At 44.0% G+C, this 119,569-nt stretch overlaps 2 protein-coding genes across 2 annotated transcripts; both read left to right on the top strand.

Annotated features, from left to right (window-relative positions):
* Nucleotides 1–5,037: 5,037 nt before the first annotated feature.
* On the top strand, nt 5,038–90,286 carry GAPcenA (GTPase activating protein and centrosome-associated). The gene is made up of 24 exons (XM_077648343.1): nt 5,038–5,258; nt 6,200–6,245; nt 10,376–10,560; nt 11,683–11,800; nt 19,151–19,334; nt 25,593–25,790; nt 26,911–27,073; nt 27,343–27,461; nt 27,977–28,043; nt 32,846–32,957; nt 33,116–33,282; nt 34,862–35,021; nt 35,244–35,605; nt 46,881–46,955; nt 47,052–47,177; nt 54,123–54,266; nt 54,816–54,857; nt 55,511–55,639; nt 55,801–55,887; nt 57,439–57,549; nt 58,909–59,013; nt 69,075–69,158; nt 70,350–70,607; nt 82,102–90,286. Exons 3-24 carry the CDS (start codon nt 10,405–10,407, stop codon nt 82,291–82,293), a joined length of 3,159 nt encoding a protein of 1,052 aa, XP_077504469.1. The 5' UTR covers nt 5,038–5,258; nt 6,200–6,245; nt 10,376–10,404; the 3' UTR covers nt 82,294–90,286.
* A 4,583-nt stretch (nt 90,287–94,869) lies between these two features.
* Ogg1 (8-oxoguanine DNA glycosylase) lies at nt 94,870–113,328 on the top strand. The gene is made up of 7 exons (XM_077648344.1): nt 94,870–95,077; nt 100,682–101,077; nt 101,342–101,429; nt 103,216–103,407; nt 107,139–107,283; nt 113,093–113,142; nt 113,213–113,328. The coding sequence occupies exons 1-7, from the start codon at nt 94,998–95,000 to the stop codon at nt 113,273–113,275; spliced, it is 1,014 nt and encodes a 337-aa protein (XP_077504470.1). The 5' UTR covers nt 94,870–94,997; the 3' UTR covers nt 113,276–113,328.
* The last annotated feature ends 6,241 nt before the right edge of the window (nt 113,329–119,569 follow it).

The raw sequence follows: 119,569 nt of genomic DNA, 5'->3' as shown, positions 1-119,569 counted from the left end.
TGCAATAGAAGCCGGAGCCGAGTTTTATGGGACGTGCTGTGGGTGCGATATGGCGCTGTTTCTGGCATTGTGGGAGGAATTCTGCTGTCTTCTGCATTCAGATTGCGATTTGCACGTGCCCCTTTTCTGGAGAGAACGAATGCACACGGGGGTGCGCGCTCCTTTTTCCCTCCAGGGATTTCCATGCTTTATTTTTTTAATCATTCATTTTTTAAAATTTTCCTTCTTGATGCAGCAAGCCTCTCTTATTCGTGTCAACATCCTTCTGACATTTAATATAACAATGGGAATGGTGCTTTGTGCTCTTAAAAGACAAACACTAAATTTAACGTAGGCATTTCAGAGAGGGGCGAGTAACTAAATTTATAGATTAGCCAGACACAAACACACACATGCAAAAAAAAAGTATTCCTATTCGCACCAAACGACAAGCAACTAAATTTTTTTCTCTTTCCGTCCATGCATCAGGGCATCGTAGTGTTCGGTATGTTTCGAGTAAAAGTTCAGATCCCGCCCTTTGAAATGGCATTCACTCTAGAGACCTTAATAAAAAGAGGCACACTGAAATAGAAAGACAGCTAGAGATCATTCATTAAGGGAAGGAGTCGATAAACATGCAGGGTGAATAAGGAAGCAGCAGACGGGTACGCGTCATTGCAACGAAGCTTGTTTTTTACCACCTTTGTCTCATAATTCTTCCTTACACATTTTAGACATGTTGAATTTCGATAAGCTATATGCAAGACGTACCACGCGAAAGGAAACAGTAGCTGCTAACGGATTCGAATGGTATTAATTTGCCACTGCTAATATTCAGGCCATTTTGGCTAATGGTTAACTACTTTTTTTTTTTTGACGTGTCAAAGCACTTTTGGCTGTGAGGCACACCGTGCGTCGAGTTTTCCAGATTAGTTTCGATCACCTAAGGAGTTATTTATGTGTTGGCATCTTCGGCACTGTTCCTACCGACTAGGCTTGCCCATAGCATAATCTCACAGGCACAGTTGGTAATATAATCAAGGATTTGAAGTCACTGCAAACAACCATGCGGCGCTAATGTCCAGTGGGTTTTTGAGCTCGCTGCTTTTCGGGTGACATATATAAGTGGCACTCTTTAACTTATTTAGAAGGAAGCGGCAGCTCCGGGATGCACACTTTATTTCGAAGAGCGGTCATAATTTGATAGCCTCCACCATTAAATAAACAATCATCAATCAATCATTAAATCAAATTTGGTTCATCCGACCGCTCCTTACTCCAGTTATACCAGACAGCATTTGTAGGCTTCATTTGGTACACCCTCCCAGTACTATCTAATATGAGCATTTCCCGCTTGCTCACGCCGGAAAGCGTCCAAGTGCAGGTGCTATAAGGGTATGCCTATAGGACTGCCACGGTTTACTTCTACCCAAGGCACAACTGAGGAAGCTCGCGTCTGCTCGATATCGGTCTGCTTATCGCATGCATCACTTCGAGCGCATTTACGACCGCCGACACCGCCGCCACCCAGTGTCGATGCTTCCCGACGATCAGCCGGACAGCAGTTTTACATCGCAGCTGGAAAGCGCCCGTTCCTTGGCTTCAGCAGCGTTAGTGTCTCCTGAAAGAGGGTGAGGAGCAAAGAATGAAAGCGCTCCGAAGAAGACGAGGAGGTCAGAACAGGCGAAAAGAGGTTTGTGGGGCGCTAAGGGTGCTTTCGAGAGCACTCCCCGCTCGTAGATCTGACTACTCGACGCATCTGACTGAATTAATTACGTGCGCTTAGGTTGGGCCAATTGATGAAAGAAGGATATGAAACACTGCTACGAGGCAGCGGGGAAGGATATGAAAGAAGAATCTAGGTCAGAAGGTTAGGTCAGAATAGATTAAAAGAGGATCGTGGGATGCAACGAATGCCAGGATGACGCAACGCGTGCAACTACTGCGTTGGTCACAAGCATTAAAGAAGAGCCATAATCGTAGATTGTTTTTTTTTTCAAGGGCTATTAGATGCTATCAGTTCCATATACCGCGAGGTTTTACTCACCCACGTGTTTCCGTCATGCCACTGTGGGTGATGGTAAACCTTCGCTAAACTTGCATATTCCCGGTGTACTGAAAAAATCGACAGTACCAGTCGCTCGAATAAAGCAGCTTACTCTGTCGTACATCTGGTCCGAATACACGGAATATAGCTTGTGGTAATGCGGGAAACCGTTCGCCACATCTGTGGAGTCTTCTGAAGCGTGGCGCACATTTTATGATTATAAATCTGCGCTGCGAAATCTGGAATGCATGTAATGGCAAGGCTGCTATATACCAGCATCTGACATTGGACGTCGCTCAGCTGCATTTATCCGCACAAGAAAAGGCCATCGTATTGTGCTTTAATGTATCTCGGGACACTGCGGACTGCAGGGAAACGAGAATGCTTACGCAGAAGCTATAAGAGTGCCCCTAACAATGGCCTGGACAGCGGTGTTTTCAAGACCAGACGCCGCCTGCCTTCTTTCAGGTTTTATGAGCACTGTACTCAACCAGACATTCGACATAGACGCCTTCAAAGGCATGATCCGACCATGACCTTTAGCACTCCGCGAGGCATTCATCGCAACCACCGAAGCCTCTTACATAGAGTGAGGGTGGGTGTGGCTTTCTCGTAGTGGTACCTACATTTAATTGGACTCGCGGACTCTTCAAACTGCTTTTCATGTCACGTCACTGCGACTGTGGGCCATGTTATCGCAGTACGCCCTGTATACCACGCCCTATCTCTCCCTGTCTCGCCCTATCACGCCCTGTTTCACCACGCCATATCTTGTAATGGTCACCTGGGCCTCGTCAAGCTGCCTTGAGCAGCTTTTAGCCCAGGTGCTCCAACCAGTGAATATCTGGTGAATAAAAACGATTTGATTTGATTTGATATGCGCGCGAAAGACGCGTTGGCCGCTTACTTAGCGGGTTTCAACAGCGGGCCACTCTTGGAGGACTTTGTATCTGGGCGCTTGACCAGAGACTTGAAAATATCTCTAGGCAACACGTTTCTTGCGTAGTACGGGTCTCGACTCGCGGTTGTGGTTAGGCGTGCTCTGATGTGCTTGTGTAGCTTTTCTGTCCACATCGTCATCAACCCTATCTCTCCCTTTTCCAGAGTAAAGTAGCAGGACATATAATCGTCCTTCAGGCCAGAGACGGATTAGTGGGTCATTCTTGGAGTGAGTGGCAGGGGGAAGTGGGGGGGGGGGCAGTCACACTTGAAGCATGTATTTCGTGGACTTTTCGCCGAAAAATGGGGTTCAGAATGGTGTCCTCCTCCGTAGATTGGCCCCATGCCTCAAGCTTCCTCTCTCTGAAATAAAGCTCTTCTTTCAAAAATAAAAAAGCAGTCAGCTGCACTTGAATATATGAGTGGTCTTTCAGGCCTGTCTAAAGAATGCGGCTATCGTGGCAATGAGACAGACTTTGCTACAGCAGTATAAACAATGGACTATTTCTTTGCTCAAAAAAGCGCAAGACCTACGCTTGCAGCAATGGGATGAAAGTCCGTCACGCTCGTGAGATTATACTTAAGTGCATCAGGCTGTACCACCGGGTGTACCCTCGATGGACAAAACGTTAGATAAAGTCGAACGGATCTCACTTAGTAAAATTCAGACCAACACCTTTATTACTCCATATAGGCTACACGCCATGGACTCGGAGACGTTAGATTCCGGGTCTATGGCAGACTTACATCACATGATATGGGCCTGTCAGGAAAACAGGTGTATATACATTATAGAACAATAGCTGCGAGAAAACTGACGCCAACCAATAACATCAATAACGCCAACCAAACAACAAAATTCGCTCGCGTTCTGCTTTCATACGTAAGGGGAACCAGCGAGGCACTTGCACGCATTCTGAGAAAGCATGAAATCTACATTTCTCACAAGCTCGTTTCGACAATCAGCCGCTTCATACCACGACCGAAAGACCGCGTCCCCAGGGAAAAACAACCGGGTATCGGTTACAAAATTGCATAATCCAAATGCCCGGCCTTATACATCGGCGAAACAAAGAACCTCCACCAACGAATAATGCAACATAAGAATGAAATCCGGCTAATGAATTCAGAAGCCGACCACCTTGCCGAACACTGCGAACGCTCCGACGACGGAATAGCCTTCGAGGAGGTGAACGTCTTGGCCGTGGAGCCAAACCTGTTCAAGAGGCGACATGTCGGGTCATGGCACATCCGGCTCACAAAGGCGGCGATGACCAGGACTTCAGAAACGCTACCCTCCGCGTACGTTAGTGGACTGCACCACGTGCTAACAAAGAAAGAGCGAGGGCAGCCCACCGCTGCTGCTGGCACACATTTTAGTCACCCCTGAAAAAGGGACCGAGTTAGTCCCGAAACGTTGGGCAAAAATAAAATATTAGTTGGCGTCAGTTTTCTCTCAACTATTGTTTCAAGAACCCAATCAGGCGGACTTCAGTCGAAGATGTTTTCGTTCAAGACATAAAAAAGCCAACGTAAGAGGGGCATGGGAGGAAGCTCTGTGCAGCTCCGACGGTACGCACGAGAAGGACCTCGTCACAAGAGCCAGGGCAGCAGTCTTCGCTAACGGAGTTCCCGAATAAGGACCCAGGCCGCCAAGACCTCCTAAAAGTGTCGATAAAGCCATTTACCACCACCACCCTTCGTGGCGAAGAGCGCTTTGCGACAGCATCCTCAGGCACGGTGCAAAGTTGCGCACGCATCTCGGGGGGGGGGGGGGGGGGGGCTACAGAGTGCGTGAACTGATTAAAATTACGGGTTGTAGTTAGCGAGCTTAGCATGAACGCTTCGCTTCAACAAAGATTCGTATTGAGCGCCTTTAGAGCATGCGCTGAACACGCTGCTACAGTTACTACGTTCTTAGAGCCATATTGGCTAGGTTTTTCATGCTTTGATAAAATATTGACGCCAACTTTGAGCTTGTAAACAAATAATTAATGACTGCTTGCGAATTATTTTTGTGTTGTTGTTTTTGTGATGTTAGTAGCATCTGGCAACACTGAGAGCCAGTGGTTGCCAGACCACGATCAGTGCCATCTATCGCACTCGGGGGCTGGTCATGCCAGTCTTCTGCATCCCAACCTAACCCTATTGCTCCAATTTTAATCATTTCGCTTTGGCATCACCCTGCTGCGCTGTTTTCGCAAAAAGCACGAAGCGGCAGCTTCGGCGCACGAACTGTCTTGCAAGCAACAGCAACATAAGCGACGACCGTCGTTTTTGCTTGTGCTGATGGGTAAGGGAATGGAAGCATTGTTCTTGCTGTACGCATCCTAGATTGTTTTGCGGTCGTTAACAACGATCGCTGCTTATTAGCGGTGCTGTATAATACCATATTGCAAGCCCGAGCTCTTCCTCTTAACGGAAATATATGGAACATGTTGCGACAGGGGCCACAGCCGCCCAGAAGTGACGGGGGAGGGGTGTAGCTCGCAGTCAGATCGTCTAACCGTTTCTCGTCGTTTTTAAACTACAGTTTTACATCTTTGCATTGATGACGTTTCGTCTGGTGAGCTGTTTCTAGCTTAAAGGCCTTCTTGAGGTCAGTCGCATGTAGCTGTCGCGGACGTTTTGACAACAGTCGTCCGAAAACAATTGTATTGGCTAGCGTAGTCAGCTGCTGATAAACAGCGCTTCCTCTGTTGTGTAACAACCCTATGAGGGCCCTGTGCGGGGTCTGATTGCGCCGCTTGGTTGTGTTGTAGTTCTTTTAGTCGATCATTCTCAGTTTCACTTGTCTTTTGTCGTTGACATGTTGGCGACGTTTAGGTGCATTCTGTAATGTCTTGTGCAGTTGGTTTCCCAGAAAGGTTTTGGTGCTTTGCTTTCAACGTCTTGAGGTCAGTTATTACAGTGGTTGTAAAACGACAGTTTCAGCAACCCCCGTGTTTTTAGAAAAACGCTGCACCCCCCCCCCCCCCCCCCCCCTTTTTGTGTGTGTGTACGCGCAAGATGTTTTCCCACTTTCAGCATCACCGAGGCCATACGTTTGAGCGAATTGTAGACACCTCTCGCAGATCTGTCTATATTTAATGCACTGTCAACTTTTGCGCGAACGACATTATAGCGGCTGGCATCCTTCATATGCTGCTATTTTTTTGCGCTCTTTACTGACCTCATGCTGGTTCTTTTCAGTGAGTGGACTGTAACTACTTCCTCTTATTTTTTATTTTGTAGGTCTCTTTCCATGCTAATTGCTGTTGGAAGAGCAAGAAAGCAGACTGTGAGTGGACCCATTTAGTTCGTCTAACAATTACCAGCACCATTTGTTGCCTCCGATCTTTTTGTTAATGCTGAGTTTTGAAATCGCTAGGTTAGGAAAATGTCTAAGGTGCACCGCAATGGTGGCCTAGCGGTTTGAGCATCCGCCTTGCATGTGGAGGTGCGGGGTTTGATCCCTAGTTCCGCCAGGTGTCCACCGGTGATACTATAGGCACAAGTGTTTCCCTGGCCTGGTGCTCGGCTTATCTGGGGTGAAATGCTTGGGAAATTGGTCTCTGACCCCACCTTATGCAGACGAAGATACTTTGTGCTATGGCACTCTTTGTCCATAGCTGCCCTTGCGCCATAAAAATTCATTATTATCAGAATGTCTAAGGTGATGAGGCCAGCCATCACTGCTAGGGAATAATTGGCTTTCACTTGATAGCCGCATTGTGTCCACTAGAATGTTTTTACTTGGAAGAAAGGTGAAGCCTGTCAACGTTGCTCTGTCAACACTCTGATATTATATAACTGCCATAAAAATTAGTCTCATACCTGTGCCATACAGTGTTGCGATTGCAGTGCAGAGTTTGTGTTCTTAATGGTTAGTTCTTGTAATATAAGTGAGCACCTGTGAAGCTCATGTTTATATCCTCCCAACTACATCTTTTAATTGCTGTGGGATGCATGATTAAGCTTAATTTTTATGTGCCTTAATCACTCTACAAAGCTTTGCTACTGACAGGTATTTTAACCAAATGCATGGTACAACAGCTGTCGTCCCAGAATTTACATTGCACCAAGCATTGGGAGCACTGACACTGACTCCAAACCCTGCACTGCAGCAGTACTTGGATAAGTATCTGCATGAGGTATATGAACTCATATTGCAAGAGTTGCGCATGAAATTGAAGAATAACTGACAAAACCTTTTGTCATTTACACAAGTTCATGTACACATGTTCATGTATCGAGAGCAGCTATCACTGTTGTCATGGGCAGGTGCCCTTGTCAACCTGCAGGTCATAGATTTTATACTAGCCAAGGAGGCGATCCTAAGTTGTCAAGCTGCTGCAGTGGCTCAGTGGTTATGGCACTTGGCTGCTGACCCAAAAGACGAGGGTTCAATCCTGGCCGTGGCAGTTGCATTCCAATGTAGGCGAAATGCTAGAGGCCTGTGTACTGTGTGATGGCAGTGCACATTAAAGAACCCCAGGTTGGCGAAATTTCCAGAGCCCTACACTATGGTGCCCCTCATAACCTGAGTCACTTTGGGATGTTAAATCATTGTAAACCATAAACCAAGTTTTCATTTGTTGCTTTGGAGAGCAAAACATTTCAATTTGACATCGGTGAATTGGTGAACAGTCTGCAAAGTATCAAAAGTACTTTATTTTTAGCAAAAGTCATCTTGGCTACTCATATGTTGTAAGTTTTTGTGAAGTGTAGCAGCTTCATTGTGCAGTAGCAGTAGAGCCACTGCACAGATTTATATTTGTTTGCTTCAAAGTTAAAGTGTGTATTAGTAGGTTTGATATGAGACCACTGTAATGTCATTTTACTAAGCAGAAGCTTTGGCTAAAATTTCATGTGCAATAAAGGCTGATAAAAGTGAGTTAACCCAAACTGTACCTGCATAGCACTTTCAAATGCACTGTGCTATCCTATTGAACAGTATGCTGACATCAAATTCATTGGCTTTAATTAAATATATGGACATTTAAAGTATCGTAGGATATTGAGTTGTATGCTTCTTGCTTCGTTGTCAGTTTTGTATTCATAGCAGCTTTTGTGACTGTGGAGCTGAAGAAGTTAGCTCGGAACCTGGTAGCTTTTGCAGCTGTTTCTCCTTTCTGTTGTTGTGTAGGACATCTGTTTATGGGGTGTTTGTGTGAAGTGCAGCATTAAAATTTTTCTCACCTGAAAATTCTTGGCTTCTTGTTTGTGATCGTTTTAGCCACTTTCCAACTCCCAGCTGGCTTCTCTAGGATTGTCGAAATAATGCTGGATGTGCCAGCTTCCAAGCTGCTGCGCAACTTTGCTATGACCCTTTGTTCAAATTGGGAATGTCTAGTTTGTGAATTGCGTTTTGCTTCTTAAGAAAACTAAAGCTTCTTATTATTTTGAGGTTGTGGGATTGAGCACAACGCAGACACTTAGATAAATGAATAAGGATTGTTAGGCTGTACTTCTTTTATCATGTTCCAGCTTGCACTACCTGTATTTATGCACTAGTTGCTGTAACTGATGTCTGTGATAGCTGAGACCAGATGTAATGAATAAGCATATGGTTTTTTTTTTTAACCTCTTTTTATATATCCAGCTTCATAATTTAAAAATATGCATTGTGTTTTCGTCACACTGTTGATGGCTCTGCGATGTGTGTTCACTGCTACTTAAAGGGCTATAGACACCAAATTTTTTCCTGCCTGTTTTCTTCTTTCAAACAATGCATTAGACATTTGTATACGTGGAGCACCCTGTGGTATTTGTGTACGACCATTGAATAATTTATGATTGAATTTCTTCTTGACGCTGTTTCGGTTTCATTGACCGAATGACGACTGTGACGCCAAGTTGATGTTTTGGTCATGTGATCCACTAGTAAAACTAATATAATCGCTGACAGGTCATTTTTTGTCATTCCTGGCCTTGGAAGAGGCTGGATTAAATGTTGTAGTGAATTAAAACTACATATCACTGATTATATTAGTTTTTCTAGTGGTTCACATGACCAAAACATCAACTTGACGTCACAGTCCGTCATTTAGTCAATGAAACTGAAACAGAAACAGCATGAAAGAAGAAATTTAATTATAAATTATTTAGCGGTTGTAGGCAAATACCACCTGGCAGACCATGTATTCTAATGTCTAACACATCGTTTGACAGAAGAAAACGTGCGAGAAACTTAGGTGTCGATAGAACTCTGCTGCATTGTGTTACAAATTATGTGTTTGGAATCATTAGAACCTCAAAGCTCTTTCTGATGCTAGTGTTGAATGTGGTTTCTGAATAGCATACATTGCAGTGACTATTACCAATGTTTTTTAAAATGGTTATTGCTGATAATATAATTTTCAGCATGTGCTGGTTGCGTGAAGCAGTGTAACTGGACATGATAACAGTTTGCAGTCTGTAACACTTACCAACATCAATTTGTTGTTTACTAGCTTTCGAATACAATGATTGGGTTTGAAGGTTGAATAATTCAGTTTTTCAGAAGTTCCTTTGAAACATTCAGGCAGCTGCCTTTCTGCAAGTGAGCATGCTCCTCTGTTGACCTTGTCAGCGAAAGGTGCATTCCCATGGTGTGTTTACCCATTTGCTACACCCACGTAACCATTTCATCAGCACTTCCAAAGACAAAATCAGGACCTGTTAGTGCATTTAGCCAAATATGCCATGTGTGCTGAATTTACTGCAGTGCAACAGCAGAAGCATAGCAACATGCTGAATGTGAAATGTTTATAGCAGTAGTGCATGCTTTGAAATCCCAGGCCTTGCAGCAGTTTCATCTCGCTGTTGATGTGGTATGCCCAAATTTGTGCAGCCACAGTCCCCATCAGTATGCACATTAAAAGTGTTTTTTTTTTACTAGTGTTTCACACACTTCCTTCAGAGCATGGAAAAAACGTCTAGAATAAGTCTGTTTCTTTGCAAGTGGTTTCATTTTGAAGTAGTACAAATGTATCGTTAAAATATTTTTCATACCAAACCAAACCTCTAATGCTTTGAAAGTTGGTTCATCTTGGCTTATTAATTTACTCATACACATGTACACGGAGAGCTGATTGTCATGAGGGCACATGCCATGCAGAACAGCAATGCACACACATCTGTGAAAATGTGCAACATGTATACCATGGCTTATGGGTGGGCATCTTCACTGTCGACTAATTTGGAACAGATGTTTTTTCGTGCTTCGTTAGCGGAATATTTTATGGTGTAAGCTGCTGGGCAGTGATTTACAGTAACTGTAAATATCAGTCTAATCCAACGTGTCCTATGCAACATTGACTTTCTCTTAGCTTGCGTTGCTAATTTTCTTTAGTGTTTCTGACAAAAAGGCACAATCGGGAGCTATTTCGGGAGTTGTGCACTACCGCAGATGTTACACAGAAGGGTGCTGTGTCTGTTTATGTGCAGGGATGGAGCCCTACTGAGAGAAGGCAGTCATGGAGGAGGAGGCCAGCTCGGACTCGCTGGCCACAAGCGAGGAGTATGAGCTGGTCTGCCCCGAAGCACCACGGCTAAGCATAGCGGGCAATGGCAGCCAGGACCAGCTGCAGAGTCACCTGGGAGAGCTGCTAGCTGAGGGGCCTGTCCACAGGGTGCGTTGGGAATTCACTGTCCCACTCAGTGCCCTGCACTGAGAAGAATGCTTCTGGAGAGTCTTGCTCCCGAGCTGGGTGCTGGACTGCGCCATTTCGCCGGAATATAATGCAGGCTGGGCTGACCCTGTCACTCTTGTGCATTGTAGTCATTGCAACTGCCTAAACCTACAGCAGCAGCTCAAAAGACTGTGCCCACCGTTTCATAATGGGTATAAGCATTCCCCAGGTCTCGTGCTCTGCTTCTGTGGGACGAAATGCTTGGGCAGTGGGTATTTGATCTCACCTTGTGTAGGCAAAAAATACATTGTGCCATGGTGCTTTTTGGCCAGAGCTGTCCTTGCGGCATTAAAATTCATCATCAACATCAAAAGACTATGCACATACAAGGCTTGTCCTTTTAACCACTCAAGTTGGGGAGAGGTGCTATGAATTAAAAAAAAAAAGAATGTACAGAGTTGTTTCTCGAAGAAAATGCACTGACGTGTGCGCAATGCTCCATGCCGGTTGCTACCAGTGCCGACAGACATACCAACATAAGGCATGTGCATCGAAAGGTGGGAGATGCTATACATCACTTGTTTCTGTTTCTGAGCTGCATAAGCAAATCCTTACCAAACCCAATAGGAAGCAGTGGAATAAAATAGTAATTGTTATTTGGTGAGACGCTTCACTTCGATCAAGTAAACATCTGGCATGCCCTTGTTTTTTGTGGTCGCCATGATCCAAGTGCAACCCTGGAAGTAGTCGTAGATGGTGAACTACAATGCCAGCACTTTGCACTCGGCATGTGCACATCAGGCCTGACTCGCTGAGTGCCATCTGGCATAGCTAGTGCCGACCAGGTACTTGCGTTTGTCCCTTCGTTCCTGTTTTACTGCTTACTCTCGAGAGGACTTTTTTTCAGAGAGCATTGGTTCTTGCTCTTTTTTCATTTCTGCACCATTTTTGAAATTCGGATCGACTAGGCTTATGTAGAAGGTAGTTACCAATGGGTTTGATTTCTCTGTCTTTTTGTGTTCATTTGGTCTCAGAGTTACTCAGCAGCATGTTTAGCTTAGAAAGCATGAAGTTAGATATGCCTTTAGAATTACGGTTAACCAGTGGCTTGTTTTTTGCCAGGAGCTTGGCCGGGGTGCTGATGACCAGGGTGGAGAAGGTGAAATGAAGACTGCATCAGAGAGTTCTCCAGAAGAAACCATGCCAGAACCCAAGCCAAGATCATCCTCTCTGGAATCTGGTACAGTAGCTTTCTGCTCCTTTGTTAAATTTTTTTTCCAGCCATTAACTTATTTTAATCAATTACAATAGAGCTGTGAAATATTTTGTTAAATTAAAAAGTTGGAACAGGCATTAAGAAAAGTGAGGACATCATTTTCTCACACCTTTAATAGCACTCTAACTTTAGTGGAAACTGTCATATTGTAATGCATTCTTTGTCTGCTTTTTGGGGTTTTGTTTTTGGTTTTCCACTTTATACCTAATCATGCCTGCGCTTAAGTATATTGCAGACAGTTTGTAATGTATGGTGCAGAAATCTCAAAATTTCTCGTTTTGTTATACCAAATTTTCTGGTGTATAAGGCATGGCTTTTTTTTTTTTTCAAAAATTTTGCTAGTGCTTTCTATGCAACGATGCACCTTATATGCATTTTTTTAGCGAGCATGGAAATAATTAGGGTTGATGTTCAGCCTTGTTTCACCGTTTGGAATGGGTGGCCACAAGTATTGCACCTTACCTGTGATAAAATGAACCACATGGAAAAGGAAAAAAGTGTCCCTAGCAATCACGTGGTTGTAACACGGTTTTACTTCAATACGGGGACCTCAGTGCGCAATGTTCCTAGGAACAGTGGATCGCACTCAAAGCAGCGATTCTTGGTGTGAAGAGGATGGCTCAGTAGTGTTGCCACCAAAAATCAGCAGACATTTTGATAGCACATCTGCAGGTAAAGCCTTTGAAGGCGTTGAGTAAAAATAAAGCGTAGCTGCTGTGCGTATGTGAGATTTTTTTTGGACTTGAGTGTTGTCTCTTTTTTTTTTTTATCGTTTCGCACCACGCAAAGTTTGGTTCACATGCAAGTGACTGAGTGAATTGCGCGATTGAGCGTCGCGTTACAGAGAAAGATTTTCAACTTGTTGAAGCCTCGTTGCTTTGGCCGCCCGAGCCACCGCAGAAACCTGAAACAGGTTTTCACGTCACGGCATCAGTTTTCGCTTGCATGTGAAACAGGCTTAACGTGTGTCTTCACAGGCACAGGGCATTTCTTAAAGGCTACGCAAGAAAGTACAGTAATCCCTCGTTATAACGAAATCGCTTTACTCGAAATATCGCTTTATTTGAAATTTCTTCCGGTCCCGACCCAAACGCATGCATTTTAAGCCACATTACTCGAAGTGCACGAAAAGCTTGACCCGCTCAGAGTGAAGCGGCGAGCGGAGGCATCGCAGCCGCGGCAGCGACGACCCTTTAATACCGCCGACGAATTAGTCTCAGGCAGGCATTGAACAGGCCAAAAAAGTACCAAACCTATGACCGATGATGTGCCTAGTAACAGGTACCAAGCGAGTGCCGAGTGCCCCCAGCTATTTACAGCGGATGCGAACGGAAGCGCGCCCGAATCGGTCGTAGTCGCATCGCTGGTGCCCCCCATGACAGAATCCAGACGAAAATAAAATTTTCCTGGCGCTTTGCAATGCCAGAAAACCGCAATCTCTTGGATGCCAAAAAGGGGCCAAAAGATCGCGGGCAGACTTGCGCCGTAGCATTCCAAGGGGTGCGCTTGGTGAGCAAAATTTTACTGCTCTAAAGAACATTTCTGGTGCTGAAACGTGACAAAAAGCACAAAAGAAGTGTCCCTCCGATTACGAGCCCATTCACGCTTGTGAGTTGCGAGCGTGGTGAGCTTTCGGCAACAAACTGAGCTGCTCCCTGGCTGCCGTAGTCGTCTCTAAGCCTAACTGTTTTACAGTGGCTAAAGCAGACGAAACTCTCGAAAGCGCGCGAACAATGTCATTCCCGAGAGTTTTCGCTTCAAATGAGAAGGCGACCCGCAGGTCGCGCTTGCAAGCGTGAACAACGGTGGTGTCGAGCTGGTGCCTGGTCACACGCTCTTTGCCGTGTTCGACGTGAGGAGCTACTTTAACAAATTGGGAAGACGACTTTGGGAAAGCCGGTCTAGAAATTTGCTTTCCGCCCATCATAATTGTCCTGCATCGCAATAAAACACTGCCCCTAGCTTCGTTGCACTTTTGACCATTGCAAATCGACTGATAACTTGCCGAAAACACGAAAAATCCGAGCGTTGCCGGCGGCTAGTCAGGCTGTCAACATGGCGGGTCAACACAACCATGGTGTTTCCCTGGCAGTTTTCTCAAGCCGATCATGCTTGATTCGCGCCATCCGACTAGCCAAACGGTCTAAATGCATGGTAGGGTCATTGAATTTGGTTCCTAGACATCTGTCAATGTCGCGGACGCGACGCTGCGCGAACACTGACACTCGAACCGTGGAATTAGCACAGTGTTGTTGACAACGTTGCACCGAAAAACTCTCGCCGAAAAACTCAATTGCAAACTTCACAGCTGTACACCTCTGGAAAAAAAAACTGCCCGTAATCATGCTAAGCCCCAACTGCAAAACCGTTCAGTTTTCATGCTGCGTACCTACAATGAGCGCCTAATCGTTTTTTGAGCACAACCTCAGACTCGAGCCACGGCATTTCCTTGACACCCCCCCTGCATGTAAGCGGCCACTGCCTTCGCGATTCGAAATACCCCTGAGGTTGAATGCATGGGCGGCGACTGCTGCCTCATGCAATGCTTGATCAGATTAGAGCAGGGGTTGCATGCACCCGGTAAGAACCTGAAACAGCCAAAGCTCGGCACCTTTTTTGCACCTGAATAAAGTTTTGCTTCACTGAATACATTGTATTTTGACTTCCTCGCCGTTGCGGCGCAATTGAAGCTCGACTGCTTTAGATTTTCTCGGGCGGTCGCTTATATTGAATTACCGCTTGTAACGAATTTTTTCGCTGTCCCGCTCACTTCGTTATAACAAGGGATTACTATATAGTCCAGTCTCATTGCAGTAACTGGTGCGTCTTATACAAGGGTGCGTCTTATATATCAACTTTTTTGTTCAAACTCGTCATATATGGGGGGTGCATCTTATACAGGGGTGTGTCTTGTACACCGGAAAATACGGTACTGTTACTAGAACATCTATATGTGTATGAACAGCTAGCATTTTCTGCAACATGTTTTATAGCGTTTCGAACACAAAAGTAATGCAAGAAAGTTGTAGAGGTTGCTACTCTATTTCACATGTAACGTAAGTTGGCCAGTGTGGTTGCAATTATTGCTGAAGCCACCAGAGCAGTGGGGCTTGGAGTGCGAGCCCCATTTTTTATTTTTTGTTGCCATGGGGAGGAATTAGCTTCAAACTAGCTGCAAATGACAACCCTCCTTCGTCGGTCAGAGTTAGGGCCCTTCATTTTCGGGTTTTATTTTTTTTTTCCAAAATTCGGGGTGTAAAAGTCGGGCTATACTATGTTAGTTCGAATTTGGGTACAAATTGGGTTATTCAGCAAAATTGTCATAATTCGTGTTTTTTCGAGTCCTTTTTTTTGCAGCAATAAACAATTCATTTTAGTTGGATATGACTCGAGAATGAAGGAGCAAATGCCCCTCAAAGCAGTCCCTCCAGCCAATAGCATCGATTGATTCTCCACCTTGACTGATTCTCCTCTTTTCCCTTTGATCAATCCTCTTGGACCTGCTAGCGTGGAATCACAGGGGGTGGCAGATGAATGGGGAGTCACCACAGCTTAATTGGATTAACCATCGCATCATGAATACTGGTCGACGCCATTGGCTGGAGAGCCTTCTTCGAGGGGCATCTGCACAAAATGCAGAAAATGGGGGCAAATAATTCCCTATTTTTTGCTTAGTATTTCAGAGCCAACATGTTTTGTCGCGTAAACTGTCAATCTCCTATTCAGCACTCTGCGTGCATGCAAGCCATGCTGTGAAAACGGTCATGAAACATCACAGAGGCTATTTTAAATGGGCAAGAGTCTTGCAGCAGGACATCATTAGCGGGGATAGCACGTGATACATATTCGAATAAGTGCCTGTTCAGAACCTGTGTTCTGGCCTCTCGTTTCTAAGAGTTACTTTTCAAACATATCCTCAGATTAAGCCTCACAGACAACAGTCATTGAAACAGGTTTAAGATCAGCAGTTGAATAAACACTCCTCTGGAATAAGCATTGGATGTACTCACTAATGTTCTTGCTGTGCCTTCAGCTTTGTTCAGAAAACCGTACATTCTCTATGCCCTTTAATATATATGTATATCTTAAAAGGAAGCTGAAGCACTTTTAGAAAAAAATGAGATCTCTACGTCATTTTTATAGTTTTTAGTCCACTGAAACAGAATATCTCATTCAAAAAGAGCGGAAATAAACGCAAAAAGCTGTTTTTGAGAAGAAAACGCGCCCCATCGCCTCAGGGCGCCGAGCGAACGCCGCTCTTGCCCGCGATTGGTCGGGACCGTCGTGACGTCATCCACGGGGATCTCCGGCTGGCACCGACGGCGTTGCTGCGTAGCGCGTTGCTTCAGCGGGCTTTTAAGGACTACGTTCTGGAAGTTATGGATAATTCAAGCAGTGCTGAACAGTTCGCACTTTCACCAGGCATGTTCGAGCCATCAGCAGCTTCAGAAAACGGCGGAACCAACGACGCCGCGGAGTGCACCGGCAGCGAATGTCAAGTTGCGTCATGTTCACGTGTTGGAAATCTCGACTTGATGGATGGGTGGATGACAGCTTTTATTTTCACCGGAAATGGAGAAGCCTTACTACTCACCGCCCCCGTCACGCAGGCCTGGAGGGCGGGGGCCGGTGCCTCCGTGACTAAAGGCTAACAAAGAGACTATCTCTTCGCGGCATCAGCCGCGAGGCGGATTGGCTTGTTTCTGCCGAGCGGGTTCTTTGCTGCGCAGCAGGGCTTCCCAGCTTTCTCTGCTATCAATATCTTCGTCGACTCCGGGATAGTCAGCGCATTCCCATATTCTTTGCTTCCGGGTAACCATGGAACCGCCGTACTGTCGGGATCTGGACGAGCGCACTCAAAACTATTCCGAAATCGTTGAGAACAACAGACTAAACAGAAAACTGGCACCACCGCCTGATAAGAAGCTAATAGAGAAGTGAACGCATGGCGGCGCCTGCAAGCCGGAAATTTCGTTAACCCAGTATGGGCCTTTCACGTCCTGCCAGGATAGCACGAAAACCAAATCTCGACTGATGCGTATGTTTTGCGTAGGTGCATGCGTGTGCATATGTTTTGTGTAGGTGCAAGTGGCAGTAAAAAAAAAAACTAAATTGCGTCGAAACGTTTCTGTGTACCGCTGCTGCATAAAAGCCTGGCCACCAAATTCTTGTAACGACTGTAAACATGATCTAAATCAGATCACCGGCACGCTTGCACGAGTCGCGCGAGGTAAAGCATTTGTTTGTTCATTTATTTATGGTTACTTGCCTAATTACGCCCGAAGGCCTTTTAGAACTACAAAAAATTGCAAAACTGCACGATTTGGAGTGGGTGCACTGCTGTACTACAGCGCGAAGATACGAGGCGACCGGGAGGAAGCTCCCATGTGCACTTTCCTTCTGTCGCTTGTTCGGGCTACTGTTCAACCATGAAACTTTTGCACTTACTCCCATGCGTTTTTTTTTTTTTTTTCATGCTGAACACGCTTTTGAAAATAATTATGGCTGCGCTTCGGAGCTCGCAGTGCTGCTCATCAAGACTAGTGTGCTACGAGATATAGTTGCTGCTGTTGCGTATCGAGATAGCCGGCAGAATTGATGTGGCAGATATATGCTTACCGCTGCTTGACCACTTTGCCGTTCTGACTCAAGGACAAATTTTTATGAATCCTGGCCCCATTGTCGATCGTCAGCCATGACCAAGCGCTCATGAATGCAAATGTTTTCTTTGCTCTAGTATACTAGGCCTATATAATCGGTTTTTTGTTCAGTTAAGTGCGGGTGCATGTGCTGCGCGCTGATGAAAGATTAAGAGAATTGCTTGTGCTGCCACGAGGTTCAAGCAATCAGGAAAAAGCGAAAAGGCACACAGTGCGTAACGAGCTCAAAAAGTTCAAGACTGTGTGCCTCAGTAAAGCATTGCTGGAAGTGGCTTTAGCTCAGCATGGATGTGAACCAGCTGGGAAAGGCAGAGTTTACAAACAGGTAAGAAAGTAATATAACGAAAAGAGAAATATTGCTGCACATATTCTGTGCAGGCAGTTTCGGCATGTTGCGTACAACCAGATTGTCTGGTTAACGTGGAAGAGGCCGACGGAGAACAACCGACGCATTCTTCCAAGCTGTGGGCTGAGCGCTGTTCGAAAGAAGTACCATACCAAAACTGGTTTATATACAGGCTTCAAGCATTATAGGGAACGCCCGAACGAGAGAAAGTAAACGGCACTGGCAGAAGATGGCGTTGATCTGTGGTTCGCCAAAGCGCGGGCCGCAGCGCAGCAAGCGCAGCCGGCCGGCTGACTCTCCGTGAATGGCGTCACTTCCGCCAGTTCTCCCGCTCTGCCGTCCCCCAACCCGGCGCTTCCGGAAGCGACGAGAGCGTGCCGGCGCCGGGTTTTTAAGGAGCGATTGCAGCTCTGTTTGCGGATAGAATCGGGAAAAAATTTACACACATGATTTTCAAGGTCTTTTCTTCCCAACCACAGCGTTTCATGGGATTTGAAAACCGTTTCAGCTTCCCTTTAATGAGAAACTCATTCCCTTGCCCTTGTGTGTTCTCTAGAAGAAGGGACATTTTCGGGGAAAAATCGGGATAAACCTGATTTTTAAGAAATGGGTTCGGGGTGCAAGAATAGGCAAAATTAGGTTTTACTCGAAAACGAAGGGCTTTAGACATAGTTACCGTTATTACTGTTGTCTTGCATCAGTCTCACCAACTCTGCCTTCTCCCTCATGTGCAGTTGGTACATTGGTTAACAAAGACACCACCACATGGCTTAAAGAAATTAAGTTTTTTCCCTCTCTCTGTCGCTATTCTTTTCTCTTTGCACATTATTGGCACATTACCTGCACATCACCTGGTAGCGTCTGATGCTGTACAGGCAAGTGCACTTGCTGCTCTGTACAGGTGATGGGTTGCCAATATGGTGCACTGCAAATGGCATTTCTCTTTTCTTGGCCACATATCAAATACATAGTAGATTGTCATGTTGAGTTCTGTACCAGGCAGCTTGCTTGTCCAGAGAAGCTATGTTGTCTTACAGTGAAAATTGTTTTACAAATGCTATACACTATATAATGTGAATGGTTTTGCTTGAAATAATCCCCAAAGATTTGAGAGGAATCGTATGTCGAAGAGCTGATTTTCTTGTTACATTGATACATTTAATCACGTACCCATCTGTGGTGCTGGGCTGCACCTTTAATTATGTGTAGCTAGCAGCAGTGCTTAACATACCCAATTTTTAGTGGTGCCGGAACTGACTGACTAATCAACGATTGGAGCTGAAGCATTAGTTATTGGTGAACTTGCAGGTCCTGAGGTGTCTGGTCATGAGCAGGCTTTTGAAGAAGTGGCCTACTTGGGTTGTGCAGCCATCAATGCTCCGCGAAGTGAGGTGGAAATCCAGAACAACATGGCCATCCTTAATGATCAGTCTCCTGAGCAGCATATACAGGTGGCACTTGTAGTCCCACCTGACTCGGAAGGTGTTGTCACGTGAGCATGTGTTTCATCTATCCTTCAAAACTAAGGTTAAACAGTGATCCTTCATGTGTTCATGTGTGGCCTTACATAATACCTATAATTTAGCAATGCTTACATACATCCTCATGCTGGTCTCTCCAGGTTTACAAGAACCAGTCTGTACTTCCGTCTTGTACTATGTGTGCCAAGCAGTCATGCAAAATTAAGCGCCAGTGCTTCTCATAATTCTTCTAAAGTCTGTCTTCTTTCATATTTTTAACTACCTTCCTTGTACTTGATTGTTACATGCCAGGGCTACATATTGGCAATAATGCATGCTGTAGGAGAGGGTATCGCATCAATTTTGGCCACCTTGACTTTTTTAACATTCACCAGAACTGAGTGAAGGAATGCTTACGCAATTTCGCATCGAAAATGTAGCCAGTATGACTGAGGTCAAACTCGAAACCTTGTGCTCAGTAGCAAGACGTCACGGCAACTGAGCAAAAGGGGTGAGGTTTTGTGCTGTTTTAATTGTAGTATTTGTGGTGTTCATGCTACATGTACAAGAGTAGTATAGACTTATGCGGGGATAGTAATTGAAACACATGAAGGAAAACCAATATTGGTGTCTGAACACATGATGCTTCAATCTTGCGCAAGCCTTCTGCTATGAAACAGCATGCATCTCAACAACTGGGTAGTCCCTGACCCTTGGGGAAAGCAAGCTGTGTATTGCGCGGCTGGAGCACGTGTAATAGGCTTCATGTGGTGATTGTCTGCCACCAAGGATTGTTTTTTTTTTTTAATGGAATTAACGCGCTACACTAGGAATTGAACATGACAAAAAACAGAGATACACGGGGTATGCTTTTGCAAGCTATGCCAATGGCAGCAAAGCTGTCACCATCGCAGTGCATCATAGCAGACATGCCAGCTATGCATGACATTGCCCGCATAGCTCGGCTATAGTTTTCAGTGCCTCACAGACTGCACTGTACACTTTAAAACGACCAATACGCATAAAGGGGCACTTTAGCATGAAGCAGAGTGCACTTAAAATGTTTGTGAGTGGCAGAAATAGTTTTTTAAAAGACAATTATTGGAAAATGAAAAATTTGCTCAACATGCATTGCTTTCCTTAATGTACAGCCAGATGTGAACACCCCGAAAGACGTGGGTTCGATCCCGGCCGCGGTAGTCGAATTTTCAAACTATTGATGGACCTGTAAAAAGTCATCTTTGCGTCGCAGCTTTCACTGATAAGCAGACGACCATCGCCCACTTTTGTCACGGCTGTCCAATCTTCTGCTTTCGGAGGTATTTTATGTGTAGTGTAACCGAACCTTAAGAGTGTTCTCTAGGGCTACTCTCGTCCATAGCGGTGAATGTAGTACGACCTGTATTACCGCGAGTGCCACGTAAGAATGTGGTCAATGGGAAGGGTGGAAGCTGTGTGAGAACCCTCTTATGCTTATGGATTAAGACTGCCAGAATTGAGGCCCACGTTAGCTATTGAGCACAGCTCGCTGAGCTCGTACCGCACATAAACATGTTAAAAAGGAAAGCCTCCTGATCTTTGAACATATTTGAAGTACTCTCATGGAAACATTTGGGGTCTGATAGAACATGCATTCTGCGCATTTATCGGTCTTCGGTACATTCTTCATTAGGTTATGACTGCATTGTGTATGGTTCAGGGACACCATCGTACCTAAAAAAAAAATATTTAGGCCTGCGCCTTTAGTGCAGCGCATAGAGGACATCTCCTGTAGTCAGCCTGTATGTAGAAACAAATGAACCCCAGCTTGAAATTGGAAGAACCGCTCTTGACTTGTGCATATATCATTAAAGTAAGGTCTCTACCAAAACACATCTGCTATCCAGTTGTAATGAAGTGCCCTAAAATAATATTCAATAAACCTCAAGCTGCCAGGCCACTGGCATTGCGATTTGAAGAGAAGAGACGTGCCAGAATTTTGGCGTACTGGGCCTTACCTGACATTGTCCACAGATGAGATCCACTACATCAGTGGTACATTTTCCCTGCAATCTGCAATTTCACTCTAACACAGTTCCGTAGAAAACTGACTACACAACAAAATGTACAAAATTTCCTTGCACCTGAGGAAAAATATGGTGGCTTTATGGACTTACATTTTTATGCTTACATTGGAAGCACTGTGGTACATGGAATTGGGAGGAAGCAGTAAGACTTCCACAATGTGCATCCATCTTTACTGCCGAATGTTACCCCATGGGTGTGGCCGTAGAAAAAATGGTAAACAAAAACCTCACGAACAGTATTATATACACACTATCTAAGCGTACTCGCAGTTTTTCTGTCTAGAAATGCAATCACTCCACTACCTGGTGACATCATACACCAAATAACAACAGCCACAGCTCAACGGCAAAATATAAAACTCTGCTGGGTTCCAAGTCATGTCAGAATAAAAGACAATGAGAGAGCAGACTTGTGCACTGCTCAAGCCCACAGCAAGCAAAGAAAAAAAGTAATATGTCTTTTAAATATTATAAGTAAATAAAATGTCTTTTAAAGATTGCATGAAAAATGGCAGTCTGCTTGAACAACGAAGTATATACCAAACTATACATGGTAACGCCAGTTTTAGGTGTATGGAAGTCTTGTACATGCTAAGAACATTTCAAGAAAGTGATTCTCTGCCTTCTTTATGTAGGGCACAAGAACATTTCAAGAAAGTGATTCTCTGCCTTCTTTATGTAGGGCACACAGACCTTACACATAACTTCATACAGACAGGACAAGCCTGCGTGTGCACTCTGTGGAGAAGTGACCACAAACCACGTTTACTGAAGGCATGGGCCGCACCTCTGAGCTAGCTGCACCAAGCCAACTCACTCACAAAAAAAAAAATGTGCGTGTCCTATGGGCGTTTTTCCGGGCGTTTCAATGGTGTCTGCGGCGCCAGGTCGAAGTTTTGCCGCCGGCAAGCCCAGTTGAGCCAGAGAAGTCAGTATCTGCTGAAATAGAAAATAATGCCGACGCCGAGCTGCCGCCGGAGCGGAGAGCGACAGGTAGTCATCGAAAGCCAGGCAAGCTTTCAAGTGGTCCTTTACGCAGCACAGCTGCCGAGCGTGTGAATACGGTGGAATGTTTGGTTCTGTGACTAGTTTTAGGCGTTCTTGCCTTGAAGTTAGGGTTCTGAGCATGAGTGAGAGATGGGCATTTAATAAACTGTTTGCTGAAAGCAAGAAAAAGTTTGAGAACCTCTGCCTTACACCCTAGGTTACTCCTGGGAGAAAAAGTGGTAGTTGAAACTTCCAGCGCTTTTACATTTTTTAAGGAAGCAATGCTTCTGACCAAGTTTTGAGATGTTAAATTGTTCGTTTCGTTTATCAGGTTTAATGTCCCAATGCGACGCAAGCTATGAAGGGATGCTGTAGTGGAGGGCTGCAGATAATTTCGTCTATCTGGGGCTCTTTAACATGCACTGACATTGCACAGTATACGGGCCACTAGTATTTCGTGTCCATCAAAATGCGACCATGGCCTGTTTCAGACCTGCGTCTTTAGAGTCAGCAGCTGAGCACCATAACCAATGAGCCATCACTTTGGTGATGTCAAATCATTTTAGTTCCTTCCTGCAACGCAAACACGCATACCTTACATTTGGTGCATGGTGGCCTTAGCTGTTTGTGTGCCATTAAACCCAACACAACACAACTGAGACAAAATTCTGGTCCCTCGAAGTTTCTGTTAATGAGAGTCGTCTGTATATGATGGCATCAACTGCATGTTGTAGAGGCTGCACAGGTCTGCAGAAAATAAGCAATCTATTTCATTTTGCAGTTTTATGTCTATGTACTTTCCTGCAGTTCACAGCTGTGCCAGCAGATTTTGCACACAAGTTCATGCATAAAGTAGTGACTTTTAGCTGCAGACAGCTACACTTATACACTGAACTGCAGATTCATGTTGTGCTGCGTTCTTGCAAAGTAATAATGTGGTGAAAAAGAAGCAGGTGGGATGCTTTTTCTGTGCAGAGAAAGTAAAACACTGAGGTTGTAGCTTTACAGCTTCTCATAATGTGCCAGGTCACAATTGTGTTCACAAATGCTCAAGTATGTCCTTTGGTTTCAAGTCTCCGGCCTTGTTACATTTGGCCTGCCCTGTGGGGTTAGGGCGCTCAGCTACTGAGCTCGATCGAGGACATGGGTTTGAGCCCAGCCGCGGCAGCCATGTTTCGATGGAGGTGAAACGCAGGGCGTGTGTGTACTGTGTGATGCCAGTGCACATTAAAATGACCATGAAATGGTATTTACTGATGTTAAGAAAGGCACACTGCAGTGTAAAAAATTTTTTAGCTAGCCTCATTAACATTGAAGATATCAGTGTATAAAAATTATGCTCCCCCTGTCCCCTCTCATCTCGCACACGCTGATGCATCCCGCCACACCTCATCCCACCGACATCAGTGGAGCACCCCTAGTGAGAAATGTCGCCCAGATTGCCCATTCACGTGATCAAATCAGGGTATACAGGCGGCTAAGAACGCATGGTAAGGTGTCGCCCTAATTGGTTGCAGCAGCAATTTTTTAAAATTAATTATAGATTCCATGCAGAGCTTTTAAATTTGACTTGAGTACTCGCAGTACATATTTGTTGCTTTAGAATATGACCATCAAAATTATTTCCGGATCCCTTCAAAGAACACCAGGTGGTTGAAATTAATCTGGTGCCCTCCACTACGGTGTCCCTCATATCCCATGTCACTTTGGGACGTTAAACCCATATACCATATCATTTATTTAGTATTTAAACTACCCAGGGAAGTGGAAGATTACGTGTAACACCTGCAGTATTGCTGCTTATTGTTCATAGTCATTTGGCTATTTGGCTATTGAAGGGCAGTGTAGAACCTCAGTGTAACAAAGTTTTACTTGTTTCTGAAACATTTGTGGAATTTTGTCAAGCCAAGGTTTCTGTGTTTTAGGCACTCTAATTGACTTTATAGACCTGTAAAACACTTTTGGGTAATAGATTATTGTCGTTAAGCGTCAGTGAACAAATTGCCACGAGAATCGCAGTAAAAAATTGAAATTAGAGCACGAGCTGGCACACATATATTATGAACATATCATCAGATGGTGCACAGGGACATGTGCTTGAGAGAAAAGTGGGAAACTGTGGTTTGTCGTGCTTAGTGTTTGTAGTCACCACGAGCTGGTATTATGTGTGCAGAGTAATCATGTTCTATAAGCGCTAAGCTTGCTGTTTCATTTACAGTGTTGTAATACTTTACGAGGCCGAGATGACATCATCATCAACGCCAGAGTGATAAGGAGCGTGGCGTGCACTCATTGCTTTTTATCATAATGGTACAAAACTCATACCAGACATGCTCGTGATAAAAAGCGGGCCCAGAGTGTGTTTTATGTAGGCACATCAGACTGTACAGCAGTATATTGCACTTTACTTTTATGTTCCCAACAACCGCTTTGTTTGCTCTCGTGGTTTGTATGTGGGGGAGCTCAAACAGAAAGTAAAGTGACGCCAGCATTTCCTTTTTTCATCTTGCTCTCATGTGGTTGTTGTAAAAGCTGGTCTGTACATGCAATGTATGAGGACTTTGTTAAATTGAAACCATTGTAGAAAAATACTATGCTGGTTCACAAAAAAAAAAAAGAAATGTGTGGTTTCTTTTGAAATTATGTCATAGAAAAATTTTCACATAGAAAATTTTGTTAAATTACGGTTCAGCTTTATATCTTCACCTTCACACCAAGTAGACTCTCATCTCTTGGTGATGATTGTGGGCCTGCAATGGAAGTGACTAAAAGTTCATCAGTTCAAGCATGCATATGGGTTTGCAGGGCTGTTGCAGGGGATTGTGTCGTGTTTGCTCAACTTGGTAGAATTTGCCATTTTCTCATGCATGGCACAATGCATAACAGTGCTAAATAATATGCCAGTTGAATTTCAATATTGCATGGAGATGCCATGTTATGGTGGTTCCACTAGTCCATCCCACAGAAACTAGAACAGCTTAGTGTTGTGTTTAGTTACAGCGATATGTATAACTGATGTGATAGGCATTAATGGATTATTTGCCTCATGTTGCTCAATATTGTTACGTGGCCCAAGGCGAGAAAGATGTAAGGACGACCAAGGCACAGCACACAGGTAACTGAAAGCACACAGGGCAGAGTGGGAGAGCACGCATGCCACCGAGACACTTCATTCACATCAGTGTCATGTGCATTATCTGTTGCAATTTTTGAGGGTATGTGTTTTCTTTTGTACAGGGTATATGAAAGCAGCACACGCAGTGAAGTTGCCAGTTTTCCGGTCCAGCGAATCCTGTTCTGTGCAAGAGGCATCCAGGGTTCCGCCGAACAGAACTGTTTTGCTTTCACCTGTTCTCATGGAAACAGTGCCGAGGAGGCCATCTTCCAATGCCATGTCTTTCGGTGCACCAAAGGAGGGCCTGCTGCAGTACACAGGCAAATATTCTTGTGTGTTTTAATAGGTATTAAATATAAGCTGCTTTTGCATGCCTTCGCAGTCACCAGGTGCACAACCGTAAACCTGTCGGATAATGTCAGTCTGCACCTGTGTGCTGCTGCGGTAAAATTCTTGATGTTACCTGACTAGAGTTATTTAATGCAGCCTTTTTTTTTTTACCATCATCAAAATTAACTGAAGAGTTCAACTTTTGAGGCACATGAAGTAATCAAAACATTGGTGGTACTACATCTAGTCTTTTATTTTTATTTTTTGATAAAGTGGTGACAAATTATTGAAAATCTGATGCTTCAGAAACAAAAATGTTGAGCAAGTTCGGCGCTAGCTACGCTACAGTCGAAATAAATGGCAAACATGCAGCATAGACTTGGAGGATGGAGTTCTCAGCTTTTTTATTGCTTACACTTGGGGCCAGGTTCCTTAATCCATCGGTTTTGGAATGCATCACGCATTGTATTTGGAATCAGGGTACAAATATAGCTTGAATTATTGTTCTCGCTGCTCCTCAAGATAGCTGCGGCGACCTTCACCCAAGAAATCAACATTTCGATGATCTTGGGGCTGCATAGCTTGTCAATGCATGCACAAGCAAAAGAGTGTGTGGCTGTGAATGTGGAAAGAAAGCGAAGGCACAGAAAGGTCAAGTGGTCTCCTCGAAAGTGAGAGTCGAGCTCTCGAGTCAAGGTCTCTCCATGTCGCATGCACTCAGGTTCGGCCCACTTGCAAGTTTGGTCGCTAAACATGTTGTTCGACCAGAATTTGTTGAAATTTCGAAATTGACAGCTGGGGCATCGTGTTATCCGGAAATGTATGAGCCCGAAGAAAAACACTGCAACTCTGATGGTTGCCTGCGAGTTTGAGCGTAAGAACTGGGAACCTATAAACGAGGTTTTACTGTATTAAGCCACCATCTATCTGTCGTTGGTGCATCTGGTGCAAGTAGAGTGAGGCCAGTTTTTTTTTTTTATTGTAGTTAGTTCATGTGCTGCTTTGAACTCTGCTTTTTTTTTTGAGGGACGGGCATGATCATGGTGATGATGATGATAAAATGCTATGAAGCTGGATAAAAACTTGCTGTACTTGGATTGTCCTCCGCAGGGTGTTGCAGAGCTTTGCTGGCGCATTTCGTCGAATGCCACGACAGCCCCCAGGTGCCCTAGGAGGCTCACCACCGCTCAGTTCTGTTGGGACAGGAGTTCCCAACAATGAGCAAGTGCACACCTTTGAGGCTTCCCTGGATGTGCGTGAAGAAGACACACGTGTGAGTGATTCAACGACGAAGTGTGGGATAGTGTTATGGCCCATTTCTTGGTAGTTTGTAAGGCAAGGGATAAAACTAAAAATGGATTAGGCTTTTTCAAAATGGAAGTGCTTTTACCTGGATGCATACCGTAATGATGTACAAGAATATTGGCCAATGAATGAGGGCTATGAACTAGCACCAAGTCAATCTTGCATGCTCTTCTTTGTGTGATGCACCATGTTTTCTACTACCTGCTGTAACTGACTTGTTTGTTATGTTCCAATTAGGGCAATTTTTCAGCATGTGCTCGAGATAAGGACTGCTTCAAGTTCCGCTGCAATACAGAGAAGATGGTGCAAGTGACAATCCAGCAGACAACTGCCACCCAAGAGCTTGGCATTGAAAGGTGCCCCTTTTCTGTGGCATTTCATATACTTTGCTACTCTTCTCAGCTTACTGTATTGGTTGGTCTTGGCTGTGGCGCTGACCAAGCACTTTAGATGTAGACGAACCAGACCTTCAAGCAGTGCTTTGTCATTAGTGATGAGGGCTTTGTTAAATCTGTGAAATCAGTGCATAGAAACCATAAAACCTCTGCACCAGTGATGGCTTGAAGGGGAGGAAAAGAATGTCTTTCTTTGCTAAACAAACAGGGGAATAATTGTAGAGCACCTCATTATTTGACGCTCTGTGGAAATGAAGCACTGACGAATTGAGGATAAAGTTCTTTAAGTAATGAGTGAAGAATTGGTGTCAGAAGGAATGTACAAATTTTATGTTAAATGGAAGTAATTAAATGCATAGGCTATGCATGGAAATGAATGAAAACGTTAGAATGAAAAAATTAAAAGAAAATCAGGGAAGGCTGTCATATAGGTGACATAAAAGTGTTTTTTTGGAATTTCTTTGCTTTCATGGCAGGTGCTTTGGCATGCTTATTTGCCCTGGCCGACACGTGAAACACAGCGATATGCAACTGATTGGCATGGTGAGTATTGTAGAATTTTTGTTCAGAATATCCTAGTAATTCAAGTCCTTCTCATTCATGTATGTATAGGAGCAGCTCAAATTTCCTCTCAGGTGTCATCAGCATCCTGTAGTATGCAGTCCTGGTTACCATATTTTCCAGTATATAAGTCGCACCTATGCATAAGCCGCACCCCGCAAACTGTAGCTTTTGTGAAAAAAATCGCACATAAGTCGCATCAGTGTATGTAAGACGCACCTGTTTATTCGTACCTGTTCATGGATCCCTGCGTTAGAGTGCGACGAGCACATGCTTGCAGCAGCTGCCGTGCGCAGACGGTCCTCCACCTCTGGCCTGTGTTCCTTCTCTCCGAGGGCTGCCTTTTTTGTGTGAAAGCACTTCTAGCTGCACTCCTCGGGTTTCAGTGGTAGTGGACACCTCAGTTGCGCTTTGAGGTATGTGGCGGTTGTGTCCACCTGCAAAAAGTGAGCTTTTTCACAATATTTCATACTTAGCAATGCTAAACCACCAGCTATTTTGTTTTGTTGGCTTCATCAACTGGAGCACTATTGCAGCATGGCTCCTGTACCGAATCATTTTTTTTTTTTTTTGCTCGCGTCAAACTGTCTCTCTGCTGCTCGGTTCCCATTCTCCAGCACGTATTTATTTATTTATTTATTTATTTATTTATTTATTTATTTATTACAATACCTTCAGGGCCCCAGTGGGGCGTTACAGAAGGGAGTGGATAAAAAAGTAAAAACAATGCAGCAAAATGAAAACAAAAAGTAAATGGAAAATGTAATGTAATACAGCAAGGAATGAAAAAAACGTAAGCTTGAACAAAATACAAATCAGATTACGTAAGAAAACAGCCTAGTCAAACACATAGTTTTCCGCGGCATTTTTGAATAAACAAGTGTCAGAAATGTCGGCAAACAAGGTGGGCAGGCGGTTCCAACCGCTCGCCGTCTTGGGTATAAACGAGTTAAAATATGCATTGCTTCGGCAGTATGGAATGCGTACCTTGTGGCGATGATCCGTGCGAGGTGATATGAACGATGGTTCAAATAGAAGATCCCGGTTTAGGTGATAATTGTGGTAGTAAATCTTCTGAAAAGTTAGTATTCGCGCGAGTTTTCTACGAAGGGAAAGGCTAGGAAGGTTCAAAGTATTTTTCATTGTAGTTACACTAGCAGTGCGGGAAAAATAGACAAAATAAATCGGGCGCTACGATTCTGTACTGACTCTAACTGATTAGTAAGAGTTTCAAGTCCCGGGTCTCACACAGAGCACGCATATTCTAATTTCGATCTAACTAAGGTTTCATAGAGTAGCAGTTTTAAAGAAGATGGAGCCATGGAAAAATTACGACGCAAGTAGCCAAGCATGTGGTTAGCATTGTTAACAATATAATCAACATGTGCCTGCCATGAAAGGTTAGCAGTTATATGAACCCCTAAATATTTATATGTGGTAACTTGCTCAAGGAGAGAACCTGAAATATTGTAGGGAATAAGATTTTCGTTAGCAGACCGGTGTGAAATACGCATGACCTTACACTTGTTAGTATTCAGTCTCATGAGCCAAATATTACACCAACTAGATACCTTATTTAGGTCACTTTGAAGTAAGGATGAGTCTGAAGCGGATTTGATTACTCGATAAATAACGCAATCATCTGCGAAAAGCCTAATTGTGGAGTTAATAGAAATTGGTAGATCGTTAATGTATATTAGAAACAATAGCGGCCCGAGCACGGAACCTTGAGGCACGCCGGAGGTAACAGAGCATGGTGAGGAATCAGCGTTATTTGCAGTGACGAATTGAGTTCTGTTACGCAAAAAACTCTCGATCCATGAAAAAATGTTTGGGTCGATGTTTAGTTTGCCGAGCTTAAAACATAGTAGTTGGTGATTAACAAGATCGAATGCTTTCTGAAAATCCAAAAATACACAGTCAATGAAAAATCCCTTGTCTAATGCATCAAATGAATCATGGGTGAAGGAAATGAGTTGCGTTTCACAAGAAAATGATTGACGAAAGCCATGCTGATGAGGGAAAAAAAACGAATGATTTCCTAGAAATTTAACTAGATTAGAATAAATGACATGTTCAAACAGTTTACACGGGACACTCGTTAATGATATGGGTCTGTAATTAAGAGCACAATGAGCATCACCAGACTTGAATATTGGTACCACCTTACCCACCTTCCAGTCCCCGGGTAGCTTTCCTGAATTCAAAGATTGCGAAAACAGTGCACACAAGTAAATGGAAGAATAAACACTTGTATTCTTTAAAAATTTAGAATTTATGTCGTCGATTCCCGAAGACGAAGAAATTTTGAGATTATTAATTAGACTTTCTATACCAAGACTGTCAAACACAATTGGGTCCATTAATGGATTCTGCACAGGCTGAAGAGAGGGCAGAGAAACAGATGATTGCTGTAAAAAAGTATTCGAGAAGGCGTCGTTTAGCACTTGAGGGCATTCTGATGAAGGAATGGCTGCGCCGCTTCTATCGTTCAGAGCTATTGCTTTATGCTTGGGACCAGAAATGATGTTCCAAAATTTTTTGGCATTATCAATCAACAAAAACGGAAGCGTACTCTGGAAGAAAACCTGCTTGGCGTTTCTTAAGGCTTTTCGATACTCAGATGTTATGGCATGGTACACATCCCAGTGATCAGGGCAACCGGTGGTTTTCGCTCTACGATAAACTCGTTTTTTTTTTACTTAAAAGGCGTTTTAATGCGGCAGTGAACCACGGGGAACGTTGCTTGCCTGATATGACGCGTAAAGGTATGTGTTTTTGGACGAGAAAATGAACTTTTTCTTTAAAAAGGCGCCAGTTCGTTTCCACAGTACGGTTATAAAAGTTTGGCATGCACTCTCCTAAGAAGATTTCGAGTTCAGCGTTAATCGACGGAAAATTTGCCTTTGAATAAACTCTGATATATTTGGGATTGGGTCGCACACGTGTGCTAGTATCTTTAAGGTCAAACTGGATGAAGGAGTGGTCACTGAGGCCTGGTAGAAATGCCAATGAATGAACTAGCTCAGGAAGCGTAGTTGGAACAAGATCAAGAATGTTAGCGCTAGTAGTGGTGATACGGGTTGGCTGGGTAATGAGCTGAGAAAAATTGAAGTCAGTGCACAGATTTATAAAGCCAATCGTGTCAGGTGACGAATCCAGAGTGGAAGGGAACGCGCCAGACCAAATTATTTTTGGCATGTTGAAATCGCCAAGTAAAAAGATTGGCGAAGAAGGAAACCTAACTAAAATGCGATTGAGCACATGAAGTTCACTACAGAAAGACGATGGAGCATTTGGAGGGCGATAGGATGCGCAGAAGATTACGTCTCGATGATTAATGCGTATAGAGGCGCATACAATTTCTAGTGAAGAAACAAGTGACACGTGTGAAGAATGCAGATGATCAGCGACCGCTATCAGAACACCGCCTCCTATTCTGTCTCCACGGTCACATCGATAAGTAATGAAATCCTTTTCGCAGTTTAGTATTTCATCATTAGAAATCTTTGAATTCAGCCAGGTTTCGGTGAGGACCAGAATGTCTGCATCGCACGTGTCCATGATAGTACACAGATCATCACGCTTGTTAACAACACTACGAATATTAGAGAACAAAACACATATGTCATTTGGAAGCTCATGACCACGAGCAGGTAGCTACGCGGTAGAAAGATTGGCAGGCAAGGCACTACCAACAGGGCTGCGTGGGGATGCTTGGTTATTGATATGATATTCACAACGGGATGCAACCTAATCTCATTGTAGCTCCTTCAACTCGTAGGAGGTCTCATGTTGAGCAGGAACAACGTCCATGAGGCCAAATGGAAGTGATGCCGATGGAGCTGACGCTGCAATCGAAACTTGGCTTGGAAATCTAACATGGCTTGACTGCATGCAGCAGCCGCTGCATTCAATTCAAAATTGGCGTGATTACGTGATTTTACCCATAAGATAACATTTTAAAAATAGCTGTTTTTTCCTATTTTACGCATTGATTTTTTTTTCAAACAGTTACTGGGCCCGGCACAAGATTACTTGTGGTTGCTGGTCATTTTTGGCTATAATTAAGTTGCGCCATTGTATAAGATGCAGCCACGAAAAATTCAGAAAAAAGTGCTACTTGTATACTGCAAAATATGGTATTTGCACTTATCAAGCAGCAGAAGTGTGGTAAATCAGGAGTTTGTATGCAATCACTAGGTGTGTCTGGTAAAAAAATGCTTAGGGAAAAAAGTAGACTCACTGCTTTATTAGCCATCATATTGTATGCATGCCAAGAAACTGATGTACATAAAACAAGGAAAGTGCTGCAATGGAGGCTGAGAGATTATGATGCTCTGCTGCTGACCGGAAAGATGCAGGTTCAATCTCGGCTGCGGCGGTCGGATTTCCCTGGTGTCCCTCTTAGCCCGAATCACTTTGGGACTTTAAACCCCATAAAAAGAAAAAGAAACGGGTAGCAAGCTACAAGAAAAAGATATGCCCTACCGTGGGAAAAATGGCCATATTTTGTGGGTTAATAAAATTGGACTGTATTGTTTTCTCATGATTTTTCACTGTTCTCAAGTTGTTGATGCACCTGAGGTCTTCACTGTGCTGTAAATTGAAAAAATTTTGTTAAAGCTGTGATAGTTTAACATCCTTCTTTCCCTGGTGTGTTTTTTCTTTTACTGCTCATCTTGTTTGGGATCAGTTGATACTTTTTCGTGTGTGATCATAGTGGAGTTTCTTCTGTTTCATTTCGTTTCACTTTATTTTGTTTTCTTGGCGGCTCTTTCCAGGTGTCTATGGCAAAGTCCACAGTGGGGACAGAACCAACAGCCTATCAAATCACTGGGCGCTGGAATCCCCAGGAGCCAGCATTTGAACTACTCAACACGGAGACCTCACGAGGTAGTTGCAGAGCCATGTTCATTGCTGTGTTTAGATGAGGGTCGAGAATAGGGGCAGCAGTAGTTCAGTCTGTTCTCATACTCTTCGTGCTAACGTCTCCTGGGTCTATCTTAAGTTGTTCTTTGTGTCTCTCTTTGTTCTGCCACTTATGATGATAGACACACGGGTGTATATGACAGTGGCCGTGGATTTGGTGGTCACTGGTGTGCGTGAGCCTGTGCGCTTTGTCTTTGAGACAAAAGCCAAGATCTTCCCCCAGGCAGAGAAGTTTTGGTACTTTGGACGGAAACCCTTTCATGAAGAGTTCTTCCTACGTCTAAGAGAAGTAAGGCCTGTTTCTTTTCTTGCTTTTCTTTTTGCTGTTGTGAAGAGCTGCTTGCAAATTTTTAATTATTGCTGCTAAAGCAAAGTGAGAATAACTGGGAAATATAACATGATTAAAATTGTGACTGAACTTGCAGCAGATAATCACAAAATTAGTACCACTGGAATGCATAATTTGGAATGTAAGTTTGAATGGCACCTTTTCATTTGAATTTCGAATAATTTGAACTTGGCCTATGCTCTACTTTCTTCTACCTCTGTGAGGATTTATTTTCAGCAAAGGCAATTTATTTGACTGAAGGAGCAGAAGTGGTACTGCTGGTCATTTAATACACCATCAGACCAGCTGGCAAGGGGGTGTTAAGTGCATTGATACTCAGACCTCTTCAGCATCTCCTTTTGCTTGCTCTGTGGTCTCTAAGAGTGCAGAAGAAGCAGTACCCATTATACCACTTGGGGCATTTTATTGTTTTGATTTCGAAGCACTGAACATTGAATTTATCGAGGCAGCGGTTAAGGCACTTTGATGTCAACATAATTGTGTAGGAGCTGCAAGCATTTGCTTTTGCACCATAAAACTCAATGTAACTAACATTAACAGTGGCCACAAAGGGCTTTTTTTTGTTCAATGTGCACTCATAAATGGCTACAATTTTCCTAACATGTTTTATGAAGACATCGCATGGTTTCATAGTGGACTATGCTTCTAGCTTAAAAAAACACAGTAGTGGTTTTAAAAGCCACATTTCTTTTTAAATTCCATATTCCATCTGTTCAGAAGAACATGCATTGAATGCTTATTTTGTATGCTCAGATGCACTTTTCATTTCATGTTAAGTGCACTAGGCTTTTTTTAATATTTTGGGTTTTTCATTGTTATAGTGCTGGTGCTGTCGAAGTACAACACTCTGTTAAAAATGCACGAAAGAGGAATCTGAACTCATCCTTTCACCATGGGAACTCGATCTACATGTTCCGAGCATTCTTAGAAAATTCGAATTATTTTCCTGTGCGGCCGATTTTCCTAATTTAAATCTGATCAAACGTCCCAGCTCCCGCCTTTTTTTTAATCAACGCTGAACTTAGGAGGAGTCAACCAACGCGTGGAGTACCTGTGAGCCAGTCCTGTGGGGGCTTGCTGCTCTGCCATCGGCGGAGTGATACGTAAATCAAAGAGTCCACGCGTATTTATTTTTGTTGGCCTGATTTGCGGCTATGTTCTCTGCGACTGATACTGTTTATTCACAGAAACCTAAAAAACAAAATAAAGCGAAAGCGAAGCCGCCACAAGACTGGCTGAAAGGCACTTCACGCAATTGTTGACTCCTCCTACCTTCAGCGTTGACTTCATAAAATGGTGGGAGCTGGGACGTTTAATCTGATTTAAATTGGGGAAATTGGCTGCGCAGGACAATAATTCGAAGTTTCTAAGGACGCTCGGAACATGTAGATCGAGTTCTCGCGCTAAAAAAACGAGTTCAAAGTTTTCTTCAATGCACTTTAAATATGAAGCAAAATAAGGTGTAAAGCAGCTTGCATCAATCTGTTTTTAGCATACATTTTTGTGTGGCATATAACAGGTGGATCCAGAGGAAGCCCGGCAGGGTCACCGCTGGGAGGTTGTGGGTGTGAGTAGTGGGAGCCAAATTCGACGCAAAGCAGCCCTATCTCTTGCCTTGGACCAGCACAGTCCTTGCCAGGAGCCCTCACCAGAGTCTGCATCGGGAGACATAGATTCAGGTAGATGCCTTCCGCACCACCACTGCTTGTTTTAATTTAACCTTCCTTCAGCTTGCTGAAGTTCCCATGGTTATTGTGTATGTCGGTGATGAAAATCGCACTGTTGGCTTGGTCAGTGTGGTAAGTAATGCATTGTTCCTCAGCTTTTAGTGAGCGAGTACTTTTGCATTGGTTTCTTGACAGTCTGTTGGCTGGAGCAGCAAGTTTGCCTTTGTAATGCAGATCTGGACGAGCCGCTACTGAGTGGTACCGGTGAAGTGAGCAAGGACTGCTCTGCAGATGAGCTGGAGGGCTGGGCCCAGGTTCTGAACCGCTGGCGACAGGCGGGCCTCGAGGCAGGGCCCCCCAAGACGTTGGGACCCCTTGTGAGAGCGGCAGGGGTGCCTGAAGCTCTCCGTGGCGAGGTCTGGCAGCTGCTGGCAGGTGCCGCCCAGGACCCGCAGGCAGCACAGGCTTACCGGTTGCTGCTGGCACGAGACTGCTCGTGTGAGGGCGTGATTCAGCGGGACCTGCACCGAACTTTTCCTGCCCATGAGTTCTTCCGCGATGCTGCTGGTCAAGATGCTCTCTACAAGATCTGCAAGGTACGCCATGCTAGATTGCATTCCAGGCTGGTTTGTGCACCACCCATTGCACCTTCTGCACCAACTTCTCAAGTCATTATTTGGCCTTTGGTGCCTCTATTTTTGTGGCTGTTTCTGCTGAAGGCCTGCTGTAAGTGGCAACACATAGCATCTTGTTCCTCTGTGCTTTGATCATTATTACACTCGACTGATGTATTTTTTGCCATGTTAACTCCTAATTTGCAAAATAAATAGTTGATAGTCACTTGTGTTCTCTGTATATATGTTCATTTAAGGGATATAGAGAAGTTGTAACTTAATAGCTAGTCCACTTGTCAGGTGTGTCATAACGGTACCAAATGTGGTGATATGATGTTTTATTTGTCAGAGGTAAGGGCTAGTTTTAGATAGAGAACTCAAACTTTGGGCTTCCATTTGGTGTTGCAAATGTCAACCTTTCGTCGTGCATTGCAGTCGAACCCGATTATATCGAACTCAGTTAAATTGAATTATCCTTTATGTTGAATAATTCCTGAGCACTGTAAAGCTGCAACGTGAACCTACTGTGTTTACACAATTGTAATTCGACTCGAATGTAAGTTGACCCCCCCCCATATTACGTTTACGAAAAAAATACATAAATAGAATACGATAGCACTATCCTGCTGCTGCCACTTATCACCAGCTGCTATCAGCTGCCACTTATCACCAGCTGCTATCAGCTGCCACTTATCACCAGCTGCTATCAGCTGCCACTTATCACCAGCTGTTATCGGCTGCTGCACGTGGGGTTGCCTGTTGGCACATTCCAAAACGAAAATGTATTACTCACTTGATTACTCGTCCACACTTGCGCCATCGTCCTCACTAGTGTTGCCGTCGTGATCACCACTGCGGTCCCACAGTACGTTGTTCTAACATCATTGTGCAGCGAAATCCCGCACTTCACAAACAGCCACATAGCCATATCACAACATCGCATGGAACAGCTGAAAATTTTGCCTCGCTGCAGCTGCCACATCTGTATCACCCACTGCGAATGTCGAACTTGCGGTCCCACAGTATGTCGTTCTAACATCGTCGTGCAACGAAATCCCGCACTTCACAAACAGCCACATAGCCACATCACAACATTGCATGGGACAGCTGAAAATTTTGTCTCGCTGCAGCTGCCACACCTGTATCACCTGTTGCGAACGTCGAACTTGCGGCCCAGCACACAGTTGTTCGTTTCATCGGCGTAAAAAAGGACAGTCGTCTTGAATGCGGCCGTAAACAATTGCCGGTCGCTTACTGGGCCCGAAGCGCTACATTAAAAACGTGTGAAATGCGGCCGGCAGTAGTTAGACAAAGAGAAACTACATGTGAGCGGTGTTGGCTCTTCGTTGGCTACCGACACTCCCTGGCGCCACTGCCGTTCCGAGTGGCGGTGCCGCCGCGATTGATACAGCGGTCCTTCCATCAGGTATCGACGCTTCCTTGAGCGCTGGGTGCACAATTAAAAGTAAAAAAAAAAAACTTTGAAAACTTGTTAAGAGAACACGAATGCGTTATCGGGCCATCGCCGCTTATCAGCACCACAATCTGCAGCCATGTGCGGGAAGTTGGGGAGGGGGGCGCCGGTTTGCTGCTTATCGACAGCCGCCATCGGCCGCCGCACGCGAGGAGGGTACGCCGGTTCTGCGCGTTGGCATGATGCTCAAGGCCAGGACCAAGAGCGATGCGACGGAACCGTGGAGCAAAAATGCAACCACGCTGTAGCATGCCTGATATCTCATTTGTCTCGCCTTTAATTATGGCGCCATGCTTTGGCTTCGATTGTGAGTCAACCCCCCCCCACTTCGGATTTTAAAGTTCTGAAAAATAGGACGACTTAAAATCATGTAAATACGGTATGTGCAGCTATATCGTACAAAAATTAGCAGTCACATCCGATAGATTGAACTTTGGGCAACACCGGGTGACTCAAGAAGCTGGCTTTCCCTCAGCACATTTCTGAAGGTTAGCTTTCCTGCATTGACCTTCGGACGCTATTGGTGCAGCATAGCACGCACAGGCCAATGGTAATGCAAATTTTCCCTGACGTTGGTGGTGGCTGCTTACCCAGCCAACCGGAATGTACACTTTTAGCCCGTGCGTCTGTTGTGCCCACATTGTCATGCAGTTGGTACGTTTGGTGCGTTATGCTGTCATCGACAGTTTCGCATGGTTTTCGTTGTCTGTGTGTGCGTGCAGTGGCAGCCACGAAACTGCTGAGCATTTCCTTTTCCATGAAACTGGAAATTATCAAGCGAGTTAAGCGAATTGTCAAGAAATTCGAAGTTGCTCGCCACCAACATGGATGGATTGACGAAGCTTCGACCACTTGCGATTGGAAAAAATTGGCGGTGGTTTAGCTCTGGTTAAACCTGGAGTGACGCGATAGCTACAGCTGGCCGAGTGGAACTTGGTCACGTGACCAACCATGTGACGAACCACGTGATCAGCCACGGCACTGCGCCGCCGGCAGCTGCTCCGCACCACGTGACCAACCACATGACAGCGTGGCGGCGCAGCCACAGGGTTGCGGCACCGTCACCGCCACGGCGCCACCACGCTGAAGGCTTGAAATGCTACAGTAATGTAGCTATCACTACAAAAGCAAGTCCCTGCGATGTTTGCAGAATGCGCTTCGGGTTCTGGTGACCTAGAAGTCCAATCGAAGAGCATGGATGACCCTAACTTTTTGCCATGTGGCTGAAGTTTTGGAACGATGACCTGATAGGCCAAGATCGCTACGTCTGTGCCTACCGCTGCAGTGTTAGTTCCAGCAACATTGTACTTCGCTTCTTGCTGCCGAACACAACGTCGATGTTTCAACCCTTTTACCAGGAGATAATCTGTGCGGTGAAGGTTCGTTTTAAAAAACATCTGATTGAACAGCTCCTGCAGAACTCGAATCCTTTCATGAAAAGTATGAACCGGATGAAGGGTTCAGCCTCACGACACGGTCCATTTGTGTGGCGACATTCATAATACTTGTACTACATGGCCTCTAATATAGGATGCAGGCAAATTCAGCAAAACCCTTTCTTGATGCTCGATTTCGGAGGCCGTAGCTGATACGTAGGTGCCACAAGTCTTATTTTCTGCAGTGTGGCTCTGGTGCCGCTGGGATCACACTAGGCCAATCCCACACTTGGTGGGATCACACTAGGCCCACCCACTGCCGCGCCACGCATCTACTCGAGCTTCCGTGGCTGCTGATTTCAATATTTTATGGTTGCATTTTTGTGTTGCTTGTTCAGGAAACAACTCGTATATTCGCTAAATGAGGACTTTAAGATAAAAGAACTTGATTCAACATTTTCTGTGTGAGCGCGTAATTCCCAGAGAATGCGCTGATGACGATAATTGCATCCCATCGCAACTGTTGTTTACGCCTGTATATGAACAGATACTGTTCATTTGCATGGCGAAGAAAATGCTACTGGTCTCTGCTTACCTCAAATATTTTCTTCCCTTAAGCTCAAGTTGTGGGTTTACATATTTACAAGGGTGTGCAAAATTGAAATTTTCGAATATGAATCGAATGCGAAAAATGGCTTCGAATATCGAATCGAATAGTATATCTGTTGAGTGCAAAAAAAAAATGTTTAAAAAACGATGAACAAGCAAATGTTGTTGCCTTTATTTTTTTCAATATATTGTATAGTCGGTGCAATTGAAGTAAACAAAACTAGTCTGTCTCAGCATCGTATAAAAAATTTGATGTGCACAGAAATGTATCCTGCTTGATTAGACAACATAACAGTATCCGATCTGTAATAAGGTCATGTAAAATGAAATCCATAAAATGACAAGACTGGCAACAAAACATAACATGATGGCTAATAAAGCCTTATTAATTCTTAGTTAAAAGGATAGAAGAAACAAATACCTGGGTTATCCGAAAGTCAATTTATAAAATGCCCCGTGGCCCCTGAAAAAAAAAAAAAACTGTTGTAAAATGTGGTAAAACCTTATGAGGCATGAGGCAGCTCCATCGTGCAAACGCCTGTAAGCCCATGGTGAGCGCCCATTTTCGATATGCTGGAAGAACAACGTGAAATCAAGCGAGGGGGAAACGAACGTCGGAATGGTGAGACTGCTTCTAAAAAGGAAAAAGAAATGACCAGCGACGCGCCATTCGGCGCCCGAAAGCAGCATGGAGCTGGGATTGGACTACCGGCGAATACGCGGGCCGACAGCTGCAGTTGCCAATCACTTGCGGCGAAGCTCAGAAACCGAAACTACGCGGCCAGCCTATATTTTTGCCTTTGCGACAGGGGCCCACCGAATGTTGTCACGCCTGCCGTTATGCCCACTTAAGAGGTCCGCTGGTTACAATGCACCATGCACCATGCGAGATTTTTACATGATCGCTTGATCTGTTATGACAACTCGACTTGCCCCTTCGGGAGCCTTACGCGAAATTCCACAATTAGGCTTTCCCGCATGCTATAGTTGACCAAAACGAGATGTCAAAGGTCACATTCAGAGAGTTATGAATGCGACAGGATGAATGCCATAGGTGTGGGCATTAAGTATGTAACATATTAAAGAAGAATAAAAAAGACGCCCTTTCACGTTGCGATTGTTCGAAGCGGGTCGTTGGCCGTCTTGTTCACAGCACGTGATATGTGCGAAAGCCCACTTGCGGAGTTTCACACGAGGTCAAGTCTAGCGGCATCGGAATGTGATCGGTCCACGTGATCAACAACGGAGAAGGAAAGGAACAGGACGTTCGTATTGTTTTCCTGGAACTTTAAACTCAACCGTGGGGTAATTTGCCCAGACATTGTGGTTTTTCCACGGTTGAAATGAAAGTCGGTGCGGTATGGATGCTTTACAGTGCGGAAGCATGGGTGCCGCCATATTTGGTCACGTGACCACTCCTTCACTAATGGCCTTCGGGCCTTCTCGTTCCGAGGGCTGCCAGCTCGCTGGCACCTGTCTGTAAGAATCTTTTTCAGCTCTCGCTTTGGGTAACGAGCTGTCAGACGACACAAAATTTTTTTGTGAGTGCGCATAGTACGTGTTGGTGCTGGAAAATGTTTTGTGCAAACAAGTTACTCATCTCCTTCCAACTGCCCGCATCGGTTCGAATGTGTCAACAAACTGCGGTCAGCCGTCTGTATGTTCGTATTTGTTAAATCAATTCACTGCCCAATGTTCTTTGTGGCCACAGAATTTGTTGTGAAACTGCATAGATTAAAAGCACAGCATTGCGTTCATTTTGTTTCTAGGGCTTGATATTTTTGCTGAACGGAGGAAAAATTGACAGAATTTTCGCCTAAATTGTATAAACGTGCAAAAGCAGAATTGCTTGAATGATTTCGACGACAATGAAGACAGAGAATTCTTTGTCTGCGTCTTCACACCGCAGATGTAAGTTGATGGAGACGACAGTGTGCAATGCACAACGCGAGAGTGTGTTGCAGTTTTAGCACGTGTCGTGATCGGCTGTGGCAATAGCCTAGTACTCTCACGCAGTGGCCAGTGAAGCTGATCTGTCCACGCCACCGCGGGTTTGCATCCAAGTCGCGGATATTTATTTGATTTATTTTTATTTGCTTCCTTCACTTGGCACAAACCAACATCGCAAGATCTTGCTCGGTGCTCGGGGTTTACCCATTGGAATAGGACTTTCACACTAATGTGTGTTCAGAGCTATTAAGAATATTCACCGCTGAGCACTGTGTACGAGATTTACACAACCGAACGTGCACACGCTTGTGATCTCCAGACGATTGCCCAGAGATTACCTTATCATTCCTTAATGTTCCGGCTTCCAAAGGAAAGGAAGACTATTGACAGTGTTCAAAGGCCGCTTTAGGAGCTTAGCAATGCTCGACTGTGCTTTCTTGCTAAGTATTAGACTGAAAACTGCTCCGTAGTTCAGAAACTGCCGATGTTGCCAGCCGGAATAAGCTGAAATATACGAAGTTCTGCAATGATAATTTCACCACTGTCCAGTGCATTGGTGTACTTGTGTAGACCTTTGCATCGAGCAAGGGAGTTGTCGAAATGCCTCCTCTGAAGACTGTCGCAAACCAGTTGCACTGCTGCTTCCCCAGTGCTGGTGCCAAGTGCTCGCGACAGTTCAGTGCTGACGCCCAGGTAGCACTTACTGCAAGGGTCTAAAGGAGCATAGATTATTTGATGTATTTGATCAGTGTTTGTCAAAAGAGAGTGAGAGCAAGGTTACAGGCGTGCATACATTGACTTTCCTTCTTCACACGATGAATTATGAATGTGTTCATACTAATAGCCACAAGCAAGCGACTGGAACAGCAAGCGACTGGAACGACCTTCCCCATGAAATTGCAGCTATCACCTGTCCATCAACCTTCCTAGAAAAAATTAAATCCCACCTGTCATCATGAAAAAATGTTTTGCTTCCTCATGTTAACCCCACCCCTTATGTAAAACACCTTACGGGGGTCTTTAAGGAAATAAAAATGAAATGAAAAAAGAAGATACTTTTTAATACTGTGAAAATAATGCGGTGACTTTACAACAGCACGGTATATTATTGCTATGAAGGTATCATAAGCTCATTTCGGCATTCCCGCAGCTGCTGCCAGCACTGAAATAAACTGGTGTGTGGTGTTTATGATATGTTTATTTGTTTCATAGAACAGCACATTAATGTTCTGTTCTCTCAGAAAGCAGCATGAACTTAGGAGACAGCTCATCGAAAAACGGCGGCTTGTGCCGCGAAGTGCCCCATATGTAATAAGTGCGCCTATTTTTCCGCTGCTAGACCACAGGGACATCAGCTCTACATATTAATTCAACAAAACGCATGACATCCGTACCACAGCTGGGTTTAAGAGACACTTGACATTCGTGTACAAGCTGCGCAGCAGTGGTTCACACTGCGTACAGAAGCTGTTAATGACGGCTCCGAGGGCCAGGAATGGCAGCCGCCCTAGTGGCACCACCTGTCGTGGACAAAGCAGACTGCTCTCTGTAAACGGTCTATACGACTGCTGGCGAGTATTCGGGAATTCTCGAATATCAATTTCTTGAATATGGATATGAATCGAATATCAAACATATTCGATTCGTATTCGAGATTTCAAATATTCACATACCCCCTAGTATGTATGCAATAAATTAACTCTGCAAGAAGCACTGATGGTGTGGTAGCCTGCATGAGAAATGCTTGGCAGTCGGGTTCTTGAAACCGCTTAGAATCGGCACTTCTCACTTATTGTATCTGCTTTCTCTGATGCGACCAGTACTTAATTCTAGATTGCTTTATCTAGAAGTATGTTTGGCGACTGTTTGCCTTAATTAAAGAGGCCAGAATGGTTGAATACAAAAGTAACGCCGACGACTACTACTGGTCGCCTCAAATATTGCTCGACAGTCCGGATCACACTGCTGCTTACTGCTTATTGTATGCGCATCCTGCGATGCAAGCAGTCATTGATTTCAGGCCATTGTGGCCAATGCTACACTTGATGACCATTTACCGTCACTGAAACTTGTCGATTTTTTCTCCACAATTGCCAAAATCGCTTACGCAAATCTTGCGGACTCACTAGGCCTACTCATCATGGATGGGGGCCAGCGTCAACTGAAGTTGGCAAAAGTTCATCACTGGAAAGTGTTCAGATGTGAACACGTCAAATGCAGGCACTTGTTTTGCTTATTTTTAGTATGGATAAGGCAGAGAGAAGCGAAGCTATGCAGGCCATCGCCTCGTCGGGATGAAGTTTTCGCTCGCCTGCCGATCTACTGAGGACCGGTAGGGCAACCATTCGCTAGTCGGTTTCGTCGGCCTCGCTGGCCTGAAAACCTGTTGCACTACGTCAATACATGGTCGTTAGTCGTGCTGGCGTCGACGTCGATATAGTGTGGCAGGCCAGTGCATCAGCGATGAGATTGGCTGGCCAGCGTGCCGACCGCTGATGTCGACGTCGCGCCTGCCTAGTGTGACCGGGCCTTAATGGGTACTATAAGGTTTCCTCCGTCCTGGTGTTCAGCTTTTCTGGGGTGACATGCTTGGAAAAAGGGTCTTTGACCAAACCCAGCAAATAGAAGTTTTGCTATGCGTTCCGCTTAAGAATCTTAGAATTGTTATTGTGGCTTCGTGTTGCGACCCGGTCTTTTAGCAGCTATAGCGTTCACTTCATAAGTTTTAAACTTATAACGCCGTACATTAGTGCCACCGCTGGCACTTCAGTGTTTTGCACGATTGCTCGTTTTGTACGAATATTCACACAAGTACAACTAGCGAATATTAGTACTTATATTAGATTCGTATTTGATTCGGCCCTTTCACTATTTGATTCGATTTTTAGCTACACTATTCGTGTTCGATTCGGAAGTGAAGCTACATTATTCATATTCAGTTTGGTTTTGGAAAAAGTACTATTCGCACACACTCCTACAATATGCTTGCATGTTGTTAAATTTACTGCTACTTTTATGTCGAAATTGCACGTTAAATCGAACTCGGAGGAGCTTTTTCTGAGTTTGATATATTCGGGTTCGACTGTAGTTTTAAGAGCTTATGGTAAGGGCTGAGCATGTCTGAGCTACTTTTTCCACTCTCACGCAATTCTAGCTGAAAACTAAAACTGTTAGTTAAAAGACTATAGACACCTAATTTTATTGTGTGTTTTCTTTTCTCAAACGATGCTGTTTCGGTTTCGGCTGAAACGCCTTTCCAGCCATGTTCTGGATCACGGACGCTTGGGCTAGCATTCCCAACGAGCTTGTCACTCATGCTTTCAAGAAATTTGGAGTATAGAATGTGCTCGACAATATCGATGGGACAATGGCGAGTTTCTATGGGACTCTCGGAAGACAGTACACCCGGTGACGATGATCACTAAAGTGCAAAATGCAATGCAAATAGACGGTTTCAGTGGGCTTTCTTCACTGGTGTTATGCCCTGATGAAAACTTTTTTCCTCCTTTTGCTGTCCTCAAATTACACCTCATATTATACAGTGCGTCCCAGCTAACTTGGACAAAGATTTTGAAAAAAATCTAAGCGTTCTTGAGAAATGAAATCGCATGGATGTTGTTAAGGTTTATCTAAAGTTAAAGTACCATTTTTTTTTATCGTCCTACTTGAACATTTAGTTGAGATAAATTAATTAACTTTTTAAACATAGCTTGAAATTGAAACGTTCAGGCATCAATAGGAAATTTGTGGAGCCCCGCAAGTATTGTCCAACCCAGCCGCTTCTGAGATAGACCTAGCGTGGCCGTTCTAATTCGAGAAAAACGAAGCCAGCGGAGTTTGAAAAATACCACGTGACAGCGCACTCCGCACGCCCAGATGTGCCATGATTACAGCGCTCTCAATCGTGCTTTGTAAAAAACATCGCTCGCTTCGCGCCTTTCATACTGCACATGACAGAGCTTCGCGTTGTGGTTCAATTCAACTCAATTCTTTATTTTTCCACAAATAATGGATCCTGGAAAGGGTCAAGAGCTAAAAGCTGTCTTGACAGCTTGACTAGGCCCATGACCCCTTCTACAAGGCAGTAGCGGTTTACAGCAACAGGTGGTGTCCATATTAATTGACACAAGAAATGTGAAGAACAATGAGTTATAGTGTAGCAGAAGTGCAATTAAATTAACTAAACAGCATATGATTTCAAGATGTGTCTACAATAACTGTACCTATAGTTTTGAGCACAGCACAATACCAGCAAAAGAAGTTAAGCAGACAGAATATAAAGAAAAATAGAATGCATACATGTTCATGAAAAACGGCGCTTGCAAAAGAAAAGGCAAACACACATAGCCATTCATTCTTTGGATAGAAAATACATTCTCAGTTCTTTTATGCCGTAACTGATCACACATTTATGCTCATTTAGAATAAATGGCAGATTATGCTGTAATGACTGAACTTTATAATTATTTTGAAATTTCGGGCGGAGCCAAACATCATCATTACATGTGGATAGTGTAACATGTAATATGTCTTTGATTTAGAGACCCTAGATTCATTAAAAAACTTGAAAAGCTACAGCTGAAAAGCAAAAAGAGTAGAGCAAGCGATACGGATACATGTATTGAGCACCAATTATGTTGTAGCTTACAAAAGCACTTCGCGTGGGAGACAGGTAATCAAGGTTAGCAATATGTCGCATGATCCTTCTTTGAAGTGTAACTATTTTTGCGACGTTTCCTTTTGTCATTGTAGCCCATACTAGACCATAGTAATAGACCATAAGATAAGCGCCAGTGGGTTCGGGCGGCAGTTGAAAGAAAGCCGGCTACCATTTCTGCGGTGATAATTGCGCTCTCGCGCTAGCAGATTGCACAATGCGTCGCTAGCCACCGCCGATAACGTCAAAGCTGAGCAAAGATAGAAGCCCTTTCTCGTAAGTGAAGAGAAGGCGCGGCGCTGGCAATGCTTTTTTACAAATCAGGGATGAGAGCGCTGTAATCGTGGCACATTCAGGCGCACGGAGCGCGCTGTCGCGGGGTATTTTTTGAACTCCGCGGGCTTTCGTTTTTGCCGAGTAAAAACGGCCATGCTAAGACTATCTCGATGGAAGTACCTGGGTTGGGCGTTATTTATGGAGCTCCACAACTTTCCTATTGACACCTGAACGTTTCAAGCTATATTTAAAAAATTATTTATCTCGAATAATTATTCAAGCAAGACGAGCAAAATAAATTGTACTCAAACTTTAGGTAAACCCTAACAGCATGCACGTGATTTCGGTTCTGAAGGACGCTTATGTTTTTTTAATATCTTGGTCGAAGTTAGCTGGGACACCCTGTGTGTGGGTTTCTATTATATGCGGGTTTTCACAGTAGATGCTGCTCTCACGTTACGTCATTAGCATGCAAATCACGTCATTAGCATGCTGGTCTGTTCTGTCACAAAGCCCATAGAAATGGCATATTAATGGCTAGCGTCCTTGTTCAAGAAAGGAGGGGAGTGTTTTTACAAAGACATTGTAAGTGCATCCCACACAAAATGCATTGAAAGGCACACCTTTGTGCCTCTTGACTGATGCAGCAGTGGTGTGCTCGTTGCATTGGGTGTGCCCTGACAGTTTCCAGCATGCTAGTGATGCAGAGAGGAGAGAGAAGGACACAAATGCACAAAAAAAAGTTAAGGGAGAATCTGGCAACTTTTAAACTGTGGTGTAAGAGCTCCTGTTTCTGTGTTGTGTTGCATGATTGGAGCAGAAACGTTTTCACTGCATTTGATGGGAATGCATGCATTTAAACTGCGGTTTGAGTTGTGGCCTATCTTATAACATCAATGATTTCCTCTGCAACAGGCTTATGCTGTCCAGGACCCTGAGGTTGGTTACTGTCAAGGGCTGTCTTTCCTCGCTGCTGCCCTTCTTCTACATGTGAGTGATACATGGAGTGTCTTGTGTGAACATTCTTCAGTGATAGTTTGCTGTGTTGATATGGTAAAACGGTACTATGTTGGCATGTTTGTGCAGATGCCAGAAGAGCAAGCCTTTGGAGTCTTCTGCAAGGTTATGTCTGAATATGGCCTCAGAGATCTCTTCCGCAATTCTTTTGAATGTCTCCACCTCAAGCTCTTCCAACTAGAACGACTTATGGAGGTACCATTTCTTTGCATGTTTTGCAGCCTTGCTAGCTATTGTCTTTGCAGATACGTGTACAGCTGGGAACCGTGCAATAGCCAGCACTATTAATTTACATGAGAATATAACACGAGTTTTCTCCCTTGGTTTATCGGTTTCAGAATGCGCCTCGCGTTATTCTTGGAACCAAGGCACGAATACAAAGTTTTTGTTTTTTTATTCGGCACTTCTCAATATATAGTTACAGCAAGCTTCACCACCAGGCTCGTAAGGTGGTAGAAGCCAGCTTTTCGACAGTCTTGGGGCTGCAGGGTGCGCACGAGCAAATTGGAGGGCGGCTACGAACATGCGTTAACGAGTAAAGGCTTTTCAGCGTTTGATGATTTCGCGCACACTTCTGATGTGTTGCCTCTCAGATAGTATCGACAAATTCGTTGATTCCTTATTTTTGCATGTCGTCTCCATTTTTAACTTTAGTGCGCTACTCATGGGAACGAACAACACTGGACGCAAAAACCACACACACAGACAGGGCGCAAACTATCAACTGATTTTATTGCGTGGGAAACTCATTTTATATGAACGGTTAAATGCAAAAAAAAATTGAAAGAACAGTCAAACATGGTGGTGTCAAGGTGCTGAGTTAGCCTCTTTTCGGCTGTTTTTTTTTTCCTTCTAACTGTTCATATAAAATGAGTTTCCCACGCAATAAAATCAGTTGATAGTTTGCACCCTGTCTGTGTGTGGTTTTTGTGTACAGTGTTGTTTGTTCCCATGAGTAGTGCACTAATGAAGTTTAATATGAACCAACCAGGCTCATTTGCAGCTTTACTTCCATTCGTCTCCATTTTGTTTGAGCTCTTGGCTGTATAGTTGGCTTGAACAGGCTGAGATTGTGTTATAATCTTAAAATTTTATTTTTTCATTTTCACGATGTCTCAAACTCTCTCTGGTCGCGTTATATACATGCAAATACGGTCACTGTAAAGATAGAAGCTTAAGACAGACATGAGTCCACGGTTCGGATATTTAATTTAAAAGGAGTGTTTTTGAGTGTGGTAGCATCATAGGCTAGCCCTTCCTCTATTTTACGACTGTTTATCTGTAGTAGCTCTGCTAATAAAATCCTCTGTTTTCAGTAACTCAATCTCTGTTGCGTTTTTTTTCTTATTTTCTTCTCTATTTCGCTTGCGTTTAAAATATTAATTGAACATGTAGTATTCAGTGTGTGCACCAAGGCACTGCCAGTAGAGATGACTACACCTTCACAAATGCTGAGAATGTAGCAGATGTGTGCAGAGCCACTGACCACACCATTGGGCACAAGATGCTTGAAATGTTAAAATCAAAGTGGCCCAGGTGTTCCTTTGTATGAGGATGCAGTACCAAACTTGTTAACAACACTTGTGGGTGTCTCCGCTATTGTTAGTGGGTGACTTCCATACTAGGGTACAGGGAGGACCGACTGTGTTGTAATCCCACACTTGTAGCTGTTGTTAATTTTAAAGGCTGCAGGATGCATTTATAAAGTGAAGCTGAAAAATACCTACTTGAGGACGCTGCACATGCATACAACTGAACTTGTCACCAATTGGCACATGTTTAGCAACAGTTAAGATTTGCGAGAATGTGTGGTGGCATGCTGCTGAAGTTGGGTATTAATTGAGCAACTATTCCAACTAGCAGACAACCTGTACCACATTTGTTAGCTAGGGATTTTTGTCTTCATAGTATTGTGTTTGGCTGCACCTAGTGTATTTTGAGATAGCCGTCGAGCAGCCACCGCGGATTGCTATGCCACCTATTGAACGATATACCGGGTGTTTCAGCGAACACTTTCAAAATTTTTCAGAAATAGACTTCTCGAGGTAAAAATATGGCTTTTGCAGCATAGTATTACCAGTGTTGGCAGACACCAGAAAATCGGTGAATCATCTTAATAGTAAGCTGGCTGGTTAACTTATTTCGAAAAATTAACATTTTAACTAGTAGAGTTAGGCTCCTAGTTACAATTAGAGATTTGTAGCCAGTCGTTAGTAATAGCCGTATCACTTAGAATTTTGAAAACGCGATTACGCTTGGCGTTGTGGCTCAACAAAATTTGGCTTTTTTGACTAGCTATGTGTACTGGAGGGGTTGCTTTGCCTGCATGCTTTCAAAAGTGCTTGTATTTTCGCACGATGCAGCCAAATTTTGTTGAGCCATAGCGGCGAGGGTAATCGTGTTTGCAAAAGTCTAAAAACTGATATGGCTATTACTAATGACCAGCTACTAATCTCTGTCTGAAACTGGACGCCTAACTCTACTAGTTAAAAAGTTAATAATTAAAAATTAGCTTACTTTTCAAGACTATTCACCGGTCGTCTGGTGTCCGCCAAAACTGGTAATACTATGCCGCAAAAGCTCAATTTTTACCCCAAAAAGCCTATTTTAAAAAATTTTTGAAAGTGGTTGTTGAAACATCCGGTATAAAGAGCTGCAAGACCTAGCCTTCTTTCTCTCATTGTCGAGGAACACTCAAAGCATGTAGTCGTACTCCGGTATTAAACAACATTGGTTCTTTGTTTGCTACCTTAAGTGCCAGGCTGCCTTCTTCCCCGACTGCAACATATAAGCATTTAACGCATAGGTTGTTTCTCCTGTAGCTAACAAAAGCTTCATGCCCCAGTGTGTTGAGATGTGTGCCCCATGAGGTGTGTGCTTGCAGATGTGTGGCCCTAAAAAAATATGGTGCACGTAGTATCACTGTTTAACTAAAAGCTAATTCATAAGTGTGGCCTGTATCATACGGCATGCAAATTGTTTTTTAAGTACAGTACTAAAAGCTCATTTTATAAAATTGCTTGGGGATGCTCTAAAGGCTTGAATTAAAATTCAAACTGACAGAAGTAATGAGGAAAACAGTCACATTTGGTGCCTAGATAACGGGGAGCATTTGGGAACATAGTTTTTATTTACAAAGGAAATCTTTATTGTTGCCTGTTTTTCTATCCTCCCTCCCTCCTCTTGGAGTGCAGTCATATCACTTTATCTCTGAGCACTGCAATGTGCCAGAAGGAGTCTTTGCCTCTTCAAAAACTGAAGTATATATTCACGACACAATACATCTGCATCACTTGCGACTACGGTAGCCTCCTTGTTTTCTCTTCATCTTCTAGGTTATTGTCACTCTTTCATATCTGGCTTATTGCCATCTTGTTTGTTTGATATCGCCTTGGTGTGGCTGCCCCTCTCAAGGTACAAAATGAAATGTTCAAATGCTGTGCAAAATGGCTGTTCTAGACAAAATGATTGAACCACCCAGCGGGACATCCCGCTCTAAATCCTGTCTGCTAGCCAGAGTTCATATTCTTTTGTAGTCAGTTTTCGAATGTGGGCATCCTTGATTGTCCTTATGGTTTAGATATATGTGTACTGCATATTCTTCAATATGTCGTGTTGCTTTACAACCTGATGCTTACTTGCCTTCCCTTTGCCAACCTCCCACTTTATCACCAACTTCAGCTTGAGCACTTAAGTACTTTCTGCAGTGTGATGTCCGGGCACATGCACATGCTAGGACCCTCAGGGAAGCAGAGGTAGCACCTCAAGGCCAACAGTCTGTAGTAAACAGAGGTCAAAGTTAACATTCATTCGGGAGAGTTGGTATAAGTTCATATTTGAAAAAACAAAAAAGAATATCTAAAAAGCAGTTCTTGTTTCTTGGCCATTGTTGAGTGGCGCGCACACATTTGTTTTGTTATGTTTTGTCTTTAATTCACATGACATGCTTTTCCTTCATCCTTTATATATCCCAGGTTTTATGAATAAAGCCTTAGTTGCGAGCCAGTGCTCGTTCTGTGTCTTTCTTTCTTCTGATCCTCTGTCTTTCTTTTGTGCACTGTTTTTTCAAATATGCAGAGGTCAGAGATCAAAAGGGCTCTCCTTCCACACTTTCTTGTTCTGTTGCCCTGATTGGCCAGGAAAGCAGCACTGCCAGTGTCCTGATTGTTTTGGATTCCAGCACTATGCATGCTCTAGAAATACACAGAAGTTTGCTCTTGAACCACGTATGACCGGACTGAAAAAAACTGTTGCGAGTGCAATTCAAATTATTGGTCATGGAGCCGCTTTGCCTTCAAATTAACATGTTGTTTTACACGTGGTGCTTTGCACATTCTAACAGGGCGTCGGGGTATTTAGTTTGAATTATCTATGTATTTGGATCAGTGAAGCATGAAACTCTGTTATATTAAAAACTCTCATGTAGTAAAGTGAAGCTGGGGTCCCATTTCTCCTTCCCTAGACTGAACACTTTTTTTTTTGAGTTATAGTAAAGATTTTTTTAGTAGAAGTGGTTATATTAAAGAGCGTCTGGCCATGGCGATGTACTTCCCGTGGAATGATGACATAACGGCACGCGCGAAGTCTAGGATCGCGAGGCGAATATATACCAAATACTATAACACGGCACTCTTTGAGGTGGCTTCACCACCAAGCTCAAAAGCCGCGAGGAGAAGCCAACTTTTTGAAGACCTTGAAAGTAAAGTTAGTTTTGAATGTAGAAAGAAGGCAGCGCGGGTCGCTGAGAAAGGAAAGTGAGTAAAAGTGCAATTAGAAGTAGAAAAGGGAAGAAAAGAGCATGCGTTTGTAGCACGGTGGCACAAAGCACGAGGAAGCAGCGACAAAAAGCGGAGGCACGGCAGCACTGCGTACGCGGTTTTGCCGCGCTAGACTATGTCACGTGCAGTCTTTAACTACTGCCTCTTAAATGATGTTGAGGCCACTGAAGTAGACGCCATTAACATGCAAAGCTGTGGTTTTCACATGGAATCAAACTCTTTATTTTCGTGGCAGCGTTATATCGTGTAAATGCGGTACTTCCATAAGATGTAGACGAAGTAGAAAACGTGACGACATGCGATAACTGAAAATAGCCATCAGATAAAGCGATAAGAGCAGGATGTAAGGTATTTCTGAGTGTCTCTTTTATAAACCAACGCTTCGTGCTTAGTAAGCACAACTGATATAGCAAAGACCTTGATATAGTAAAGATTTTTGCTGGTCCTAGCTACTTTACTATAGTGGAGTTCTACTATATATGCTGAAACTTCAGGAATTTGAAAAAATGTTTATTTCACTTCACAATTCAGAAACATCCTTTTATTGGTGGAAATATTTTTCTCAACACAGATTTTGAGCCTTCCGAAATGTAGTATACTAGGGAAATTCGCTATGTGTTATGTGCGGTAAAGCTTCAGACCTTTTACACCGACTTTAAAGTCACATTTCTCATCACATGCAGTGGTTTCCTTATGACTGTGTGCCAAAATTATTTTTCTTGTAAGTTTAGAATGTGGTCGATGGTGTCGAATTAAAAAAAAAATGGCTTCCAGAGAAGACTGGTGGAACTTTCTGAAAGCATACATACAACACAACCCTTGCACAGAAAAAGTTTAGACCTCCTGAACCTATGCTAATGTGCACAAGTTTTTACACAATAACTTTTAGATTTACTGTGCAAAAAAACGATGTCCTACATGTAAGACGCTAGGCATATATTGGTTAAAGAGCTTTCACTCTGTTTGAAAGCGTACTCACAAAATTTCAGCACAGGCTCTAAATGGAAACTTCTGTGTCCATGCATTTGCATCACTTTTAAATTCTGAACCACACCATTTTCTTTGACCACTAGTCCAGTAAACTTCACAGAGAAATAAAAATATGCTACAGAAAAAAAAAATTCCATTGCGTACCTTTTAAATTCTGAACCACACCATTTTCTTTGACTACTAGTCCAGTAAACTGCACAGAGAAATAAAAATATGATACAGAAAAAAAGATTCCAAGCTTGCAAATAGCAATGCTTCATTTGGAATTCAGTGCAGACAGGTTTAGAAATGTTCAGTGTCAAATAAAATGTTGAACGCTGTAAATATAACTTGGAAATTTAAAGAAGCGAACAAACTGACAAAAAGTTTGTGTGCATGTGTGCATGCCTGCTAATAAGACGACAGCATGTATCTTAGCGGTGATCAGACCAGGAGGTATCAGAAAAAAAATGAGTTTAGCTTTTTTTATACCATATTTACTCATAATGGATGCATTTTGTTCTTGGAAAGTCTCTAAAGGTTTGGGGTTGTGTTCATTATGCAGGATAAAATATTTAGAAAACTCTACTTTCTGACCACTAAGGTATGGGGTGCGTTCATTATGTGAATGAATACGGTAGTTTCAGAGCGCAGCTCTTGGGTGCCTGTTCCCAGGGTGAGCAATGTGCCTCGCCATCGTTAGCATAATGGAGCATGGAGTGTAGCGAAGGATGAAAGACTGCGATAGCGAAGAAAGCATGAGGAGGAAGATGGCAGGGAGGAGGGCTCTGGTGGCAACCAGCTAAGAGATGGCACCAGAGCAGCGTGGGTCATCGCTCGGTTGCCTGAAGAGAGGCTCAGTGGCAGCAGATTGCTGTGCGTGCTACCCGGACCGAAAACCATGGCCGCCTCTGTTCAGCACTGCGTGTTCCATCTGCGGTTGCCTACAGTTCATACCGCAGCAGCTGCGCTCAGGAATTGCATTACCGAGAAGCGTAATCGTCGATCAATATTTTTTCTCACAAATCACTTCCTAGGAATGTAACTCAAGCATAGCTGTCGCACTTGTGCAAAACCAAGCGTGTAGAGCCAAAGCTCAAAGTCATCTGTCCCCAAGTGTTCTAATTTGCAGTTTTATGGCAGATTATTCAAAGATGTGGTCACATGGTGACCCGGGAACTACAGCAGTGCAGGGTCACTGCTGTGTCACATGGTGCAACCCAAAAACCTCCTGATTTTGCTAGTGTGCTTGCTAATTTGAAGTTTTGAAGTAGTTTTTCTTTTAACCAAACTCCAGTGTTCAGATTTATGCATCATTACTTTTTTTTTTTACTCAAAGTGTTCAGCTTATTTAATAGCCCCCTGCGTTATGTTGTCTCTGTCTCTCTTGCAGGACCAGCTTCCACAGCTGTATGCTCACTTTGTGGATCTTGGTGTGGAAGCACACATGTTTGGATCCCAGTGGTTCCTAACACTGTTCACAGCCAAGTTTCCATTGCACGTAGTCTTCTTCATCTTGGACCTCTTTCTGCTTGATGTAACTACCGTCTTTTACTTTTTTTTTCCTTGTGTTTAATGTATGTCTTCCAATATCGTCACAAGTTTTTAAAACAGTTAATAGTGCAGATGTACTTCATGAATGTTTTTAAAGGACTCGAGGGGGATTGGGGGGGGGGGGGAACGCTGCTGCTCTCGTTAAAAGGCTCTTGTAAAAAAGGAACTTTTCATTGTTTATTGATGTGTGGACAGAGGTCTTCTTTTTTTAATAATAAATTGTTTGTTTGAACTATTGAAAAACATTTCTTGTTTGTTTCTTGTTTGCTGTATACAATTTCATGTTGTATCAGTAGGTTTTGCATCTCTGATTTAATCGGTACCCTGGAATATCAGGGACAAAACTTATGGCTCCTTTTCGTTGGCATTTTCTTTTGATTTTCAGTGCACAGTGTATGCTCTGAGTGCACAATATAGCACTAGCTAGACCACCCTGTTTTTATTGTTTTCTCAATGCGGCTTCTGGCACTGTGACAAGGTCTGGTTTATATTGCTCGAAGATATGCTCAGCTGTGTACTTGTTTCCACCCAGGGCATGGACACGCTGTTCCAGGTGGCAGTTGCCTTGCTTACGGTGAGCGCCAACTTGTGTTGCACGGTTTACTTGGCAAGCAGATGTGTACAACACGTGGAGGTGGTGTCCTGCTAATAGGAATTCTCCCGATATATTATGATGATCAGTTGCCTTGCTTACGGTGAGCGCCAACTTGTGTTGCACGGTTTACTTGGCAAGCAGATGTGTACAACACGTGGAGGTGGTGTCCTGCTAATAGGAATTCTCCCGATATATTATGATGATCTTTGCTGCCACTGATGTGTAATGTAGTACCAGAACGCAATATTTGCATAATGAATAAGGTCACCCGTTCAGAAATCATACTGAGCATGTTGGATACAGCTCAGGAACGAAGCTACAAACACTCCTCGGAGGAAGCCCTCCAGCCAATGGCGTCGACTGATTGTTATGATGTTGCGGTTAATCCCTTTACTTGGAGCCACCTACCAGCCACCTGTGATGTTGTGCTAGGAGATTAACCGTGACCTCATAACAGTCGATCAACTCCATTGGCTGGAGGGCTTCCTTTGAGGGGTGTTTGCCGTTTTGTTCTTCAGTTGTATTTGACTACAGTACTGATACTCCCCATAGAAAGCTTTGACGCGTTCAGCTGCACGCTTTGTGTAATTTATGAGCTCTAAACGAATGATGCACATGGCTTTGGAATGCAGCTGTCGTGCCGAGACCTTCTGGCACTGGATTTTGAAGGAGTGCTGAAGCACTTCCGGGTGGCTGTCCCCAAGAAGTACCGCTCTGAAGAGGCTGCCAGGTTACTTCTCAAGACAGCTGTTGGCATCAAGGTGAAGCACTGACCCACTGATGGTTTACTTTGTGCTGAAAATCCAGGAGATGTGTGTAATACTAATGAATGCAATGTGCCTGTAGTGATGGCAAGAAAATGTTTCTGTTTATTAATTCAAATGGGCTTCCTTATCTTATTTTGACCATACTTTATTTGCAGGTTAAGAAGCTAAAACGATACGAGCGGGAGTACCAGCTGCACAAAGAGCAAGAACGTCAAATGGAAGATCCTGTTCAGGTTCTTCAGGTAGCCAGTGCTAATTTATTATATTGCTACATATGTTGCAAGTGCCTACCATGAAGACATTAGGATTTGTAGAAGGCACTCGGAAAGGCGTCAAATTGACTTGGTATTCATAATGTTGGGCGAAAGATTCATGGTGAAGTTTTAGAGAAATTTAAGTAACCATTTAATTAGACACAGTGCGAAAAAGTACTGCTACAATTGCAACAAGGCAGACCAAATTCTTCCACGTTCGTGCTCCTATCATGAACCACTTTTAAAAATGTCTTGGTTCATGGTATGTAAGAGCATGTATACGTGGTGTGTGTGCATGTGCACATATTGAATGTGTTCTTGAGTAGGTGCCAAGTTTTTTAAAAATTTATTTTCACGGACTTCAAGTATACCAGCTTTCTTTACCAAATTTATACCTCTGCCACTCAGGCATTTCGAAGGCCCTTGAACCGATAGGTTATCGACTCAAATGCAGTTGAGTGCTGCTACACGGCCTGCTCCAATGGCCATCGAGTGAATAATCTATCGAGTAAAAGGAGCAGCAAAGAACTCTCAAGATTTCAAGGGCCTTTGAACATTGCCCGAGGTTGCTAACGTTGCTTCGAGCAGAGCCAACGTACATCCGTGCACTTCCGTGCACGAGATACGTTCATGGTACAAAAGCATGAACAAACATTATTCTCCTAAACTTTAATGCGAGTAGTGAGATATTAGTCTCTGAAATAATTTAAAATCATTGTATCGTTATTATTGTATTGTATTGTACTGTATTGTTGTATCGGTCTATTTTAAAGTGCATTAATTTTGTGCTATCCAGCAGAGAAGACGGAGACACAAGCAGTATCAGGGTTGTCAGAGCATTGCGAAACTGTGACAGCAAATCATACGAAAGGCATTGTCTTTCAAGAAAACGCAACTGGCCTTTAGTAATAACTAAAAATCTCCTATGAATACAAAAAGTGTATTTCAACATTTACATTTATAAAAATATTTTTGTTATATATACAAAATCAAAAGTAGCAGTTGTGGTGCCACACAAGCATGGCATAAAACATGAAAACCATTTCAATGGCGATTGAGATTTGCCATGTAGCAACGACACAACTCCTTTTGAGTTCTATAGCAATTGAGAATCTCGAAGGCTCTTGACTTGATGGCCATTGAAACTTACTGTGGACAGAGGTATTGGTCCTTCTCAGGCATTTAGAGTGAAACAGCATCTTGCAGTGGCACCTTGTAATGCGTTTTGACAACAACGAATGTATATGTTTGTTTGGAGAAGGAAAACGGGAGTGTGCGTATTATTTGAAGAGAAAAAATATGTGTATTCTGGCAGTCGAATTAGCAAGTGCATTCATTATGCATTACAAAGGATCTCTTTTATTGCTGGTCAGAGCTATGTTCCCAGTCTGTGGACTGTAATTGAAAAAGGGCTAGCATGGACAGTTTTTTCACATCTCTGTTGGAAGTTTGAGTTTTCACTGATGGCTCTACTCTTATTGTCTGTAAACAAGGTGGCCTTCCTCACAGTGCTTAGCCTCATACTGATTTTTGTTCTAGAAAGAAAAGCAGCGCCTGATGGAGAGCAATTTGCGCCTGGAGCGGGAAAATGATGAGTTGGCTCATGAGCTGGTGACGAGTAAAATCCAGCTGCGCAAGGATTTGGATGCTGTAAGTGATTGTTCCCTTTTAGCCATATTTACATGGCAGAACTGGGATGCGGCACTAGCACTAAGTCAGTAGGTAAATGAGCTATGCTGTCCGCATTCTGTGAGCCTGCAGTTTTGACATATGTGTTAGTGGCGCACATTGCAACATTTGCCCACTGTACAATGTCATTCTTTAGGCTAAGTGAAGGATTTTCAAAAATCTCATTTAATGTTACTATTAATTGCATATTAAATGAAACTTTTGTGCATTTGCTTTTTGTACACTTGCACCTACATTCTAATAAAGCCATCGCCATTTTGAGACCGGCAGGCAGCTGCCGAAAGACCTTACAAGTAAAAAAATGTTTAGACTAATGCATTGTGCACCATTACATTGGGACTTCTGCAGTTGGCTCAATAACTCAAAGAGGATTAAAAATTTGTTTGAATTAAATGAAACAATTCAGTACATTGGATGTTAATGAGACCAAAGTATTAGTTTTAAGAATCAGAATTTGTTTGCTTCAGTAGCTCATGGCTGCTCTTGGTGACACATTGCTGTGTTTTTTCACGTATGAACGAAATTCGTCAGTCACAGGCCTGAACAAACATGTCAGGCCAATAAATGCGCACAGTGCTACGGTTTGCTTCTTCGGTATCCCACCAAGTTCATGAGTTATGTGTGAGTGGTACAGCCTGTTTTTGGTGTTTTTTTTTTCCTTTGCATTCTTACAGATGTCGCTATGTGTAGGCAGTATACGAAAGTATGAAGGTGGTTTTGTAATTTTTTATATAAAAAAAAAAATCTCATTCTTAGTGGAAACTGTGAAAGAAAAACTAAAAGAACTCAGCTTGCATTTCTAGCTTTGTTGTAACGGTCGAATCTTGCTATATTGGATAATGAATGTACCTAATCAAAGCTCTTGAGCAGACAAAGGAAGGGAAAAGAAGGGCTCGTTATGACGTACATGACGGAAGCCAATAGCCACCGAAATCAAGGACCGTAGGGGATGTTTATTTTCGTTCTTTTAATTCGTGGTGTTCATCAATGGGAGGTTAATAGGACAATTATTTTAAAGATGATTGATTAGAAAGCAGAAGAAAAAGCAACCACATGCCACCGGTGGGATCCAAACCCATGACCTCCAAATTTCGTGTCCTTTCGTCGTGTAATTAAAGCTCTGTGTGTAGTGTGTGTTTGTACAGTGTTATGTCTTGCTCATTGTTTGATGGTCATTGTTTGATGGTAACATTGCAGTTTGTAATTTTCTGTATCATGTTTTAACATTTTTTGTCATGTTCATGAGGAAATGTGAAGTCCAATTCTCTGCGTGCACAATACAGGCTATAAGCATTCATCTGCAGGTCTGCTTTTGTGTAGGCTGAAGAGAAAGCAGACATTCTTGAGAAAGAACTGCAGACAGCCACTAGTGCATTGGCAGAGCTGGAAGAAGAGAAACGTCGATTAGACACCGAAGTGGGCCAGGTATGCTGTGGGCGTTCACTTATTACTGGAACCTCTCCAGGACTATGGTTCTTGCTTGCATCAGTTTTTGTGGGCATGCTTTTCTATTCCAGGCACATATTTTGTTATTTTTCAGAGCTCTTTTTGACATTCTACTACTCAATGTGTTGGTCACATGCATACTGGATTAGCATAAACTGCAAACTGCTGCAGAGGAACAAATGCCCATTCAGCTTTTAAGAAGCAGTAAGAGCTTAAAGACAAAAAAAAAAATCTCAAAATACTGCTAGCTTTGCAACATGTTTGTGACAGATTACCCCACACACTTGGAGATCTCATTGACTTGTGTCTTTATTTACTACGCCTATTCAAATCGTTGAATTTGAACAGTGACTCAAAATAGCCCATTCTGCATGATCCTGGCTTCTGGACAAGTGGCATCATTCAGTATGTTGCAAAAGAACTGTACTTTGGTTTCGGGTTTGGTTTTTTTTCATCAGCCATATGAGAGAATATTTTTAAACTTCCTGCGAAGCCTGTATATGCGGAGCGATCACAGCAAGCATTGCGGGTGGCTCAGTGGTTAATGTGCAGCAGTGGTTAAGGTGATCTGCTTCTGACCTGAAAGATGCGGGTTCGATATCTGCTGTGGCGGCCGCATTTCGATGGAGGCTAAATACCAGGGGCCCATATACTGTACAATGTCAGTGCACTTTAAAGAACCTCAGGTGGTGAAAATTATCCGGAGCCCTCCACTATGGCATCCCCCATAAGCCTGAGTCACTTTGGGACATTAAATCTCATTAAAACCATTTAGTAGAAATGTTGAAAAATTTGAAACACCTGGTATGTTACATACTGCTAGCTCATTTCAGAGGCTTTTGCAGGCTTGGGACACAAATATACTTCTAGACAACCCAAACAAAAGTGCAGGGTACATCTCCTGGGGGGCGATGTGGAACATGAAAGCTGTAAGTGTATAAATCAGTCACCACCACAGACATAGTTCACAGTTTTACGAAAACAAATAGTGAGGCAAACGTTGGCAACTTTGAAATGAAGCTAGTTATGGGCGAGCACTCAGCATTGTCTTAGTAAGAAATTCCAGTCTTGGATTGTTTGCAAAAAAAAAGAGGCCTTAAGTGAATTGTTAAGCCATCTATATTCTGCTAAATGTATAGAATGTTGTGTTCTCATTTTTCTAGTTGTCGAAAGTGGTAAGTAAATATCACATTTTGAAGGGTCCAAGTCAAAAGGAGCTAAAGAATCTTGGGCCATGTACTGTCAAACCTCATTTTAATGAAGTCGCATTTTGCATGGAAATTCGTTCATTATACCCAATATTCGTTCTAAAAGTATGCACTCAAATTCTCGCAGAAAAGGTCTGTTAATAAACCCAAGTAAAGGGCACCCTAAGATGAAAAGCACAGAGTTGAAAAAACTCACTGTTTTTAAATTTAAAGCGTGGTGCATATAAGCATGTGAACCCTCAGCTTGCATTTCGTACTGGAAAGCAAAAAATGAACACACAAATCGGCATACTGGCCGCGCGCAAAAACTGCTTTATTTAAAAAACACGTAATCTTTGTTTGGCGGCACTTCACATTATTTGATAGGATTGTAAGACAGGCCTTCGGCTCCGAAACCTTCAGCGGCTGGCACTTAATGAAGAAGACTACAACAGGCGCTGAACGCTCCGACGCTCGTGCGTGCTCTGGACTGATCGCTGCTGCTGGGCTGGATCTGAACTGTACTGGTACTTGTTTGCAACGCAGCACCTTGTAAGACGTCCTTTGTTACTAGTGGTGGAGGTGTCAACGATCCCCTCACTCTGGAGGTTCGCAGCCGAGTATTGCGTACTGCCTCTGCGATGTCCAAAACCGTCACCCAACTTGCATCACTGCTTCCGTCAGCTGTCATCTGTTCCGGCGCAGAGCGGCAGCGTGACCCAGCCATCTTCAGCGGCACAGATAACACGGGTGTGGAGGATTGGTTGGCCTCCTATAAATGTGTCAAGGTCACCAATGTTATATTTTATTTGAGCGACGTTGCCACAGTCTGTGGTTCCGAAACCACGAGGCTGACATCTCCAGCTGGGCAGATCTTAAAACCAGCCTGAAAGAGGTTTGGCCCTTTGCGCTGTACTTAAGCTTCGCGCCGAGCAACGCTTGTGCAGTCAAGCGCAGCAAAGCGGTGAAAATGTTACAAGCTACGTAGGGGACGTCGACCTTTGCAAGCATTTAAACGCTTCCATGAGCGAGGCTGGCAAGATCAGAAATATTCTGAAAGGCATTGGTGATGATGCCTTCTAGATGCTCGTCGCCAAAAATCCCCAGTGTGTGTCCGATGTCATAAGCTACTGCCAAAGCTTTGATGAGCTGTGCAAACAGCACCTTTCCATCCACCATGCCAGCTTTCAGGAGGCAACAATTTTAAGCTTGGCACTTCCTGTGGACGGTGCTCTGGACCTTCAGCCACTCCTCCAACACATTCAGCAGTTTGTCCCTGAGGAAGTCGCCCACCAGCTGTGCTTGTCTACCTGTCCGCCTATGCCTGCACCGCCGCTCACTCCCAATCTCCAGTGTATCATACAGGAGCAGGCAGCCGAGGTACTGCCCCCTCCTCCTCAGCAGTCACTGACTCACTGATCGTGGCTCCTCTAATGTACGCTGAGCTCCTCTAATGTACGCTGAGCTCCTCTAATGTACGCTGATGCTGTGATGCGGTCATGGCCCTCAACTACTGCCCCTGTCTACAGGCCACCTCATCGCCCTCATCGCCCTCGATCTCAGCCGCAGCCTCTCATCCCCTGGCGCACGAAAGGCAACCGACCTATTTGCTACGCCTGTGGAGTCGCTGGCCACGTGGCTCGTTTGCGCTGTAGTCATGACCACCGTCCGTATGATTATAGACGTGAGCCAACGTACGACCTTCCGCCGTCCTCCTTGCTTGCGTCACATGAGCCGCCTCCGGATTCCTCTTGTCCTAGTTACCATCTCCATTCTCGCCACTCGCCATCTCCTGGCTGTCGCACCCGTTCTCTGATGCTCCGCCGCCAACCCGCCATTCATGCGGAAAACTAACGGCCACAGTCCCAGAGGCAAGAACTGCACCGCCAGTGACTCGCTCAAGACCTGTTTCCATGCCCGCCAATATTATCACCGTGTTCGTTGAGGGAGTTACCGTCGAAGCACTTGTTGACATTAGCGGAGCCATTCTCAGTCACACCCTCTGTCGCAGACTCAAAAAAGTGACGCCGCCTCTTCCTGCCGTTTCTCTTTGTACCGCCAGCACCTAGGACATTCAGACAATAGCCGCCTGCACCGCACGCCTTCTTATCGAGGACGTTCCATTCACTATAGAGGTCATCGTCCTCGCCTGCTGATCTCATGACGTCATCCTTAGTTGGGACTTCCTCTCCACACATCATGCCGTTATTGACTGCGCCTGTGCTCATCTCGAGTTATTGCCCTTCAGTGATGCTCCCTTGGATGTACCTGTTGCTGCTGCCGCTACTGTGGTCGTCTCAGAGGACACAGACATCTCTTGAGCGCTGGTGCCTCTTTCTTGTGCTGCTCTCTGATGCAACTGTAATTTATATGCCCTCTTTGCGATGTGCTGACCAGAAATCCATTTTGCTGCCTCGTGCCCCTCTGACAATTTTTCGTGGCTCAAGCGCTATTTGTGTGTCCAACCCGTTCTCCAGCCCTACTACTTTACTCTGTGGCCAATCGCTTAGTAGCGTTGCCTTGCTCAATACTGCCGCAGCATACCCCCTCATCGATAGCACAGCTGGACTTCACATCAGCGCCATTACGCCTGTTCCCGTCAATAGTCTGTCATCTCGATATTTTTCACCGATCCGTCGATGCTACCCTGACGCCTACACAACGAGCCCAACTTGTCGCCATCCTACAACATTTTGAAGCTTCGTTTGACTACCAGCAAACTTCCTTGGGTCGCGCAACCATCGTTGCTCACTGTATTGACACTGGCACCCATGTCCCTTTGCGCCATCGTCTGTATCACGTGTGAGCTGCTCAGCGCTGCATCATTGACAAACAGGTGACCTACATGCTTTAGCGCCACATGATCCAGCCGTCGCACAGCCCGTGGGCATCTCCGGTGGTTCTGGTCAACAAAAAGGACGGTTCCATCCGGTTCTGCGTAGACTACCGCTGTCTGAACAAGATTACACGCAAGGACTTTTACCCTCTCCCTTGTATCTACGGCGCCCACAACTGCCTGCAGGGCGCTGAGTTTTTTCTTCATTGGATTTGTGCTCCGGTTACTGGCTGGTACCAGTGGCATAGGCCGATCGCCTAAAAACTGCTTTCGTCACACCCGACGGGCTTTATGAATTTACTGTCGTGCCCTTCGGCCTCTGCAATGCACGCGCCACATTCGAGCACATGATGGACAACCTTCTCAGAGGGCTCAAATGGCACACGTCTTTGTTACCTGGGCAACGTTGTGATCTTTTCCCCGGATTTTTTGTTTCACCTCCAGTGCCTTGAGACTATTCTTGATGCCTGGTCGACGCTGGCCTTCAACTTAATTTAAAGAAATGCCGCTTCGGAGCTCGGCAGCTCACCATTCTCGGGCATGTCGTGTCAAAGGATGGAGTTGTCCTGGACACGGCAAAGTTGCACGCTGTGGCTGAATTTCCAAAGTCCACTTCTGCGAAAGAACTCCGCAGCTTCATCGGCCTCTGCTTCTACTTCCGCCGCTTCGTCCACAATTTTGCTACTCTCATCGACCTCCTAATCAAGCTCCTCTCCAGTTATGACCTTTCGGCCTGGTTTCCAGCCTGTGATGAAGCCTTTACGACACTCCATCGCCTTCTGATGACTCTGCCAATCCTGCGTCATTTCGACCCTCATTCTCCTGCGGAAATCCACACCGATGCCAGTGGCGTCGGCCACAGTGTAGTACCCACTCAGTGCAAGCCTGGCTTTGACGAGTACGTTGTTGCTTACGCCAACTGGACACTAAGAAAGGCTGAAGCCAACTATTCCATCACCGAGAAGGAGTGTTTAGCCATCCTTTGGGCAATCGCCAAATTTCACCCCTACTTGTACGGGTGCCCTTTTGACGTCATCGATCACCATGCCCTCTGCTGGCTCTCCTTTTTGAAAGGTCCCTTCATTCGACTGGTGTGTTCGGCTCCACGACTCCAAGAGTACAACATTAATGTTGTCTCTCGTTTTGGCCGTAAACGTGCAGATGCTGATGCCCTCTCACATTCCCCTCTGCCGTCTGAGGCAGTGCCTTGTACATCCACCCTGCATTCTTTATCGTTTCAGCCCGCTGATATGGCTTCCGAGCAATGCAGAGACCCATGGATCACTTGGCTCTTAGATTTCTTATCTGGCCGATCGTCGCCACCTGTAGCTGTATGGTGTAAAGTAACAGTCACAATGAGACGTACAGGTCAATGTCAACATGCTCGAAAGGCTGGGATGGGCAGTGCAGCTTCTGCAGAGGAGCGGCAGGTCGGCGAGGTGGGTTTTTTCGGCGCTGGCATTCAGGGCAGGACTGGACGAGCTGGGAACATAACGGTACATCCCACGCCAGTAGTACCGCTGTCATAGGGGAGTGAAGGTCTTTAATAAGCCGCCATGGGCACACTGGGGAGCATCGTGGTAGTGGGAGCAAATGACAGAGCGCAGATAGGTCGGAATAACAAGCAGCCACTTGCGACCATCCAGAAGGTAGTTCCGACGGTAAAGAAGCTCGTCTCTGATGCCAAAATGATGGGACTGGCGACAGAGAGCAAGGGAAGGAGGTGGCGATAATCGGCCAGATAAGAAATCTAAGAGGCAAGCGATCCATGGGTCTCTACGTTGCTTGGAAGCCATATCAGTGGGCTCAAATGACAAAGAATGCAGGGCGGATGTACAAGGCACTGCCTCAGACAGCAGAGGGGAACGTGAGAGGGCATCAGTATCAGCATCTCCTCTGCAGCCGCTGCCCTGCCCATCCCAGCCTTTCGATCGTGTTGGCATTGACCTGTACTGCCCTCTTCTAAGCACATCAACTGGCAACCGCTGGATCATCGTTGCCATCGATCGTCTTACACGCTACGCTGAAACGTCGCCTTTACCATCTGCTACAGACCACGACATTGCTTCTTTCATCCTCCATTGTATCATTCTTTGCCATGGTGCTCCCAAAGAGTTGCTTAGTGATAGAGGGTCCGTCTTCCTCTCTGAAGTTGTTGAAGCTGTCCTTCAGGAATGAAACATTGTTCACCACACTGCCTCACCTGCCATCCGCAGACAAATGGCATGGTTGAGCGTTTTAACCGCACCCTCATTGATATGCTGGCCATGTATGTTGCTTCCGATCACTGCAACTGGGGCCACGTTCTACATTTCGTCGCCTGTGTTTATAACTCAGCTGCTCAAGCCACCACCGGATTCTCTTCATACTTTCTCTTGTACGGCCATGAGCCTTCTTGCACAATAGACACCATTGTGCCGTACCACCCTGATGCTTCTGAATTTCTCACTCGTTTCCAAGCCGCAACTTATGCCGAAGAATGCTGCTAGCTTGCCCGGTCCTTCTTTTCTCACGCCCGGCAGGAGCAGAAAAGCACCATGATCACTCTGCACTTCTTCCTGCTTACCTTTCTGGCTATAGATGCCTTCCTCAAGTCCTGGCCTTTCTTCAAACTTCTCAGCAAGTACCAGGGCCCCTACCACATTCTTAAGCAGACATCCCCCGTCAATTACCTTATCGAAACCCTTACGCCGTCCACTGATCACCGTTGCCGAGGCCGTGAAATTGTACACACAGACCGCCTCAAACCATACTGTGACCCTGCCGTCGTCACATTGCCCTAGGGCACCAGGCTGGCGCATTTTCGCCCGGGGGAAGTTGTAAGACAGGGTTCCGGCTCCAGAACCTTCAATGGCTGGCGCTTAAGGAAGAAAACGACAAGCGCTGAATGCTCCGACGCTCGCGCGTGCTCTGGGCTGATCGCTGCTGGACGGGATCTGAACTGTACTGGTAGTTGTTCGCAACGCAGCGCCTTGTAAGACGTCGTTCATTACAGGATAAATTTCTCGGCGAAATCAACGCAGCACAGCGCTTTCCTGATGTCAGCTGATTTGGCCACAGGTAGGTTCTCGGGGTACCCCCTCAATTTCCTGGCCATGTCAGCAGCCTCGGTGCTGCTGAGAGCTCTCTCCTCGCCTTCTTTGCTTTCATCGCCGCTTGTAGCATCATCTGAAGGAAGCAGCTGGTTTACAACTTCTTGGTCAGCCAGTTCAGGCACCACAGATAAGTTGTCATCTGCATAGATAAATTCCTCGAACGTAACGTTCGGAACCACCAGTTGACGCCATGTCGTCTCGTCAAAATTGTCCGCTTGCATGAAAGTCATCGTGGCCTAAGACGCAAGCGAGGCTTCTCGCCTTCATTTGGTGAAGGATGACACCAAACACAGGCAGGTTGCACGCTCTAAGGTCCTTGAACCATGCAAACAAGGCATCTTCAACATCCTGGTGGTGACAAAGCCTTACACGCTTCCTGTCGTTTTTCACGGTGCCTGCAGAGTGAACGTTTTTAATCTTCTGCCTTGCACTGAAGATGGTTGATAGAGTGCTGGCGCAACAGCGAAGTCCACAACGATGTCTTTTTTTCTTGCGCCTGCTGTCAATCACCCTGCTTATCTTCGTTTCAAGTGAAACTGCTTTGCGTTTCGGCGCTGCCATGTTGCACGACGACGTCGACAGAATGGAGTGCCAAGTTGGCACGTGCGGGTTGGCAAATGTGGCGGCGGGGGCGCGGCTGTGGCGGCGCCGCTGCCAGGTCTTAAACCATATAGGATGGAAGAAGCTCGGGAGAGGTGGTTACGTCACATTTTTTGACGCTAGCTTCCCCCTGCTCCCCCCTTCTTGGCCATCGTCTCAGCACGCTTGCGCATGCGCAGCAGGCATTACAGCAGACGACGCTGCTGCACCCAGCGTTACTATTTGTTGCACAGTCGGCCAAAGTCTCCTAGTAGTCCTTGCGAAAGCTCATGACTTCCGGCACACTTTTTGACATGCAGCTCAGATAGGGAGGGGCTCTCCCGAGTTTTCCTTCCTCCATGTCCTAAACTCAAAAAATAGCCAAAAAAAATGGTAAAAGTAGCCAAAAAGTAGCCAATCTGCAACCACGGTTTCAAAAGTAGTCAGAATTGGTGCCAAGGCACCGCATAAACGTCGCTAGAAGCAGAAATGTTTCCAGAAATTTATAGTTGTAGGACATAGGACAACAGTGTCTGTTATTAACTTTGAAGTATAAGTGAATCACTGATGAAATAATTTACTTTAAGACCAGGGAACAGAAGCACAGAAACACTTGAGGTATTTATGAAAGGTATTGAAAAGCGACCAGAAGAAATCATTTTCTCCTTGTCAGATCAAATACCTTGTGTTCCCTTGATGCAGTCATAGTTATTAATGCAAGAGCATTAGAGGGGATATGTCGCGATTTCGTGATGAGTAAACAAAGTGAAGCCCTAGATGAAACCCTACATGAAACCCTACATGAAACTCTACATGAAACTCTAGGAGTGAAGCTCTGCCGCGGTGGTTCAGTGGTTAGGGCGCTTGGCTACTGATCCGGAGTACCCGAGTTCGAGCCCAACTGCGGCGGCCGCGTTTCAGTGGAGGCGAAATGCAAAGGTGCCCGTGTGCTGTGCGATGTCAGTGCATGCTAAAGATCCCTAGGTGGTTGAAATTATTCCAGAGCCCTCCACAATGGCGCCTCTTTCTTCTTCCTTTCTTCTTTCAGTCCCTCCTTTATCCCTTCACTTATGGTGCTGATCAGGTGTCTGCTGAGATGCGACAGATACTGGGCCATTTCCTTTCCCCAAAAACGAATTTTCAATTTTGAGCCCTGCCCACCAGATTATATGTAAACTCCCCACCACAGCTTGTGGCATTTAAATTACTGGTTCGTCAAGATTGGTTGCCTGGGAAGAGCAGCCTGGCTGTTGCAACCATTAATGCTGTCGCTTCATACCGGTAAGACAGAGCTCAAGACCGATTAAATAGCCGGTCTTTGTCTGAAGCCTGCTTGACCTTTGAAAACCGAACCGTGAGCTGAAACCGTAGTGATAACCAAGGTGCTAAAACACCGAATTCGCATTTGGCCTAACCACGCTAAATCTTCCCTCCATCTATCGACAACAGGGCAGGTACAACAGGATAATGGTATTCTTAAATAGTATTCTGGCGTACTCCATGTTTTCTAACCATTGGCAAAAAAAGAGGAATTATTATGTTATGGAGTCCTCACTTACATTTCAAAAGTAGCCAAGTAGCCAAGCTCAAATTTTTGTCGCCAAGACCTCACAAAAGTAGCCAGTTTGGCGCAAAGTAGCCAACCCTGGCAACGCTGCGCGGGCAGTGGTTCGATCACTTGCCGGTCACATGCTAGGTGGCTGTTGACGCTAGATTTATTCGCTGTCCCTAGATGGCAAGGCATGCGAAAGCGCGGGTGGTTCAAACACATTTTAGGTGTGGGTGATTGAAAAGATGTGGCCATGTTGTATTCATGCAAATGCGGTATTTCCACAACACTTTGACGAAATCGAAAATATGATAGCTAAAAATAAGTCATTAGCGCATAATCAGAAACCAACACTATCTTTATTAAGTAACCAAATTACCAGAGCCATGCTATCGCCAATAACTGATATAGTAAAGATTTTTGCTGGTCCAAGTGACATTACCATAGAGGGGTTCTACTTAATTGTCCTGAACAGTATATTTCAGGTTCTTGTGTCACATTGCCAACAGTGCATATTTTTTGGAGTGTTAATCCTATAATATGAAGGAAAATGGTTGTAGTCAGTAGCAGCCAAAAGCACTGCATTTATATTTGGAATCATCCATCGCCGATGTAGCCCTGCACATAGGGATAAAGCAAACAAGGAGATTGTGCCATTTCTTGCAAACATGTATCTGAAGTGTTGACATAATTGTTGTTTGCTCTTATGAACTTCAGGTCTTAACTGTGTTGCTCAACATTTTTTTTTTCTCGTAATTTCCAAGTTCTTTTTTTTTTTGTGTGTGTTGGAACAGCTGAAGGAGATGTGCCGGCGTGAGCTACAAACGGCTGAAGCTGAAGCTGTACGCAACACTACCATCCTGGGCGAGTATAAGCAGGTTAGTCTTGAGTCATTTTCAAACAATATATGATACTTTGCTAACTCACGTGCACTTGTACAGACTGACATTTTGCCAGAGTTCGATGTGAAAAATGTGAAAGGGGGTCAGTCCCAGATATATTGAATTATTGTTTATATCGGGCACTGACATCATGATCTTAAAATTTTCATACAAACGTGCAGCACTGTTGGTATTTATCGAATCTCATACAGCACGTCATATATACGGGGGGTGTATCTAATGGTGCTGCCTCATTCACTTTTCATGCATGCGTCTCGGTTGGCTGTGAGACTCGGCTACGCAGCCTTGGGCACCTACTGGTATTGCTAGCCACAAAAAGACACTGTAAAACCGTGTGTCAAGGGTAGCGTGGGGTGAGGGTTGGTGGGTAGCTTATGGTCTGGCATACCCATTCTTCACGTAACATTGCTGTCATGAGGTGCAGCCAACCTAGATGACCAAAGGTTACCAATGGCTGTTGCATGACTTGCTTCATTTGCCTATTTGTCGAAGGCATTACGGAAGCCAGGTGTACCCTAATTTAAATGGGAATATTGTTTATAGTATACTTCTAACAGAATTAGACTTCTTATGGTAGGCAGTGACTAATTACAAAGCACCGTCTGCAGTGGCTTTAATGTACTGCCAGTAAGCCAACAGGCTGCAAGCCACTGCAAGAAGTGCTCCGCTAGCATGGATGGACCTTAATGTGCTTCCAGGTTACAGCTAAGCTTATCGATTGGCGTAGAATAGTAATTAAGCGCTACTTTTTTTAGATGAGCACAGTGACGGACATGACAGGACGCCTCTCCTGTCATGTGTTTCATAATTGATTGAGCTGTTTTATTTATTGAATTATCAATATAATGAACTACTTAGTGATCTTCTTAGAGTTTAGTATGTCTTGGATTAACTGCGGTATAAAACAGCATTGCAGGTGTCCAAACTCTGTGTGCTAGCTGTGGCTGAATTTGCTTTTCTATGGGTATTGTGAGACGATCCTAAAGTATGCCTATCACTGTTGTAGCGCCAATAGACTTGCTTCACATTAGCAAGGCAGAGCCTTGCTTGTACTGTACACATTGGCACTCTAGCGGAAGATTTTGGGGACATTCTTTGGCACAAAGTCTGCTCTTGGTTGAAATATTGCATCAGCTGTGATGGCAGTGACATGAAGTGTGCATGCAGATCTGTCGGCATCTGAGTGACCAGATAGAGCGGGAGCAGCGCAGAGCCAAGGAGTCACTGAGGGTGCTGCAGGCCACAGCATGCCCCAGTTGTGCTGCACTGGTGGAGCGGGCCATTGATGAACATGGCTGGCCGCAGCTAAAGAAGTCATCAGCTGGCGACTGTGGCCGATCCCAGGAAATTGCACAGCTGCGTCAGCTGGAGCTGGAGCTGGCCCAGACCAAGCTGGCTCTGGTCGAAGCACAGTGCCGCAATCAGGTTAGCACCTGTTTCTGTTGCGCGAGAGTGTCTGCCACCCCTAGCCTTTTCACAGCGAAAGGCCAGGCAGCCAAGTATGAGAGGCTCTCTAGACACACTTGTGAGTTAGTAGAAGGGGCGTTAAAGAGAACCCTTTTTAGTGACCAACAAACATGGCATTTTTTTGGGGGGACAAAATGGGGTGACAGTTAACCCTTTTAGCGTTGTGTCAAAAAAGATTCAGCAGCTGTGTCGCTGTGGGCTCTTTATTTCAAGTTGAATATTCTTGTACTGCTCACCACCATTGCAGAATATTTCTGCTATTGTGGTAAATGCAGTCAAAGAGCATACATTGGTTACCTGTAGTCATGCTGAAGAGTTTTAACTTTTGCCCTTCTGCACAGGAGAGAAGTTGTGTTGCATGCTGGACAACCTAATTCACCCATAGCTTCATAAAAGTCGATGCACTTCATTAATGTGATAGCATTTAGGTGGTCATCTGACAAAAAATTTCTGGCTTCTTTGTCTTAAAATTCTCTGATTGGTCGAGAAAGGTCGCGTGACCTTGCGACGTCATCACAACCTGGCCACCATAGCACATGGCAACCTGCCCACCAGGTTGTGAGCTACGTGTCCCCTGTGGCATTTGGAAGTGCAATTAATTAAAATAAATTCAATGCAGTTGCCGTTTTCCCACCGTGGTGCTGTGCATGAGCCTTATGAGAACTCATGAAGAGCATCCTGGGTTTCACAAAGCCCCACTGGCAGCTGTGTTTGAAAGAGCCACCTGCTGAGGCAGTGGCGCATCGCTTAACCGCTGCACCACTGTGCCAGTAGTGGTATGAGGACACCCCGTGATCTGCGATTATGATTGAGAGAGTCATGATGTCATCAATACCACGTGATCACCAGTAGACCAATCATAGGGCACCGCCAAATTTGAAGATCTGAGGACCCCCAGAATTTGGAAGTTGGCCCACCCCTAAAAATATCAAGGGACCCCAAAAATTGTAGAAGTAGGCTCACCCCTGAGAATGGATTAAGACTGATTAGTGAGGATTGGGTAGATTAAGGTGGGTTCATGGGTCAGATTAGAATAATCCCTGATGATAATCCAGTGGAAGGTACTGGAACATTCTAGAAGGCGACGACTCATGCATACTGCATAAAGACAGTGGTTCCATCCGGAGTTTATGTGGGAAAGTCTGAAAACATTAGATGCTGATTGTAGACACCATAGCAGTCAATCTAAATGCTTTCGCATTTTCTTCTTTAAAGGGCCCCAGAAAGGGGCTCTCAATAAAGTTGCGATATGTCTCGGATGTTAAAAGACGCCGCTTCATAATTATCCTCCAGCAAGAATTATTGTGGAAGCTGAGTTATATGCAGACAAAATTTGAACTTCCGCGTCTTCACGCCTTTTTCTCTCCTCTCGCACATCAAAACGGCGATGCTCCTTCGCCGGGCCCACACACTCGGCCCCTCCCCTACCTCCGCCAGCTGCGGAGTGGCCTTAGCCATGGTAGCTCATGACGCCTGAAAGAATATAAGGCTGTGAACCAGTGATCACCCCTGGCTGCTGACGTCACTTGCACGAGGTGCCATCGTATGCCAGGTTTTGCACGAAAGCCCGGAACTGCACGAGGTGCGAAAGTGGAAATTTTTAAAAATGTATTGTTAATTTCCTTGCTCGCTTTTGAGGTCTCGTATGCGGCATGGACGCTCAATGGCCTGTACTCTACATAGTGCAAGCATTTTAAAGCCAAGCTCAAACACCCCTTTCTGTGGCCCTTGTGGTTAAGAAGAATGTGGTTAAGAAGGCCCCCAGTTTTCTTTAAACTGGCTTTTTGTTGTTATCTGTTATGTTTTACCATAATTACATGATTGTTAGTCGACCTATTTTTCAAAATTTGAAAATCCGAAGTGGGGGGTCGACTTAAAATAGAAGCCAAAGCATCGCACCATAAATAAAGGCGAGACAAACGAGATATCGGGCATGCTACAGTGTGGTTGTAGTTTTGCTGCGCGCCTCTGTCGCATCGCTCTTGGTGCTGGCTTTGAGCAGCTGCTATGTCAATGCGCAGAACCGGCATCCCCGCCCCGCGTGCGGCGGCCTATGGTGGCTGTCGATAAGCTGCAAACCGGCACCAGCCCACTCCCCACATGCGGCCACAGATTGCGCCTGCTGATAAGCAGCGGCGGCCGATAACGCATTCGCGTTCTACTCTTAATAGGCGTCGTCCAAGCTTTTTTTTTCTTTCAACCGTGCACTCGGTGCTCAAGGGAGCATCAATATTTGATGGAAGGGCCGATGTTCCAATCGCGGCGGCACCGCCACCATTTTCCTCCATGACCGCCACTCGGAACTGCAGCGGCGCTGGGGAGTGTCGGTAGCCGACGGAAGAGCTGACGCCGCTCACACGTTTCTCTTTGGCTCTGATGCATTTGACTACTGCCGGCCGCGTTTCACAAGTTCCTAATGTAGTGCTTCGTCATTTATGCTCCGGGTTCAGTAAGCGACCGGCGCTCATTCATGGCTACATTCAAGATGGCTGTCGTTCTTTACGCTGAAGAAACGAACTGCACGCCGGGCCGCAAGTTCAACGTTCGCAACGGGTGAAACAGGTGTGGCAGCTGCAGCGAAGCAAAATTTTAATTTTTACCGCACGATGTCGGGATGTGGCTGTTTGCGAATTTGCTGCGCGACGATGTTAGAATGACGTGCTGTGGGACCACAGCAGCGATCAAGATGGCAGCGCTAGTGAGGATGATGGCGCAAGTGTGGACGAGTAGTCCAGTGATTAATACATTTTCGTTTTGGCTCGTGCCCACGCGCGTGGCAGCGGATAGCGGAGGCCGCATGATAGTGCTATCACATTCTATTATTAAAGGCCAAGTGTAAACGACCTTCAAGAAGTTTTTTTTTTTTTTAGAAATGTGATGTGGGGGGTCGACTTACAATCGTGTAAATACGGCACTATGCCTATGCATATTTTTGTATGCTACTTGCCCTACTGAGTTGTTAATGGTCTTAATATTGTTCACTGTGGAAATGGCCTGATGAAATGCTTCTTCAGCACTTCTGTCACATCGCTGAAACAAGACGACAATATGTAGCTCCAGAAACTTTACAGGACTCACTACTAGATTGTTCACATTTGTCTTGAGAGCACAGAAGTATGCGACAAACTAGCAGAAGTTTGAGCATTACTGTTTAGTCAAACCTCGCTTCATAATTTACAACGCATTCGTAAGAAGACGTAAGACTGACGCACTAAAACTAGATATCATTGGGAAAGGAAACACTCACCTCTAGCCGGTGCCTCTTTTTTGTTTCTTCCTATGATAGTTCTAGTTAAGTAGTCCATGCATCAGTCCACATAGTGAATCGCATATGTGAATGAATGCTCATGAAAGCTGCAAGTGCAAGCTGTAGAATACAAGGGATGAGCAGGGTAGATCTTTGCAGTTTAACGCTTCTTCACCTCAAGGCTGTGACACCGGCCTGACGACATTTTGAACATGAACATTTCTGCTTGTTTCATTCAGCCAGAGTAAACTTGTGGTAACCAGTGAAGGTCAGCTACATACCTAGTTTCATTTAAGAGTAACTTGTGATTTGAAAACATACTGAAAAAAAATGGGACTTCTTGTGAAATCGCTGTAATTGCATTCAGAAGTTGTGATTATCTAAAGCTGCAGTTTTTATTTCTCGTATTTTTTGCATAGATGGCGTTATTTCCTAGGCTCTACAGCGTACATGCCCGTTAGCATGGCGGGTGTCAACATGTATACTACTAAGAAACAATATCATTGGGGTGCAGCAGCACTTGAAAGCTGGAAATTTTTTAAGAGATGCGTGTTGTGAAAAGAACACGAAACAGCTTGCACAGGTTGCTCTGTATAAAGGGATGTTCATGTGAATGTCACAGGCACCATTCTGGCATCCAGCACGCTCCTTCGGCAATGCAGGCCTTAGCAGATGGAGATAAACCAATTAGACATGTGCAGTGGCCTTTCGTCGGGCTCTTTGGACACCATAATGGCAGCCACTGCGGCTTGAATGCGTACCCCCTACAGTTGAACTCAATTATGTCGAACTCGGTTAGATCAAAATTATTTTATATATCGTTATTTTCCGAGCACCGTAAAGCTACAACGTGAATGTATAGGAAAAAGTATGGCTACAGCATACAAAAATTAGCCATCACATCTGATAGATTGAACTTTGGGCAACAACGGGCAACTCAAGAAGTTGGCTTTTTCTCAACACATCTCTAGGCGCGAACTTCTCTGCATGGACCTGTGGGTGCTATGGTGCTGCGTAGCACACACAGACCAATAATGACGCAAGTTTTCATGACGTAGGCGGTGGGCGCATAGCCAGCAAACTAGAGCATTCATTTTTAGCGCGTTGTATCAGTTGTGCACGCATTGTCATGCAGTTCACATGTACAGTGTGTCGTGCTGCCATCGGCATTTTTACATGGTTTTTGTTGTCTCTGTGTGCGCGTGATGATAGCTGCGAAACAGGTGAGCCTCCCCATTTTTGTGAAACTGGAAATTATCAAACAAGTTGAACGAGGTGAGAAGAAATTCGAAATCGCCGCAGCATACAAGATTCCGAGAGGCATGCTGAGCACTGTTCTCAAGAACAAGGCTAACATTTGAGCTAAAGTGGAGGAGAGGTCCAGAGAAAAAAGCAAGTCTCTCCAGCGCACTTTGCATTCGACTTACAGGTCCAATCAAAGAGCGTGGATGACCTGTGAACTTTTTGCTAAGTGGTAGAAGTCTTGGAGCGACGGCCTGGTAGGCCAAAATTGCAACGTCTGCCTCATCAAGACAATGGCTGGTGGCCAGCACTGCAGTACTAATTTCAGCAGCTTCACACTTCTCTTCCTGCCGCCAAATGCTACATCACTGCTTCAGCCCTTGGATCAGGGCTGAAGGTTGGTTGCAGCAAATGTCTGTTTGAATGACTCCTGCAGAATTTGAGGACTGGAAGAGACCTAAAAATCGACCTCTTGGGTGCCCTGTCTTTGCTGAGTGGGTCACAGAATGATCAGAAACGAAACTATACAGAACTGATTCCAATATTCTGGTCTCTGCTTTCGTGGAGAAGGTGGAGAAAATTCTTTGTTGAGTGAGCTCGACGAAGCCATCGTGGGTTGTGATGATTTGTGGAACCATTTGTCCAAATTTTCTGGTGCTATTTATGATGGGGCAGCCATAGACAGCTTTGTCTTCACGGATGACGATGTTGAGACTGCGGTAGAGTTTGTGAACGAAAGCATCATTGCTGACATCGTGGATTACCAGAACACCACTGATGCGAATTGTGATGAGTACTTGAGAGAACCTTTGCCCACTTGCTTCTACATGCTCCGTGCGCTCAGCATGGTTTATCGCCATTACGTGTCGCCATTACATGCAGCTTGCATTAGAGTTCAAAGCTAGATTGAAATTTTGTTCAGTATTTTTGTTTTTTGCTTATGTACCCTTTTCTTAAAATCTACTGTCGGCAGAGTGTTGAAATTTTGTATGAGAGTAGCAATCAATATTTTACTCAACTGATACCAAAATTCTGCGCATTGAACAAGAACTAGACTTATTATGTTTTTCTCTTTGCCAGTGCAACAAAATTGCCACCCATGAGTGGGTTTTTTTTTAGTCAGAAAAATACAAATGAGCTTAGGCAATTGATTCTGGTACCGGTTATGTAGATGGCAGAAGAGCTACATCCATTAGAATGTTGAATACCCTCTTAGATGCTGTTTTCAGCAATGTGCAGAATTTATGCATCAGCCAGTAAGACTAGAAACAATTTGCAGAAAAAAAAAAAGGGAAAACGGCAAAAAGCATGGAAATCGCTGCTGCTGAAAATTAGGTGCTGAAAATTAGGTGATCCTTGTTTGTGAACTCATGCCACTCGTCATTTTTGCATTGCACAAGTATAGATCCATTTAAAGAGCATTCCCGTTTGAAATGCCTGTGCCAATTTTATTTCATTGTATGTTGCCACCTAATGGACTAGAAAACATTTTTTGCTTGATGTTTCACTGAAGCCCCACTCCCATTCAGTGAGAGCGTCATCGCGATTAGCATGCCATATTTGTGGTCATTTCTTCATGCCAGCTCGCACAGTATTAAGTTCTCTGCAGGATACACACACTATAGGAATTGATTTGCAACATTGCTGCTTGTTGCTGAATGCGTCTATGTCCATTTTTCTTTGTAGAGCTCTCTGTGTAAATGGACGTTGCAGCAGCACTTTATGAAGTGAGACACAGCTCCAAAACTTGCACCTGACTGGAGCGATGCATATTGTAGCATATGCCATATGGCAGGTGTTTGAATTTAAAAGAAAAAGGGTGGCTGTAGCAGACAGAATGAGTTAAGGGACGCTGAATAATCTGTAGAGTGCACAGATCACTTGGGAAAGGATTCGATAAAATGTAGACAAATAGAAAGTTAAACTTATAAATTTAGAGTGAAGTGAACTGTTTGGGGGTTGGGGGGGTCAGGAGCTCACCGAAACATCATTTGGTGTGAGGTGAACACTGTCAGTACATAGATGGCATGGTGATGCGTGTGTCTTGGGCAGGTTTTCTTGTGTATGGGAGGTAGACTGTGTGTATAGTGGTTTGTTTTATAATAAACCACCCGAACCACCCCAACAGCATCAACCACACAAAAGGAAACGTGCCCCCAGTATTTACACGATTGTAGGTCGACCTATTTTTTTTTAAGTTGAAAATCCAAAGTGACTTACAATCTAAACGAAAACATCTCACTATAAGTAAAGGCGAGACAAACGAGATATCAGGCATGCTACAGCGTGGTTGCATTTTTGCTGCGTGGCTCCGTCGGATCACTCTTGGTGCTGGCCTTGAGCAGCTGCTATGTCAACGCGCAGAACTGGCATCCCCTCCCCGCGTGCATGGGCGGCGGCCGATGGCGACTATCGATAAACAGCAAACTGGCACCCCACACTCCCGACACGTGGCTGCTGACAGCAGTTGCTGATAAGCGGCCGCGGCTCGATAATACATTCACGTTCTACGGGAAGCTCAAACGTCCAACAGGCCTTTTCACTTTCAAATCCGCGCTCGGCGCTCAAGGGAGCGTTGATAGTTGATGGAAGGGCCACTGTTCCAGTCGAGGTGGCACCCTCACTTGGAATGGCAGCAGTGCCGAGGAGTGTCGGCAGCCGACGGAAGAGCCGAAGCCATTCACTTGTAGTTTATCTTTGGCTCTGACGCATTTAAATACTGCCGGCCACGCTTCACAAGTTTTTAATGTAGTGCTTCGTCAGTCATCATTTGTGCTCCAGGTCCGCCAAGTAACCGGCGCTCGTTCACGGCTACATTCAAAATGGCTGCCATTCTTTACGCTGAAGAAACGAACAGCTGCCCGCCGGGCCGCAAGTACGACATTCGCAACGGGTGATACAGGTGTGGCAGCTGCAGCGAGGCAAAATTTTCAGCTGTTCCACGCGATGTCGTGATGGGGCTGTTTTTGGTGCGGGATTTCGCTGGACGACAACGTTCGAACGACGTGCTGTGGGACCGCAGCAGCGATCACAACGGCAGCGCTAGTGAAGGTGATGGCGCAAGTGTGGTCGAGTAGTCCAGTGACTAATACATTTTCGGTTTGAAATGTGCCCACGGGCACGACCGCGTGCGGCAGCCGATAGCAGCTGGCGATGAACGGTGGCCGCTGGATAATGTTGTCGCATTCAACTATTCAAGGCCAAGCTTAAACAACCTCGGAAGTTTTTTTTTTTATTTTTCGGAAATGTGATTTGGGGGGTCAACTTACATTCGAGTCGACTTAAAATCGTGTAAATACGGTATATGCCCAGGGACTTCGCTCTGCAACTCAGCGAAAAGAAGTCTCCATTGACCACCTCCCCACATTGCGACAACGTGACTCACAGCCTTAACCCCCCCCCCCCCCCCCCCCCCTTTCTTTCTTCCCCCACGCCTTTCGCGTAGCTGCCGCGGTGGCTGAGTGGTTATGGCACTCGGCTGCTGGCCCGAAAGACGCGGGTTTGATCCCGGCCGCAGCGGTGGAATTTCGATGGAGGCGAAATTCTAGAGGCCCGTGTGCTGTGCGATGTCAGTGCACGTAAAAGAACCCCAGGTGGTCGAAATTTCCGGAGCCCTTCACTATGGCGTCCCTCATAGCCTGAGTCGCTTTGGGACATTAAACCCCCATAAAACCAAAACCATGCCTTTCGCATCGCAGCTTTCGTTCCTTTGACCCGCTCCTCCCCTCCATACTTAAAGATGCAAGCTACTGCCCTCAGTCACCCCTGGTGAAGGAGCCGAGCCGGCTTCGAAACGTTGGATTTAAAGTTAAAGTCTTTTGGTTGGAGATGTGCAGTTTATTATAATTCTTCAAACCCAACCAGACAGGCAAATCTGTCGAAATGTTTATTTTTTAATCTATAGTGATTTGTGCAAAAGGAGAGATGATGGCAATATTTCTGTGGCGATGGAGTGGCCAGTTGCCTGTCTTTCCTGTGTCTTATGTTTTAATGGTGCTCAGCCAGGGCATTAGGTGCTTTATGCCCCTTGGCAGGTCACTTTGGCACTGTGTAAGTCATTGTTTACATTTGGTGGATTACCCAATGTCTCTAGCATCGCAGTATCAGCATGGTATCTTGTAAACAACACTGGCATATCTTGATCTATTCTACGGATCTTTCACTTGGGCCAGCTTGCTTTAGAGCTTGTATGAGGGAGTATGGGAACTTGATTGTGGTAATCTTTAAATACTGTGTCAAAAAGCCTTACTTACTCTGGAAGAGTAAGGGGTAGGCACACATTTCATTATGGTCATAGCTTTGTGTCAGAAGGGCTTGGCACAACCTATCTTTGTGTCTGTAAAAGTTGCTACCAGAGTAAGCGAGGGCTATAGCTGGAGTTCAGATAACTACATTGAAGTTTCATATAATCCTCGTAGAAGAGCCAGATGGTTTGGGTGGAAGGTTGAAGTTTTGGCTTGTTATTGCATAACATGCCAAAACTTCAACATTTCAGGAGGAATTCAGCAAAATAATGCAGCCAAAATGCATACAATACCTAATGGCCTGGCTGTGCATCATGAAGACAGGTCATGGCAAAGACTGGCAATTAGTCACAGTCATCATCATTAAAATATATTGTGACTGCTCTTTCTACTTAAATCATTGTGCATGTAGTCTACCTCCCACATGATTAATTGGACATGTGGGAATCGGCCTGAGATCTGTATGTAGGCATTATTGCACCATCTATACCTTGATGATAAATTGTCGCACCATTTCTTCACCAGTGATTTCCTCTCTGCCTTTCTACATGTTAATTCTGGCAGGTGTTTGTTTTTCTTCACAACTAAACTAGCTATTGTGATAAATGGACTGAGCACTCACATTAGTGGAAACTGCAAAGTAGTTGCCTCTGGTAGGCCAAGTGCCGCCGCAGTAGCTCAGTGGTTATTGCGCTCGGCTCCTGACCCGAAAGACGCGGGCTCGATCCCGGCCGCAGCGGTCAAATTTTGATGAAGGCGAAATGCTAGAGGCCCTTGTGCTGTGCAATGTCAGTGCACGTTAAAGAACCCCAGATGGTCGAAATTTCCGGAGCCCTTCACTACGGCTTCACTCATGGTTTGAGTAATCCATCTGGTAGGCCAAAATACACATCAAATAAAAACTTAATGCTATGACTACATGAGGTGAACTTTGTGCCGTATAACCATGCTTATTGTAATAATTCAATATTTTATTTAATGAAGAAAATTAGTCTTGTATTGGAGCAGCAGGAAATTTTTCCCCTTACCAAAATTATTGCATTCACTATATAATATTTTGCTTCACCTATGTATGGGCTGCACCCATTGTTTTGGGCTAGTTAATTAGGAAAAAAAAATATGGTTACGTTTCTTTTTTAATTCGTGCATGGACCTCACCTTCAAAATTCACACCCAAATTTGAAATAAAGAGTGCAGCCCTTACATGAGTTTATAATTTATAATACTTGGAGTGAAAAGGTGAAGCAAGTTTCGTTTACTTTGTCATCATGCAAGTTGTGTAGCTAGTACACAGTAAACTACTATTAGATATTTTTTATATGGCAGCTAACGAGCTAGCTATTTTCATACCAAACAAAATGGTGCAATTCAGCAGACAAGAGAATGGAAAGAGGTGCCAACAGTCACCGAAACCAAGGAGCATAGGGGATATTTAGTTTCGGTGACTGTTGGCTTCTGTCAAAATGGTGCAATGCTGTTTCATGTTAGCACCATGGTGTCTTCGTGTATTTTTATCTTAATCAGCACAGGTTTAATGGAAAGCTTATTTTCTGTGCTGCTTTTCCCTTAATTTTAGTTGCAATAAGGCCTTGCAATAAGGCAATGCCGCCTTTGTCTGCTGTGCTGATGATGGACACATATACAAACGAAATCACTGAAATCATGGATCTTGTTGGAAAGCATTTTACATGAAATAGCATCCCTGAAACATTCATTAAAGGACTATAGACACCAAATTTTCGCTTGCGTGTTTTCTTCTTTCAAACGACGTGCTAGACATTGGTATTCACAGAGCACATTGTGGTATTTGCCTGTGACCGGTAAATTATTTGATTTAATTTCTTTTTGACGCTGCTTCGGTTTCGGTTTTATCAACCGAACAATGGCTGTGACATGTAGTTGATGTTTGGGTCACGTGAGGCACAAAAAGAAAATGGCAGTATAGCTGCTGATACGTCGTTTATTGTAATTCTAGCTATTGAAGCAGGCTTGTTCTGTGGTGAGTTAAAAGTATGTACGAGCATTTATATTGGCAGTACACGGCAGCACACAGTACACACAGGCCTCTAGAATTTCGCCTCCATCGAAATTCGATCCCGGCTGCGGCAGTCGAATTTCAATGGAGGTGAAATTCTAGAGGCCCGTGTACTGTGCGATGTCAGCGCACGTTAAAGAACCCCGGGTGGTCGAAATTTCCGGAGCCCTTTACTATGGTGTCCTTCATAGCCTGAGTTGCTTTGGGACGTTAAACCCCAATAAGCCAAACCAACCAAAATCGAAACAGCACGAAAAAAGAAATTCAATTATATATTATTTAGCGGCCGTAGGTGAAAACCGCGTGGTGATCCATGTATTCTAATGTCTAAAACATCGTTTGAAAGAAGAAAACACGCAATAAAATTAGGTGTCTATAGTCCTTTAATAACATAATACTGCTAGAATACCACTGCATAGTTAGTGCAGCACACATAGGGTAGATAACAAATATTGGGAACGCGTTAAGTTGCACGCACAGTGAAAGGACATCTGCAAGCTCTTGCATGCCATAGGTGCACTGGAAGTGCATCACACAACACTGCATTTTACGTGTGCAAATGTTGTGTGAAACTAATTGCAATGCTGGAATTTATTATTATGAGACTGCACTTCACTATATCAGATTTCCACTCCGAGGCTTACATGTATAGTTTCCTATCACAATAAATGTGTTTCTGTGCAGGACTTGACCCACCAGCTGAGTTGTGCTTCAGCCGAGCTGCAGGCAACTAAGAACACCTGGCTGCACAAAACCCTTTCCTCCATACGTGACGTGGCTCGTAAAGAGCCCTCCAGTTCAGGGCTCTCTAAAGACTCTAAAGACTCTAAAGATTCTAAAGATTCTAAAGACTCTAAAGACCCCAGTGTGCCCTGATGGGGCCAACCTTCAACGGGCACTGGGCCTAAGTCAGCTGAGGCTGTGCCCTGGCCAACATCATGACAGCCACTCGATAAGACTGTATCTGGGACATTCATTAGCACACCAGCCTGCCCACCCTGCAAACCTGAAGAGCCCAAGGCCAGGCAGTGAAAGATACAGTGGTGCCATGACGTGTACCCACTGTTACATTTTGTGGGAAGGCTCACTGCTGCACTCACATGGGCTTTTCAGTGACCTTATCCAAGCTGCTACTGCCAAAGGATGCGACTGCCAGCCATGGCAGCAACTCATAAATGGGCCATTGAAGTGGGCACATGTGACAGATTTGCGCGATGACATTTAGGGCAGTGTGTGCTGTGTCACTAGTCTCTTAATGGCGGTCCAAATGCAGTAGAGAACACAAGCTTAGTTCATGTGATATAGGGCGGTTTGACAGCATGTGTGTTTCTGTGGTTACTTGCTGTAATGGAAGGTGCCAGGCAAAACCAGCATGGGAGGAATTTCTCACATTCCACAAAGTGCTGGCTAATGCAGTAGTCCTGGTGGTAGGAGTCTGTAAATGTGCAAAACTTTTATGACTTGCCCAATGCAAGGCGGAGAGTGTGGCTGCAGATCTGAAACAGTAGTCTGCTTGCTTTTAGCAGTCTGATTGTTCCCACTACTCCAGCGATGTGTAACAAACATGGCTGCTCTGTGCTTTGTCCCTGTGACCTACTAGTCTCACTGATGTGACATTCCATTAGCTGTAACAGCTGTGTCTTGTTAAGCCTTCAGCATAACAGCAGCCCAAGTTGAGCACCAGTTCAACAATGCAACATTCCTATGTCACATGATGCTTTGTCTACGTTGGTTCTGTAACTTGACGGCTTTTAGCTACTTGAACAATGCCCGGTGTTGGAATGGCACATTATGTTGTGATGAAATGACCAAACTGTAAATTAGAGGCCTTCAGATGCGACGGTCACAATAGGTGTTAGGAGCTGCACAAAATCTACTATCTTTAATGTAACTGCAGTGTTCCTGAAACCTCGTACTTTTTCAACCATAATACACATGCAATGGCTCCTGATTTAGGTAACAGACTAATACCGAAAGGTGGCCAGTGTTCTGATGTTAACACTTTGCAAAGCCATCTGATGTACCAGCTGTCAACTGTTTTTAATTGGAAGGTCTGACAGCATCACAAATGTGTGATGACCTCGTGTGTCACGAAAATATTGATGCAGGCTGCATTGCAAAGTGTTAAACTAAAAACGTGTCATATGCCAGTTGTACTGTATAATTATTGAACAACTGCTGCTGCTTTTTTTTTTATTGTATGTCAGCAATGACACTCTAGGCAATAAAAGCCCCATGCTTCAAGTATGCAGTAGCGTGTGCCAGAATGAGTGACCTGTGCTCTGATATTCAAGGACTATGTGTGAGCAATCCACAGTCCCCTTCTTTTGCCAATAGTTTGTCTCTACTAAAAGTTGCATAATTAAGCATGTTCTGTTGAGAAATACTGCATTGAAAATTTTGTGCTCCAATTTAACGGATGTTATGCAGGGTGTGAAATTTTGCACACGTGTTGCATTTGGTTGCCATCAAATGCCATGCTGTACAAACTAACACAAAGCAACAGTGCATGTTCCGGATTTCCAGGCAGTCTGAAGGTTTCATTTTTTTTTAACGTTTGTTTGATGCAATGCCGCTTGGGTATTTTAGTTTCGAATGTGAGTGGGAGTATGCAAAATCTTTTTTCAAGCTAGCACATTAGTGTTCATTTACATCTAGAAATCAAATTTATTGAAATATTCACTGCTTGTTAATTGCAATAATCTTTTTACATGGGCTGTAATCTTGGAATTTAGTGGTTTAAAGTGAGTTGCTCTTTACTAGCTTGTGCAGTGTAGATATCATGTGATAAGTGTGTATATAATCTTGTATATTGCTCTGGAGAGAGTTGTCATTGGTTGCCCTTCTTTTTTTGTGCAGTTTTTATTCAAACATTATTTGTGGTTGCTTTGCTTAGATTTTGTACTTATATGTTGTAAACAGGGCAATGACATAGGCTTTATATTTTCTGTTACCTAAAATTGCAGCTTTTTTGTAACATATATCTTCTAAACTCATACCTCAATAATGTTCAGCATAGTTGTTTCAGCTTGCAACTAGCTGTGAAGCAAAGCTTTGATACCAGTACTGGAGATGCATGTGTATGTAACTTTACTATGTATTCAGTGTTCTTATGGTGGTCTTGTCATTTCTTTTATTTTGGTCATAGTTGTGTGTGCGCGTAATGAGGGAAGCAAATGATTGTGAAGGGGCGTTCCCAGTGTGTGTGATGAAATGCACTGCAAGTACCATTTTATCATAGAAAGAAAGTGCTCAGGTAATGTGAAAATTTGGAAGCTGCCACTAGGCACAGATTTATAGGCAGCTGTCATAGGGTACGGTCCTATGCAGATCAGATATGCCTTCATTCTAGTATGCTACTTTGCTATCCCTCGAAACGTTTGCACTTATTGTGCAGTGAAAAACAGACGAAATTAACAACACCTAGCTAATGAAACATTAGCTGGTGAAACGTGTTGTTCATCACTGTTTTGTTCCACACTTGATGCCAAAGCTGCACATATTTTCAGATATTTATGCCGTACACTCTCCAGAAGTTGTTTTGTGACATAGGCCATTGAAGCCCTGGTGTAAAAAACAACAACAAAGGAATAAGAACGCTGACAGATTATGGAATATGCACATGCAGGATTCAGGCACTGTGCTGGCACCAAAAGAAAAATGAACGTGTGAAGAAGTCTCCAAATACAGTCTGTTTGGTAAAGGCAGGCAGGTGCCTTGACAGTGTTGACTTTGTCTGCATGCAGACTGTTTTGGTTGGGCATGTGAGCTAGGAGTCAAGGCTCCAGCCAGTTCAAAGGCTGCCGGCTGCCACCACGAGTTGCTTCAATCATTGGATGCAGTCGCCCTTAAAGACCAATGCTGCAGCACATGAAACAGCGGCCATTTTTTGCGCGTGCAGTGTGTTGAAATCATTATGCCGCACATATATATATATCCAGCACTACACTTTTTCTCAAAACTTGACAGTGGAGTGCAAGCTACGAGTGTGAGGTGACTGTTTCCAAACCTGTGTTATTGACTGGTTGGCTCATGAGGGTGTGAGAATAGCACACATAATTGCAGATGCTGTTGCCTTGTGCACATTGCTTCCACTTCACTGCAAACAAGTGGCATAAAGCAAAAAGCAGGACTCCTTTTTTTTGTAGCTTTATCTTTTTAATGATGTCAAGAACGAAACCTGACTACTGCTTGTAAAGTGCTCTGAATGGGAGCTACATGAAAGTCAAAAAACTTTCAGGCGTTATTTTTCGCCACACTGATTACGTCTGGCTCTTGTTGGTTTAAATCATTGCTGGTAGATAAAGATAACATGCAGCATACAGTTGGTCAATGTATGTTGCTGAGTGCAAAGATGAGGCAGAGCTTGACACATTGCTCTATAGCGATTCATTCACAGTGCAGGGCTAAGCAGGAGACTGCCACCCTTGCTGCAGCTGATATATTTCTATCAGCATCAGTTGTGTGAATTTCATTAATGCCTGGCTTATTAGTGGAGCCTAGCAACAGATGATACTGCAATGCCACAAGTATTAACAAGTACTGGTGCATGAACTTTGATGCTAGTTCCCCCCATGCTTGGTGATACGTACGTCCATCTTAGCAATGTCTATAAATAAACAGTGCAGCTTACAGCGTTTGGGGATGTAGATGTAGATTTGCCGTTCTGTGTTGCCACAGTGAAAAAGTGGCATTTTTGGCTTAGTGAGCCCAAAAGCCACTGGCATCAAGGCACCTAACAAGCACTGCCATTGCTCCTGCGGTGTGCAGGGAGCTGCGCATATGCACCAAGTTCGGATTGAGAATGGTCGAGTGTGCCATGTAAATAATTTTTAGAATATGTGCTAGTGGTAAGGGGAGCATAGTGAATTAGGGCAGTACACTCATAATGCTTGGATGGCTCTTGTGTCAGTAAAGCCTGGCTGCCTGTGTTGTGGGCTTTGCTAGGTTCTTCCAGCATGCTCCGTTTGCACATGTAGAGGAAGAATGGAGCACTGCTGTTGGGTTTTCTCTGTTCATAGATATATAGGCCAGCCATCGGCAACGTCGCTGAGCCAGAACTGTGCTGGAGAAAGAGGGTATGTAAGAGGCGTTGAATTGAATATGGTGAACGAGTGTTTTAGTGTTGTTTGCCTATAAATAAAAAAGCAAGAAATATACGAAGCCAAGTCGCTGCATTAGTGTACTGTTAATTATAGAAGTTAAAAGGTTTGGTGCATCACATGTGCATAACCAAATGCAAAGCGATGTGCAGCTATAGAGGAAACATTCAAATTAAGTAGCGCGCGCACACACACACACACTCTCTCTCTCTCTCTCTCTGCATTTCATTGTCATGTTTTGCAAAGAAGGCCTATTTTTCTTCATCATGGCTGGCTTTGCACCAGTGCATGCTATGCAAACAAGCTCCGTAATGTGGCGTACCCTTGACAACCACATGAGCGTTGCGCCACGTGAATTGCAGCTGATGTTAGATTTCATGATTTCACAACTTAAGACTGCAGCGCAATAGACAGGACAGGTGAAAGAATAAGTCTCCCAGAAAATAACTATAGCAGGTGTTTCAGGGAAGTCTGCTGAAAGCTTTTAGGTGTTTCAGGGAATTCTGCTGAAAGCTTTTTGAGGCACAGTAATACCATTGATAGAAAACGGGTGAATCATGTTATCTAGTGAAGTGACTAACTTAATTCTGATAGTTAACTTTTCAACTATTACTGATAGGTGTTTGATTGCGATTTGTGATTGGCATTCTGCCGTTGGCAATAGCTATATCAGTTTTTAGAATTTTGAAAACGCGATTACCCACACCACTGTGGCTCTCCGCACAGTGGAGAGCGCGCAGTGACGATTTGATTGACGTCGTCGTGCGCTGTCTCCAGGCGCAAGGTTTTCGAATGGCGCGAGAAATGACCTCCTCCAACTGCAATCAGGTGCCTATCAGTCAAGTTAATAAGTTTGCTATTTTTTGTTTTGATAACGTTATTTATTGCCTCCGGGCATAAGGGGAGTTGAGAAGGTAGAAAGACAAGATTGGGTGAGTGTTAAATGAAGGAGAAAAGGTGGGCCGATCTAATGAAGGTGAGGAGGGAGCGGTGATGTTGCCCCTGCGTCCAAGCGGTATGTGAGGACGGGTTCTCTGGCTGGAGACCTGCTGCTGCCAGGTGGCGAATTCTGCTTGGCTTCAGTGCCAGGCAAACCTGCTTAGAGAAACATTATCGTGCGAAATAGTCGTAGAATACACGGCGACAACTGCTGATTACGAAGTGCTCACTCTACGAAGTTCTAACAAACTTTTCTGTGTTATTTACAGGCCACCATCTGGTGCCATTAATCACTTCTTTGAATTTCTTGAAACGATTTTTAGCTACGCAACTGATCAGTCTATAGATATGGTTCTAGGTGGCGATATTAACATAAATATGCTTTCATTGAGTCAATCCCAAAAAGAACTCCAGTATTTAATTGCTGCTAATGGTTTTTTTAGCGTAATAACAAAGCCGACACGAGTGACTTTAGAAAGTGAATCTTTATTAGATGCATTCTTTACAAATGTTGACAGTAATTTAGTAACTGCAGACGTAGTATATACCGACATTAGTGATCATCTTGGAATCGTCATGATTGCTGATAAAGCTGTACATGTTAATTACAAAAGGCAAATAATTTATACACAATCTATAACGAAAAAAATCTTGAATCTTTTCTTGCTGCGATTAGCCAACAGACCTGGAACCACGTTTTTGAGGAAGATAGTAGTGATACTGCTTACCTTAACTTCATCACTACATTCAAGTCTATATATGATGCACATTTTCCGCTAAGAAAGACAGCCATGTCATCAAAAGCACAGAAACCCTGGATAACGTCCGACTTGCTCCGAATGATCAAGCATAAGAACCGATTGTACGCACAGTTTGTACAATCAAAAGATGAAGAGTTGCTTCGGCAATTCAAAAATTACAGAAATAATCTAACATCAAAACTAAGAATGGCTCGAGACGCCTATTTCACAAATGTATTTTGGAGCCGCCGCGGTGGCTGAGTGGTTACGGCGCTCGGCTGCCGGCCCGAAATACGCGGGTTCGATCCCGGCCGCAGCGGTCGAATTTCGATGGAGGCGAAATTCGGGCCCGTGTACTGTGCGATGTCAGTGCACGTTAAAGAACCCCAGGTGGTCGAAATTTCCGGAGCCCTTCACTACGGCGTCCCTCATAGCCTGAGTCGCTTTGGGACGTTAAACCCCCATAAACCAAACCAACAAATGTATTTTGGAGCCCTGAAGAACAGCGATCGGATGTAATCTGGCGAAAACTGAATTGCTTATTGTAACAAAATACCCGTGATACTTCCGAAAACTTTCAGCATGAAGGTATACGAATATATGGGACCTGTTTAGCTGATGCTTTCAACAATTTCTTTATCTTACAAGCATCTTAGAGTCAGGTAGAGTGCAGCCAAAATTACATTGAATTCATGAAGGGAAGCAGCTGTCCATCATCCCTTTTTGTTGCGCCCACGAACTACACAGAAGTTTTCTCGTGCATAACTAATATTAAAAATAGCAAGTCAGTAGATGCAACTGGTCTCCAAATAGCGCCCATTAAACATGTTCTTCACCTAATATGCCCCGCTGTTACTCACATTTACAATCTCATATTATCCACCGCTGTATTTCCAAAGGCACTGCAAATGGCTCGAGTGATACCGGTTTTTAAAAGCGGCGACAAGAATTTGATTCGTAACTATCGTCCAATTTCTATATTGCCGGTGTTCTCGAAGGGTATAGAAAAATTAATGCATGGTAGGGTACTATCTTTCTTTGAAAAACATAACCTGCTCCTTGACTTTCAGCACGGGTTTCGAAAGAATCGATCCACTGAAACAGCATTACTGACTCAAAAAGAAATCTTTATAGATATGTTTCAAAATAAGGAAATAGGTGCAGGCATATATATAGATTTTACTAAGGCTTTTGACTTGATAAACCACAGAATTTTACTACATAAACTGGCAAGCTATGGTGTCCGAGGAAAAGCTCACAATCTTATGAAATCGTATTTTTCGAACAGAACACAATATGTTGACTTCAAAAATTCGTTGTCCTCAATACAAAATATTTATGCAGGAGTCCCCCAAGGAAGTATACTAGGACCGCTCTTATTTTTAATCTATATAAATGATATTGTGCAATGTGTAACTGATGGAAAGATTGTATCCTACGCTGATGACACTTCGGTGTTCATAACCGGGAGATCAGAAAGTGACATTGAAGAGAAAGCAACCAAAACACTGAGTGCATTAAATACATGGGCAAAATCAAATTGTTTGAAGATTAATTCTAAAAAGACAAATAATATTGTACTTTCCAAAAGGAAAGATAATTTCTAGGCCGTTGAACGTGTTCTTAAGCTCTGATATTGTTGAAATTGTAGATTCCGTTAAAATCCTTGGCGTTATATTCTCAAAGCATTTGACTTGGAATGATCATGTTGACTATATAAGATCTAAAGTGTCTACAGCTGTCGGTGTCATGTTGCGGCTACGCGGTACTCTTCCTGTCAAAGTTAGGCTATTGCTATACAACTCATTAGTTCTTTCTCTTTTACAATATTGTTGTACCGTTTGGGGCACTACGGGTGTCACAAATTTATCCAAGCTTCACCTTCTTCAAAAAAGAGCTGTAAGATGCATTGCTGGTGTTCCTTATTGTTCCCCCACACGACTTGTTTTTAAAATATGAAATCCTGCCAATCTATAGTTTAAACAATTATAGACTTTTAATATATAAACGCTCTTCACAAAGTGATCAACATTATATTAGTTATCTGGCAAAACTTGAGAAAAACACGCATATCCTGCAGACTAGACATAAAGAAATTTGGTTAGTGCTGACGCCTAGGGCATATTATACCGAGCAGTCTCTTTCTTATACTGTTCCAGTATTATTAAATAAATTGAACAAAGAATTGTTTGACCCCTTTCAGCATTCAAGTGATGTTATTAAGCGATTTTTTCTTAGCAAGATTACGTAATATTGCACTCAGTTTAAACCTATACCTGTTATTATTTTTTTTCGTTTCCCCGTGACCACTTATTTGTTTTTCTAATACCTATGTTTGTGCTGCAATGCATAGCGCTGCTTTTTTAGAAAGTGTTTTGTTATTTTGTTTCAGTGTTTATTTGGAAAATTGAAAATCTCTGCCTGTGTACTGTACTGCCAAGTTGATAAAGGGGGCAGGACCTCTGTCAAGCTTACGAGCTTTTAGTCCTGTCTCCTTCTCTGTCCAAGAGAAAAATAAAGACAATGAGTAATAATAATAATAATAAAGTGGTGAATATCAGCCTCAGCATCTTGCAAGTTGCAGACAGGACACTGTGGGCGGGGATATAAGTGGCGAAATTGAGGCCATGTCCGAGTTGGGCAGGAGTGAGGGCAACCCCGACCCGGATTCTCCGGAGCACAACCTCCTCTGCACGGGTAAGACCGCGGGGGAGGGTTATCGCACACGGAGGGACGAGAGCACAAGTGTTGCACCGGAGGTGTTCCTTTCTTGTGAGAAGGAAGGTAGCATCATCCATGCTGAGGAATTGAGGCATTGGTGTGGGTAGGGTTGCCAAGCAGGTTGCAGAATCTGCAGAGCTTTGTGAATTCAGCAGGTCACGTGGGACCCACTCAATTCGAATGGCTTGCGGGATGCGAGCCGCCAGACAATATATATTCTGGCAGATTTCTGGGCTGCAACTGACGCGTCGGAGTAGATGTATTGCTTGAAGGGCGTCAGTGCAGATGACAATGTGGGCTGTAGGGATCAAGGTAACTGCGGCTACTGAGCTAAGCGCGTCTTGTATAGCAACCAGCTCAGCACAGAAGGAAGAAGGGGATTCTGCGAATCGAAACCTGGCAGTCTTGTTAAGTACAGGCTTCCAGGGACAGTAAACTGCAGTTGTTTCGCAGACCTGGATGCTGGCATCTACATATATAATGATTGAGTCGTGGGGGAAGGTGAATATCTTATTCTGCGATTCGCTCGCGAAAGGACGATGCCGCTTAAGATGAGATTGGTCGATGTGGATCAATAGGTTTGTTGTCGCTCAGCTGCACAAAATCCCATGGAGGAAGAACTGAGGGTGGCGGTGACAGTATGGTGTGTGATGAAACAAAGGTCCGGAATGCTTGCAGTGAGTGCAAAAGGCTAGCCTTAAGGCTATGAGCATCACGGCGCTGCTGCACAAGCTCATCGAGGGGTTAAGCTGAGCATTCTCTTGAAGTGCCACGATTGGTGTAATGCGTGGAAGGCAAGTGATAGTTCTCATAGCCTCTCTATTGGTGGCTTCCAGATGATCCCACTGGTTAAGTGTTGGAACTGTGCTTGGTAAATGAGGTGCGGTTGCAAAACCGCTTTCACCAAATGTCGTGCGACATGGGAGCGAGAGCCGCCGGTTTTGGGAGCAATACGTCTGATTAGGCCCAAAGCCTGCAACACCTGCTTTTTAGTCTGAGAAAGCCAGGCGGAAGCCAGGCGGTGCCCATTCCGGACTGATGTATCGACAAACCCAGAATTTTCAATGTCGAAGATTCTTGAAGTTCCAGATAGTTGTAGACGGATTGGCGTGGCAGCGAGTTTACGGCGTCCCCAACGGTTGGCCACTGACGTGAACGTAGTTTTGTTTATGGAAAGCTTTAGGCCAACGGACATAGCATAATTGGCAGTAATACCTAAGGCTGACTGTAGGACCGCCGCTTGAGTTCACAGGTCATGGTGAGTGCTCCATACCATGATATCATCGGCGTACAGTAAGAACTTAACGTCAGCACCATGCGCCATGCTGTAAGCGCCATGCAAGAGCAGTCGAGGCAATATTGAAAAAGCGTTGGTGACAGTACCGAGCCCTGGGGTTCACCGCGAACAGAGACAAATGATCCTATGGATTCACCACTGAGGCGTATGGCAAAACTTCTGCCCTCAAGGAAGGATTTTATAAAATTGCATACTAGAAGAGGGAAATGCAGCATGTCAATAGAATCCAAAATGGCAGCATGACTTATGTTATCGTAAGCCTTTTCGATATCCATGGCGAGAATGGTACGTACACTGTGGCTGCGGTTTTAGGACAGAACTTGTGACGTCAAGACAGCTAAACCATCTTCAGTGCCGATAAATGGACGGAAGCCAATGGGGGGGTGGGGTGGTAGAAACGTAGAAACCGTGGTGCTCCAGCCCACAACCTCTATATATATATATAGAGGAGGTCGCGCTCCAGCCACCACGGCAGTGGTGTGGCTAGCATTTTCTGTCAGCTTGCACAGCGTTGATGTTAGGGAAATAGGCCGGAAGTTGCCATTAGAATCAAGTTCATCACTTTGCTAGGTAACATGATTCATCTGTTTTGCGACATACGCAAAGTTGAGTTGAGGTGTTGAATGCTACAGGTGGGGTTAGCCTTGCTTTATCTGCCGGCAATTGCTCCGCCGCAGCGTCCCTTCTATATTAACAATGCCGCATCTACCCTGCTATGCGCACAGTCTCTTATAATAGCACACATTCTCTCCCGCAGTCACCATCTATGCACAGAATAAATCCACACAGTCCACTCCAGAAGTCGCCATCTATGCACATATTCAGTCACAGTAGAACATAGGCCATTGTAGTGCCACAATACATACACACATTCACTCACAGTATAAAGCAGTCCACTCCGGAAGACACCATCTACGCACACATTCAATCACAGTAGGCCATAGTCCGTTCCTGCTGTCAACATTTAGAGACAAGATCCGTGCTCTGCAGAAATGTTAAAAGAAGGCGTGCAGCCTCCCTTCTGCATGTTTGGTTTCCACTCGGGTAGACAATGTCCTGCACTGAGCAGTGATGGGTTCCTGTCTTCTTGAAGGAAGCGAACATCACATGCCTTTCCGCGTTGTACTCTGGGCAGTACATAAAATAATGTTCAATATCCCCGCACACACCACATAAAGAGCAGAGCGGAGACGATGCTATGCTGGTCTTATGCATCCATGCAGGAGTGCGAGCAGAGGCCGTGCGAATTCGATGTAGAAGGGTCGCCTGAGATCCCAGTCCCTTGGTCACGCATGGCTTGTGGGACGCACTCCACAGGGTACTGAAGTAAGTGATCGAGTACCATTTTCCTGCAGACTTTTTCCATCTTGAGGTAATTTTTTTGATGGAATCCTTGAAAGAGCTTTATGGGCGAGTCTGTCTGCCACCTCATTACTGTTGACTCCTATGTGAGAGGGCACCCATTGGAAATGTAGAGTAAAGCCTCTGCTGTGCAGATTCTGCACCAAGCGCAGAGAGCTTATAGACAAGGCGTCAGTAGGGAATCCGCGCTCTAACCTCTCAAGGGCAGATTTTGAATCGGTTAGGATGACAACAGGTTGAGCCGGACAAGACCCTAACTTCCGTAAAGCCGCCTCAATAGCAACACTTCTGGTATCACTATGCTGCAGAAAGCACCTCTTTACCTGAAAACAACCTATATATATTTTATTAATTGGTGATGGGCTTCCTTGAAAGTACACTTCAAATACCCAGTATATGAACACACATGTGGAAGGCTTGCTGCATAAAACATACAAATGGTAAAGTTCAACGTGAGGGCATCATTACCAAGTACACAATGCAACCGTTGAGGAGCTTCTCATCTCCAGCTATGCCTGAATGAGGTTACGCTGGAGTCTCCTTAAAATGACATCACAATTTTGATAGTGCGAATAACGCTTGTGTGTACTTTTATAACTTTTTCGAGAGCATTTGCATATTTTTCGTATATTGTAATAAATTGACGTAGTGGTGGGAAATGTTTAATTAGGACTTTTAACGGCTGCGCTTCCAGGAAATTTTTTTGCAAGGTTAAGAAAATGCTGTGTGCTGTGCGATGTCAACAAACGTTAAATATCCTTCTCTTCAGCATTTCTCTCTCCCTACTCTACTGCTTCGTCCACTGCGCGGCTGAGGTGTCCTAAAAAAAGAGGGACAATTAAGGCCCGATAAAATGCCGACTTTGCATGATCAGGCTTCGAAAAATATACAATATTGGATGTCGCAAATACATTCCGAATACCGCACTTTAACATCGTTTGTGTGTGTGCGTGTGCTCCCCAAGAAAAACTGCCTTATAATAGGCAGCCACAGAAGTCCTTGACCTCGCCAGAAGTATGACATTTTATCATTTGAGTCGTCCGCCTTCTATTGATATTGATACCTGTCGCTCCGTGACCAAAACAACTTACAGAACTTTACAGAACTGGTGCAGCGAATGCAGGCGAATCGGACGGACCTAGGGGTGGATTTATGCGACTTTTGCCGGAGGGATTGCCACAAAACGCGAAAAATGATTAAATTTTGTGCGCAAAGTATTTTTTGTTTCTTTTTTTGTTGTTGATCGCAGCGCCCCTACAGCGAGTTTCCCACCGCTGAGCGGCTGCTTCGCTTCCCTTGTTTTGGCATGTTTTGGCGCGTACCGGCACACACGTGTTGTGCGGCTTGGCGCGGTGTTGTACGTACAGTACCTCTACACTTGCTCGCTGATTGTAATCGTAGTAGCTCATAAGCCTTAGAATGGTGTCGTCAGGAGTCATCAAGTGCACTACTCGGCAGCTCAACCTTGATGTTACACTTACTTCCGGACAAGCTTTCAGGCAAGTTGCTTCGGGAATGTGCGTGCTAACAGTTTTTTTTTCAGGGTCGTGGCGATCATGAAGCTGCATGCGACGTGAATGCGAGACTCGAAGCACTAATGAACTGGCGCGTTTCTTAAACTGCCGCGACATTTGCCGAGACTTTTCGGTGCTTGCTCAGGTGGTTAAATGTGTTGCTGTTAGAATGCCTCTATAAAACCAAAAGACTAGTCAAACCAAAATGTGAACCCGGTACTTACGTCTTGCACATTGGCAGGGTGGCGACGAGGCAAAATGAAGCGCTGGAGATGCGCTCATTGGGGGGCTTTAGATGCGCTTTGCGGAAAAAAAAACTCCAGGAGGAGGTCTTCCCGTGGTTCTTTGGAATGTAGTAGAAAACTCTCACGAAAAGCATCGAGGGCTGGGCATTATTACTGCAGACGTTAAGGTTTGTCCATTCGGTGCCGGACACCGAGGGCATATTAATCTGCATATGTTCGTGTACTGTGTCGAGCTGCAGTGGTATGCACTTGTGCTAACCTGCGCTGACGGTAAGTCTCGGTGTCGTTGCTTGGTTATGAGAAGAAAAACTGGTGAACTGATTTCGTGCTGCGAACTTTTGCAAAAGTAATATTAATTGTGTAGTAAACTGCCCGAAGTAGATTGATTTTGGCCTTAGCAGCCCACACGAGGATCACAACACAGGATAAATCGAGGCATCCATCAATGATGGTAGATACGTTCATTCCCCTTAACAATCCATGCAACAACCCCTACTCCTAAAACCTGTACCGAATTCCTGGCGTCACAGCGTATCACGGCCTGCATTGGAACGCTCTTCAGGCATTATAAATCGCCACCTTATGATAGCTTTTCTTTCAACATGAGGAATCGAAATAAATGCACTTTGTGAGGTCGAGCTGGCGAATGGCCAATACATTTAAAAGGAGGAAGTTATCTTCATGGTAGTGTGGGCTGATAAGTTGTTACAGTGCAACAGACATCTCTGCAGCTATGTTCATGGCCACATCTTTTTGATTTTCCAAAAGGCTACCAACAGGAAAGCGATGGTGTCTTTCAGCACTCACTGGCTTGTGGTTATTCAAAATAACTGTGGCCTTGTGACCACTTATTTCAGACAAAAGTTGCCACAATTTGTTTTCTATATTGCAGCGGTGGCCTAGTGGTTTGAGCACCCACTATGGAGGTGTGGGCTTTGGTCCCCAGTGCCTCAGAGTACCCAGCGGTGATAGTGTGTTCAAGCTTTCCCCTGGCCTAGTGCTTGGCTTATCTTGGGTGAAATGCTGGGAAATGGGTCTTTGACCACACCTTGTGAAAACTAATACCTTGTGTCATGGCGCTCTTTGGCCAAAGCTGCCCTTGTGTTATAAAAATTCATCATCATCATAATTTGTTTTCTAATGTTCCTTGGCGTCTTGGCCTTTACTGGTTGTGTTTCTCAAGGGAATACCGAAACAGATAATGACCTTTTGTTTCCAGATAATGCTGGTGCATCCAAGTTCTCTGATCATTCGCAAAGTTTGTTACGTGCCAAGAGGCTGCATCTCACAGCTTCATATTTTCCGAGTCTGCTTTTCAGTCTTTGTCAAACTGTGCGACACCCTGCAACATACAATTTTTCCAGATGAAGATCGTCATGAAGAATTATTGCAACACTTGGAAAATTAATCATATGGGCCACCCATTGTCATTATAAATGCCAAGCAGGGCCCTCCCGGACAAACTTTTTTTCACAGCAGCTGTGTTTTTGTCAGTTGCCAGTAATGCTCGTTATCTTGCAAGGAGGTATGGCAGCGCTCATGTTCACTGAAACTATGACAGACAGTTGCATGCATAGGTGTGCATAGTCTTCTCCATAAGGGGAGGCTAATGTTCATGGAAGGGCCTGTTCACGCCTCCTGGGTGGCAGAGAACAATGGGGGGCAAATTTTGCGCCCTCCTCCTGTTGCCACCCCTCTGTGCATGTGTATGGCTGCATGTGATCGTGCACTGTTTCCAAAAGCGCATGACAGTTGTTCAACTAATTTTGGCTCATTGGCGAAGAATCGTCACTTGAAAAATCCGTCTGTCAGGGTCCATGGTGCAGTCCAAACCAGGGTAGCAAGGTCCGTCTTGCCCAAGTCTATGACTTGCACTCGGAGGCGCTGTGCTAGGCAGAAAAGAGATTGGTGGCTCTGTTGCCCAGCACTTGTTTCTTACTTCTAAGTTTTCAAATTCCCACATCTCAAAAACTTCTTAAGCGATGTTTGTATGATCCTGTAATGTTGTGTGGTGAGTCGCATCCTCTGTCTAACAGGCTTTCAGATGAATTGCAGTTTCGGCTAATGTGGGCGTCACAGAGGCATATGCTAGCATTGGCCATGGAGTTCTACTTACAAGACTTATCAGGCTCAGTGTAATGGACTATCTTGTTTTTTTCTGGATCTAGGAAATAGTGATGAGTGGAGGATTCTACTCTGTTTTTGAAGTTGAGACTCGTGATACAAACAGGATAAATGTTTGCCCATGAAGATGCAGTCATATTTTTTTGTATTAAATGGCATACTTCAATTCCTTTCAGTGAGCACCACTGGCTTTACATATTTGCATGCTGGCGGGACTGTTTTTTTCTTCTTAGAGCAGAAACCTTGAGTTTGCTGTCAGCTGTGCAGGTTCATTTGGCTTAACTTGGTTTTTTTTCGAGGTTTGCATATTTTAAAACTCTGGTTGCCCTCTTTGTCCTGATCATTTCCGCCAAGTTTGGCAGCCTTGTGGTGTTGCGTTCCTGTACAAATTGATTTTGAAGTTTGCCATTTCCATGGCTTCTATTGAAGCGATTTCTACAGGCAACACTGAGGGCAACTTTGCCCTCATGCTGAGGCTTGTATTAGGTCGCCTCAGGCATTTTGTGAACTGAGTCATAGTTTGCAGTCACTGCTTCAGCCTTTCAATGTGCATACAGGTGTTTTTCCAGTAATGCTTGTGACGTTATTGCTGCATCAAGCAAAGCATCTTCCCTGGCCACGAACAGAGTTTGGCTGTTTTTTGCTGTTAGAAATAGTTCCACTTAATATTTTGAAAGATGCTTTTTTTTTTTTGCTGGAGAGTTAGGCAATCATTAACCCAAATTTAAAAAAAATCCCTGGAGTTGCCCTTTATTTATTTATTTATTTATTTGTACATACTGCAGCCCCCCAGGGGCTATAGAAGTGGGGATATAGAATACATGAAAAGAGTAAACATGTTCATAAATGCAAGCGTGCATACATAAAAAGTACAAACAAAATGCAGTATAATATGAACAAAGCATGGTGTCAGTAACATTCAGTGGCAGCAAAAAAATTGCGGAAATGGAAGTGAACGAATTTCACCACGCAGGGAGTTCCAGCACTCGATGGTACGTGGGAAAAAGCTGAATTTGTACACGTCAGTCCGTACGTAAAGTGGAGGAATGTTTAAACTAGCCTTGTGGCATTTCTTTTTTCTAGGCTTGTGTGATTAGTATTTTTTCGAAAGTCAATCAAATACGAATAGTGTAGCTAAAAACCAAATTGAGTACGAATTGAATAGTGTAAAAACTGAATAGAATACAAATAGAATATTATCTCGATTATTCACTACTTGTGTGGATATTCTTGCAAAACGAATATTCATGGGAAACTACGAAGCATTATCGGTGGTGCTGTAACTTCTGGAGTTAAAGGGCAACACCGGGGGTTTTTTTGAACATTTTGAGTTGATAATCACGTATCATTCTTTAGAGTCCCCACTGTCCGGTACAAAAAACCATTTTTCAAATTACTGAGTAGAAATATTTGATAACAGCATAAACCTGGAAACCGAAATGGAAACTAGGTTTCGGCCAAACTATGACGTCGCGACATGCCAGCCAGCCTATGTTGCCACAGATACTGTCCCAAAACTTATTGTGTGTGTGCTTTGACTGGCTAAACTGGTGTCTCCAAGTGGCAGCTTGTCATTATTTATCTGAAGGGACCAAAAACAAGCGCGAAATTTTGTCCGTCAGCAAACACAGCAAATATCAACGAGCGTGCCAACCTGTGACGTCACACATGCAAGGTTGCCCATAGAAATTGCCCCAATTGAGGCCACAAAATGGGAAATTACAAAATTTATTTGCAATGCAAAAAGATATCGTCCGGCTGCGAAATTTTGCGGAAATGACCAGGAAACTGTGGAGAACTTATCCTGAAAGTTTCAGTAAAATTTGTGGAGTTGCAAAAAATGCCAGAGCTTCCCTTTAAAGCAGCACAAATTCAGTATATTAGCTATGTGACCGTCATGCAACGGAGAGCGGGAAGTTACCTTTTGCTGCTGACGACAACAGCAAACAAACTAGCATGACATATCAGTTGATGAGAAGGACGAGAGTTATAAGCCATGGCCTCCGATATTGGGCATGAAGGCGGGGTTTACTGAACCCTGCTGCATTGCCCAGTCTTGGAGGTCATATATTTGAACACCATGAACGACGCCACATGAATGTACTGCGTTGTGGCACACCGATATAGAGGCGAGCCGCGACAGCAATCTGTGCGTCATCAGCGGGAACCCTGCTTTCAAAACAGCCATTGAAGAAAACTGCAGCATGTCCGAATCGAAATATGTGTGTATTACTTGAAACTTTCCAAAAACTTGAGATTGTGTTCAGTTTGTTTCTAATAATTTTGAAGATGCACTGTTTGATTCATCCAGCCAACCAAATAGGAACATATTTGATTTGAGGTTCAAAAATTTTAAGATATTCGCACACCCCTACTTTTTTCCACAACATCAGTGTACACTCCTGCCTTGTTTTTGGTTTAGTGCAAAAGGACTACTTCACTATACTCTAGTTCATACATAGCAGGCAACACTGTCAAAGCTAGCACGCCTGTTCGCGCAGGCTAAAAGCTCGCATCCAAAAAAGTATTTCGCCTTACAACCAAAGTGAACACAAGCATACTTCGTTGTGCAATCTCCTGGACTTCGTTTGACCTCTTACCACATTTTTGTCAAATTCATCTAGACTTCGAGAGGTAAGGATGACTTTGATGGTCTGATACATGGCTGCTAGGGCAAATTGCCCTTACTCCATCCGCACTTAAAAAGTAGTTTATACTCAGTGAAAATTATAGCCGGAGGGTCCAACTACTTAGGACCTCACAGCTTTGACCGTAATTTTCAGTGCTGCCAAACACTCACTGAGGCTTCGAGAAGGGTAAATGATATGTCGTGGGGTAATATGGTTTTGCAGACACACTATTTACACAGCCTCTGCAGCATTGCCTGCTATGTATGAAATGGAGTATAGCGAAGCTGAAAAACATATGGTATATGTGAAGTCTCAACCTTTGACGGGGCACCAGCGGTAGAAGCCTTGCACAGTTGCTCCATCAGTGCATGGAACCTATGCTGTGGCATGACCTTTTTATGGAACCTAATATTTTATAAATGGTGCACATGTGCAAACAAAAGTTTGTATTCTTGCATTGAGGCATGGCTCTTCAGACATACATGTGCTATTTTTGCAAAGGTGCAGTAACAGGAGCCAAATAATGGTTTCATCATTCTGTAATTTCTTGAAGGTATTCCTGACTTCTGTCTCTCAACTTTTTTTTGCAGATGGAAGAAGAATGATCAGTCTGAATGGATGAGCACTTTTGCAGGCAGGGTATGGTGCTTAAGGCAGGATGATGATGGAAACCTTCACTACCGTGTGCTGAACATTCCTAACAATGGCTTGCCGTGTCCCAATTTCGGCAGCTCTCAAACAGAATGTCGCAGCAGAAAGCGTAGATGTTTGGAGGTTGTACCACCTTCAACAGAAGAAAATGAAGAGCTTTTGAGAGACTACTTTCAGCTGGGAGTTGACCTGGAAGGCCTGTACACTGAGTGGTGTCTAGTTGATAAAACATTTAGAGCCACTGCTCGCTATCTACCTGGCATAAGGGTTCTGAGGCAGGAGCCCCTAGAAGCACTGATGGCCTTCATATGCTCATCCAACAATAACATCACACGGTCAGTGCTGCTTTTTTCTGCTTGTCATGCCATTGTCAGTGTCCCTGTATTTTTCAAGTATGACCGTTTATTTTTCTCTGTTGCTCAAATGCAAAGTTTGCAGAAACCCAGTGAGTTGTTTGGCCTTGCATTTTGAAAAACTTTTTCAGGAACTCTTCTCCGGGGAAAAATAACATTTTTGGTGTCCATTTCACAGTAGTTCCTGTCAGAACATATGATTTGGTGATGTGACCAACCCACACATTTTTTCTTTATTCTTTGCAGCATTAGTTCCATGGTGGAGAAGTTGTGCACCATGTATGGAACTAAAATTTTTGAGGGCAAGGAAGGGTCTTTCTATGCCTTCCCCACGGTAAGTAAGCCATTGAAATTTTTGAAATATTCAACTGCAATAGAATCTCTATTATACGAATCTCACTCGGCTGCAGAAAAATTCCTATAATCCAATACGAACGAAACCTGTATGCAGAGGCATGGAAAATGAATTCACGCAGATCTGTTCACAGCTGACAGGATTTATTTATGGCCGCATGGCCACAGCTTACTACTTGCACTGTGCACAGCATGACTGGCGGTGGCGGAGCTGGTGACGCGCTTGGCGATGTGCAGGCTATGCGCCGCCGCTCACTGCGTACCGCAAGGCTAGCAATCGCAACATCGGCGGTGTTGGGGCAGCGCTTAGTGCTCGAGTGTGCAATTGCTGCTCACAAGTTCGTATCATTTGTAGTGGCGCGGGAAAGTGCTCAGAACATCTGATACTCTGCACATTGTACGCAATGCACTCCAGTAGGGGAATTTTACAAGTTCGTATCATTCTGAAATTTGTATTAACCATGTTCAAATCCTTGAGATTCTGCTGCGTAATGATGTCTATGTATATACTTCTATAGCTGAAAGAACAGTTAAGATAACTTGAAGACAGCTTCTGCTTCAACTTTCACTTCAAGCTTTGATGTGAAACAGTTGCAGAGTGTACAGATTATGTGTTTACTTCCCAACTGCATCCCATGTTACATCATCTGCTACCGTGTTTTTTTGTAAGGAATTTGACCGAAGTTGTTACCTATTATGTGTCTGTTTTATGGTTAAGGTCACAAGACACTTGATATGGACGATATCCAACCAGATTTAAAAATTCAAAACCATTGGCTCAGCTTGCACATCATTTGGATGTCTGCTAGGGGCACCGTGCTAAGTGTAATAGTCACCACTCTTGTTTTCGTTGCTTTGATCAACAGCAGGGCTGCATTCAGTTAGGTGATGCAGTGGCAGCATAACATTAAAAAATGGCCAGGTGACTTGAGCTCTACATTTATTTTAGCATCATTGCCATCCCTGAGCCAGTGGTACCAAAAGTTCATCTTGTTTCACTCATGGAATCGTCTGTGAAAACACTTCACTTGGAAAGGTACTTACCGTGTATGTCTAAGCTGTAGCAAACCTTGTTGAAAATTTGCCATTATTAATGCGATGCTCGCACTAGATCCATGGTACTGTCAGCACCATAGTTAGACACGTGTATGAACAATGGGGGCCTTTCTAGCAAATGGAAAAATGAGGTGCAAGCCATGCCTTGTGTTATAGAAATATTCAGATTTTCTGGACAATCCTTGTATGCTTAAAACAATTTTTAAGGGTACAGTTAGAAGTTTTGGCTCAGGTGTGTTGGCTTAATGTGTAGTTCATGTGATTTGTTAAGCCAGTGTGGCCTATCCAAGCTAAGCAGATGACTTCTATCACAACAAACACCACCCAGGAAAGTTATCATTATACCAGTGCAAAAGTCCACCAGCCATATTAGAGTGCAGGCAATAGTACGTGAAGACACTTTGAAGGCGCTTCCTCGTGAAAGAATGCATTCAAAAGCAGAAAGCTCAGTGAGCGTGGTATAGAGCTACTTGTTTCTGGAAACAAATACACCATGTGAAATTTCATGTTCCTTTGGCAGGTCTTGGAGACTGCTTACTCCACTACAGTTTGTAGGTTTCTTTGAAAGCTTTCCTGCTCACAAAGCTGCACAGTACGAATCCCGCAAACAATGTCTCCAAATTTGTTTGTTACGGTTGAGAAGTAGCTAAGGTGCCTTTGCAATATGCTTCTTGTATTGTGAAGAATGAGGCTGTTTGATACTTCAACAGGTTTCGCAGATGGACCAAGAGAGTGTGGAGGTCAAGCTGAGGGAAGCTGGCTTTGGATACAGAGCAAAGTATGTGCATGGCGCGGCCAAGGTACTTACCTCCCGTGGCCCTCTGTGGCTCCAGTCACTCAGAGGTGCCCCTTACACAGAAGCACATCAGCAGCTTATGGAGCTTCCTGGTGTTGGGGCCAAGGTAATGCTTCCATCATGATTGTTTGACTTTGGATCACCTCAGATTGTTGGCTGTCGAGGTTATTAAGTCATTACTAGGCTGGTGTCAGGTCCTGCACCCCGGCTTTACTGATTGTTAATGCAAGGGCAAAGTATGACAAAAAATGACAAAAATATAGTCGATTATCCAACCTGGTGCACTGCAGGTCTTCCTAAATGTTGAATCAAACTCATAGCAATATTCTGAGCCGTGTGTATGCACTGGAGGTTTGAGCTGTAGTTTTAGTTACAAGTCGTAAAGTATCGGCACATTCACGGACTTTGTGTCAGGTCATGACTAGAGTTGCAGTATTTCAGGTCAGTCCACATTCATAATGCGAAATGAACACAAGTAGTTGGAACAAGTATTTAAGAACTGCCACAGGGTTTTGTGTGACATATTTACAGAACTTGTCAAAACTGCTTGATGCTTATGGGCTTAGAGGTGTTTTTATAGAAATATGATTGTATCGTTAATAGCGATCCTAGACAGTTGTTACACGTGGCATATATTTAACATTTATGTTACTTTGGTAATGGGGTGTCTGAAGAGTGCATCCTTGGGCCTTTGCTCTTTAATATTTTATTACTTTACAAATGTTGATATGATTAAGGAATTTTTTGCTTGTGCACATGAGTGTGGATGTGGTTTGTGTGCAAATAATTAAAGGTGTCATCCATGCAGATGTTACATCAAGTAAATGAAGCTCCAGTCCACGATTGTTATTACTACTAAAACCAAGCCTTAAAAAGCATGTTGGTGGTGACCAGAGGGTGGGCATTCAGACATTTTTTAAAAAACTTGTCAGGTGTCAAGAATAGGCATTTAATGATGCATTTGAAGCAAGCAGGAGGCTAAAAATAGTGCTGTACATCTTCCACAATGCGGACAACAGTGTTGTGCGCTTTGTACAAAATGCAGTTGTATTGTGGGTTTCTCACGTGCTTGGGTAATGTTTAGTGCCTCCCTGAAATAAAACTGGAGCATTTCAGCAAATTCTATTTTTTTCAGTCACCCTGCATGTACTTCTCTTGCCAGTGAAGAACTTTTTTTTTTTCTTGAATGTAGATGCTTTTGCAACAGGAAATGAGGGGCACCAAAAGAGGAAACTGCACTAAGTACTTGTGCTCACTCACAATTGGCACTCATTATTGCAATGATTTCAGAACATTTTGTGTGCGTGTGTAACATACAAGATGGTTCACATAACTTGAACCAAGGATGAAAAAAAAGTGGCGGACAGGAGTGGGGTTAAACCAACGACATATTGTTTCCCGTCATGTGGTGCTCTTCAGAGTATATTTGAATTCTGAATAATTAGTTAATTAGGCAAGATTAATTATGCAGAAATTTAAATATTCACTTTGGGGTCGCACGTGTTTCGTTAAGGTGTAGAGGGGTGTTAAGAAAGAACCGATCTAGTTTTTCTGTAGCAACATGCCTCTCACATGGCTGGCCCTTTTTTCTGGCATTTAAAGAAAACCCACGAACATAAAATAAAGTGAGTGCGCCCATGCGCTACCATATTCCAGCGCTCCCAAACATGTTTTGAACAAACGAAACGTGCTCGCTGATCGTGGCCAAGTGAGCGGCCGCCACTCAGTTCGACGGGCTGCTTTCCCTTCCGTCTTCTGTTTTGTCTGTGCGATGTCTTAGTAAAAGCCTCATCTGAATTCGCTGTCGGTGGCCTGCCTGCCACTTATCGCAGATCACGCTGCACACTTTGCACGTTCAGAAAGAATGTGTTGACACAGTTTCAAGATTGTGCTGTGAGCGGCGTCGGTTGCTCATTTCAAAACGGTGAGAACGCAGGCTTTGTTCATTCAGAATGTGCTTGGCAGCGCTACAATACCATAGCGCAAGAGCGCAATCATGTTCTCTTTTTTTTTAAATATTTTGCAGGCTTTCTTTAAATATGCTGGAAAAAAGGACCACATAGAAGATATGCTGCTACAAAAAATTGGATAGGTTGTTTCGTAACCTCCTCTACAACTTAATGAAATGCATGTGACCCTAAAGTGAATAATAAAAATTTTGCATAATTGATCTGAACTAATCGAGCAAAATTTTAAAAAAATTTTCTGAGGAGTGGCACGCGACAGGAACAAATAACAAATATGTTGTTGGTTTCACCGGTTATGGTGCGCCACTTCTTTTTAATCCTTGGTTCAAGTTACGTGAAACACCGTGTATAGAATATTGCAGGCTTGTACCACTTAATATCATTCAAGTCTGAACTGGTACTGAGAGCAAGGAAAAAACTGAGCCATGATTCGTAACATGAGGGTTATGACACTAATACATTTAAAGCTCGTTACTCTACTCCAACCTCTATTAATTCGAAAGTCCGGATAATTCAAACTGCCAGCGCGATCCTGGCCAGTGCCCATGTAGTAAGTCTATGGCATCGGACCCTACGGCCCTCGCACCGGTTAGTTCGAACAGGCTCCAGGAGGGAGGCCGCATCCAGGTATGGCCAGCACAGTAAGAGGAGGTCGAAATAGGCCTAGTCAAAACATTAGTTTCATGCTGCAGAGTTGCTTGCGCACCGCCGATGTGTGCGTGAGAGTAGACGTAACGAGGAACTGATGTCCAACCTTCAAGAACTTCGACCACGTAGTTTCGGTTTCGCTTTTGTGAGCTTCGCGTCAGTCCGTGGCGGCTCGATTAACCAGCATCAGCCAAAACCTAACCCAGCTGAGCACCTGTAGCGGCACTGGTATCACCAGCGGCGTTGATGATGAAGATAAAGTTGGGAGCGCGACCTGGCTCGCGCAGTACAGAACACATTCGGCAACCGGCCTGGCCAGCAACATCGACAGCCCGCTCCGCCAGCTCACCAGCCGCGGCTACTGGACCTCCAATAAATGTGGATCACCTTCCACACACCTTTTGGCACGTCGCTGGCGTTTCCTCTTCCCCCCCCTTACTTTTATTTTTGCAACTTTGGTACCAGTGAGCACTTTCCTTAGTTTCTGTCTGCTTGGTTCCGTTCTTCGAGTGCGCCAGAACTACATGCTTGTCCCATGCCGCTCACTGTTAGTGTGGTGAAGCCACCTAACACGCAACAGTGCCGTTTGTGATGGGTGTGATGCAGTAGTGGTGGAGCTCGACCGCGTCACACAGCGAATAGATTATGGGCAGTTCTGCTTCTATGCTCCTCGCAGTGTGCTCTCAATAAAGAATGATGGAAACGTGACAAACAGTCACTGCCGCGCTGATTCTCATCTCAAAATCAGGTAACCATTGCCCAGTTTTTACCAAATAAAAGTACCGTGATGCAAGCAGTTCTTGAGCTTCTTCAGGGTCATTAAATTATTAGAACTTTCGGATAATTCGAACATTTTTTCCGGCCCCTTGAAGTTTGAATTAATGAGCTGTAATAGTTTTACTGCTATACTTTTTGTAGCTCTTTTGCTGGCCAATATTTCCTCACAATGTGCAAATGGAGTGTAGCCAATATTCTAGGTGTTTTTTTTTTCCTTGTCCCACACATTGTGTAAGAACGACGGCACATGAAATTTGACTTGCATACTGCTAAATACGAGGGAGTGGTCTTATACTAACGAAGGAGGTATGTTACTTGTAATTTCAGAGATTTTATTATCTGTGCAGTGAAGTGTGAACTAGTATGGAGTGAACTTGAGTGAAACTGTTAATTAAATGTAGCACGACTGGTTGTCAGTTGATCATGTGTCATTATTGTGTGCCAGGTAGCTGACTGCGTGTGTCTGATGGCGTTGGACAAATCTGAGGCAGTACCAGTGGATGTACATGTTTGGCGCATGGCCACTCAGCACTACCTGCCCCACCTCAGATCATTGAAGAATCTTTCAGCAGTTGCCTATAAAGAGATAGGTAAGCAGTTGTTTAACCCTTTCAGACGGCATTTTTTGTTTCCATCGGCATGAAACATTTTCCCATCTAAATAGTACCTATATTCAGACCTTAAGAGAGACAGTGCATTTTCCAGCGCTAAATACTAGTGATTAATTTTAATTTTTACAGGGATGTGCCATATTCTGCACAAGTATCAGAATTTATGAAAATAGCAACATCGATATACCGTAACTTTCTAAGTAAACACCTGAAGGATCGCGAAAATAACTAATTTCTAACGTGCACATTACGCTTGAAATTTGGCAAAAAAACCGACGTTACTTCTAGTGGAAAAATATGTGTGCACAAAAATGGCGGACAATATTCTACCTCGCTCACTGTTTCGCGAAATGTGATGTACTGTGTTTGCTATACGGCATAAGAGCTAGCTTATTTGCTAGATGAAGGATGCAAAATTCACATGAAACTAATTAGTCAATGTCAGGTGCATTACACTCGGAAAAAGCTGGGTCATTCCACGCCAAACGTCCCAGACGTTGCGCTCGACCACCTCCAATTTGTTCAAAAAAATTTATGTAAACTTAGCCTAACGTGCGTATTCAAAGCCTGAAATATTTTTTCCGAAAAAAAATTATTTGTGAGGTGAGGGTGGTTCATATATTTATAAAAGGCAAGAAACAAGGCACTGCTCAATAAATAATAAAAAATCAAATTTTTAGAAGACAGTTCACAATTTTTTCATTGATATTTGCACAGATTCTGGCTTTCGATATAATTCAGAGCGTGCATATTTATGCGGCATAAATATTTTTTTTTAAATCGAAGAAAAGTATGAAGATGTACCAATTTTGTCGTTTTTTGTTTTAAATATCAACTTGCTTCCGGAAATTCAGCAAAACCCGTTTTGTTTCTATGTCTAGTAGCTATAACAAATGTTACAGGTGAGGAAACTGCGTGCATTGAAGTAAAAAAAAAATACTAAAGTTGCAAAAGGTGCATTTTGAGTCAGAAGCACTCGTTAATTTCACAGTGAAGTGTTCCAAGTAAAAATACAAACAATGGCTGGTTACGTAGAACAGTTTATTGCCTTTGATTTCTGAAATTTTATCAAGGTAATTTTTGTTTAAAGTGAGAAAAGAATTTTTGAAGTTAAAGCTCTCACGCCCAAGTTACGTCGTCTCTTAACGCTTCTTCACCAAGAACACGGCACCTGGCATGGCATGACACTTACGGCCACATAACTTCAGTTTGCAGTCATTCGCTCTCATGCATTTTCAGGGCTGGAGCTAAAGAAGATATCACGTGACATTCGGCGGATGGTATGCAATAAATGAGATCGTTGTCGCTTTCGAAGTTCGAACAGACCCGCTTTGGTGCGGGTCTGTTCGAAGGGTATTCAAGGGTAAACAAGGGTATTCAGCGTGCTGTCTCGCATGGACCACGAGGAGGGATGACCAGTTGACATGGCAGGCGTATCACAAGTGCTTTATTTATATGCGGATAAAATGGCGGAGAGCGTGCACCACGGAGCGCAGGTGAAGGTGCGAAGTGCACACCGCTGCGGCAAGCAACGCGAGGCGCGCTGGCGGTGAACACAGGCTGCTTGCGCATAGTTGCGTCGCTCGCATGAAGGTGCTTCTCCTGCATAGTGGCTCGTCTACAGTCATCGCTGGAGTAATAATGCAGGAACTGCACTGATTAAATCAAATAAAACCAAGACATCACATCGGAAACAACCGGGCATGAGCGTCTGACGTCCACAAGGGTCGGGTACCATGTGGTGCTGCTGCGTCACGGATTGTTTCAACACCGAATCATTCTGGTCACTTCTAGATCAGCGTCGCACAAGCTCTTATGCTGGTGCTTACATCTGTAATGACGCTGACAAGAATGACTGACTGCGACAGAACAACTAGCTCACTTCGGCATGTGCCGCCCCGGCAGCGCTAGGAAAATCTTTTCCCACGAATACCTGCTCGACTACTCAAACTTCCCATGCGTGCCTGCAGTGCAAACCTCACTTAAGAACAAGAACTCTACATTTCGTGTGGCCACAGAGTTGGCAGTGTCGTGCTTTGCAGTGAAGAGGCGTTAAGAGAAGACGCAACTTGCGGCACGAGAGCTCAGCTTCAAAAATTCTTTTCTTGCTTTGAACAAAAATTACCTCGATAAAAATTCCAAAAATGAAAGACAATAAGCTGTTCTACGTTACCCTCTATTATTTGCATTTTTACTTGGACCACCTCAGGGTGAAGTTAACGAGTGTTTTTAGCTCAAAACGCACTTTCTGCAAATTTAGTATTTTTTTTAGTTCGGTGTACGCAGTGTCCTCATCTGTAACATTTGTTATAGTTACTAGATATAAAGAGAAACAACACGGGTATTTCCAAATTTCTGAGAGCAAGTTGATATTTAAAGCAAAAACAAAAAAATGGCACATTTTCATACTTTTCTTCGAATATTTTAAAATATTTATGCTGTATAAAGCTGCATGCTCTGAATTATATAGAAAGCCACAATCTGCAAATGTCAATGAAAAAATTGTGGAGTGCTTTCTAAAAATTTGAATTTTTTTATTAATTATTGAGCAGTGCCTGGTTACTCGTATTTTCTAAATATACGAACTGCCCTCACCTCACAAATAATTTTTTTCGGCAAAAATATTTCAGGCTTTGATTACGCACGTTAGGCTAAGTTTCCATTAATATTTTTGAAGAAATTGGAGATGGTCGAGCACAACGACTGAGGCGTTTGGCGTGGAATGACCCAGCTGCGAGTTCGCTGTGTGCACTATTGTGTACATACCGTGTCGAAGGATTAATGTTGAAGAAAACAAATAACTTTGTTCAGGTTGCTTGTTATGCTGCCAGCAAATGCTATGTTTACAGAAAACAGTGGCAAACAATGCAGCCTTAAAAATGTTTTCTGGGGACATTAGAATTTTTGTTACCAAATCACAGAAAAACTTTTACCTGCAGTGTAGTACGGCGTAACTGCTGATGACTACCGAGGTTCTTTTTTTAATACTGTGCTCGTTTGCGTACTTTTGCAAGTTTTTATTGCAGTTTTGCAGAATTCTATCATCACCCTTGTGTACATGTGTTTACTCAGTTCTTAGATGTGGTACATTTCTTCAAGGTACAGAACACAAATAGCAAAACAACTAGCAAACAACAAAAGGCGGTTTCCTAACGTATGCAAAATTTTGCACAAAACTGGAAAATACCATTCTTTAGTTTCTTGGCCGCAATAGTAGTAGTTAGACTTGTGGGCACAGTAGAGTTAAGAGGGGTGCCTGATCTTGAAAAAAATTTACTAACATAGTCACAGTTGAGAAATCTTCAGGGAACATGTATTTTTGTGTGCCGAATCTAAATGTCATTTAATTTCATGTAAAATTATTCATTGAGCACTTAGGTAATTGTTATGCAATTATTTTGTGAAGAGCTTTCAAGGAAATTTGCTGGAGGAAACTTGCTGAAATGTATATTCATACGTGCCACTGTGGAAGAAGAAGAAAAAGCGCCTGCAGAAAGTCGATCCCCAGAATCAAGTCTCTGGAACACTCGGAGAGCACGACAAATTCACCAACGCACGTGAAACCACAAATTCCAACCCTAGCCGTGCACTTGCCAACAGGGGAAATTAAGTGGCCACCAGCGGTGCGCATGGGGGTCCCCGTCCACGGTGTCAGGACCTTTTTAAGGTCTTCAGCAAAGGCACGGCTCGTAACGGAATAATCAGCACCAGTATCGAGCAGCGCAGTGACCTCAGTGCCATCAATTGTCACCTCAAATCGGATACAGCGTATCGGGTACTGTTGCTGCCTCTCTCTGTTTAGGTATCGTCGGCTCGATGGTTCTGCGATGCAGGATCTAGACACATCTCGACGTCAGCGGCCTTGCCTGCAGAGGTCGCTGGTGTTAGTTTTCCCGACGAGGACTGGGCGAGCGACGGCCAGTGGAACTACTCTGGCCGCTGCCGCTGGGCGCACGATAGTGGAGAGGCAAAGGCGAACGGGACTCGCGCCTTCCAGAGTAAACACAGTTCTGGCGTGCCCATTTATGCTCCGCAATCTCAGGCGGTCGTTCACTGTTCTGAGGACAAGGTGCGTCAGGACAGAAACCGCGAAGACCCACTTGGCGGTACGGACAGGCTCGGTAGAGATGACCGGGCTCCCCACAGTGGTAGCGCAGAGGCCTACGGTCCGGTGTACGCCACAAATCTGACTTCCGAGGACGTGGCTGAGCTGTAGCAGGGGCAGTTGCATAATATGGGGTGGTGCTACTGACAATAGACGTCGAGGGAACAACGGAGCCAGGTGCGGTTACGTGAAATATGCCAATGCTGCTCATGGCAGGTGTCAGAGTAGCGGGACCGTAGCCAGCCGAGCGACGTACAACAGATGCATATGTGGGTCGGGCATCGAACTGGGGCGGCGCTTCGGGAACTCCTACGAGGCGCCTGCGCAACCTGCCACACCTCGTCCCTGACGACTTCTGTCAGCGTTGCCAGGGGCCCAGATGCAACCTGGAGCAGACGGAACCGTGGAGTTCCTCCCGGACAACTGACCGAATCAGTTCGCGCAATGTGTCTGTACTGCCGCCTAGGCACGACGAAAAGGTTTCGGGCACAATGCTGTTGATGTCCCGATTGTACTGGTGGGCACGTTGTTGGAGCATCGTCTCCATGGTGGTCGCCTCGGTGAGAAATTCCCCCAGGCGCAACCTGGGGCAGACGGAACCATGGAGTTCCTCCCGGACAACTGACCGAGTCAGTTTGCGCAATGTGTCTGTACTGCCGCCTAGGCACGACGAAAAGGTTTCGGGCACAATGCTGTTGATGTCCCGATTGTACTGGCGGGCCCGTTGTTGGAGCGTCGTCTCCATGGTGGTCGCCTCTGTGAGAAATTCCGCTACAGTGCGGGGTGGGCTGCGTACGAGGCCTGCGAAGAGCTCCTGCTTAACCCCTCGCATCAGATGGCGAAGCTTCTCCTCAGTCATGTTGGGATCGGCACGCTTGAATAGATGGGCCATGTCCTCGACGTACATGCGCACACTTTCATTCGTGCGCTGGTTTCGGGAGTGCAGAGCAGCTTCAGCCTTCTCCCGGCGGTCGGCGTTTGGGAATGTAGCCAGGAGATTCTGACAAAACGTCTCCCAGGTGGGAAGGGTAGTCTCGTGGTTTTCAAACCACGTCCGGGCAGATTCTTCCAGAGCAAAATATATGTTGTGGAGCTTGCGCTCGTCGCTCCAGCTGTTGTAGTGGGCGACCCGCTCGAAGGTCTCCAGCCAATCCTCAGCGTCTTCGAAAACGTCACCGTGAAGGGTTTTCTTGATATAAGGGAATGCAAATAAGGTAAAACTGTCTTCATGCCTATCACAGATCTTTAGTTATAGGTTTTTGAAGTTGTCGCTTCAGAAATGCGAAGAAAAATGTATATTCCTGTTTCTGAAGTGGCAGCTTCAGTACCCTATCACTCAAGTTCTATGATAGGCAGGATGATAATTTTACCCTTATTGTATTATTTGGTGTCAAGAGAACCCAATGGCATACATTTCAGCAAGTTTCCTGCAGCAAATTTCTTTCAAAGCTCTTTGCAAAATACTTGCATAAAAATTACACGTGCTCAAGGAAGTGTTTTATATGAAATTTCATGACATATTTAGAATCGGCACGCAAAAAAGATGTTCCCTGAAGATTTCATTGTGACTACATTAATAAAATTTTGTTTTCAAGACTAGGCTCCCCTTAAGTGAATGCAGTACTTCATGATTAGAAGTGCCACCAGTGGATCTTTTAAACGAAACTTTCTTGCCTGTTTTAGGCGACCACTTCAGGGAACGTTTTGGCTGCTATGCTGGTTGGGCACAATCTGTAAGTGTTGAACAGTACTATTTTTGTGTGCCTGTCTCTGCATTCTCTACAACCATAACCTATAACACAGGTGCTCTTTACCTCTGATCTGAGAAGACACAGCAAGGCCAATTCCCACCGATGTGGAGATTGAGGGGAAGAGCGGAAGATTGCCAATTCATGATTAAAAATGTTGTGCAAAGCCCACATTGGTTTTTACATCATTTATGCCAAGATGTTTGCGTGGATAAGTATAGTTCTACCATCACTAAAAATTTGAGCGTGTGATGTATACTACACTACAGAAAAGTAAAGAAGATGTGAACTATGTGATAATTCTGCACAGTGTAGCTAGTTCGAAACTTTTGTTTTTGTTCTTGTGGTTCAGCCAGTTAAGTGGTATACCATTTCTCTTTTAACTACAACACCTTGCTTTCGAGCATGGTAACAAAACTGCCTTCTTTCCCATTCTCGTGTTAATTACAAAGTTGTAATGCTTCGTTTTCAAACTATTGACAGGCACAGAAGACAGGTTTGGAGCCAGATGCAGAAAATAAACATTTTATTCTATTGAAGCATGTCAAGAAGCTGTGACAGTTACTTCAAACAGCAAACGAAGAATGCATTTTTTTTTTCGTGATTACACAATGAAACCCTTGCAAGCTGGTTAAAACTTCAATGGTTTTAAAAAGACAGTGTTACCCAAGCCAGAAGGCCCACTGGTTTGAACACATAAGGAGTTGCACAAATTGAATGCAAATTTTCAGTGCTTCAATAACAACCATCACTCCACCACAGAATAAAACAGGAACTGTTCCTGCAATGTCCAGAGGTATCAACCACTAACACTGAGCTAGACTAGATAAACTGCAGGCCTGATGAGACTGTTTTGCACTGGGACAGGCAATTTGCACAAACCATTGAACTCTTTTGACCTGTGTAAAAAAAAAAGCTACACTGATGGCATTTAATAAACCTTGCTTTGGCAAAGGATAAATAATTGTTCCCACATTTTTGGTAAACGCACCAAAATCCATTCAAGTTGCTAGTCTGCACTTGCTGCAAATTGATGCATAGATGTGACCTTGTGCATTTGAATGCAAGCAGCTTAGAGTAAAGTGGCACATGCAGGAACTATGCCAGAAGCATGCCAATGGCATATTAAATCTAGTGCTACTACACCTGGAGTACAGTAGAATAGCCCTACCAGATCGAAGGAGCAAAATATTTGTCTGACATAGAATTTCCAGAGTAGGCTGTAATGTTTGCATGCCTGTCATGATTCACTTGCACCTCTCGGGAATGATCGGTCAGTACTCTTAACAAAGGCCGTGTTTGAGGCTGTGGTTTTAAGATTGCAATATATGGATGAAGAACAAGCTGTATGGGCCTACTGGTGAGCACAATAATACAATACTACCAAGCTGTTTGCCATGCAAAAGTGTGCAATGGTACACACTTCTGCATGCCAAACACACCAGATATCCAGTCAGAAGGCCCAGCTACCAGAGTGGAAAAAAAAATGCATTTATAGTTAACAAATTCTCCAATCATTCAAGTAAGGCAGACAAAGCAAGTCTATGATGTGCACTTGGGTTGGTGGTATTTGCACATTTCAGTCCTTTGTTTTAAGGAATAAGCCTCCTGATGCTCTGTTTTCTTAAGTTTACAGCTAGTAAAACCAAGAATGTTAACAGCATCACTTCTGCTGTCTGAAGTTGTAGGCATATGATGACCATCTGATCACATGTGACTGCCAGTCTTTGACCATTGCTTGCGACATACCAGGAAGATGCCATTCTCTCAGTGTGTGAGCAAATGCATGAAATAACCCAACCATAATGTTTTTCTTTTCACTTTGTCGCAATAAGTGACACACATGGTTACAAACAATTCAGCTGACTTGTGACCCTTCCCATCTGCAAAACCTTATTCTAACCCTTCAGGGGGGAAAAGGATCTTAGATATGAATTTTATTAATGAAGTTACAGTTATGAAATCTTCAGGGAACATGTATTTTTGCATGCTGATTCCAAAATGTAATTTCATTTTATATCCAACAAGTCCTTGTGCAGTATGTTATGTAACTTTTTGCCAAGAGTTTGAAAGAAATTCTGCTGCAGGGAACTTGTTACATTGCATGCCATTGGCTTCTCTTGACATCAAGCTATGCAATAAGGGTAAAATTATCATCCTGCCTGTCGTAGAAGGTGAGTTATAGGATTTTGAAATCATCACGAACAAGTTTTTCCCGTTTGTGAAGAGGCAAATTCAAGACCCTGTAACTCAGCTTCTATGATAGGCAGGATAACAATTTTGCCCTTATTGCATAGCTTGATGTCAAGACAAGCCAATGGCATGTGTTAGCAAGTTTGCTATAGCAAAATTTATTGAAAGCTCTCGGCAGAATCTTGCATAACATTATAAGTGCTCAAGGACTTGTTTTACAAAAAACTGAATCACATATTTGATATCAGCATGTACAAATACGTTCCTGGAAGATCGTTATTGTGACTTCATTAACAAAAATTTTTTTTCTAAGACCAGCTTCCCCTTTTAAGATCTGGCAATGCTGTGCATTACTCTCTAAAACTATTTGGTCGAGTCAATTCGCTTGCTTAATGACTGGAGTAATGTGCCATTCCTGATTAAACACCTGGTTTTGACATATTGCTGTATGGATTCTTAAAAATTGTTCTAGTCCCAAATCTTGGAGATTTTGCACAAGTGAATGTAGCAGTGCTATTCACAATTGCAGGAACATGAGCATAGAATACTAACCTATGCCAATTTTTCTGACCACTGATTTCCTTCAGTATTGTGGAAACTAAGAACACAAGTGCTGTGGGTTTGTTAAGCTTTGAGGCAGTAATTTGAATTCTGCACAAAGGTGAGCATAAGCTTGAAAAGAGCCTCTGCTATTCTTCCTGTACAAGAAACGTGGACACCCCTTGAGGAGAGGCTGCACAGTTATGCAATTGTTGGGTATATGCTGTCTTTTAGTTAAAATGGCTGTAGCTTTGGCTTCAGCAGCATACATGGTCTGGAACATAATTAGCTTTGCCAGGCTTTTCTGTTCTCATTTCTAAATTAATGTCAAGAAATACTTGACTCGCAAATGTTATGTTTTAAACATTGCACCCAAACGTGAAAGGCCCCTGGTGGAGAGATATTTTTGTTCCCGAGAGCACCAATTCTTTTTCATACGCCATACCAAGTTTCATCTGGATATGAGGCAGCTGTGAATGTCAACCACAATGGTAAGCTCCGGCTGTGTAAACCGCACCGTAAATTGCACTGGTTAATCGCTTGTTTTCTGACATGCAATATTTGTATGTACAGGCCAGAAGCACTGCAAGACTGCTCCACATTAAAGGTGTATAGACACCAAATTTTGGTTGCATGTTTTCTTATTTGCAATGATGCACAAGATATTATACTATAAATGGATCACCACACAATATTCACCCACAGCCACTAAATAATTAATAACCAATTTCTTCTCTCACCTGCTTTTGTTTCAACAGCCGAGCAATGGCTACGATGTCATAACATGAGAAAAACAGATATAATCACTGCTTCGTCAGTTTAATTCACTACAACGCTAAAGCCAGCCTGCCTCAAGAAGCCAGAACAAACCGAGTGAAGAAGCAGCGATTATACTATTGCAGTTTTTTTCATGCTTCACATGACCTATAACGGACCTTTAATGTCGTAGCCATCGCTTAGCTATTGAAGCCAAAACCGAAACAGGTGAGAGAAGAAATTTGACAGACCTGTAGGTGAATACTTTCTCGTGATCCATGTATACTAATATCTTGTGCCTCATACAAAAGAAAGCACACAGTGAAAAATTAGGTGTCTATACTCCTTTAAGCAATTATGAATAGGTGGATAGCTGCGGCGAAAAGAGAACTGCAGTCCATCACTGCTGTTCGAACTGTCCAAAAAGTGCAAACGCAGAAGACAATGCAAGACCATGGAGTGACCTTGCAATGATAACTGAGGCAATGTCGCATGAACATGTATGTGCCGTTATCCACTCAGAGTTGTGCATGAGGAAGGCTTCCGTAGGATGGGTGCTGTGAGATCTGATAGCAGACGAAAAGTAACAAAGGTGATTGCTGTTCTGCAAGTGCCCCTGCATCTAATGGGAGGCTCTGTTAAGTTGGTTAGTAACCCAAAGTGAAAGTAAATGCACAATTTAATAAGCGATCCATCATGTCTTATCAACATTGCAGACTTAACTGAAAAAGCTTCCACATTTATTAAACATTCTTGGTTAATTGGTGACCCTATCAATTTGTGTGCTAGCTAGTGCCGGTGATTTTATGGGACAATTTTTCATCGCATACAGTCAGTTATTCGAACTCAAAGAGGACCAACAATTTGAAATTATCCACTGAATTAAGGGGAGCTTTTCTTTAATGCACATGATGTTGATGGAACTGGAGTGTTTGTTGGAACAATTGAAACTTCAAATTAACGAGTGCATTTTACATGCAAGATGACCATATTTTTTATACTTCTGGCAGGTTGATATACTGCTCTGACCATTCAGCCATGTTATATCTCAAAACCTAACATATGACAAAGCTATTATAGCACACAATTGGCTTACATCTGAAAATTTCACATTTTGCAAACCCTGACACATACAAACTATGCAGTTTGGTAAAGAGCTCTTTAAAATTATCGCAAAAAATCGGGCTGCTGCGAAAAAAATGAACAGTGTGGTTCTTGCAAAACTGAATTTTTGAGAGTCAACAATACAAATGGCCAAAAAATTGATTTTTTTATAATTGTTGTGTCCGCTTGTATGCCTAGTTTTTTATGCTGTTCCAAAGTTTCATTGCTGAAATCAACCAGGAAGTACCTTAAAAAAATTTTCGTGAACCTTGGCGGCTGTGCATTGTGGGGAAATGCTTGAACAGTAGACACTTTTCTTTGTTACGGTTTTCCGCCAAGATACTGTGCAGAGCAGATTTGTTAATTACTGTTTTATCTATTTTAAATTTATATCAAATTGTCTTCTCACCCTAGATATGTCAACGAACACTACATTACAAAAATTCAAAACCAAAATTTGTGCTTTGCGAAACAAAAAAATATTCTAAGAATGTCTTGACCTGTAGCACATCAGTAGGAATGCAGTGAATGTTGAACCAGCCTTCACATTTTCTTACCTCTGCAGCCTTTTCACAAGATTAAGAGGAAAGATATACATACCAGAAAACAATTTTCTGGAAATATATAACTGAAATTTTGTGAGAGCAGTCACATTAAAAAAAGTGCACTGAAAGCCGCGTCCCCCTTGATAAATAAATGGTAGTACACAGGTCTGCATCTGGCCTGTGCATAAGCAAAGACAGGAAAGGTTTTTCTTTTTCCCGTTTTCAAACGGTGCCAAAATAACAGCAGATTACAGTCCACTATGTAGTAAGTAGTAGCAACCGACTTTTAAAGCTCGCACGCCTTCCTGAAAACTTCATAGGTAGTGTGTCGGGCTAAATTTCTGCACATCCCCTACAATTTCTTGCTGGATGTTACTACCGATGTGAATCGAGCTAGCAGCAGTGCATTGTGGACTGTTTGTTCTATGTGCACTGCCACCTTGACCACTAGTCTATCAAACCTGAATTCATTCACTGATATTTTGAGTACAAAACATACAAGTTTGAGCTTCAAAAAGATTCTGAAAGATTATTTCACTTTTCAGTCAAGGTTATCTAGTGGCAAAACTGTTTATGGGCAAGACTGGACATGGTCCAAAGCATTAGCTTTGCTGATGGTTTCCCCAAAATTGTCCTCACTTGTACCAAGTGGCTTAGAGTCACTGGTAAAAAATACACTTGTTGCGCTTCAGAGTGTGATTCAGTAATTCAGCTCCCTAGTCAAACATGAAAAGAGAAGGCTAAAATGCAATGAGTTTTCTATGCGTAAATTCTGTGCAAGCAAGCCATATCGTATGCATTGGCAAGACTAATATGAACTCTCCACCAAATTAGTAGGTGCAGAATAAGCCACAAGCATAGTACTTTTGCTTGTATGTTAAATTGAATTACGTGGTAATTTTCATTCTGCCTGCTGAAACTAGATGCCATAGAATATCTTTACCCTAACAGCATAATAGAACCATTTAACTATAGGTTACCTCATGTGACATGAGAAGTATAATGATATAGCTGCTCAGTAGACAACAAACATGCTCTGGTGAAGCATTCAGTGAACCTCCAATCCACTGAAATGCAGTCCTGAAAAAATAATGCACTGCATGGCTTAAAACAGTGTACCATCTGGGGCAGAAGTAACAGACCCCCCCTTCTGGCCTGTGCCACTCTGCGGGAGGGGGGGGGGCGCCACCTGACAAAACACTTCTGGTGTCGAGATCAGCGCTGTGGGCCCGTTTCGACGCCAGAAGTGCTTTGTCAGGTGGTGCCCCTATGCA

This window comes from Amblyomma americanum, chromosome 1, assembly GCF_052857255.1.
Source record: "Amblyomma americanum isolate KBUSLIRL-KWMA chromosome 1, ASM5285725v1, whole genome shotgun sequence".
NCBI lineage: Eukaryota > Metazoa > Arthropoda > Arachnida > Ixodida > Ixodidae > Amblyomma > Amblyomma americanum.
The sequence above is the reverse complement of the archived record's forward strand: the minus strand, read 5'-3'. Positions and strand labels throughout refer to the sequence as shown.

Excerpts from the sequence above, each read along its gene's own strand:
- Ogg1 (XM_077648344.1), top strand. The coding sequence starts at position 94,998 with ATGGTGTCGTCAGGAGTCATCAAGTGCACTACTCGGCAGCTCAACCTT. Across the intron at positions 107,284-113,092 it reads AGTTGCCTATAAAGAGATAG|GCGACCACTTCAGGGAACGT; the intron begins GTAAGCAGTTGT and ends TGCCTGTTTTAG. Across the intron at positions 113,143-113,212 it reads ATGCTGGTTGGGCACAATCT|GTGCTCTTTACCTCTGATCT; the intron begins GTAAGTGTTGAA and ends CCTATAACACAG.
- GAPcenA (XM_077648343.1), top strand. The coding sequence starts at position 10,405 with ATGGAGGAGGAGGCCAGCTCGGACTCGCTGGCCACAAGCGAGGAGTAT. Across the intron at positions 19,335-25,592 it reads GACTCGGAAGGTGTTGTCAC|GGTATATGAAAGCAGCACAC; the intron begins GTGAGCATGTGT and ends TCTTTTGTACAG. Across the intron at positions 25,791-26,910 it reads GGGCCTGCTGCAGTACACAG|GGTGTTGCAGAGCTTTGCTG; the intron begins GCAAATATTCTT and ends TGTCCTCCGCAG.